Source organism: Salvia miltiorrhiza, chromosome 5 (assembly GCF_028751815.1).
Source record: "Salvia miltiorrhiza cultivar Shanhuang (shh) chromosome 5, IMPLAD_Smil_shh, whole genome shotgun sequence".
In the NCBI taxonomy this organism is placed as follows: domain Eukaryota; kingdom Viridiplantae; phylum Streptophyta; class Magnoliopsida; order Lamiales; family Lamiaceae; genus Salvia; species Salvia miltiorrhiza.
This window is the reverse complement of record NC_080391.1, coordinates 6,444,840-6,555,813: the sequence shown is the minus strand read 5'-3', so window position 1 is coordinate 6,555,813 and position 110,974 is coordinate 6,444,840. Positions and strand designations below refer to the sequence as shown.

General features: G+C 34.4%; 10 protein-coding genes, 1 long non-coding RNA gene and 1 other non-coding gene across 17 annotated transcripts; 7 read left to right on the top strand and 5 right to left on the bottom strand.

The window, feature by feature from the left end:
* Positions 1-13,285: 13,285 nt before the first annotated feature.
* Positions 13,286-14,238, top strand: LOC130985545 (probable 2' cyclic ADP-D-ribose synthase BdTIR). The gene is made up of 2 exons (XM_057908570.1): positions 13,286-13,836; positions 13,987-14,238. Exons 1-2 carry the CDS (start codon positions 13,358-13,360, stop codon positions 14,084-14,086), a joined length of 579 nt encoding a protein of 192 aa, XP_057764553.1. The 5' UTR covers positions 13,286-13,357; the 3' UTR covers positions 14,087-14,238.
* Positions 14,239-18,572: 4,334 nt separating this feature from the next.
* On the bottom strand, positions 18,573-21,645 carry LOC130985544 (transcription factor UNE12-like). 3 transcript variants are annotated; one of them, XR_009088994.1, is made up of 6 exons: positions 21,119-21,645; positions 20,598-20,717; positions 19,730-19,812; positions 19,358-19,559; positions 19,064-19,168; positions 18,573-18,938 (listed from the first exon to the last, which is right to left on the bottom strand). XR_009088994.1 is itself a non-coding variant. In XM_057908569.1 (4 exons), the coding sequence occupies exons 2-4, from the start codon at positions 20,697-20,699 to the stop codon at positions 18,711-18,713; spliced, it is 435 nt and encodes a 144-aa protein (XP_057764552.1). In that variant the 5' UTR covers positions 20,700-20,717; positions 21,119-21,620; the 3' UTR covers positions 18,573-18,710. The 3 variants fall into 3 exon arrangements, 2 of the variants coding, with proteins under 2 accessions (XP_057764552.1, XP_057764551.1); XM_057908569.1 differs by lacking the exons at positions 19,358-19,559; positions 19,730-19,812 and having other exon boundaries at positions 21,119-21,620; XM_057908568.1 differs by lacking the exons at positions 19,358-19,559; positions 19,730-19,812; positions 21,119-21,645 and having other exon boundaries at positions 20,598-21,076.
* A 238-nt stretch (positions 21,646-21,883) lies between these two features.
* On the top strand, positions 21,884-23,537 carry LOC130985543 (NAC transcription factor 25-like). Its single transcript, XM_057908567.1, has 3 exons — positions 21,884-22,547; positions 22,694-23,001; positions 23,074-23,537. The coding sequence occupies exons 1-3, from the start codon at positions 22,364-22,366 to the stop codon at positions 23,437-23,439; spliced, it is 858 nt and encodes a 285-aa protein (XP_057764550.1). The 5' UTR covers positions 21,884-22,363; the 3' UTR covers positions 23,440-23,537.
* A 29,683-nt stretch (positions 23,538-53,220) lies between these two features.
* On the top strand, positions 53,221-59,795 carry LOC130985542 (S-linalool synthase). Its single transcript, XM_057908566.1, has 12 exons — positions 53,221-53,618; positions 53,703-53,895; positions 54,930-55,144; positions 55,241-55,364; positions 55,471-55,592; positions 55,718-55,947; positions 56,028-56,143; positions 56,241-56,339; positions 56,424-56,639; positions 58,362-58,491; positions 58,569-58,799; positions 58,865-59,795. The coding sequence occupies exons 1-12, from the start codon at positions 53,297-53,299 to the stop codon at positions 59,327-59,329; spliced, it is 2,463 nt and encodes an 820-aa protein (XP_057764549.1). The 5' UTR covers positions 53,221-53,296; the 3' UTR covers positions 59,330-59,795.
* A 337-nt stretch (positions 59,796-60,132) lies between these two features.
* On the bottom strand, positions 60,133-63,475 carry LOC130985540 (serine carboxypeptidase-like 31). Its single transcript, XM_057908563.1, has 10 exons — positions 62,384-63,475; positions 62,133-62,240; positions 61,882-61,977; positions 61,722-61,814; positions 61,574-61,659; positions 61,200-61,478; positions 60,991-61,124; positions 60,810-60,905; positions 60,619-60,724; positions 60,133-60,480 (listed from the first exon to the last, which is right to left on the bottom strand). The coding sequence occupies exons 1-10, from the start codon at positions 62,667-62,669 to the stop codon at positions 60,325-60,327; spliced, it is 1,440 nt and encodes a 479-aa protein (XP_057764546.1). The 5' UTR covers positions 62,670-63,475; the 3' UTR covers positions 60,133-60,324.
* A 5,329-nt stretch (positions 63,476-68,804) lies between these two features.
* LOC130985541 (caffeoylshikimate esterase) lies at positions 68,805-69,916 on the top strand. The gene is given in 2 exon segments (XM_057908564.1): positions 68,805-69,761; positions 69,764-69,916. Coding segments are annotated over 2 exon segments (942 nt in total). The 5' UTR covers positions 68,805-68,896; the 3' UTR covers positions 69,841-69,916.
* Positions 69,917-70,171: 255 nt separating this feature from the next.
* On the bottom strand, positions 70,172-70,243 carry TRNAQ-CUG (transfer RNA glutamine (anticodon CUG)). Its single transcript has one exon. It is a non-coding gene; the product is annotated as a tRNA-Gln (tRNA).
* A 1,383-nt stretch (positions 70,244-71,626) lies between these two features.
* Positions 71,627-79,098, bottom strand: LOC130985539 (helicase-like transcription factor CHR28). 2 transcript variants are annotated; one of them, XM_057908561.1, is made up of 12 exons: positions 78,644-79,098; positions 77,608-77,650; positions 76,926-77,390; positions 75,645-76,744; positions 75,481-75,549; positions 74,869-74,946; positions 73,921-74,791; positions 73,437-73,567; positions 73,123-73,344; positions 72,394-73,005; positions 72,104-72,313; positions 71,627-72,009 (listed from the first exon to the last, which is right to left on the bottom strand). In XM_057908561.1, exons 1-12 carry the CDS (start codon positions 78,782-78,784, stop codon positions 71,902-71,904), a joined length of 4,050 nt encoding a protein of 1,349 aa, XP_057764544.1. In that variant the 5' UTR covers positions 78,785-79,098; the 3' UTR covers positions 71,627-71,901. The 2 variants fall into 2 exon arrangements, with proteins under 2 accessions (XP_057764544.1, XP_057764545.1); XM_057908562.1 differs by having other exon boundaries at positions 77,604-77,650; positions 78,644-78,785.
* A 4,762-nt stretch (positions 79,099-83,860) lies between these two features.
* Positions 83,861-87,540, top strand: LOC130985537 (protein GID8 homolog). 3 transcript variants are annotated; one of them, XM_057908558.1, is made up of 6 exons: positions 83,861-84,180; positions 84,693-84,852; positions 84,959-85,065; positions 86,339-86,470; positions 86,665-86,821; positions 87,278-87,540. In XM_057908558.1, exons 1-6 carry the CDS (start codon positions 84,178-84,180, stop codon positions 87,397-87,399), a joined length of 681 nt encoding a protein of 226 aa, XP_057764541.1. In that variant the 5' UTR covers positions 83,861-84,177; the 3' UTR covers positions 87,400-87,540. The 3 variants fall into 3 exon arrangements, with proteins under 3 accessions (XP_057764541.1, XP_057764542.1, XP_057764543.1); XM_057908559.1 differs by having other exon boundaries at positions 83,904-84,180; positions 84,962-85,065; XM_057908560.1 differs by having other exon boundaries at positions 83,913-84,230.
* A 257-nt stretch (positions 87,541-87,797) lies between these two features.
* On the bottom strand, positions 87,798-88,940 carry LOC130985538 (uncharacterized). The gene is made up of 2 exons (XR_009088993.1): positions 88,489-88,940; positions 87,798-88,232 (listed from the first exon to the last, which is right to left on the bottom strand). It is a non-coding gene; the product is annotated as an uncharacterized LOC130985538 (long non-coding RNA).
* An 8,322-nt stretch (positions 88,941-97,262) lies between these two features.
* LOC131025459 (F-box/kelch-repeat protein At1g16250-like) lies at positions 97,263-100,377 on the top strand. The gene is made up of 2 exons (XM_057955252.1): positions 97,263-97,860; positions 100,253-100,377. Exons 1-2 carry the CDS (start codon positions 97,263-97,265, stop codon positions 100,375-100,377), a joined length of 723 nt encoding a protein of 240 aa, XP_057811235.1.
* A 4,500-nt stretch (positions 100,378-104,877) lies between these two features.
* Positions 104,878-106,775, top strand: LOC130985536 (uncharacterized). The gene is made up of 2 exons (XM_057908556.1): positions 104,878-105,501; positions 106,468-106,775. Exons 1-2 carry the CDS (start codon positions 105,211-105,213, stop codon positions 106,600-106,602), a joined length of 426 nt encoding a protein of 141 aa, XP_057764539.1. The 5' UTR covers positions 104,878-105,210; the 3' UTR covers positions 106,603-106,775.
* The last annotated feature ends 4,199 nt before the right edge of the window (positions 106,776-110,974 follow it).

The window sequence follows — 110,974 nt, the reverse complement described above, 5'->3', positions numbered from 1 at the left end:
TATCCCCCAACGACAACCCCATAACCGTACTCATCGCAAACGCCGGTTTAGCACTTTGAAAGCTTTCCCATAAAGCCATGCACTCATGCACCGAAGGAGCATTGAAAGATTCTCCCTCCCCATATTGAAACTTACACTTTTCAACCCAAATCTGCCACACCATAATCACCCACAGCTCATATTCTTCTTTACTGAATCTCTCATGGATAGCTCCAGCCACCTCCATCAACTCAAGTCCTCGTGCCTTCTGCAAAGTAGCCCAGAAAATACTCCCCTTCCATGTCCGCCGTACCTCTGAGCAGTACAGCAGACCATGCTCTGTCGTATCCCAGCCGCTCCCGCAACTAAGGCAGGTGCCTTCAACCGGAACGTGGTGTCTCATAAGGTTAAGCTGCGTCGGTATCAAATTCATGAAAGCTCGCCACATGAAGACCCTCGCTTTCGGCGGAATAGACAGACGCCATACATACCTACTCCACCACTTCATCTCTCTTGTACTAGTTGAGGGGTGTTGATTATAAAAGCCAATCGCAAGTAGGTACGCGGATTTAACCGAGAACTGACCTTTAGGTTCGAAGCGCCATGCAATCTCATCAACTTCGCCATGTTCAGCAATCGGCGTAAGAAGAACTCGATCCACATCTGGAGGCCAAAGGAGTTGATCGAGCAGAGGTTTATTCCAATTCCTCTCTTCATCATCAATCAATGCCGCGACTTTCATCTGCCCCACCTGATCACGTCCATCTTTCCCAACCAACCGACCCTCGTTACCATTCTTTACCCAAGAATCTTGAAACACGCGTATATTCTCTCCATTACCAACCTTCCAAAATTTGCCTCGGTCAACAAGATCCCGACTCCAAACAAGAGACCACCAAATAAAAGATGCTCCCGCCCTCACCGGCGCCTCCATTATATCCATATTTATGTAATAACGGCCTTTAAAAACTTAGGCCACAAGCGAGTCCGGGTTCCGAATTAATCGCTACAACTGTTTAGCAAGGAGGGCTTTATTAAAATTCTGCAAATCCCGAAAACCCATCCCTCCCAATTCCTTAGGCCGGCACAAGGAATTCCAACGCTGCCAATGCAATTTCCGCTTGTTATCTTTGTCTCCCCACCAAAAACCCGCACACATCCGGTTGATATCCTAGCCCCCAAATTTAAAGCGTTGTTTGTCCCCAAACAACAAAGAGAAGAGAAATAAAAGATAACAAACATGTGAGAATGAATTGGTGTCATTTCAAGGGCTTCAACAATTTCAAAAATCTTTCAAAAGTGTATCACAAGTAGAAATGCATTCCAAGAAATCACAAGTGATGAAGAGTTCAATATTATGGCCTCCAAGCTTGAATCCTCACAAATGTGGATGTTTCAATGATGCACTCAACTCTCAAGTGTTTAGATTGGGCGTGTTTGCACTCAAATTGAAACAATGTATGCAATCTACCATAAGCTTGCCATTTATCCTAACTCTCTATACTTCAATGTGTTATAAATAATGATCAACAAGGGCTTTTCTTAAGGTTGTAATGAGGGCTCTTTGGTGAGGTGAGGTGTTTTTAGGCAAATGACTCATATTCCACAATCTAACAATCACAATGAACAAGTCAAATTCACCATTTCTCTTTTTTAATCAATCAAAAACCAATATCCCCACATTTCTTCTTTTCACCCTTAGTGATACTTATCATGATATGATTCAAAAGGCAAATCACTCCCCTTTATGCTCTTTTATTCACATTCATTTTCATTTTTTTTTTCTTTTTTTTTTCTTTTTAAGCTCATAGGGGACTAGTGATTTTCACTCAATCAAAGCTTGATAAGCAATTTCAATCATTTCCCAAACATTTTCATCAAAGTAACCACTAACAATCTAAGTTCTACCCATCATTGGTTAATTCAAAGAAATGCTACAAGGCACAAAGAGGGTAAACTAGGATCATATGAGAATTTGGACACAATTTAAGTCAAGTGGCTAACAAGGATGGCCTTAAATCACTTCAATATTAACAACACATCTACTTTTATTTTCAAGAGAGGACTCATGGCAAGTTCTAGAGATCAACACACATGCTCAAATGATTTACACTCAAGAACAAAATGAGATTGTAAATGTATGACAATCAAAGGCTCAATTCTTACAAGCTCATTTTCAAGTTCTTGGAGGCAAAACATTTAACTCACTTGTCACAAGTTCAAACTTTTCATGCATAATCCACAAGTGATACACACAATTTTTCCAAGAAACGATTCATATCATAAGCCCAACACACATTTCATCCAACTCATGTTTTTCAACAATCAAGCTCAAACTCAAGAGACATGGAAAAGCTCAAGAAAATAGACAAAATCTCATTATTCGAAAACTAAACTAACTAAATAAATAAACAACGACGGAATAAATGAGATAAGTAACCCGTCTTCACCCTCCCCCAAACTTATTTCACACAAAGGAGAAATATGTTTGGATGAAGGAGAAAATGGTCACTTGTCTCGTACTCACAAGCGAGGTGGAGGCTTAGGCGGTGGCCATTTCTCATCAAATTTGCATGCTCCATCCGTCGCGATCCAAAAATATGGTGGCTTTGCAATTCTTGAGACATCCCGGGCGTCATGGTAATCTCGTTCACCATCTAAAGTACCACAACACTCAAACAATTCCTTATTAGATAAATCAAAATAAAAATCAAAAGATGAAGATAAATAAAAGTGAAAGAAGCAAGCCTTCATAGAATCGCCCATGTCGAGGTAAGGATCGACAAAATTTTTGACTTTGCATTCTTTAAAGCTTGTGAAATCTTCATCTTTTTGGAATTGTAGAGGTTGCGTTGGAAAAGTTGGGCTCTCAACTTCAAGGGGTTTGGAGAATTGATCCTCATCTTCTTTATACTCTTCTTCAACTTCTTGAGGCTCTTCACTTAGCATCGGCATTGGTTCCTCATACAAGGTTCCATTCCGTAGGCTAATGGCCATGCACAAATCATCAATTCGCTTTTGATTTTCCATAGTGGTAGCCAAAGACCTCCTTTGCTCATCTAGCATAACCTCCGATTTTGCTAGACTTTTTTCTATCCAAGCTTGTGTAGTTAAGAAGCATTGTAGGAGATCGTCTTTCGAATTCGATTTCTCCACTTGATAGTATCGATTTCCCCCTTGGAAGCCTTCTTGAGTGGAATAAGAATTTTCATAATTCCAACTATTGAAATGGTCCTCATACTCCAATGGTGATTGCCACTCCATGGCATTGCACCCCATGTCATAATACTCACCATAGGAAGGTGTTGGTTGGAAGGCTTTTTGGATCATTGGTGACAAACATGGTTTTCGTACCTCAATTCCACATGATTTGTTGTCATTTCCCTTCATATTTTGCTTGCCAATGCGTGTTTGTACCATAATGTTGAGTTTTATGAAGATTTGATGTCTTGGTGTAGTTTTGGAGTAATTTCAGGAAAAATCAAGGATTAATTGGAGGATTTTGAAGATATTATATTGAAGTACGTCTCGAGAGGAATCCGTGAGCGCAAACGGCGATCAAATCCGAGTCCGGACGAGGGAGAACGGAGCAAAACGAGCGGACTGCGCATAACGCCCAGTAGCCCGCGGTCACCACCCGCGGCCGCGGGGTGGGACCGCGGGTCAGCTGCCCCCGACTCAGGAGACACCCGCGGTCACCACCCGCGGCCGCGGGGCGGGACCGCGGGTCCCCTGAGCATCCCCCACGTTTGAAGGCCGCGGACGCGGGCCGTGACCGCGGGAAAAGGGCGGGGCTCCCCCAAATGGACCCCAAACGCGATTTTAGCCTCAAAACTCCATTTTTCTCTTCCTTTCCCCATTCATTCACCACACACACCCACTTCATCTTCCCCAACTCTCCAATCCCAAACCCTAGCCTCCATTCTCTACCATTTTTTCTCTCTTCCACACACAAAAACAACACCAAAATCAAATAAAGAAGGGGAAGACTTGGAAAGGAGCTCATCAAGACTACATGATTGAAGATCAAGATTATAGGATTTGTCTATGAATCTCTATCTCTCTATATCTTTATTTATGTTTTCTTATGACTTGAGATTTGCTTTTATTATGAATATGCTTGGCTAAAATCTCTTATCTTAGGGATTAGATTAGATGGATTTGTAATGGATTGATTTCTTTGTTCAATATATATCTTGATTGTGCTTATTGTTATCTTTTCAAGTCCTAGATTTATCTCTTGTATGATTGGTTGGCCACCTTTTGTGCATTTCTAATTTGTGATTTGAATCGGGAGAGGATAATTACAATAGATTAGGAGTTTGATACATATCATCTCAATAAACCGGGAGGTTGAGAGGTGGGTGAGGGCGTGTTGATCTTTTGTGCTCTTGGGAGTTATAGGTTAGAAATTGACCGGGGACGGCAATTATGACCCGTAATCTACTGTTTTAGTCGTCCGGGAGGGGGCTAAAACTAGTGGGGAGATCGCCCTAGATAAGTAGGCCATATCAAGATTTATATTGATTTAGATTGAAGTTCATTACGATCCATCGAAATCTAGTCCCTAGGATAACTTTCCTTCGAGTCATTCCCCAATTTATTAATTAAGTTTATATTTTTGTTATTTAGTTTGCTTGCTTTAATTTAACTTTGATTTAACCTTTAATATCTCTTCATCTTTGGTTGTCTAAATAGATTGAAAACAACTTATTAATGGTATTTAGAAGTTTGAATTCACCAATCCTTGTGGGATACGACCTTGCTTCCCTTATATTGCAACTACACCGTATACTTGCGGCGTGGTGAAAATAATTGCGAACAAGTTTTTGGCGCCGTTGCCGGGGATTGGTTGAGTTTTTACTTTTGATATTGTGAAAAGTTGTTTTTATCTAATTTAGATATTGTTTTTATGTTTGTTTATTTATATGTTTATTTGTTTTTGTTAGAGAAAATTGCTCCACAACCGTAAAAGCGGCACCAAAAATGGATGATGGAAGGAATGAGTTGGTTGAGCAACTCCAACTACAATTGGCGTTGATGCAACTTAAGTTGCGTGTTTTGGAAGCCAAAAGAAATTGTAGGCAACCAATGATCCAAAAAGCCTTCCAACCAACACCTTCCTATGGTGACTTTTATGACATGGGGTGCAATGCCATGGAGTGGCAATCACCATTGGAGTATGAGGACCATTTCAATAGTTGGAATTATGAAATTTCTTATTCCACTCAAGAAGGCTTCCAAGGGGGAAATCGATACTATCAAGAGGAGAAATCAAATTCAAAAGACGATCTCCTTCAATGCTTCATAGCTACACAAGCTTGGATAGAAAAAAGTCTAGCAAAATCGGAGGTTATGCTAGAAGAGCAAAGAAGGTCTTTGGCTACCACTATGGAAAATCAAAAGCGAATTGATGATTTGTGCATGGCCATTAGCCTTCAAAATGGAACCTTGTATGAGGAACCAATGCCAATGCTAAGTGAAGAGCCTCAAGAAGTTGAAGAAGAGTATGAAGAAGATGAGGATCAATTCTCCAAACCCCTTGAAGTCGAGAGCCCAACTTTTCCAACGCAACCTCTACAATTCCAAAAAGATGAAGATTTCACAAGTTTTAAAGAATGCAAAGTCAAAAATTTTGTCGATCCTTACCTCGCCACAGGCGATTCTATGAAGGCTTGCTTCTTTCACTTTTATTTATCTTCATCTTTTGATTTTCACTTTGATTTGTCTAATAAGGAATTGTTTGAGTGTGGTGGTACTCTAGATGGTGAACGAGATTACCATGACGCCCGGGATGTCTCAAGAATTGCAAAGCCACCATATTTTTGGGTCGCGGTGGATGGAGCATGCAAATTTGATGAGAAATGGCCACCACCTAAGCCTCCACCTCGTTTGTGAGTACGAGACAAGTAACCATTTTCTCCTTCATCCAAACTTATTTCTCCTTTGTGTGAAATAAGTTTGGGGGGAGGGTGAAGATGGGTTACTTATCTCGTTTATCCGTTGTTTATTTATTTAGTTAGTTTAGTTTTCGAATAATGAGATTTTGTCTCTGTTTTTGAGCTTTTCCTTGTCTTTTGTTTTTGAGCTTGATTGTTGAAAAACATGAGTTGGATGAAATGTGTGTTGGGCTTATGATATGAATGTTGCTTTTGAAAAGAAATTGTGTGTATCACTTGTGGATTATGCATGAAAAGTTTGAACTTGTGACAAGTGAGTTAAATGTTTTGCCTCCAAGAACTTGATAATGAGCTTGTAAGATTTGAGCCATTGATTGTCATATTATCACAATCTCATTTTGTTCTTGAGTGTAAATCGATTGAGCATGTATGTTGGTCTCTAGAACTTGCCATGAGTCCTCTCTTGAAAATAAAAGTAGATGTGTTGTTAATATTGAAGTGATTTAAGGCCATCTTTGTTAGCCACTTGACCCCAATTGTGCCAAATTCTCATATGATCCTAGTTTACCCCTTTTGTGCCTTGTAGCCTTTCTTTGAATGAACCAATGATAAAGGGGTAGAACTTAGAGTGTTAGTGGTTGCTTTGATGAAGAAAAAAGTTTGGGAAATGATTGAAATTGCTTATCAAGCTTTGATTGTGTGAAAATCACTAATCCCCTATGAGCTCAAAAAGAAAAAGAAATGAAAATGAATGTGAATAAAAGAGCATAAAGGGGAGTGATTTGCCTTTTGAAGCATAGCCATGATAGATATCACTAAGGATGAAAAGATGAAATGTAGGGATTTTGGTTTATGATTGATAAGAGAAATGGTGAAGTTGATTTGTTCATTGTGATTGATGGATTGTGGGATGAGTCACTTTGCCTAAAAAACTACTCACCTTACCAAAGAGCCCTCATTACAACCCAATGAAAGCCCTTTTTGATCTCTATTTATAACACATTGAAGCATAGAGAGTTAGGACAAATGGCAAGCCTATGGTAGATTGCATGCATTGTTTCGAATTGAGTGTAAACACGTCCATTCTAAACACTTGAGAGTCGAGTGCATCATTGAAACATTCACCTTGTGAGGATTCAAGCTTGGAGGCTATAATGTTGAACTTACTATCACTTGTGACTTCTTGAAATGCATATCTACTTGTGATACACTAGTGAAATATTTTGAAAAAATTGAAGCCCTTGAAATGACACCAATTCATTCTCACATGTTTGTTATCTTTTATTTCTCTTCTCTTTGTTGTTTGGGGACAAACAACGCTTTAAGTTTGGGGGGGTTGACAAACATGGTTTTCGTACCTCAATTCCACATGATTTGTTGTCATTTCCCTTCATATTTTGCTTGCCAATGCGTGTTTGTACCATAATGTTGAGTTTTATGAAGATTTGATGTCTTGGTGTAGTTTTGGAGTAATTTCAGGAAACATCAAGGATTAATTGGAGGATTTTGAAGATATTATATTGAAGTACGTCTCGAGAGGAATCCGTGAGCGCAAACGGCGATCAAATCCGAGTCCGGACGAGGGAGAACGGAGCAAAACGAGCGGACTGCGCATAACGCCCAGTAGCCCGCGGTCACCACCCGCGGCCGCGGGGTGGGACCGCGGGTCAGCTGCCCCCGACTCAGGAGACACCCGCGGTCACCACCCGCGGCCGCGGGGCGGGACCGCGGGTCCCCTGAGCATCCCCCACGTTTGAAGGCCGCGGACGCGGGCCGTGACCGCAGGAAAAGGGCGGGGCTCCCCCAAATGGACCCCAAACGCGATTTTAGCCTCAAAACTCCATTTTTCTCTTCCTTTCCCCATTCATTCACCACACACACCCACTTCATCTTCCCCAACTCTCCAATCCCAAACCCTAGCCTCCATTCTCTACCATTTTTTCTCTCTTCCACACACAAAAACAACACCAAAATCAAATAAAGAAGGGGAAGACTTGGAAAGGAGCTCATCAAGACTACATGATTGAAGATCAAGATTATAGGATTTGTCTATGAATCTCTATCTCTCTATATCTTTATTTATGTTTTCTTATGACTTGAGATTTGCTTTTATTATGAATATGCTTGGCTAAAATCTCTTATCTTAGGGATTAGATTAGATGGATTTGTAATGGATTGATTTCTTTGTTCAATATATATCTTGATTGTGCTTATTGTTATCTTTTCAAGTCCTAGATTTATCTCTTGTATGATTGGTTGGCCACCTTTTGTGCATTTCTAATTTGTGATTTGAATCGGGAGAGGATAATTACAATAGATTAGGAGTTTGATACATATCATCTCAATAAACCGGGAGGTTGAGAGGTGGGTGAGGGCGTGTTGATCTTTTGTGCTCTTGGGAGTTATAGGTTAGAAATTGACCGGGGACGGCAATTATGACCCGTAATCTACTGTTTTAGTCGTCCGGGAGGGGGCTAAAACTAGTGGGGAGATCGCCCTAGATAAGTAGGCCATATCAAGATTTATATTGATTTAGATTGAAGTTCATTACGATCCATCGAAATCTAGTCCCTAGGATAACTTTCCTTCGAGTCATTCCCCAATTTATTAATTAAGTTTATATTTTTGTTATTTAGTTTGCTTGCTTTAATTTAACTTTGATTTAACCTTTAATATCTCTTCATCTTTGGTTGTCTAAATAGATTGAAAACAACTTATTAATGGTATTTAGAAGTTTGAATTCACCAATCCTTGTGGGATACGACCTTGCTTCCCTTATATTGCAACTACACCGTATACTTGCGGCGTGGTGAAAATAATTGCGAACAATTGGTTGCCTACAATTTCTTTTGGCTTCCAAAACACGCAACTTAAGTTGCATCAACGCCAATTGTAGTTGGAGTTGCTCAACCAACTCATTCCTTCCATCATCCATTTTTAGTGCCGCTTTTACGGTTGTGGAGCAATTTTCTCTAACAAAAATAAATAAACATATAAATAAACAAACATAAAAACAATATCTAAATTAGATAAAAACAACTTTTCACAATATCAAAAGTAAAAACTCAACCAATCCCCGGCAACGGCGCCAAAAACTTGTTCGCTATTATTTTCACCACGCCGCAAGTATACGGTGTAGTTGCAACATAGGGAAGCAAGGTCGTATCCCACAAGGATTGGTGAATTCAAACTTCTAAATATTATTAATAAGTTGTTTTCAATCTATTTAGACAAACCAAAGATGAAGAGATATTGAGAACTAAAACAAAGCTAAATAAAGCAAGTAAATAAAATAACAACAAGATAAACTAGTTAATAAATTGGGGAATGACTCGAATGAAAGTTATCCTAGGGACTAGATTTCGATGGATCGTAATGAACTTCAATCTAAATCAATATAAATCTTGATATGGCCTACTTATCTAGGGCGATCTCCCCACTAGTTTTAGCCCCCTCCCGGACGACTAAAACAGTAGATTACGGGTCATAATTGCCGTCCCCGGTCAATTTCTAACCTATAACTCCCAAGAGCACAAAAGATCAACAAGCCCTCACCCACTTCTCAACCTCCCGGTTTATTGAGATGATATGTATCAAACTCCTAATCTATTGTAATTATCCTCTCCCGATTCAAATCACAAATTAGAAATGCACAAAAGGTGGCCAACCAATCATACAAGAGATAAATCTAGGACTTGAAAAGATAACAATAAGCACAATCAAAATATATATTGAACAAAGAAATCAATCCATTACAAATCCATCTAATCTAATCCCTAAGATAAGAGATTTTAGCCAAGCATATTCATAATAAAAGCAAATCTCAAGTCATAAGAAAACATAAATAAAGATATAGAGAGATAGAGATTCATAGACAAATCCTATAATCTTGATCTTCAATCATGTAGTCTTGATGAGCTCCTTTCCAAGTCTTCCCCTTCTTTATTTGATTTTGGTGTTGTTTTTGTGTGTGGAAGAGAGAAAAAATGGTAGAGAATGGAGGCTAGGGTTTGGGATTGGAGAGTTGGGGAAGATGAAGTGGGTGTGTGTGGTGAATGATTGGGGAAAAGAAGAGAAAAATGGAGTTTTGAGGCTAAAATCGCGTTTGGGGTCCACTTGGGGGAGCCCCGCCCTTTTCCCGCGGTCACGGCCCGCGTCCGCGGCCTTCAAACGTGGGGGATGCTCAGGGGACCCGCGGTCCCGCCCCGCGGCCGCGGGTGGTGACCGCGGTTGTCTTCTGAGTCGGGAATAGCTGACCCGCGGTCTTACCCCGCGGCCGCGGGTGGTGACCGCGGGGTACTGGGCGTTTTGCACAGTCCGCTCGTTTTGCTCCGTTCTCCCTCGTCTGGACTCGGATTTGGTCGCCGTTTGCGCTCACGGATTCCTCTCGAGACGTACTTCAATCTCATATCTTCAAAATCCTCCAATTAATCCTTGATTTTTCCTGAAATTACTCCAAAACTACACCAAGACATCAAATCTTCATAAAACTCAACATTATGGTACAAACACGCATTGGCAAACAAAACATGAAGGAAAATGACAACAAATCATGTGGAATTGAGGTACGAAAACCATGTTTGTCAATATCCTCACAGATAGAATCGGGCAGTTTGAAACACTGCATTGCATACGTGGGAATCGCCTGGATAACCGCTTTAATCAAAACTTCTCTACCTCCTCCTGAGAACTCCCGTTGCCCCCAATTGAGGAGCTTTTTTTGGACTTTCTCGATCAAGTAACTAAACTGAAGCCTTTTTTGTCGGAGAGAAAAAGCAGGCAGCCCTAAGTACTTTTGAATACCATTGCCCTCCTGAACACCAAGGCACTCAAGTACTGAATCCTGATGCCGACGCTGAGTATTCGGGCTGAAAGAAGCCGATGACTTCTCAAAGTTAATTCTCTGTCCCGACGCCAGTTCATACTTTTGAAGAATCTGTTTGATAGCAGCAGCCTCAGATCGATCTGCTTTAAAGAAAATCAGTGAGTCATCCGCAAAAAATAGATGCGTAATAGACACCTCCCTTGGAATAATCGGGACACCGTGAATGTGGCCTTGTTGCGACGCCGAGTGGAACAAGGAAGAGAGGCCCTGCGCACAGAGCACAAAGAGGAAAGGTGGGAGGGGATCACCTTGCCGACGCTTTTTAAAAGCTGTATAAGCTACATCCAAATGAAATCGGGTCGAATATAATTATCAAAACTATTCATAATTTAATTAAGGAGTAATATTAGCCCCTAAATATACTAACTTTTGCATATTTTTTATTCCTAAAAATTGGGTACAATTGGTTGTACCGTACAATCAGATTGCACCCTAACCCGCATCCTGACCTAAACCATGTAAATGACACTGTTAAGGTATACGGATGACGCTACCTATAATTGACACTATTCAATTATACAAATGGCACTGTCTATAATTGACACTATTCGGTTATACAAATGACACTATAACATTATAAATTACACTATTCAGTTATACAAATGACTCTATGATATTTTTAAATGTTATAGTAGTGTGTCATTTGTATAACCAAATAATGTCAATTATAGGCAGCGTCATTTTTATAACCGAATAGTGTCATTTACACTGTTAGTGTCATTTGTATAACTTAGGTGGTGGCTAGTATGCAGGAATGAAATTAGAAAGGAATAGAATGAATTTTTGAATGGAATGATAATGAGAATGAAATGGAATGAAATATATGATTCCTATAGTTGGTATTTACGAGGAATGAATGGATAAGAATGAAATAAAATTAATATAATAATAATTTATTATTATTACTTTCATTTATTATTGTTATTATTATTATTTATTTATATATATTTTTTATTATTTATTATCATTATTTTACTATTAATATTATTTATTTATTATTTTACTATAATATTATCATTATTATTTATTATTTTGCTATTAATATTATTTATTTATTTATTTATTATTATTATTATTAATTATATTATATTATATTATTATTAAAATTATTTTATTATTTTTGCAATTATTATTAATTATTATATTAATAATATTAAATTATTTTACTATTTATTATTATTATTATTATTATTATTATTATTATTATTATTAATATTTAATTAAAAAAATAAACTTTTATTATAAAGTAATCTCATATCCGTGGGAATACATAATACCATGAGGAAGGGAAGGAATGACTAATCTCATATGCATGAGAATAGGCATTCCATCGGGAATGGCAATTCCCATTACAGAAATCGTACCAACCATAAGATTGAGAATGAACGCAGGAATCATCGTTCCATTCCTTCATACCAGGCTTACCAGCCATGCCTTTAATAGTGTCAATTATATACAGTGTTATTTATAATGTTATAGTGTCATTTATACGCAGTATCATTTGTATAACCGAATAGTGTTAATTACATGCAGTGTCATATGTATAACCGAATAGTGTTAATTACATGTAGTGTCATATGTATAACCGAATAGTGTCATTTACACAATTCAGACCAGGATGCGGGTCAGGGTGCAACACGGTTGTACGGTACAACCAGTTGTACCCAAGATCTACAATCAGATTGCACCTAAGACCAACTCTTTTTTATTTTACACATGAACTATGAATCCTACCTTGAGATTCACAAAGTTTTGTTTTATTCTAATTTTGTAATCGTAGAACATTTACTTTACAACGCCACAAGTCAATCGCAAACTCCTAAATCGATATATATAGATATATGGCAAACACAAAATCCTGAATCACGAACTACAACCTTCACAATCCTGAATCGTGAATTATGGATTTGAATCGTGAACTCACACCTCTCTAAGCCAATTGCGAAAAATAATGTTTTAAATGGCAATATAAGAAATTGGGAATTATTTTGTAATGAAATGATAACGTTTCATTATTAGCTCAACTAAGTCGTTTAGGAAGATTTTCATTTAAATCACGTGGACAATTCCAACTTTCACCTTATCATTCATTAACTGAAATTATTTGTCGTATGCAAAATAAAAAAAATTATAATTCATATATTTAGAGGCAAAATTTATACAAAATTAGATATATAAAAAAGAAAGTTACATGCTCTAATTAATTAATTGGTTCCCCTAATGAAGAAGCAAATGTATAAAATTATATATTAGCGTCTTTGAAGGATTAAACAGTCCTTGGTAATTGGTTCCCCTAAAAGAGTCAATTCATTCAACCCTTTTACTCTCTTTTTTCCTTGTCAAACATCAAACCCACTACATATTTTTCAAACAGTCCAACATTCTGATTAGTAGACATCACCATTTTTTCTCATTCAAAATCAAACCTCCATACAAATCAATGCACCCCCCTATATATAAATCGCAGTCTAATAAAGACCCCTACAATCAATATCTCAATCTCTCATCTTTTATTTCCAAAAAGAGAACAGCTAAAATACAAAACTAGCTATATACTCATCAAACACACATTCAATTAATATTTACGTATAGCATGCAACGTCGAGCCTCCGCCGTGGTGAGCACCATCGGGCGCCACCACCAGCTCCTCCGGCAGCAGCAGCGGCCCCCGTGCGACGTGTTCATCAACCACCGCGGCGTGGACACGAAGAAGAACGTGGCGGGGCTGCTGTACCACCACCTCCGCGGGCTGGGCATCGTCCCGTTCCTGGACAGCAAGAGCATGAAGGCCGGCGACCGGCTCTTCGACAAGATCGACGTGGCCATCGGGGAATGCAAGGTCGGCATCGCCGTCTTCTCGCCCATGTACTGCGACTCCTACTTCTGCCTCCACGAGCTCAGCCTCATGACCCAACTCCACAAGAGGATCGTCCCCGTCTTCTGCGACGTCAAGCCCTCCGAGCTCCGTGTCAAGGACGACGGCTCCCGCCCGCCCGAGGACCTCCGCAGCTTCCGCGCCGCCCTCCAGGAGGCCAAGTACACCGTCGGATTGACGTTCGACACCTTAAGAGGGTAACTACTCTTGCACTTAATTTAATCCAACTTTAATTATAATAATTAATAAATTTCAGTTTATTTAAAATGAATACACACATGCATATACTATGTTTTGGTAATAATAGTATGATCGAGTTATTAATATTGTTGTGTATGTGTATGCAGGGATTGGCCGGAATTTCTTGCTAACGCGACGGATGTGGTGATCAAGAACTTGATCGAAGTGGAGGAGGAGGAGGAGGAACTAAAGAAACGAACCATTTAATTAATTAATCCTACATAATTTGAAGAGATTAATGCTGCCGCTAAATATTTAATCACTTGAATTCTTTAATTTAATTCGTTGGCCGGAACAAATAGGCCTTCATTTCCTTTTTTTAAATGAGGTTCATTCTGAGGGCTGCCTAACACATTCGTTCATTATTCTTTTTTCTTTAAAATAATTTAAAGTTGATCTGCCACTGTAAGAAGTTGTACACATTTAGTATTTGTTAAATAAGTCATCAATGGAAAATTTCATTTATTTTTATATTTCACTTCTTGTAATGCCTGTTGTGGAAATGCGACCAAGATTGTGCAACAACTTTCAACAGAACGAGTAAACATGGATTTAGTAAATTAATTATGTCGTAAACTTCCTACACATGAGGTGGGTATGCATTTCCAAACGGATTAATGAAGTAGTTGCAAATTGCAATGGATTTCACGTCAAAATAGTTTGCATTTATTTACCTCCTTGATATGGTTAACAAATAAGGTTTACCATAATAAGTAAATAAATGCAAACTATTAGAAACCCTAATTAATTTCCTTATTCTTTCCCGGCTCTCTCTCTTCGCCCGCAACTCGATTTTAGTTTCGTTATTCCTGAACTTTAACTCATAAAAATTGTAAAAATAACAAAATATGTGAAAAATGCAAAAATTATACGATTGCAATGATCATATAATTGTTTTTTGTAGAACAACATGGAACAGCTATTTCAGTTCTTAAACTTAAAACAACGACATTCCGCTTTTGGAATATATAATTTCCACGTAAATATACACGTCAACTTCAGGTCTTCACGTCATAATTTAAGCCCAAACTGTCTTTAAAGTTTATGATGTTTTTTTAACAAAGAAGAAACAATAATGATCCTCATTTCCCTTCTTATTTATGATTTTTGAAATACGTATTAATTATAGGATTCTGATCTCCAGCTGGACGATGAAAATCAAGTCCAAAATGAAAATATTAAGGAAATAAACACAATATATATATAAAAAAAAGGAATTAAGTGAAAGCAAATAGTAATATATTTATTGTCCATGCACCTGAATAGGCCATATGTTTCTGGCCCACTTGCTAAGGCAGTAGCCCATACAATTCTAGTGAATAACGGCCCAATCTATATTTAACGGACCGACTTTACATTTCTCTCAAAAAAAAAAAAAAAAAGGCGAAGCAAACCAAAAATCAAAATGGTCTCAAAACTGACCCAAATTCCAATCGAATTAATCGATTTGATTCAAATTTTCAATTTCGATTTGTTTTTTTAACTCTCCAAAATCAAAAGCGTTGTGCAGCATTCATGGATTTCTATAGTTTTGTAATAGCTAATAAGTACTTGTTATCAAATAACATGAATATAATGTTATTTATGTAAGTAGACGATAAATTGAAAAGCATGTGTGATCTGGAGTTTGAGCATATAGAAATGAAATCAGAAATTTGATTATGAGGGCATATGGAAGATGTAGTTTTGACATAAAAGAGCGATTCGTTTGAGCGAAAAATTAGGAAAATGTTGGATTATAATCTTTTTAGGGCATAGATTCCTTCACCACAATTCTAAATTAGGACAAACCAACCCATATGCGAAAGCTACACAGCGTCAATTTGTTTGGCTAATGCCTCCTCCAATACTTCAACCTCCATCTATTTATCTTAATCTCTCTCCACACATAAATATATTTCATAAATAACAACTACTAAATATGTTATTGCAACCATAAAGCATGCTTTTTATTATATTTAGAGCATCACTTTAAGTTTATTTGTAAATGTAAAAGGCTAAAAAGCTATATTCAATATCTACACCGAAATATATACCCCTCCCCCGAAATAGTATGTATTTTTGTCATTTCGGTGCTATCTCATAAAAATGTGCACATTTTATTTTTAAACAGTACTGCATTGCAAATCCCTTATTTTTATTTTCATTTTTTCAACTTATTCATAATTTTACTATGCATGTCCACCACAAACTCGTTATTTGTGTTTCTGTATAAAAATATTTTTTTATTTATTACAACGTGTAATTCTTTATAATAATAATGTGTCATGTTAATTTTCATTCTTAAATAATTTAAAATTATTTAATAACTATAATTCTTATTACACTTTATACAAAGTTGAAAATTTGTGTTTTTTAATTCGAAATTTTATTGACTAATTGATGTGAATTATTTTATTTTATTTCTAAAATATATTTTACATTTATTTATATTTTAATTATATTTATTTATTTAAAAATATCGTTTAATTTTGATATTCACCGTGCATCACTCGGATGAGTGTATTACTATTTATTAAAATTGATGTCGGAGCCTGATGTGCATACTATTTTCAGGGGAGTATAAAATACTCCCTCCGTCCACAAAAGAACTTCTTATGAGGGAATGACACGAGTTTTAAGAAAAAAGTTGTTGAGTGTATTGAAAATTGAGAAAAAGTTGTTGAGTGTATTGAGAGTTGTGAAAATCTGTTATAATTAATATTGAGAGTTGTGAAAAAGTGAAAAGTAAGTAATTATAAGTGGTGGGGTATAATCCAAAAATAGGTATGAAGTTTTTTTGTGAACGTCCGAAAATGAAAGATAAGAAGTTCTTTCGTGGGCGGAGGGAATACAATCCCAGTATATCATATATATATATATGAACGGTATGTAAAAGTCCAAACAATAAAAAAAAAATAGCTCAGAACTAAAAATTAAAAAACTGACTCGAATTTTTGAGCAAACGAATATCGAATTAATTGTGAATTACGCGTATCTACATGTAATTCAGATTCACATTCATATCGTATTGAATACTTTGACATGAACTGTCAAGTTCCCATAAATTATTTTCCAAGTTTCATCGATTTTCAAAGAAGAAATCATCTATTCATATTCCACCGAAAAAAAGAGAGAAAGAAAATAAATAAAAATGACATTTAATCGAACAAGTTGACAATGACAATTATTAGTTTTTTTTAATTATTTTTGCAAAACAAACAATATGTACTCCATTTGTTAACCAAATACTTCCTCATATTTTCATTTTGTTTAATTCGCTAATTGTATTCCTATTTTCATTTTAATAAATATATATATTCGCGCAAGAGTGGATTTTTAAAATGGCCATTTTCATATTGTAAAGATAAAAAATATCCACTAAAATAAAAAACTTAAAAAATGTCCACTGTTACCAAAATACCCTTCACATTAAAAATTTAAAAAATGTTCACTTTACATCACCCCTTTAAAAAATCCCGCAATTCACAACCAGTGTGAATTCACAACCAAAATTTTTTGGTTGTGAATTCACACTGATTCACAACCAGTCGAATTCACAACCAGAATTTTTTGTTTGTGAATTCACAACTAATCGAATTCACAGCCAAAATTTAATTCACAATCAGTCGAATTCACAACCAAAATTTAATTCACAACTAGAATTTTTTGGTTGTGAATTCACAACAAACGAATTCACAACCAAAATTTAATTCACAACCAGATTTATGTTGGTTGTGAATTCACAATCAGTCGAATTCACAACCTGAATTTAATTCACAACTAGAATTTATTTTGGTTGTGAATTAAAGTAGTTGTGAATTTGAGTTTTTAAAGTTCGAATTCACAATTCACAACTGAACTGAAACACTAAATTCACAACTGAACTGAAACCCTAAACCCTAAACCTAAACCCTAGTTGTGAATTCACAACTGAACTGAAACTGAAACTGAAACTGAACTGAATTGAAACTGAAACTGAAATGAACTGAACCCTAAACCCAAAAAACTAAACCCTAAACTCTAAAACCCAAACCCTAAACCCAATCTAAACCCTGAACCTAAACTCTAGTTGTGAATTGTTACGATTGTGAATTCACAACTGAACTGAACTGAAACACTAAATCCTAAACCTAAACCCTAGTTGTGAATTCACAACTGAGCTGAAACTAAACTGAAATTGAACTGAGCTGAACCCTAAATCCTAAAACCTAAACCCTAGTTGTGAATTGTTACGATTGTGAATTCACAACTGAACTGAAATGAAACACTAAACCCTAAACCTAAACCCTAGTTGTGAATTCACAACTGAACTGAAACTGAACTGAACCCTAAACCCTAAAAATTAAACCCTAAACCCTAAATCCTAAAACCTAAACCCTAAACAGTCGAATTCACAACAAGAATTTTTTGATTGTGTATTTACAACCAAAATTTAATACTACATAGCAAGAATTTTTTGGTTGGGAATTCACAACCAGTAAAATTCACAATCAAAATTTAATTTACAACTAGAATTTATTTTGGTTGTTAATTCAAGTAGTTTTGAATTTGAGTTTTTAAAGTTTGAATTCACAACTAAAACTAGAATTTATTTTGATTGTGAATTAATAGATCTGATTGTGAATTCAAGAATATTAAGTTGTGAATTCATAAATGTGATCGTGAATTCAAAAACATTAAGCTGCTGTGAATTCATAAATTTGGTTGTGAATTTAAGAACATTAAAAAAATAATTATACAGCTCAATCAAAATGTTGTACAACACTAAAATACAACAACTCAATCTACCATCAAAATACATCAATTCCTCTAACTCAACAATCAAAATACAACAAAAATATTATCCGAATCAATTCAATCTACAATCAAAATCTCCTGCAGCACACATCAAATTGGAAAACTGAGCCACAAATCGGTGACCACCGCTACTTGAGCCACCTCCACTCCACCGACATCTTATCCAGCATGTATGCGATTGGTTCATTAATTGAGAGAGAGAGCACCACAATGTAATTGTGGAGGAGTGCTTCTGGAGAAGTTTCAAGTACTTTGTAGCTTCCACCAAAGGATCTTCAACCTATAAGTAAAAACTAAATCATCAGATGTAGTTGTATTACACTTTTGCTAAGTGTATATTCACTTGTCTGGGTAAATCTAAATGGAGTGCAGAAAGAATCCTCCCAATGGAAATGTAACAAGTACCTGCAGTAACTTCTCACCATGTGGATTAGGATCTACCGGCTTTACTTGCCTTTTTCCAGATTTTAAAACAGCAGTAGCATTTGATTCTCCCTTCACTCCTGCTTCCTGCATAATGCAACCATTTTAGTGCAAATCTATCTGAAACTAATCTTATGGAAGGTGTGATGGCATTGTTGGTTTACTAACTTTACTTTCTTAGCAGTAATGACAATATTAATAAGGATCCAATAGTCTAAAGAAGAAACTACATTTGAAGCATAACAAAAGAATGAACAAAAGAAGAAAAAATCATACAGCAAGTTAGAAACAAACTGCCACAGGAACTTCCATTTTTAAACACGATCAACAATTGCAGTTTACTTGACAAACAGGACAGAACCTCAGGAGCATACAGGCGAGTCAGCTCATAGCGCCACACATTTGGAGAGGGTTATCTAGAGCAATGCTGAACTTCAGAAGCCTCTTACATGACCATACCTCCATCAATGGTCAGCACCTGCAGATTATAAAAATTAGAAGAGAAACAAGAGAGGCTCTGAGTTCAACAATATGAAACACATAGGATGTCGCCCAATGTGAGCCGAAGTGTAGACCCAAGACAGTTTTTTGTGAGTAAACCAGGTGCCTCATAATCGCAATAAGGCTGAGCGGTTGATGGTTACAAACCTGTCCAGTGATATAACTAGCAGCTTGGCTAAGGGCCAAGAATTTCACCAACCCAGCGACTTCCTCTGGCAGCCCATACCTTCCTGAATTTGCATAGCAAAGAAGTAAAATATTTGCTCAAGTTATGAATTTCAATATAGCCTTGAGCAATTGCAATTGACATGCCAAGATAATTTGGCCCTCTAACCAATATGCACTATCAGCACTATGTACAGATTAACACTCAGAACTCGATCACAGTAGTCATCATGTTCAAAAAATTCACAAAATTAACCTTACATCCTTGAGTAAAACACATAAAAATGAGTGTCTAGGCAATGATCAGAAGGAGACGTCTCATGGTCTACAGAAACCTGTTCAATGTGACCAAGAAAAAGATGGAAAATAGAATTTGCCTCATGTTGGCCAAACTTAAAGAGTTACAAGTTCAGACGCGAATGGACACGATTTACAGAGGGAGACATGGTCTAGAAAACAAGGTTCAAAGCAAGTGCAGCTATATCTTGTCGTCTATTGAAAAAGATGGAAGATAGAATCTCGCTTATAGACAACGCGCAAGTTGAAAACTGTCGTCTATTGACATATAGACGACGTTTTTTAAAGCATGTCGTCTATATCTTGTCGTCTATTACCAGAATTCTTGTAGTGCGTCCGTGATCCAAATCTATCAACGAGAATCAAATTCACACAAATAGCAAACGACTTTTCTCAAGATTGTTGTTCTCAACCAACAATTTAATGTGAACTTTCACTCTAACTGAAAACTCAACTAGCCACAATCTATTAAACAATTCATCCATCTGCAAGCATATAAAACAAATAGACTAATCAATTGTAAGAGCATTTTCTGGGAATCAACTACACATACTCTCTCAGCTATACTGTGTGGATCTGTTGCTTGGCCTCGTCTAGCTCGTACCCTTGGACGAACTGCAGGAGGCTGAGGCGCTGTAGGAACAGTATTTGTCATTGGCTGACCATGAAATCCCTACAAATTCAAGAGAGGATATCTACTTAGTCCACGATGACATCAACAGCAAAACAATCATCATAAGCAACAAAACCTACATATTCCTTAACCAATTGCACCTATCAACCAACCCCAAAGCATGACCAAATTTCACCAAAACTAACGTAAGTTAAATAAATATAAGCTACAACATATTAACATAAATAATTGTACTTGATATTATCTACCCCAACTGAACCAGCATCTGCCAGACGACAATACAATCAAGCTAAAAAATGTGGCAGTTATCACTAGGAGAACAAGTAATATCATCTCAAATTCCAAACAAGCCCTAATTAAGCAAACAGCTGGAACATGCACAAAACTATAGAAGCAATATGACTAGGTCTGCGTAGAAGATGACCGTCGCTCCCCCTCACCTCTGAACCCCGGTGGTGGCACGACCACAAGCCGCGCCTCCACTTCAAGCTCAACCCTAGATCTGCGTAGAAGATGACGTCCTGCTCCGATTATGCAGGCGAACGGAGGCAGACCGAGAGAAGATGTATGGAGGCGAGGCAGATAGGGAAGAGGCGGCGCGGCGAATTGGAATTCAGCAGTGGGGCGAACTCGAATTCAGGTGTACAGAGGAGGCGCTGATGTAGGCGAACGGAGGGGGAGGCTTCCGAAGGAGCGTCGAACCAGGAAGGCGGCGCGTTGGACCGGGGAAGGCGGAGCGTCGGACCGGGGGAGGCGGCGCGGCGGAGTCAAAGGTGCCGAGCTAGAAGAGTGTCTTCTTCCCCGGCGAGTCAGCAGCGGCGGAGCAACGCTACCGCGTGCGCGGCTCCCTCCGTCTCAGAATAGCAGTGTAGCGGTGGTGGTGGGCGGCAACTGTGGAGCGGCGGCGAGGACGAGAAGGAGAGGAAGAGGGAGAGAGAGAGAAATGAGTGGCCATTTTTTTAAATTTTAAAGTAAGGGGTATTTCTGTCTTTTCAATCAAAAAGTGGATAGTTTTTATTATTTTTATCTTAGTGGACAATTTTTATCTTTACAATATGAAAGTGGATAGTTTTATATATTAACTCTTCGCGCAATCTACTAACTTTAAAAATGAATATTCTTTTATGCACAATAGACCCAATTAATTTATTATTGACGAAGGGAAGGAGTATTATAAGGAAGTTCTGCTCAACAATTTTGAGGAATAATTAATGGACAAAGCCATTTAATTAATGCTCAATGACATTATCGTCATTGATGTAGACATGAAACCGCCACAACATTCCCACCGCCGCAGTATTGCGGCGCGGCCAATGCCTCCGCCACCGCACCTGTTCTCTCTCTCTCTCTCTCTCTCTCCAACAGACAAAATAAGAAACAAATGTCCACAGAATTTGTTTCTTGGAGTTATGTGGGGCCCGAACCGCCAATCGCCGAACTAAAGAAGATATGGTGTGGGGGGCTCTTGTCTGTTACACTGAAAACGCGTTTATCAAAAAGGTAGATGTGGTCCCAGCAAAAAAATTACGCCCTCGTGTCGACTTTTCAGTGGTGGATCTTCAATAAGTATCTGCACCTGAGCTCCACCCAATCCCGCTGCCTGATTCTCTCTCACATAAATTAATACTCGAAACCAAATTTCGTTAAAAAATATATTTTTTTTTCTCCCGGAAAATCTGATCGATATGGAAGGCACCAGTTCGAGCGGCGGCAACCACCAGCCGCGGCTGCCGCCGGGCTTCCGCTTCCACCCGACCGACGAGGAGCTGCTGGTGCACTATCTCAAGAAGAAGGCCGCCGCCGCGCCTCTGCCGGTGGCGATCATCGCCGAGGTTGATCTCTACAAATATGATCCATGGGAACTCCCAAGTAATAATCATTTCCTCTTGTCTCTATTCATTCAAAATCATCGATTTCGTATTCAAATTTCAGCTGTTCAACACAGGATTTAATTTCCACGAGATCAAATTGAAATCATGTTGTTGTGATAAGATTTTACTCCATATATATTTTAGGTAAGGCAAGTTTCGGTGAGCAGGAATGGTACTTCTTCAGCCCTAGAGAGAGAAAATACCCTAACGGCGAGCGACCGAATCGCGCGGCGACGTCGGGATACTGGAAAGCCACCGGCACTGACAAGCCGATCCTGACGGCTAACGGCACACAAAAACTCGGCGTGAAGAAAGCCTTGGTCTTCTACGGCGGCAAGCCGCCGAAAGGCGTGAAAACTAATTGGATCATGCATGAATACCGCCTCGTCGGCGATAATTCCACCGCCAATAAACCCCCTGGAATAAATCTCCCGAAAAAATCGTCTTCACGGGTATATAATTATATTTGATGGATGTCATGTGCGTTGGATTTTGATATTGATTTATAATTATTCATCATGTAGCTGGATGATTGGGTTTTATGTCGGATTTTCAAGAAAAACAGCCCGACTTCGTCTACGGAAGACTATTCGAGGATACCAGTAGTCCCCGAAAAAGCCTCTGATTATTCAAATTTCTTTGACGGAAACCCGATGCCGGCGGAGGAGACGATGTTTCCGGCCAAGGAATGGCAAGTTCACGACGACAGTTTGAACCCTAGCAGCAGCTCAAGTGATCATCACAGAAATATATCTTACATCTCATTGCTTAACCAGCAATACCCCCAAACAATATTCCACCAAAATTCTCTTGTTAATTCCGCAGGGGATGATGACGATGATACCGCATTGCACCAATCGTACCAACTCCCCACTTCACAATTTCAATAAACCCCAATAAAAAAATACATACATTACCCGGTAACGTTGCTACTCTTATGTATATGAGCATTTTTTTTGGCATGTGAAATATAATTTGTTTAATTTAATTATCCTCTTGTTATTTTAGAAACATTGAATCTACAAGTAATACCAATCCCTTCAAACGCATTCTCTACATTCGCGCATGTAATTAAGAGTGGAAGTCGTATTTGTCAGTTTGTGCGTGATGAAATTGCTCTCCCAAAAGATCCGTGAGATTTTTGTTTTGTCACTTTATTATTACAAATTCAAGGCATCGAATTTGCGTGATATTTCCCTATATTTCTAATTAAAACCATCAAGATTCAAGAGTGACAATGAGAGTGTCAAATCCATCCAAATTATTTTTTATTTTTTCACCGCTGGATTGCAAGTGTGTGAAAAGAAACGTGTGTTAATTGGATTAAGTGTTAGTACTATTAATTAGTCTTGACCGAAATAGAAAAAAATATTAAATTTTGTCATAATTAGTGGAGATGCGGTATTGTTATGATGCTGAATTAGATTACAATTTCGCCCATTTTTTTGGCGTTGCGGGTAAAGGGTGGCGTTGCACATTCCTTTTACTAAAATATTTGTTGCGTATACGTAAATCGTAATGGAGCGAGAGTTGACCCATTGTAATTGGGCCTCCACCTAAAGCTTCACTTCTTGCAAGTCTCAGCCTGAATTATCAAGATATGAATTTAATACTAGTTCGAATACAATGGTTTAATTACTTTGATTTAACAATCTTATTATAAAAGATTCGCAACATAATCAGCACTTTAAATGCCACGAGAGGGGATATAAAATTACACATATTTTGATAATCATTCTGAACCCTTTTATCAAAGGTTTTGATTTTTGAATAAAACAAAACATTAACACATCATAAATATCTATCACATTTTTTCTAATACATTGTTCTTGTGGTGTTTTTCTATCCCCAACATAAGTTATCTAAGTTATAGTACTATATTATCAAGTCAAAAGAAAAAGTTATAATATTAATTATGTATAGTTGATCCAATGCAAACATTATTGATCTGCTTATATTATAATTAGTTTCCACGACATTAGCAACAATAATACTAATACATTTACGAACAGAAAGGCCATAATTAACATACACAACACGTGTCACCAATGTGATTTTTATTCAAAATGCATCAGCTGTAGACTGTAGTTTATTCTACATTAAAAAAACAGAGAGAGAGAGAGAAAATACCAATTACACTCCTTAGACAAGCCAACTACAGAACAAAAATACAAATAATTAATTTTCCTTTTGCCTTTGTTATCTTTACTGAACCTTATTTTAACGTAAGCGAAGGCTAGAAATGAGTTGTCAAAAAGTATCAAATTGTGTCTTTGTGGTAAAATACAGAGCGACATAAGGAATGTTCACACTTCACAGCCGATATATTCCTACTTTACCCTTCCTTTACTTTTGTTTTGCTTATTTTTGCCCTTTTTGCTTGTTACTACTCCCTCCATTGCATTTATTTTGGGCACGAAAATTAAGACTAAATTGTTTGAAATAAGGGTGTAAATTCGAGGCGGACGAATACTCTACCCACAAATTACGAATACTGACTTACAAAACCACCCAAAAACACTTACTTCACCCGTCCCGCATTGCATATGCGGGTACCCAAATACCCATCGTGGATATCTGCTACGGATATTCGGGTACTCACATCACCAGCTATTTTTTGAATCCGTGCAAATTAAGGGTATTTGTCTTGCAAATTACGGGTACACGACCCTCAAAATGAGGGTACCCGCATTTTTAGAGTGAAGAGAGATTTGTGTGTTCAGTGTGTTGATTCGTTGACTATTGTGCTGAAGTGTAGAGTTTTAGAACTATTAGATATTTAAATTAATAGATTTAATTTGAATTTTGAAGAAATAAAATAATTATTTAAAATTGATAATAAATATAAATAAATAAATTAATTAATTTAATTTAAAATTGGATATGAGGGTATCCGCATTACGTGACTCGGGTACCCAATACCTGATTTTTTTATGGAAGATGATACCCGCACCCGACCCTCTTTATGATTTGGGAGGGTATCGGGTCGGCTCTACTCGACTTTACATCCCTAGTTAAGAGTGTAAAGTGGGTAGAAACCATTATTTAATGTGTGTAGAGAAGACATATATATTATTTTTGGAAATTGCCATAATAAATAGAACAAACTTAAAAAAAAAAGTGTGGCAAGATAGATGAGAGGGAAGAAGTACTTTACTAGCCTAGGTCTAGCATATTCGATATACCACAATAATTTAATTAAATAAATAATTATTGTAAAATCTATTGGGTAGTAGTTATAATTAAGCAATTAAAAAACAACTAATATAATGTAGCAAAATACTGTTACAAAAAGTAATAGAAATAATTAAAATAAAAAAGAAGGCAGTCTCTTTAACCAGGAAACTATTATAATGTATTATTTTAATATTTAATTGTCCACAAATTAGTTTTTTATAAAACAAAATAATATAATGCACGCAAAAACAAAAATAAGAAAATACACAGACGCTTAGCAATGAATGTCGAAGATGACACTTAACAAAGTGATTGAGGTAGGAAACCTATATTAATTAGAGGTTGACACATAACAGAATATTTCTCTTTGGAATATGTGTTAATTAGGGGATGTAACTTGATAACATTTTTTATGTCATGGAAACTATGAACCACGGGCTTTTTTTTTTTTTTTTTTTTAATATGTAGTAATGCTCTTTAAGTGGGTCGCAAATATTTGCATGCGATTAATTTCATATATATAAGACTAATCACGTAGAATACCGTATATAAGATTAATTTTAATGGGAGAATAGAAAAATGAGGTTGTGACGCAATGAATTAGTGTGGTTACACTTTACAGTGACTCTGAGTTTGAGCCCACTAGAAGCAATTTTTCCGCGCTTTGTTTATGGAGTATTTTTTGCAATAAAATTTTTCACTTTAAAAATAAAGTTTCTAATAATAATTGATCACTAGCAATAAAGTACCGAAACTAAACGATGCAATTGATAGCAAGTAGTAAGTCGAGTATCGTATCTTTAGAAACTGACAAACGAAAATACAATATCTAAAACAAAATAAAATCAGAGAATAAATCGAATAATAAAAACACTGGTCCTAAGAAGTGTACCGACGGTAATTAAATTTATTTATTTAACCTATTGACTCAATTACCAATTTAATCTAACTCTGACGAAAGATCGCAAACCTATTCATAATGTTCTCTAACAAACAACTATAAAAATTGATTTAGCAGTTTTTTATAGCCTACCTATCACATTCAAGTCTCAAGAGAATAAATTACCTCCAAATAGTTTACTAAGAATAGTTTTCTATAGCCTATATGTAACATTCAAGTCTCAAGGTTAAACTATATCATGCATATCTGAATTGGCTAAACAATTATCACATTCAAGTATAAAACTGAACAGTTAGACATGCAAATTATTGATCAGGTAATTCACAAGAAATCCGGCACTAAAAATCATGAATCACAAACTAAAAGGTAAATTAATATGATTTTGTTGGTATTACCGAGTTTTTGGTATATTTCTTCCGCCCTAATTATAGTAAGAAAATTATGGGCTGTGTTTAAAATTACTCATCTTTTATTTGAGTCCATTTGCTAGACCCAATTAATAAGTTTAACGGTTTAATTTTAGCCCAAACATCCGCCAAGGACCATTACAATTTTAAGCACCAGATATGTTCAAAGCCCAAATCAGCCTCTGTTAGTTTTTTTTTCTTCCTGTTTTTTGTTTTGTTTTTTTTTTTTTTGGTTGAGTTGGCTCCCTTAATTTCATTTACTGGACCTGCTCAATGTGGGTTCGAGTAAATGTTGTTTTAATTTTTAGCAATAATCCTCAGTCCTTTTGTCTAATTTTGTACAACACAATTCCAAAACATTATCCTCCAAATTAGAAAACCAAAAAATTGGGTAGCGGGCATAAATTCGTGACACGATATCCATGCTACGTTGCAACGCACGGATTTAAAACTCTCTGCATATGTACATAGGTTTCCTATAATTCAGAAAAGAAGAGAAGGAATATCTTATTTATTTTAAGATATTTTTCACCCGTTGGAACTTGCAACGCACAAAACACATCTCCATGAAAAAAAATAGCACTCCCCTTCTCCATAAAAAAATATGACATTTTTAATTAGGAATGTTAATTTAAGTCAAAATATGTGACTAACTCGACTAACCTGTCAATTTAAAAGGATTAGAGGTGACATTTTTTAATCAAATACAATTACAGTCCGAATAGCCGACATCCAATAGAGTTGACCTGAAAATAAGCTGAACACTATAGGACTGATCTAAAAATAATGTGTTCGCTTTATTTTATAAAATTTTGCTCATTATTTGACTTTTTAACTTGATTACTTTGCTTCTAAAAACTAGTATGATAAAATATATTTTTTAAAGTTTGTAAACTGTATTTTGATCCAAACATAAAATATTTAGATATAAAAATTTAAAAATGATAATTATTTAACAAAATTATTGCATCTTTATATCTATAATCGTTGCATATTAGTTATTATGTAAGCCGATGTTGAAATGTCATCTGTTTTGTGTGTGTATTACAAATATAATATTGTCAAAAGAATTTATACGGAGTATTAGTTAATTTGTTTTAAAAATGAATTTTCGAATCCATCTTGCACGAAACAAATTAGCCTGCACCCGAATAATTCGATAACCCGATAAGGCTAGCTTGAAATTTGATGGATTAGTCTGATTGACATCCCTATTTTGGAGTTAAGGTAAAAATGAACAAAAAATTTTTTGTCTAGTTTTTTTACGGATGCATATTGAATTTTTGTGGTTGAGAGAAACCCTAAGCGCTGACGCCGCATGAACTAGCGCCGCCTTCCTCCGTCGTCATGGACAGCGGCCGTTCGCCTCGTGGTGGCCTTGACCGTTCGGCGCTCAACCTTCCTCCTGTCTCGAATAACTTCGCACATGTGGTTCACAAAGAAATCTCTACAAACCCTAATGAAGATAACAACCCTGTCAAGGCTCCGTTGGCAAAGGCGGCGATTGAGACCTCATCTACGACGGTAACTGAGAAAGATCAAGCAACACCCAAGCGGAACTATGCGGAGGTTCTGGGTCCGCGGATGAGAAAGCCGGACGTCCCTGCCCACAAATTTCAAGCTCTCCAGTTTACCTCCCATGGGGGAGTGGATTCTCTCACTATCCCTAAGGATTTTTATCAACAAAGAATCGCAGAGTTCAAGTTCGCCCTCATTGGCAGGCTTCTGGTCCGTAAAGGTACGAAACCACGACCATCCCAGGATTTGAAAGCGGAACTTCAACAGCTATGGGGTTTACAGAATGATTGGCAATTAATTCCTATGGGGAAGGGATACTTCACTCTCAAGTTTAAATCTTTGGAGGACAAGAAAACGGCAAAAGCAAAACTGAATCTTGAGGTCTCGGTTGGACAAATACGTTTTAGGGAATGGGTCCCGAAGTTTGATCCTTACAAAGAAGTTTCTTCCTTAGCTCAAGTATGGGTTCGTATTTATTATTTACCAATCGAATTATGGCACCCGGAGGTTATCTCGGCTATTGGGCGTTACTTGGGCAACCCAATACGCATCGAGGGACCCTCGGCCGATGGGGCAGTGGGACACTACGCACGTGTGCTAATCGAATTGGATTTATCCTTACCTTTAAGGGAATCTCTCATGTTGGATGAAGACAATAGCTCTATGTATGTTGAATTTAGCTACGAATCCTTGCCTCCTTATTGTTCCCTTTGTGCGATCACTGGGCATGTCATTGAGAACTGTAGGCGAAGGAAGGCGAGGGAGGAGACCCTTCCCACGAATAACAAGAAGAAGGTTGAGGCAGACAATCATAATACTAAATTGGCGGATTCTGAATGGCAGCCGAAACAACATACTGAGGTGACTCAGACTCAGGAGGTGGTTGCGGAGGAAACGGTGCCATGCTCGGCCAATAAACCTTTGGCTACCAACCAGGAGGATTTTGATGGGATCAACATCAATAACAGATTTCAGAACTTAAGTTCTACTGAGGACACAAAGAAGGTGTCAGGACCTGATTTGCTCGAGCAAACCTTGAGAAACACCCCCGAGAAGTCAAGCCCCCTCGAAATTGTTGAGAACAATGAGATGGTTATTTTCCACGATAGCGAAAACTTGGAGGATCTTTCGAAGGGCAATCACACCAGTCCTCAACCTCAAGAGGATCTGAAGTTGCTAGCGCTCACGAACGCTAAGAAAATTGAAAAGCTTGAAGCTTACATACAAGAACAGGAAGTGGCAGAAAGAGGAAGAGGAAGACCTCCGGGCAGAGGTAGAGGGAACAAACCGAATCTTCATACGCCGGCCAATGACTCTATCAAAGTGAGACTTCGCAAGTCAGCTGAGCTGGGGCAACCGGCAAGGGACTTTATTGTTGAAGGACTGGAAAGACCAAGCATCAATACTATGCATAACCTGGTGGCGAAAAGCTGGGCGGCGGAGATGGAGATGGGGGAAACTCCATCGCCAGAATTTTAATTCTTTTTGATGAATGTGCTCGTTTGGAACGTCCGTGGTCTCACGGATGAATCTAAGCGAATTCTTTCGGAGCATTGTCGCTCCTTCTCTCCACTCCTTGTGGGTATCATTGAACCGAAATCGAAGTTTCACAAAATTCCTCAAGGTTATTGGCGATCTCTGAACCTCTCGCCTCGTCACCAAAATTGTAGGACGCCTCGACGTTCGAACATTTGGTTTTTTGCACAGCCGTCGGTGGTTACCAACACGGTTTTTTCTTCGGATCAAGTTATTGTTTCGGAATGCTGTTGGCAGAACATGCGGTTTAGGGTGGCCATCGTGCATGGCGCCAATGACCATACTTTACGTCGTAAACTTTGGTATGATCTTCTTCACTTTACTGATGGTAGTACTTTGTTCATCGGAGACTTTAATGCTGTCAAAAGGGCGCATGAGCGTCTCAGCTCGGTCATGCCCTCTCGTACTTCCTGCTCGGAGTTTTGCAGGTTTATTGATGATACTGGGTTTCTTGAGCCTCCCAGTACGGGTCTTCAATTTTCCTGGTCGGGCCGGAGGTTTCTTCCGAGTCATGTGGAATCTTTGTTAGACAGGGCGCTGGTTTCTCCCTCGTTTGATCAATCTTGGAACGCCATCAACACGCATGTGCTTCCCAGAATCACCTCCGACCACTCCCCCATTATTCTTCAGTGCAGTCCACATGTTGCTCGAGGGAGGAGAGCTTTTCGGTTTCTTAATATGTGGACGGATCACCCGGGCTTTATGGAGGTTGTTGGCAATTCGTGGGCTGAGCAGATCAGTACACCCTGCCCGATTCTCAGAGTTATGCTTAAGTTAAAACGGCTTAAACGGGTGCTCAAGGATTGCAACTACTCGGTGTTCGGCAACATTGATACACAGCTGGCAACTTATAATCAGGACTTAGCTGCTATTCAGGATCAGATTTCGAGAGAGGGTTACAATGATGATAATTTTTTGGAGGAGGTCTCCAAACAAGCGGCGATTAATACTTTACTTACTCGAAAGAATACTCATTTACAGCAACAGAGTCGGATCACTTGGCTTAAAGATGGAGATCGTAACATGGCCTTTTTCCACAGGATGTTGCGTCATCGGAAAACTGGTTTGCTGATTAATCATCTTATGATTGATGGGGTTGCGGAATACAATCAAGTGGCCATTGAACAACATATTGTGGAACATTTCTCCAACCTTTTTTCTCAGGGTGGTTTGAATAATGTTAACATGTTGGAGCTTGAAGCCAATATCGACCCTCATATCACTGACGAGCAGAACTTGGAGCTCATTGTGATTCCAACGGATCTCGAGATTGCGGCCACTGTTTCGGGTATGGAGGCTCAGAGTGCTCCGGGACCGGATGGCTTCTCGGGGAGTTTTTATCATACCTGCTGGACGATCATTGGAGATGATATTATCCGCGCGGTTAGGTGTTTTTTCTTGAACTCTTTTCTGCCTAACGGGTGCAATGCCAACACGCTCATTTTGATCCCCAAAACGGATTCTGTCTCCACGGTTTCTGATCTGCGGCCTATTATTCTTTCGAACTTCCTTTTCAAGATTATTTCCAAGATTATGGCCGTGCGGGTCAACAAATTAGCGGCTGCCTTCGTAACCCCTAATCAATTCGGTTTTATTGGAGGTCGTTCCATCCATGATTGTATTCTTCTTGGTTCGGAAGGTTTTAACTGTATGAATAGGACCAACAGGAAGTCCAATATGGCGTGCAAGATTGATATTAAAAAAGATTTTGACACCATGAGTTGGGACTTCATTGTCAAAACTCTTCGGGTTATGGGTTTTCATGAGAGCTTCATCACTTGGGTTTCGGTTATTTTCAGCTCTGCTCGGATATCTATTCTCTACAACGGTCATCTTAGTGGTTACTTCGCCTGCTTTAGAGGAGTGCGCCAAGGAGATCCGCTGTCTCCTATTCTTTTTGGTATCGCGGAGGACTTTCTTAGTCATATTTTCATCAATTGTGTGACCTCACGTCATCTGACTCCTATGAGCTACAGTCGTAGTATGGATTTCCCTACTCATCTATTCTACGCGGATGATATTCTGTTATTTTGTAAAGCTTCGGTGCGTAACGCCAAGAAGATTAAACACATCTTGGATTTTTATGGGGCCCTTTCTGGTCAAGAGTGTAGCGTTGAAAAGTCTCGTATTTATTTCGCGAAGGGTGTGGCCACCTCGGTGAAGCATGGCATCAATCGGGTTTTAGGTTTTGTTCAAGGGGGTGATACGGTGACTTATTTAGGTGCTCCGCTTTTTGTTGGGGGGTCCGCGGGTTTCACATTTCATGAGCATCAAAGATAGAATTCTTCATAAGTTCTCGAGATGGGCTGGACTGAATTTATCCATGGCGGGGCGTCTCTGCCTGGTCAATTCGGTGATTCGGAGCTCTATTATTCATACCATGATGGTCTACAGATGGCCCAAGTCCCTTCTCCATGAACTTGATCGAAAATGTAGAAACTTCATTTGGACTGGGAACGTTGAGAAAAAATCTTCTTGCTCGGTGAAGTGGGATCGTTGTTGCGCTATAAAGGAGGAGGGGGGTTTAGGTATTCGCTCGTTCTCCCTTATGAACAAAAGTTACTTGATGAAGTTGGCGTGGCAGATCATTAAAGGCAATTTGTTGGCTCATAAATTGTTGAGATCGAGATATCTGGATGCACACTGTTACGCGAAGAAAAATGTGGTGAAATCGTCTGTTTGGATTGGTTTGAATAACGAGATTGATGAGCTGGTAAGAAACTCTTACTCAGCGATTGGAGATGGGCGTTCCACTCTTTTCTGGACTGACAACTGGCTTGGGTATCGTTTGTGTGATAAGCTGGGAATTCCTCACTTTATGCATTGCTTTCTTACTCATTCGGTTTCAGATTATTACTTTGAGGGATGTTGGCATTTTTCTGAAAATTTCGTGACTGAGCACCCTAACATTGTCTGCGATATTTTGGTTATTCCAATGGAGGAGGAGAGGGATGCTCGGTTTTGGAAACCTTCTCTTAAGGGAGACGTTACTTCGGCTTTGGCCTTCGCCAACATTTGTCATCGTTACCCTAAGGTTTCGTGGGGCACTTGGTTGTGGGACCCTGCTATTCCGGTCCGTCGTTCCTTGATTTGCTGGAGACTGATTCACGGCAGGTTGCCAACGCTTGACCGTCTTATTCGACAAGGACTGATTTCCCCGAATGTTTGCCAACTTTGCTTACGTGAGGGTGAATCGTTGGATCATTTATTTTGGCACTGTAGAAGTGTGGCTCAAATTTGGCAGTTGTTGCTCAGTTGGTTTGATAAAGTCTTTCTTCTTGATCATCCGGACATTTTTAGCTTCTTGGCCACGGCTTGGAATATGGAGTTCAGCCCGCTTGTGAATAAACTCTGGAAAATGGGCATTATTAGTGTGATTTGGATCATTTGGTCGAGTCGTAATAGCGCGATTTATGATGATCAACCGCTCAACCTTGTTCGTGTGGAGATTTCCTAAAAGTGATGTTTAAAGAATCGGATAATCTTAAGAAGCTTGGACATATGTCGAACACTTGGGGTGAGTATCTCATCCTTCGTAACCTTGGGGTGAAGTCTCGCCCCGCGCCGCCGCCTGAGTACATTTCCGTTCACTGGTGGCCTCCTGACCTCAACTGGATCAAAGTTAACACGGATGGGGCTGCCACGGGAGCACCGGGTGAGATCTCTGCCGGGGGAGTTTTCCGGAATCACAAGGCGGAGGTTTGCGGCTGCTTTCATATTAAGGGAGGGACGGGTTTCGCTTTTGAGGCGGAACTTCTTGCGGTGATTACAGCCATTGCCATCGCGCACTCCCGTGGTTGGCGTTATCTCTGGATCGAAGCGGATTCCACCTATGTGGTGGAGCTTATTCGACAGAGAAATATGGGAGTTCCGTGGCGTTTTCGGAATTATTGGCGGGACACTTTGAGGCGTTTAGATGATACCTCCCTTCGGGTATCACATATTTATAGGGAAGGAAATGTCGTTGCCGACATTATGGCAAATCCGGCACGGACGGAAGGTTGGTGGCCAAGCGCGGTTGAGGAGATTAAAGAAGCAGTTCTTCTGGATATGGCGACTCATAGTTTTACCCGTCGCATCTAGTTTGCTTGGGGTGTTAGGGGCTGGTCCTGGTTCGGGTCTTTTTTCGAACAGTTGGGGGGCTTCGTTTGGTGGTTGGTTTGAGCTGTGTTTTGGCGTTTGGTTGGCAGCGGGTTTCTTTTCTTCTTCGAGCCAGGTGGCTTGGGGGCAATGGTTAGGCCGGAGCCTCCGAAGCCACCTTCCGCTCTTCTTTCTTGTCGTTCTTTTGTTCGTCGCTTAGACGGGTACTCTTTTCCCTATATAAGTTTTTCCCGAAAGGGTTTTCTTATATAGGTTTTAACGAGGCTCGGCCCTTAGTTTGCTGTTTGTGCTCTCAAGGGTTTAGGTTCTCCTGCTTTCGTTTTCTTTTTTATATACAACCTACTTTAATTAAAGGTGGCCACAAGTTTTAATAAAATGACTTGTGATTTTTATATATATAGTGGATAAATGATTCCATCATTATAAAAAATAAATTGTTGCGATTGAATTAATGATGATTCTTTTATAAATCTATATACTCCGTAATATATAAAAGTGAAGTTTTTTCCCTCTATTTTTTTGCTCTCTTTTTCTCTCTCTTCTTCCACCAAAATTTTCACTATTTTTTTCTTTTTACTTTTTTATATTGTAATTATTTTCTAAACGTCATCAAATTTTGATCATGAAAAAATAATCAATAGGCATCTTAAATTTAATTTAGTATAAAAATCATAAAAAATGAATAAGTTATGAAGAATGTAAAATATTTTATTTTCTTTCTCTTCATTAAAAATTTACAAATTTTTATTTATGTTTGTGTATAAGAATATTTATTATTTTGAATAATAGTGCTAATTTTCATTATCGAATAATTTTTAAATTTATTTAATAACTATAGTTATCATTATACTTTGTATAAATTGAAAATTTATATTTTTAAATTCAGGATTTTATTGAGTAATTGATGTGAATTATTATATTTTATTAAAATATATTTTGTATTGGTTTATATTCTGATTTTTTTATTATTTGTATTTATTTAAATTTATCGCTTAATTTCGATGTCCGTAGAATGGATATACTATAAATCGACTGATGTTTCCCACTTTGGTAAAGTTCGGTTTGTGTCTCATAAAGCAAGCATATCAAATGCTCTCTCTCTTGTATGGATTTTGTGTTATTGTTATGAGATATAAGAGCATCTCCAGCGGGCGACGCGAAGCCCGCGTCGATCCGGGTCGCTGGAGGGAAGGCCGCGCTGGAGATGCGGCGTGGTTCGAAGCCGGGACGAAGGGGAGAATCGGGTCGATGGGGGAGAAGGGTGAGGCGCATCTATGGAACGCACGTTCATTTAAAAAAAACTGATTTCATGAATTTAAGAATTTGGGGAAACAAGCTGTAGAAATTTGTAAAATAAGTATAGTAGTTGCAGAGAAAGAGAGGAGATAGGGAGGTGTTCGCAATTTATTTTCGTTACGACGCAAGTATACAGTATAGTTGCAATATAAGAGAAGCAAGGTCGTATCCCACAAAGATTGGTGAATTCAAACTTCTAAATACTATTAATATGTTGTTTTTAATCTATTTAGACAACCGAAGATGAAGAGATATTGAAAGCTAAATCAAAGCTAAATTAAAGCAAGCAAACTAAATAACAATAACATATGGAAAAATTAATAAATTGGGGAATGACTCGAAGGAAAGTTATCCTAGGGACTAAATTTCGATGGATAGTAATGAATTTCAATCTAAAGCAATATTAATCTTGATATGGCCTACTTGTCTAGGGCGATCTCCCCACTAGTTCTAGCCCCCTCCCGGATGACTAAAACAGTAGATTACAGGTCATAATTGCTGTCCCCGGTCAATTTCTAACCTATAACTCCCAAGAGTACAAAAGATCAACAAGCCCTCACCCAACTCTCAACCTCCCGGTTTATTGAGATTATATGTTTCAAGCTCCTAATCTATTGTAATTATCCTCTCCCGATTCAAATCACAAATTAGAAATGCACAAAAGGTGGCCAATCAATCATAAAAGAGATAAATCTAGGGCTTGAAAAGATATAGACATTCAAAACAAGAGTTAAATTGAAATAAATATCAATCCATCACAAATCCATCTAATCTAATCCCTAAGATAAGAGATTTTAGCCAAACATATTCATAATCAAAACAAATCTCAAGTCATAAGAAAACATAAACAAAGATGTAAAAAGATAGAGATTCATAGACAAATCCTATAATCATGTTCTTCAATCAGGTAGTCTTGATGAGCTCATTTTCAAGTCTTCCACTTCTTCTTCAATGCTCTTTTCAAAATGGGTTCTTGGTGTAGTAATGGAGGCTAGGGTTTTCGATGGAGTGTTGGGGAAGGTGGAATTGGGTGTGTGTGGTGAATGATCTGAAAAGATGAGGAAAAATGGGTATTTGGGGGCTGAAATCACTCTGGGCCCCACCAAAAGCATCAATTCTGTGTTTCTCCCGCGGTCACGGCCGTGACTGCGGCGTAGGACCATGGGGGAGCTTTTGGAGAGGCCCGCGGTCGGGCCCGCGGGTGCAGCGGATGCAATCTGTATCAAAACGCCCAGGAAGCCGCGGTCATGCCCGCGGCCGCGGGTGGTGATCGCGGGGCCCTGGGCTCCTTGCGTAGTCCGCTCGTTTTGCTCCATTCTCCCTCGTCTGGACTCGGATTTGATCGTCTTTTGCGCTCACGGATTCCTCTCGAGACGCACTTCAATCTCATATCTTCAAAATCCTCCAATTAATCCTTGACTTTTCCTGAAATTTCTCCAAAACTATACCAAGCATCAAATCTCAACAAAGCATAACATTAAGATACAAACAAACACTCACAAGCAAAACATGAAGAAAAACGACAACAATTCATACGAAAATGAGGTACGAAAACCATGTTTGTCAGGAGGAAACAATTTGGGGAAGAAAGAGAAGATAGTGGGCGGCGGTGGGATTGATTCGTTATTTAACTTTTTTTTTGTTTTTTTGTTTTTTTTAATTATTTTAGTTTTTTCACCTAAAAAATTATTGTAATGTTTAAATTTTAAAATATAATATTTTATTTTAATTATGTAATTTTTAATTAAAATAAAATATTTTAATTAATGTAATACTGAATATTTATTTTAATTATTTAAATTTTAATTATATATTTAATTTTATTTTAATTATTGTAATGTAGAATTTTAATTTTAATGAAATTTGGAATTTTAAAAATAAAAATGTAGAAATGTAAATTTTGTGAAAATGGAGATTTAAGCACCCCCTTTAAGACACAATGCATTGGAGATGGGTATGTCTTAAGTGGGAACCACCATTGCATTGGAGATGCTCTAAAAACAAAGACACACACCGACACACGTACATATATATATATTATAATATGATGAAGGGCAAAGCGGGGTCGTGGTGGGGGATGTGAATAGCAGAATCGGGTAAGTTATGGTGGTGGCGGTAGGGTGCGTTGTCGAGTGGAGAGTGGGTTGAGAGGCTTGGTGCTGTTTCTAGACTCTAGTAGTACCAAGTGGAACCTACTTCACTTATACTCCCTAGCTATATTTTATAAAAGTAATTTTAAAAGAGGGTGATACGAATTTTAATAAAATAATTAAATATATTATGAATAGAGATATTATCTCATTTTATAAGTAGTGTTAATAATAATAATAATAATAATTAATTGTATTGTGAGTGGAGAGAGGATCTCATTCCCATCATATGTATATGGATGGCAATCGGGTACGACGGGCATGGATAGTAGCTATCTATACAAACCCGTAATCCCGATTGCGGGTTTGGGAGTCGCAGATATCCATTACCCGCTGGTAAATTGTCATCCCTACATATGTGGTAGAATAGGTAATAAGTTAAAATATGAAGGATAATTTATTGTGGGGTAGTGTTTGAATAGAAAAATAGTTATAAAACGAAGGGAGAAAAAATATATAATTAAAAATGATACTACAAAGAAAAAAAAAACTTTGTGCTCACAGCAAGAGAAATGAGAGAAAAAAAATATTAAATGAAGAGAGAGAAAATAAAATAATGTAAATTTTAATTTTATTATAATTTATTTATCTTAAAATTATTTTTGATAATTTTACACTAATTCGAGTCACTCCCTTCTAGGATTATTTTTATACGACGATGGAGTATATAATTATAAAATTAAATTAAATAACAGCCTATTAAAACCAAATTAAGAAATAAGTAAAAATAATTAATAATGAGACACAAAAACAGCTAATTAACACCTTGCGTAAAGTCCCCAGGGGAACACGAAGCGGTGCGACCTCCGGTGTGTGAACAGTTAGATTTTGAGTTCAAACTTCACTACTCCCCCAAGTCAAAAAACACCTTGCGTAAAGATATTAGGATCGAGCCAGATGAAATCCAGAATCAGAATTGAGTAATCAGAGTCAAAGTCGTCATCGTGTATATATATGTGAAAACTGACTGTTGAGAAGAAGAATATTAACACAAACTCTAAATGAGATACTATATCTTTACGCGTTTTAAGGAAGAATTTATTATTTTAAGACTTTTGAGGATTTGTCTGGTAGATACAATCATACCACGACATCTATAGTACTTTTGAGGATTTGTCTGGAAGAATATTAAAGTACAACTTTTTTTTGATGAATTAAAAATTTAAAATATTTTATTATTTTAATTATTTAAATTAATTTTAATTTATTCATATTTCATTGAATAATGAAATTGAAAAAATCCTACTTTTCAAAATAAAAATATTCAATCATATATCATATTAATTATGTAAAATAAGCAAACCCTGATAAATTTAACACATCCAAAACAATTTTGAATCGAGTAACATTTCTATAGTTCACCCACGACATCTATAGTTAATCCCCCACCGACAGTTCACATTTCTACCAAACATTTATGGTCATTTATGGCATGCCCATAAATGTTTGGTAAGAATGTAAATTGAAGATATTATCGTACTCACTTACTCATTTGATTTATATGATTAATGAAAAAAAAATAAAGAGTTATATTGTGAACGTTATTTTTCGTGAGAAATGAGAATGGTTGACTAAGTCAATATATAGTGTTGTATAAGCTATAATATAATACTGTATAAATTTTTTACATAGATTTGAATTCTGGAGGGAGCGAAAATTTTGTCTAATTAATTGAATTTCGTTATGCAGTCATTTCAAATAGCTTATGCAAATTACAAGCATTTTATGCAACATATACACGGGCTTATGCAATCATTTCCATTCTCACCACATTTGTCCATTTTCATTTGTATATATAAAGTTAGATTCTAGTGAGATTGATATTTTTTGTGAGATGTGAGACTAATGAATAAGTCAGTATATTGTGATGTCTTATATATTTTGATTAATAAGACAGTAGTAAAATTTTCGCTCGATTCTGAATTTGAATTTAGGTAAAAAATTTCTCCCTCCAGATAAATATCAATAATATAATAGATTAAATAATACCTAAAAATCAATCTAAAATCTCACTATATATGAATGATCTTATTGAAATCATTATCTCTATATATATAAATATAAGAAACATGTGCGCATACACCAACGGAAATCCAAAATAAAACCAAACTAATAACCTTGGCACTTATGGCACTAATAGTGCCATAAGTGCCTAACCCGACCCGGCATGCGACCCGTGTGTCTGACCCTACCCGGTCCGCCCCATTAAGGGTAAAAACGTTCAAATCAATAAAAATGACCAAATTTTATATTTTTTCAATGTGCGGCCATAAATTGTATTTTAAGCTTTATTTTGGCAACTTCAAAATTTACTCTTACAGAATTTGAGAACCGGAATTGTTATAATTGCAATGTTAACTGTTTTAATATTTTCACGTCACAGTTTCCCGGCGTGCCACGTCAACTTCCGAGCGCCGAAAATTTTTTGGGGGACACAATTGAAAAAATATTGTTAGGTTGGGTACCGATTAGATATTATTGAAAAGTTGGGACATAATCGATAATTCGGTCAAACGATGGGACATAAAGTGATATTTACCCTTAAAGTAATAACATTGTATCTACATATGGTTTGTGTTGTGTTGTTTATTACTCCCCCGTCCGGACTAACTTAAGACAATTTTTAGACACATGATTGGATTATACTTCCTCCGTCCGCCAAATATAGTAATTTTTACATAATCTTGGCGGACGGAGGGAGTATATATTTATTCCCGTTTCGGTTTACTCTTTTTTTTTATATAATATAAACTGAAAAAACCTTAGTGTTTTAATATTATTATTTAATTTAATTATTCCTCTTAAAGTGTGCGAAAAATCTGTGCAATTAAATGAAAGGAAAATAAAGCAGATTGATTAGAAAAGCAGAATAAATTAAAAAATCTGTGCAAATGAATATCTGCCAACAAAAGACTAACATTGATATTGAAAAAGCAGAATTCATTTCAACTTCCCACCAAAAGTGGCGCCTGTTTAGAAATGAAAACAAAGGTACCAAGTGGAGCCAAATAAATTTCAAGTTCCCTCCAAAACACAAAAAAGCGCCTATAAGAGAGTACATACTGCCACTCTACAATCTTCAAAATACAATAGAGATGAGGAATCAAGTAGTTCAATTTATTTTTGAAGGTTGCAACAATTGGAAGCCACGTCGAGGCAAGCTTCGAGAAGTCCAAGTGAAATTCTAAATCTTTCGCCCAATCGTGAATCGGTTGTAGAGTGCTGCGAAGTGAAATTTAGAATTTTTCGCCCAAGTAATTCATCTTGTAAGTGATAAAAGTAATCGAATACGAAGAAAGGAAGTTCATCTTAACCTCACCTTACTCTAAGTTTGAAATACACAAAGAGGCCGGGGAACCATTAGGAAACTAGCAAGTGGGTTGGGGGTAGGAATGTCAAAAAAGCTCGAAATCGACGGATCGACCCGAATAGACCGATAAAAAAGGTGGGTTATGGCTGAAAATTTTTAGTCCGAAAAAATTTTAGCCCGAATGGCCCGAACCGAAAATAGTTCGAGCCTGATAGGGTTGGCTCCGAAAATCGAGTGGGTTGGCCCGATTAACTGAACATTTTCTTAATAATTGATTTTTAAACTTTAATACTTTACTTTTTAATTCGATAATAACATTTTGATGTTTGTAGAATATGTTTTGATTTTTTTCAACTGTTAATAACAAATATTTATGATATAAAAGTCAAAGAAAGATAATCATTTATATTAAATCTATATACAATTTATATCGGAAACAAAGTTAAAGTCAGATATTACGTAAACTTACGCTAAAAAAAATACTAATTTTTGTATCTAAAATAAGGCGAAAATGTTTTGATTTAAAAAATACGACATATTTTTATTACAAGAATATGATTATTTATTAAAAAAAAATAAACATATAAAAAAATCATAAACTTGCGGACCCGAACGGGCTAGCCTGAAACCGAGTGAGTTAGGGTTAGAGTCAAAAAAATTTAACCCGAAAAAGAAAAAAACGGACTAGCTCGAACAAAAAATAACTCGAAACAGAATGGGTTGGCCCGAAACCGAGTGGGTTGGCCCGATTGACATCTCTAGTTGGGGGTAAGTAAAAGCACCTTAGGGAGATGAGTGCTTGCTAGAAAAATCAGAGCACACACTAGTGCTATAAAATCAGATTTAACAGTCCCAAACAAACTTTTAAGATTGAGATTCACACTCTAATCCTTAGAATTGGATATGATTCTAAACAAGATAAAGTTTAGGGATATGCATAACACAGTGCATATATATGAGAAATGGTTTTACATTATAGGAGGTTCACATAGATTATACTTAACATTGGGAGAGCCCGAGCAACATAGAACATGTAAAAGCAAAAAATTTATATCGAAAATTATGTTCATGTGTGCTTTAAGTTCATCTACTTAATCAAAGCATGCTTTATCTTGAGCAAAGAATCTAAATAGAATTTTAAAAAATATAGAAATTTGATAAAAGAAGATAGGGAAAAAATAGTTGAAATGGAATTATTTTTATAGAAGAAATGTATCAAGTTAGTTGGGAAGCTTAAAAAGTAATACGACTCAAGTTAGTTGGAACGGAAAGAATATATTTCAAATTCATAAATATTAAAAGTTGAATTTTAATATTATTATATTTTAAATTCACAATCCATATCGCACATGTGGCATACTAATATACTCCGCATATAAAAATAGAAGAATGTGTAAACAGATTCATTATTTTAAGAAAATAAATTCAACTATAAGGATATAATAGAAAATTTCTAATTAAATACTCATATAATTGGACGTTTACAATTAAATTATCTAATACACAAATAAACAATAATTTTATATCATCACACACATAATGCAAATACTCCAACTACCTAATGTTTAAACTAAATTCACATTAATTTACTTAAAAATAATAATAATAATAATAATAATAATAATAATAATAATAATAATAATAATAATAATAATAATAATAATAATAATAATAATTCAATCATCCAACTAAAAATTAAGGCATGCTAAACTTATCATTTTTCTTACTCTTTTTATTTGCATCGTGTAACTGAATTCTAAATAAAATATGCAGTATGTCTATTAAATAAAAATATATGAAAATGGGTTTAATTTGATATATGATATATGATATATGTAGATTGATTTAAAATGAATTTGTTATTGTAGTTTAAATTGTCAGCATATTATTTGAATGAAACAACTTTATATTTTATATTTTATTTTTCCTTATATATTATATATATTACTTGATTTAATTAATAATAATAATTTTGAAAGTAGTTATAAATGTCACATATTTTTAAGAAACAATGTAGTCAAATGACCATAATAAAGATTGAAAATCAATTTTTGGCCCCTAATCTTAAAAAATCAAAATATGGCCATTAATTAGGTGGTATGCCTAATTTGCTCTTTTTACTCGGCCGCTGGGGTGTTTGCTCGACCGCTGGAAGCTTATGGATGAGTTGCACGTTCGCGGAGAAAAGTCAGCGCCAGCTGCGCATATGGCACTTATGGCACTAATAGTGTCATAAGTGTCATACGCATCATTTTATTACTTTGTTTTATTTTGGATTTTCGTTGGCACTTATGGCACTATTAGTGTCATAAGTGCCAAAAGAACCATTTTAAACACTTCCCCGTAGGGTTTAGACGTTCCATTTAGGGTTTAGATGATCCATTTATGATTTCTTGATTCTATTACTGTTGTTTACTGTTGATCCTAACCCGACCCGGCATGTGACCCGCGTGCCTCATCCTACCCGGTCCGCCTCATTAAGGGTAAAAACGTCCAAATTAATAAAAATGGCCAAATTTTATGTTTTTTTCAATGTGTGGCCATAAATTGTGTTTTATGCTTCATTTTGGCTACTTCAAAATTTTACTCTATTTTTAATATACTCCCATATTATAATTATAAAAAAATTGTTATCTTACTCTTTTTTTTTTTTTTTTTGATCAGAAAAACAAGAAAATTTATTAGAAACCAAAGCGGTACCAGAGGTACCTAGATTTTGATACAAGAAGACAAAGAAAATTCATGAGAACACCACACACCGAAGTCGACCTCAACAACACCCAGATTGAAGGTTTTAATCCAACTCCACAATCTGCCTTTCACCTCGAGCACCAGTCGACTAACCTCCCAAACTCCACCATCAAACCTACTGTCGTTCCTCTTTTTCCACAAGAGCCAAACAATAGCAATCCACAATGCCTTGAGAATCTTCCTACTTTTCTTTCCACGTCCCAGGTGAAAGAAGGAGACAAAATGTTGGGCAACATTACCTGGTCTGACCGTCTGAACGCCAATCCATCTTTGAATTGAGTCCCAAACCATCATCACTTTTGGAATTGTTATCTTACTCTATATAAAAATATAACAATGAATAATTTGTTTTAAAATAATTATTTTTCTAAAATAACTATTAATGCATTACTTAAAAAATGAAAGTTTTCAAGAAAAATAAATATTTTTTTTTGGTTACTTGTGGACAATTATGTTTCAATTTATTATGTTTTTCTCATAATTGTACTTTTTTTTTGCGTAATTTTTTTTTGAATAAATAAGCAATATGTAATTTATATATCTTAAACAAACTATCATGAAAATCCTCTAATTTGATATACGAAAAGTAAAATTCAATTTAAAATGAGCAAGTTATGATCGTTATTAATTTATATATATATATATATATATATATATATATATTACTAGTTTTTAAATTAATTTTGTTGAAAGTTAAGATTACTGCCTTGCTTAAACATATTTTTAAATGTTTTATTACTTTTTATTTATAACATTTGAATTTTCCATATACATTGAATTTTTTTTGGAAAAGCCCATCACTAATCACGAGATGTCGTGAATTAGAACGCAAATAGACAACACAAGCACTCCCTCTCACTAATAAAATTTTGCCTTCAAAGTTTCAAGTGAAGCCGACACTTGTCTGGTCCCCTTCTTAAATTCATAGTGCATATAACTTTGAGCGTTGACATGATTTTTTAATACTCCATTCCTCCATGATATCATTTTTATTATATAATTGGTATGAAATTTATAAAATTGATAAATGTAGTTGATAACAGTGAATATTATAAGTAAAATTTAAGTTTCATTATTATTATGAGTGGAGTTTGTGAAAACTAGTACTCCCTCCGACCCTGAAATAAGTTCGTCTTTTTTCTTTTTGGGACGTCCCCCAAATAAGTTCATCTTTCTTTCTTTCTATTTTTGGACAACTACCCCACCACTAATAATACTTTATTTATTCATACTTTTCACTTTTTCACCACTCTCAATACTAATTATAACACAATTTTCTTCACTATCAATACACTTTACCACTTTTCTTTAAAACTCGTGCCGTCTCCAGAGATGAACTTATTTCAGGGACGAAGGGAGTACTATAAATGAAAATTGAAATAATATTATGAACATATTAAAATAACAAAAATGGAAACAATATCGTAAACAAAAAGAGTATTCAGTACAAGATAGATAGTGACAGAGACGAATGCACGTAGGGCACATGTTACCATAATTTTAGATCTATCCCCGAATAGGGATGTAAAGTACCTCTAAGGGTGCGCTTACTTCAATGAAAAATGGGAGAAAAAATATATTTTCATCAATTTTTCACCATTTTCACATATTTATTATCATGGAAAATTTTCTCCGAACAACTCATTTTCACTCATGTTATCTCCAATATTGGATAATATTATCATAAGGTAGAGGTGTGAAAATATTTTCCAATATTTTGTCATCTTTCTATCTCCAGTAAATAGTTGATAAAAAAGGAGAAGAAAATAATATTTTCTCATCTTTTCTCATCCATTTAATGAAAATTTATAATCAAAGTAAACGTACTCCTAAAGAGAAAAATAAAATTTTAAGTACATATGATAATTAAGGAGCTCAAATATATTTCAAAAACATGTACTCCGATCTCTCTGTTCCATTTAACATGATCATTTTGTTATTTTGAGTTGTCCATTAAAAATGGCTAATTTCAAAAAAAGAAATCTTATATCAAAACAATTGTGAACTTCACCACTCTTTCATCACTTTTATTCTTTAATAATCACTCTTCTTTTTAATGATCGTGTCCAAAAGTAAGTGAACATATTTAATAAGACCGAGAAAATATTAAACTGCGAAGAAGTTTTTTTGAAAAGGAAAAAAAAAGAGAGTGAAAATGAATTGGATGCTGCACCTCCGTGTGAACATATGCTTATGTGGATATTAACTCAGTAATTATTTAAGTTTTGACCCTTATTCTAAAATTGGTTCGGGTATTTTGTTTCATAATATTTTCTATTTCACTATTAATTAAATTATGTTAAAGATTTATTTAATATAAATGATTATGGTGTATAATATATCTATGACACCTTAATATTTTATTTTATAAAAAATAATACGAAACACACGACACTTTATAAATTAAAAGTTCAAAAAATATTATACTAATTTGAGTGATTTTGTATACCACTTATGAAAGTGGTATTTTTTTTTTTTTTTTTTTTTTTTTTTTTGATCGGTCAAAGTCATGTTAGATGTTAGTAGTTAGTTCCCCATCCACTCCAAGAACCACCTTATCTCTCCATTCATCAAACTCCACCTTATATCTCCAATCACCAATTCGTTCCCAAGAGGGATCGAACCCGGGTCACTTCACTTAAGTGAGGACCCGGTGGCCAGTGGGCTAAGCCCCCTGGTTACTTATGAAAGTGGTATATATGTAATACAAATCTTAATTATAACTATTATTAACTTCGTATAATCTTAATACATCATACCAAACAACTTACTCTCTCCATTCTTCAAACATCTTCCTAAGGAAAGGTAACACGAGTTTTAATAAAAAATAGTTGTGTATTTGATAAGTGGAGAATGAGTTCCACAAAAAGTGAAGATCGTAAGGGTAATAATTAGTGGAATTGTTTCCAAAAATAAGTTAGACTGATATTTTCGGGACGGATAAAAAAAAATGTTAGAGAGACAGATGAAGTATTATATTTTACAAATATTTTATTATATTCTACAAAATATGATATTAATATGACATATAGTATAAAACATCTCAGTTAAACATATCACACTTTATCCCATACTGTATACTAAACGAGCCCTAATAATATTATACTATAATAAAAATTTATAATATGATAATTAATTATTAACCAAAAAATATAAATGAAATATAAAAAATAATATTATATATATAGCTTAATTGGATTAATGAACCTTAATTAATAATTGTAAAATAAAAAATAAAAAATATGTTCCCTACTCATGGCATAAGCAATTAACCCTGACTCGCGTTTACGTATAAGTAGATATCATCTTAGAGTCCATGCACATCAATATCATCTTAATATCTATATCCATATAATACTCTTTTCGTCTCATGAATAATGACTCATTTTTTTCTTTTTATATGTCTCATTAATAATAATCTATTTCAAAAAAGAAAATCATCTTCTCTCACAAAAAGTGAGCTCCGCTACTTTTTATTAATTTTATCACTTAATCGCTTATTTTCTTAATAATGGTATCGAACATTAATGAGTTATTATCAATGAGACGGATGAAGTATATGAAAACACAGTTGAAATAGTTTTTTTTTTCAACAAATTTTCTCTCTACTTTATCATGACTTATTTTTTTCATACTTTCCTCCTATCTCCCTCTATCATACATGTTTCTCTTCTCTTCTTATTTTAAATTTCTCTCTTCACTTCAAACAAATTTCCTCTCTCTTCTTTTATTAAATTTCTCTCTCCTTTTCTACCAAATTTCTCGCTTTTTTTCTCTATTTTTATTTCAATTTTTTTTTCTTCTAAAATCATCGTATTAGATTCATCAAAAAATAATTTAATATGCATCTTAAATTGGATCATTACAAATTGAAGATCACTACAAGATCTTCAATTTAATATAAAAATTATATAAAAAAAATTAATGAATAAGTTATGATGAATTAAAATCTTAAAGTGCTCCCTCCTATTCGTAATATATATATATATATAGGTCGTTCTAAGCTATTAGCACAAATATTAATAAATTTTTTTTACCAAAATTAACCTTAATCAATGCTAATTAATTCTTAACAAGATACACTATCCAAGCTATAGGTGCTTACTCTATTTAATAAGGTTAACTTTGAAATAGTATTCCAAAACGTTAAATAATTATTTACAAAATATAAATTGTACAAAACTACTTAAATAATGAATAGGAGGGAGTATATTTTTTCTCTCTCCTCATAAAATATTGAAAGCAAACTTTTTTCTCTTCTCTCTTTTTTAACGTTGACAATACTTTTTTTTTTCTTTTTGAGAATAACGTTGACTATACTTATTTTCTCTTTACTTTCCTTTTCATTACTATTATTTTATTTTCCTTTGTTATATCAATGTAATTAATTTATTTTAATTATTTGTTTTAAATTTACGCGTTTTCATTTACATATATATATATATATATATATATTTACTTATAATAGTTATTAATGCAACCAAGAAGAATACAATTATATATTTGTTCATTTTAGAGTTCTTTAGTTATAAAAATATATTTTTTAAAAGTAAAATTTGTGTTAGTTTTAATATAAAATTTGAGGATGAATAATTAGTATATCTCTAAACATAGAAGTTCTTATATGATTTAAATTTATCTAATTTGTAGTTGTGTTTTTGTGCGAATTATTTATCTATTTATATAAACATATATGCTAGTATATTTTAAATTAAATTTAATATTAGATTGACATTCATAAATCATAAAAAAATAAAATCTTAAATATGGATTACACACACACACACACACATATTATATATATATATATATATATATATATATATATATATATATGGGAGGGCTACAGTGAAAACACTTCTTAAAATATAAATATAAATATAAACGTTTTTTAATGTACGAATTTTATCCAACAGAGTTACGAATTCATCCAACAAGGTTACGAATTGTGAAAAATAAATTTTTGCTACCTTTGGGATTCGAACTCAGGACCACGAATTCATCCAACAAGGTTACGAATCAACCGTAGATCTTAATGATCTAAGGGCTGAAAATCATTTATATTTTATACACTTAAGAGTGTTTTTATTCTAGCCCTTCCCTATATATATATATATATATATATATATATATATATATATAGAGAGAGAGAGAGAGAGAGAGAGATTATGTTACATACTTTATGTGAGCACCGCTCACATTTAACATTTGTTAGCGTTATTTTTTTTGTTTTAGATATTTATTTTTATTCTAATACTTCATAAATTGTTATTGAAATCATTAATTTTATAAATTACATAAAAATCAAATGGAATATTCCCTTTAACTTCACATAATTAATAAAAATAACAAATCGAACTTTGATTTTTTATGTAATTTATAAAATTAATGATTTAAATAACAATTTATGAAGTATTAGAATAAAAATAAATATCTAAAACAAAAAAATAACGTTAACGAATGTTAAATGTGAGCGATGCTCACATAAGGTATATAGCATAACATTTTTCTATATGTATATATATATATGTTCAAATTTTCACTAGCATTTTCAATTTTAATATAGAGCTTAAGTAATTACGAGTATATGATATAATAACTTCTTCTTTTTTTGCTGTTAGTTGGATATAAAATAAATTGACTATCGTAATACTTAATTTTATAAAATAATTAGCTATATATATAATTTTCTAATTGTATTAATGTTATTATAAGTTTACTTTTTTTTAATTTAATAATAATTATATGATAATCATTAACTTCAATATTATACTTATTGAGTTGATAATATTTTTATTGTACACTATTTCAAATAAAATAATATTTAAATTAACAAAAAATATTTATTATTATTAATTAATCTACCTTATAAATAGTTTCATTTTTGCTATTTCAATTTAGACATTTTTAAAGTCCACTTGTTTTAATTTTAGAGATTAATTCAGTTTATAAGGTGTGTGTAAATATATAATTCATGTACTATTAAATATTTAAGTTAATTTATCATCCATTTTTTGATACGTTAATCAATTATATCAAGATAAAAAGTTACTTTTAGTTTTACTAGCCGAAAGAGCATACTTTGTACGAATAATTAATATTATTTTATTTGATAAAATAAGAAATATAGATATAATATATAGTATATTTAAATGCTATTTAAATTTTCAATTAACAATTTGGTTTATTTGATTCTGCAACTATAATAAATCTTTTTAACAATAATACTCAATAAATTAATAAATTCTAGTATAAACTAATAAATTTCTTATGTACTATTGCACTCCTTAAAATACTAAATGTTAAGAAAACAAAGTATTAGCTTAAAGCTTTATGCCACTTGCGCGCGCGCACACACATGAATACAAACATGTTTTATTCGTACAAATGGTATTAATCCTTTAATATAGCATAGCCGAAATTTGTAATTAGATTACTCCTAATCTAAACTCAGATAATATCTACTACAAATAACATGTCTTGTATTAATACAAACAGTACTAATCCTATAACATAGCACCATCCAAATTTTCTATTAGATTACTCCTAATCTAAACTCATGAATTCTATTAATTTTTTTATTTACATATTATATTATATATATATATATTAAATACATTTAGTATAATATCTAATAAATTAATACTATATTCTTATAAATATATAATATATAATTTACAAAAGTAATATTAAAATAAAATATGTAACAGAGATAAAATAGATAACTATATTTTATGCCTCAAAGCACTTTTTCTATTAATATAAATGAATTGTGACTAAAAGCATATTTTGACCGGGTGAGTAATTTTGAAAGAAATCCATTTAGCCCACGTTTGGTTGGGTGTTTTTAGAGGTTGGAAAGGGAATCAAGTAATTGATTTCATTACTTATTGTTTGGTTTGGATAATGAGATAATCATTACCTTTACTTGAGGGTAACTCAATCACCCAGTTTGTTACCCCTCAAAATAGCGGGGAATCCCTTACTAATGATTTCTTTTCATTGTTAAACAAAACGCTCAATAAAAGTAATGATTATTGTTACCATTCAACTCCTTTATTTGATTTCATTCTCTTTCCATTCCTCTACTTGAATCAAACGACCACTTAATATGAATTGCGATTTAAAAAAAGAAAATGAGAGAATTCATCTAAATTTAGCATTTAGGCCCTTTTTCCGCGGTCGCAGCCTCCTCTTTAGGCCCGTCGGCGACCCCCTACCCTGCTAGCGCCCTTCCCTCGCACGCACCATTTTTCCACGAAGATGAGCCCCGCGGTCGTGACCTCCTCCCTATCAGCGCCCCTACCCCGCGATTGCGTTATGGGCCTATTTATAGTTGTTCGTTTTTCCTTTGTAATTCATTTTTGTGTGCAAAGTTATGTATGCTTGTGTGTGTGTATATATATATATATATATATATACATACAGGGTGTGGTTCTAGAGAGAACTACATTATTTGTGAGAACGTGAGAACCATTAAATCTAATGCACCCACTGTAAAAATTAATGCATTCGCTGTTAAAATTAATGCACTAAAAAAAAAAAATTGCTCCCTTCAGGATTCGAACACAGGATCTGCATTCATCCAACAAGATGATACATCCACCGTAGATCTTGATGATCGAATGGCTGAAAATGGTTCTCCGTTCTTTTTTTATTTATGGTTCTTTCTTGAACCTCTCCCTATACACACACACATATATATATATATATATATATATATATATATATATATATATATATATATAGGGTCAGCTTCAATGGAGACCACTTCCCTATACAGAGAATAGAGACCAAATCAGAGTCATTGATCTCACCAAAATCAATGAATCAGATTAATCTGAATTCTTCAAGTTTAGAAAATCCCGTAAATTCCTCATTTTCCAATTCTGGGAATCAACGAACATTATTATGAACTTACGAACATCATAATGTTCGTCGATGTGTTCGTATAAAAAACAAATGAACAGACTAATGTTCGTATAAAAACAAATGAACATACAAATAAACATACTTATGTTCGTAAGTTCATAATAATGTTCGTTGGTTCCCAAAATTGGAAAATGAGGAATTTACAGGATTTCCTAAACTTGAAGAATTCGGATGAATCTAATTTATTGATTTTGGTGAGATCAATGGCTCTCTTTTGGTCTTCATTCTCTATATAGGGGAGTGGTACTCCATTGAACTTTTTCCTATATATATATATAGGGGAGGGCTATACAGAAAACTCCCCTTAGACTATAATATAAGGATAAATCCTAACCATTAAAATCTAATCATGGGCGGCCTAGATTGATTCCTTATTGGGCGGTTTCTAACATTTTGTATAATCTTATAATTCATACGTATTTTGCGGTAGATGGTATAATTGTATCTGATGATTTTATTCTCTCTCTTGATTAATTATCGGTTGCCGAAAATAAAGCCTCCTTTATGGGGAAAGAAAATATTATCAAATCAAATGAATAATGATAAAATATTTCAAAGAAAATTCAAAGATAATTCTGGAAGAGATCGGTTCGGATTCCATAGCTTTGGAATTACAACCGATAATTCGTTTACATATCTAACATAATTCATACGATCAACTCCGTAATTCATACGTAATATATTCATAATTCATCTGCACAAATAAGAATATTTTACACAGAATATGGAAGTAGTACGAATTATTTTTTATTATGTATGAATTATTTATTTTAGACTCATCCTATATGTGTTGCATGAATTATTTTTGGTTTTTATACGAATTATTTTATTTTTAGGTACAAATTATCATATGTTATTGTCTGAATTAAAGATTAAGATGAATCAAATAATGTATTTGAATACGTCATCTGTATCGTTATAGAGGCCTGAGTATTTTGAAATTTATTGAATAAAAAAACGTGTAGATTTAGTGCTAAACCTTTTAGATTTGATAGTATATGGAAAATAGTACAAATTTAATAAATGATATCCCCAAACACAAGGAATAACGGTTTAGCACTGAATCTAAAAGGTTTGATAGTATATTAAATTTGTTCCGCTTTCCATATACTATCAAATCTAAAAGGTTTAGCGCACTAAATCTACACGTTTTTTTATTCAATAAATTTCAAAATAATAATAATAATAATATCAATAATTTGATTTTTTTTTTTCAAAATTTGTATTTTGTCTTGATAAGCTTTGAAAGTCCCTCTACCATGTCGCGTTCTTAGTGTTTGATTTAGATTTCTCTCTTTATATATTAACTAACATAAAATTAAGTAGGGAGTAATTTTTCATTTAAAGGAAAAAAAAAAGGCAAGAAAAAAATAAGAAGAAAAATATATTTTTCCTTCTAATTAGTAGGTGGGGTTTGAGTGTCTGGTGCCTGAGTTGCAACTAAAAGAAAAAAAATATACGTATATTTTAAAATTCTGTGTTTCACACGTTGGGGTTATGAAACACATTTAAAAAAAGACAGTATTCCTGTCCATTTCATATATATGTTGATATGATGTATACGATGTTATGTTGTCTATATATAGGTCCGCTATATCTTGAGAGCATACACGAAGAAAACTAAGAGATTGATCAAGTTGTGGAAATAATACGTAATCTACTCTGAGAATGGAGTCAATAGAGTCCCTTGTTAGCCAAGTGAAAAATGAGATATTATGTGAGCTGTCTAACAATGGCGGCGATGCATTTGTCTCCCCCTCAGCCTACGACACTGCTTGGCTTGCCATCATTCCCCACCAAAACAATCACAAAATCCCCATGTTCTCCACCTGTCTCGACTGGATTCTCCAAAACCAGAAACAAGGCGGCTTTTGGGGAGAAACCAATGAAGAAGGTTTGCCCACCATTGATGCTCTCCCCGCAACCCTGGCTTGCTTGATCGCTCTCAATACCTGGAATGCCGCCGCCGCCCATCAACATATACAATCAGGTAACTAAACTAATATTAAATTAATTAATACACGTCTACATATGTCGATATATATATAGTAGTATAATGAATTTCGGCATGCAGGGCTGAGGTTTATTGAGTCCAAGGCGGAGATACTTTTGAAGATAAACTATCAGAATTTACCGCGTTGGTTTGTGCTAACTTTTCCGGCGATGATTGAGATGGCGGAGGCGCAAGGCCTTCATCTTGTCTTCCCTCACGGATTAGTCACACTCATTGCTCGCATTTTCGTCACCCGCCAACGCATTCTTGAGACGTATGTGTATATACAAGTACTGATTAAACGCCAATAAGTTTACGTGTGTATATAAAAAATACTAGCTACCTAGGTGTGATCATGGTCAGTTAACTTAGGAACATTGATTATTATATACATAAAATAATACTCCTACTTAATTTACGTACAACATGAAATGCAAACTTTAATTAGTGGGTGTTTGGCTGTGCTTATAAGCTCTTTAAAATCGGATGAGATCCATTGTCTCGCTATTTAGAAGCGATTTAAGAGTTTAGAGGGTATTTGGTTGAGCTTATAATCTCTTTAAAACAGATTATAAATTGTTTAGGAGCTTATAAGCTCCTTCAAAGTGTTTTGACAAAATAAACTCCCCAAAAAATAAGCACAAAATCTTGGGTGTACCGTACAACCAGGTTGACCCGTATCCATAATAGTATTATTTATATGGATTGACTCAGAATATGAATTCAAATCAGGATACGAGTCAAAGTTTAAGTGAAGGTGTAACCCGGGGTACACCCAGGTGTACCCAAGTCCACCTCAAAAATAAGTTCGTCTACCCTAATTTATTTTTTTCATGATCTTATACTCACTCCATCCCATAAGAGAGTATCACTTGGGGATAACACGGGTTTTAAGAAAAAAATTGGTAGATAATGTGTTGAGTGAAAATGAATGGTTGTGGTTAAAAAGAGAGTGGAATCATGTCCTAAAATGAAAATGATCGGTATTTTTTTTATGGGACAGACAAAAATAAAAAAATGTGATACTTTCTTAATTATGGGACATAGGAGTATATAACAATTATTTTATAAATATATTATTCAACTATTTTATCATTTTCATCATATACCTTCTCATCAAGTTCATTTCTCTAACTAATTTTTTTTTATAGCTTATAAGTTGAATTATTCACATATTTTGACAACTTATAAGCTCTTAATAAACTGCATCCATAAATTGTTGAAATATCTTATAAACTTCTTAAAATAAGCTTAGTCAAACACATGCTCTCTTAATAACGTTTAACTCTTGGGGGGATTGAATTGCAGAGAAGAGATGGTTGAAGGTGAGTTTCCACCACTTATTTCATACTTGGAGACTCTGCCATCCACCTATCCGCAAGAAACCATCAAGCGCTACCTGAACGACGACGGGTCGCTGTTTCAATCGCCGTCCGCCACAGCTCAAGCATTTATGTCCACCCAAAATCCCCACTCTCTCAAATATCTGCAATCACTCCTTCACAAATTCCCCAATGGAGGAGGTTATAATTAATTATTCTCTCTTTCTCCTCCCCTTAATTTGTTATATATTCATACCAAAAGCAAATAATGAAAAATGAAAATTAATGACATTACAGTACCTGCAATGTATCCTGTGGACGAAGAGTTAATAAAACTGTGCGTGGTGGACCACTTGCAAGGACTTGGTCTAGCTGCCCATTTCAATCAAGAAATTGAGCGATTACTCACTCAACTATATAGGTAATAATATTAATATTACTAATTATATTTCAGGATTCCCCTCAAAAAAAAAAAATTATATTTCAGCATTGTGATTAATTAACTAAATCTGATCGGATGTATTCAGAAGTCAGAAGAATAAAAATTCAATAAATCCGAAGAGCATGAGCATGAGCATGCCCTTCAAATTGTTCAAAGACGCAATGGCTTTCCGGCTTCTCCGGATGCACGGACACGACGTTAATCCAGGTTTACTCAAGACTTCAAATTCAAATTATATTTCTATTTAATTCATTTATACATATATATATATATATATATATATATCAATATGGATTCATTAATTATATGTTTTCATATATATGTGTAAGCAGAAAGCTTGTGTTGGTTTCTGGATGAACCAGAAACAATGGCGTATATGGAACAAAACTGCCAACAATTCATCACCGCAATGTACAGTGTTTACAGAGCCACAGATTTGTCATTTCCGGGAGAGCACCAATTAGAGGAAGCAAGAATATTTGCCACTAAATTGCTCCAAAATTCCAAGACCTGCAGGCATAAAGATCTTAACTTGTTGATATCAAAAGGCCTTCAAAATATGGTACGTATATATATATATAAATAATTGAAAATATTATATTAAATTGGTGTAGTAGTTTAATTAGTTATTGGATGGAGTAGATCAAGCATGAGCTGAATGTTCCATGGACTGCTCGTCTCGATCGTCTTTATCATAGGAAGTGGATTGAAGAATTTAAAAGCAGCCCTTTATGGATTGGGAAGGCCTCTTTCTACAGGTATATATCTATTTTAATCAACTTTCTTAATCATGAAAATTGTAAAGTTAAATTTGTTTTTACTTAATGCTATTCTTTGAATATTATAATAAAATAGGTTGTCCTGCCTTGAGAACACCAAGTTGATGCAAGTGGCGGTTGAATATTTCGAATATATGCAGTCAATATACATGCGTGAATTAGAGGAACTTAAAGGGTAAGTAGGGTTAATTCATAATTAAGTAGTTAATTGTTGTGGTTGTGTGTGTATAATGAGTAATAATGAGCTTCAATTGGATAGGTGGTCCAAGAAATGGAGACTTAGTGAGATGGGATTTGGAAGAGAGAAGACAGTTTATACGTATTTTGCAGTTGCTTCTTGCTCTCTGTTTCCTCACGATTCAATCATGAGGTTGATTATTGCAAAAGCCGCCATAATTGTGACTGTTGCGGATGACTTTTATGACATGGAAGGTTCCTTGCCTGACTTGGAAATTTTGACTCGTGCAGTTCAAAGGTATCTCTTTTACTAATTTTTAATTAATTAAGCATCACTTAATTTTATCGCCATTAGAAAAAAAAAATACAATCAAGAAGGAAAGAAGATTGATATGAAATTCATGTTTATTTTCTAGATTTCATCTTTACATAATTAAGTTTAATTCCAAGTATTCTAGCAAAATTATACTTCTAATTATAAAACAATAAATAAATCCTTTCTATTGTAATTCTAAATTATTAAATTTACATAATAAAAAATAGTAACTTATGTGGATGAAGAGTTCCTAATGGATACTACTACTTAATATAAAACATAAACCATAATGTATTTTTAGATTTATTATATGTATAATATATTAAATTACACAATTGACATTAAATTAAGTATATACGAGGGACATAATAGGCAAATCAAATCAAATAGGTATAGATATACGTTAAACTCCAAACTGTTACCTCAAAAAGATATTAAAAATGAGTGGACTTTAAAAATATTTAAAATAATATAACCAAAAAAAAAAACTATTCATTAAGATAGTTTTTTTTTTAAAATAATCATACTTACTATTTTACCTCCGCAATACATAATAAATCTATGGCTTAATTGGTTGTAATTCTAACTTCAAAACTCGAATTCACAACCAGTCTATATTCGAATTGTGAATTCATTATGAACTTAGAACTAGTTGTGAATTTAAGAACAATAACATATACCGTCGCAGTCAACGCCGCTCCTGCCTAGGGGTGTGCATCGGTCGGTTCGGCCGGCCGACCGACCCAAAAATACCAAACCGATCAAACCGACGGTTAAAAAAAAAACCTCCGACCCGACCGATTTCAAAAACTTACACCGACCGGAAACCGAACCGTTGAGATGTCGGTTTCCGACCGACCGAACCAAACCGGCCGTTGCTGCTATTGATTTGAATCTCTATCGCTAATCATCTCTTCCAACTCTGAATCTTGAGTGAAATATTTACGGATCTAAAGTGAACCTTGGGATTGAGAAAAAGGCGGAGGTGATAGGGGAGGAGGAAGGCACAGCGGCGCAGGGAGAAATGGCCGGCGTGCGCGGACGGCAGAGCACCGAGCGGCGCGAGAGATGGGGCCGTGGGAGGGGAGGCGAGGTCTGGGGTCTGAAGAGAAGGAAAGCAGGAGGCGGTCGACAACGATGGGAAATTTGGGGAGGGGAAAAGAGACTGGATTTGGGGGTAAGGGGGTCGACGAGAATTGGGGGTGGGGGACAGGTTGGATTTTTGGGAATTGAAATGTTTGTTTAGTGGGTGGGGTTGCGGTGGGGAAACAGACGGGAAAGTTGAATGGGGTGGGGGGGAGGGGATATTAAAATATAAATATATATATATATATTCGGTCGGTTCGGTTTTCGACCGACCAAATTCGGAAAAACCGAACCGACCGAAAAAATTGAAATTTCTATAAATTTTCGGCCGAACCGACCGATTAGTGTAAAAAAACCGACCGAAAACCGATCGGCTCGGTTCATTTTCGATCGATTTTTTCGGTCGGCTCGGTTTTTGCACACCCCTACTCCTGCCACATACGGCAGAGGAGAAAGACAGGTGGAGGAGAGAGAGAAGGAGAGTAAGAAGAAAACAAAAAATTGGCAAAAGAATAAAATAAGGACAATGATGTAATTATCTTACACAAAAATTAGTAATTTTGTAAGTTTTGAATAGTATTTTTTATTTTTGTTATATGAGAATGGATGTACTTGTAGATGGGACGGTGAAGGATTAGAGGGTCATAGTAAGACCATCTTCGAGGCGCTTGATGAGTTTGTGAAGGACATGGTAGCAAAATGCCATCCTCAACAAGGAACCAAAGTAGTTCCCAAGTTGCAACATCTTGTAAGTTTAATTAATTCATGCAACAATTAATTTAATTTAATTAATTTTAATAGAGAATGAGATGTGTGTTGTTGTAGTGGCGTGAATGCTTCATGTCGTGGATGGTGGAGAGAAGATGGAGCCTAACAGGGTATAGACCGGCGATGGACGAATACATGCAAACCGGAATGGCCTCCATTGCAGCTCACACAATTGTTCTTCCGGCCACCCATTTCTTGAACCCAAATCCTACTACTTTCCAATACCAAAACATCACCAAATTGCTCATGGCCATCGCCCGTTTAACAAACGACATTCAGTCTTACCAAGTAATATACTAATTAACCAATTAATATGCATGTCTATATATGTCTTAATTATAATTAATTTGCAGAAAGAAGTAGTGGATGGGAAAATGAATATGGTGGTGCTCCACTGGCATGAAAATCCAAAGGGCAGCATCGAAGATTCTGTGGCCCATGTGAGGGAGATCCTGGAGCTCAAAAGGAAAGAATTCTTGCAACATGTATTCAGTGATGAGGAAATGATGAGTAAATCGTGCAAGCAAACCCATCTCGCTTGCATGAAGGCGTTTCAGATGTTCTTCAACTCGGCCAACCACTTTGACAGCGAAACTGCACTTATTCAAGACATAAACAAATCCATCTATCTTCCTATTCATCATCGCACCAACCTCAATATTCCCTCACTTAACAATAGCCATAAATCCAAGGTTTCAGCTCGCATTCAACCCTTCTTCAAACCACCACACACCATCAATTATATCAAAACTTTCTCACCTAAACTGCAACTTCCCATGAGATTTAATCTGCGTTTTATTGGATGCCCACTCCAATAATATTCTTATATATATATGTAACCAAGAGTTGGCTAGCTAGCTCATAGTTAATGCTTCTTGTATTTTGTTTGTACGTTTTTATTGTTACTATATATATATAGGAGTAGAAAGAATGTACGAGTTATTGATAGTTGGCCCTGAGCTTCGTAGATTGGGGAGTGGGTGAGCTGGAATTTTTTCAGTTTTCTAGTGCGCTAGGTTTGGTTCCGATTCTCGAGTTGGTTGTTTTATCATCTGCTCGTTCTTTTCTTCGGTGTGTGTTCCTAGTTTGGTTTTCTCTTTTCTGGTTGTAATAGAGAGGTACTCTTTTTCTTTTACCGGTGTTTCTCCCATTGGATTTTTGCCGGAAAGATTTTGATGAGCCTCAGACTTAGTTAGCGTTTTTGTGCTTTCTTTTCCTTTTCTTCAATAAAATGTTAATTCAGCAGATAAGTGGCCTATTTGAAATATATTACTTTTTCTAGCAGAGAGTGTGTACATTGCACACTATCCTATTAGAGTTGAATAATTGTATTAAATTTCACAATATATAGTAATTAATTAATATCAAAAAATTAAAAAAAAATATTCTTTCATGGTTAATATAAAATCTAAAAAAATTATCTAAATTTAGTATAAAAAATTAATAAAATTGTTTAGTAATCCTTCATTTTTTAATTCTAAATTATTAAATTTACGTAATAAAGAATAGTATCTTATGTGGAACATAAACTATACTATATTTTGAGATTTATTATATAATATATTAAATTACACAATTAACCTTAATTAAGTATATATGAGGAATATAATAGGCAAATCAATTTTTGTAAAAGAAGGCTCTTTTATAATAGGTATAGATAGATTTATCAATTGATTATTACACGAGTATCATATAATATAAGTGTTTTCCTACAAGAAGCAGGCAGCACTTGATGATCAACCTTCTAAGACCAGAAAATAGAGATGAGAATCTGTCGATTGAATATATATATATTGATGAAGTAGGAAAACATTCAATTAGCCCATCTCTGGGAAGGTGGAGATTCCCCTGCAAGAAAGGAGGCAAAGAAAGCAAGGGAGTCGCTGGGTTTGAATATGGGCACAGCATGCCCCGCCCCTCTAAATGTGGCGAATGTCAGCCCATTGTATTCTTGCACCCATCCACCAACCTACAAATCATAAACCATTATTTTTCGCGACAAATGAGAATAATAAATAAATCACTACAAATGAGAATAACATATTATTAAGATAATTTAATGAAATTTTCGCCCCCTTCATTCCGGGATAACGAACATTGATCTTACCTGTTTCTGGTGGTACCAAGGCCGCCACGCCCTCTTGATCGGCAGCCCTAACGAGCTCAAGCTGTACCTCGTCGACAGAACAGGCACTCTGCCATCAGTATCTCCACTAACCATCAAAAAGAAAAATTCTCAGCATTAGTTCTAGCTAACTCAATCAACTCTTCACACTCGAGCAAACCATCCATCTCTACCTGTACACCCATATCCGGAGCCCAGCAGCTATGAGCTTCTTGTATATCGGAAGCACGGATTTCTTCGTGTCGGACCAGTTATCAAACACAGTCATACTGCAGCACCCAGCATCACGTGAATATCTAGCGTTTAACATGAAATTAAAGTAATGAAAAAAACGAGAAAAAATTGAAAGTTTACTTGCATATGCTCCACTTCTTGAGGGTGGTTGTTCCATCAGAGACATGGAGGGCCTTCTGAACCTCGCCTTGATTGTAGTAGAACTTGGCGTAGTCGTCCAAACACGGGTCGTAACCACCCATCATCCTCGGCATCTGCACACACACGTGATTAACATCATTTTGTCTGCATAGTTGAAACACAAAATAGCTTGTTAGCTAGTTCATTACCATCTTGGATGACCTCCTGGCCGCGAGCAGAGTTGAAGAAGCAGACGAGTTGGCGATGCACACAGATGTGTAAAGGCTGTAAATATCTATTTCATCGTACTGGCTGAGCAGCTCGTCCCAGGCGGCGTAGCAGTCGCTGTTGTTCAACGTGTCATCGCTGTAAAAATCGCACGACTTCACAATGGTCTTGTAGGTCTCGTCCGAGACCACAGCGTGGCTCCACGCGTAGTCCACCATGCCTCTCCAGTCCTCCGCGTCGTGCGTCTCCGGATTGCCAAGCTACCAACAACGAAGCCACCTCATTCACCATGAATTCTTTTGTGTGTGTGTGTGTGTGTGTGAATTGCAGAGATTAATTTCAAAAGATTAAATACCAGTATGCCTCTGAGATCAATGAATAAGGAAGAGGGATCTGAGTTCTTGTCATGAATGATCTCAGCCAGCTCAGGAACATACTTCCCTGATCAAACACATGAGATGAGACCAGATTTTTACAGAGATGGCAGTTGAGAATTAGTATACCTGCATAGCTCTCTCCGGCAATGTAAAATATTCGATTTTGATATGATGGGAACTTGAGGAACCAGTTGTGGAGGAAAGCATATGCATCATTTGCTGGCAACATAAAATTTGTTATAAATGTGGACCAGATTTACAGTAAAAATATAACAGTAGAGTTTACCTGTAAAGTCATCTCCCAGCCTATCATAATCACCACTAGTGTTTGAGTATGAAAAGCCCACACCAATTGGAGATTCCAGGAACAATAAGTTGGCTTCTGTAACATCAAACAGGATACATTTTCAATCCATCCCTATATATTTTAAAATACTATAATATCCACTTTCAACTGCTTTATATCTGATAAGAATATCTCTCTTAATTCTTGCTATATGATGGAGAAAATAAAATAAAACAAAACAAAAATCAAACCTGTGTTCCATGAGAAAGGATTCAATTTCAAGCCACGCCCATCGTTGTCCACAAAGAAAGGCCCGATTTCTTGTGTTGCTCCATATCCCACGGAAGAACAGCCGGGACCTAGAACATATACACAACACGAGATCATCAGCAAATTTATGTACAAGGACAGATGAAAAATGTGCATCAAGTAGATACATCCCATAAAATGAGCTCAAGATTTTGTATAACATATGACATTATGAGAGAATTAATTATGTTACCTCCGTTTAGCCAGAGCACTAAAGGCTTTTGATCAGCGAGATTGGTGGCTTCGTAAAACCAGTAAAAGAGTGCCCTTCCGTTGTTTTGATTGACTGTGACATAGCCAGCATAATGTTGGAAATCTACACTAGGTTGGCCAGGAAGAGTGGTGACAAGATCCTCAACGGCTGCTGAAGAATCCGGTTTTATTTCAGTAGACCACTGCCAATATCTGGCATCGACTAATGGTTTCAAAGAAACCAAACTTAGAGAGAGGACAAACACCACTTTTAGAGCGATATCCATTGAGATACCAACTACCAATCCAGAGATGGTTATGTAGATAAAATATGCCAAACCGGGCGTGTTTATTTATACTTAGAGGATCACTGGTGTTTAACAAACAATGAGAGAGTGGTCACATTGTCTTAAGTGAGATATTCTCTGTGGCACACAGTATATTTTTAATCGTCAGCAACTTTATGGCCTCTCACATGAATTTAGGCAGCTTATTACATAGCTGAACTTAGAGTGGAGCCTCCATTTACATGTCACATGTGGGTTGTTGGATCAACTTCACGTGGATATATATCAAGATTAAACTAATTGTATTTGTAAATATTCTTCTAGACTACAATCTTCTTTATAAACAGACGTATTCAACTTCTCTAAACTTTGTTTATTAATTTGATTGCCTACATGTGGAAGGGATGGTTTATTTATTGTCAAGGTGAAAAACCAGCCAAATATTCTTGATCAAGCTCTCAAGTCCCTTGATTTCTGATAAGTTGGAACTACATAAGATGACAAAGCCTAGAAACATAGGAGCTATGACTAAACAATACATGAAGAAATGAAAGCAAAATCATTGACAGTTTGATAATATTTATCCATGATTGAAGCACGCGCAGTCAATGAAAGCCTCATAACCATTCTTTTGCTGGGATGATGACATCATCATTCAAATCAAGGTACAAACTTTGCAGTGACATCAAGCTACTATTACAAAGTGAACAAGAGGATCAGATTTGAACGGGGACGAATTTTTGCAGCATGCACTGTTTTTCCCATATATTTGACCACGTAATCGTTTTTTCTATGCTTTTTTTTTTTCATCAAAGTGGCAAGTGAAATGATATTTGGGTATATATTCTCAATTGGTGGTATGTGTGCAGTGTGCAGATAAAAGTTGACCCTATTCTTTTGGAATCTCATCATCACAAGAAAGAAAGAAAGGAAGAAAAGAGGATTGTGGCGAACCTTATTGTCTGTGGCTTTATCTTCTGATAATCAAGGTGATGGAAGATGTATGATTGCAACACCCAACTTGGATGTGGACCATGAGTTGGATTTCAACTTCAATTAGTTGAAAATGAGAAGGAAATCATCTCTAACAAATAAATATATTCATCTAAATTACACAAGTGCAATTTATACAGGAAACTATACAATACTATAATATATATAACAGTAAATTAACCCGCTCTATATCTGAAATTTAGCATAAATTTCACATATAGATAGTGGCCTGACATAGAAGTGCATCATTAGTAGGTTACTTGGACAATTCATTTCAAAGAAATTTCCATAAAACAAACAAAAAGGTAATCTGCATAAGTTTCTTAAAATATAGAGAGCACTAAGAACTTGGGTTCAATCTAGTAGTGGTGATACACTGAAATGTCAGTTTAGCACTGTCATAGGCAACTTCTACTTACACTGTTCCAAAAGTGCATAGCAAAATGAGTTTTCACGTCGGTTCCAAACATGCTAGCTATCATCGTCTTGCAGCATAAAGCCTCTGATTTAGTGGAGCATATTCTTGGGTCTTAGCTCAGAACCACAAAACAATTCCACAATCTAATTCAAGAAAATGTATATATTCAATTAACTACACTCTGTGAGTCCACAAAGTAGTGCATGAATGCATGAAATTTAATATTTCTAGCTTGTGGTGTACACATCAATAAGCATGATAAACTAATCAGCACAAAGATAATTATTAATTTTTGCCAAGAAACATTAAGCCACTATCTGTGTCGTGCAGACATATCATGAATAACCATGTGTTGTAGTGAGGAAAAGAGAGAGATTAAGAATAGTTGATGTCAGATTAGGAGACAGAAATGTAATGAGTTGAGCATTCCCCCTTCATCATCAAGTTAGCCGAAAGGGAAGATATAGCTCTTTTTGGGACAAACTTTGAGACTTTTATCTTGATTATAAACCTATGCAGCCGTCAAGTGGGATATCGTATAAAGTTCTTTACAGAAAGAGCTATCTTGTGATTTGCTTCAAGAAGCAAATAAAATGAGTAATTTGCTGTCATCTTTTCTTATTGCAAATTATAAACCAGAAGCCTAGAATTTCACCATCTAGGCAACAATTAGAGAGAGAGTGAGAGAGTAAAATATTAGAAAGGTGGCACTACACTCCAACTAAGGTCCTTTTTTCTCAAGTCAACCATATAGCATTAGTTGGAAAAGAAGTTCCATTGATCATTCATCATTTATTCTACCATAGTTATAAGTGGTGTTATAGAATAGAGAATATGTTAGCTAGACTCACAAACATTGAAACCAAACTTTAAGAATTAAAAAGCTGATATATGATGAATATCTGACTTGAAAAGATGGTGCAACCCCACGCCATTGCTGTATAACTTTGGAAGACATAATAAACTAAGCAAAATATTTACGGAAGTGAAGATAAAGAAGCAGAGGCCAACAATTTTAAGATCAAATTTGACTTTGCTAGTGCTTTGATTAGGCCAAAAATTGATAGTAGACTATCATACAACTCCACCTAGGACACAGTAGACTATGATCACACGAGATGAATCGATATGACTAATCACTTCTATAAAAGAATTGGAGTTTGTGAAACTTGATTGCAGAGAGAGCATGTATAATTTTATCCAGTTAATTTTCTGTGTATATATAAAAGTATAAATTGATTTATAGTCTGAGTCAAAAGTGGGAAGGTGTTCTTGCTATTGCTTTATCCTTTATTCTTATTCATGGATGAATTTGTAGGCTTGTTAGTGGTAGAAAAGGATAGATTTATGAGCATATGCATCAAGGAATAATATATTTGAGGATGTCACGTGGCTTATTCATGACTAACCAATCATGTTTGTTGAATAGCCTGATTCTCAATACATCATCTTATCTCCTTCCACAGCATGAGATTTTCTGGATTTTGAAGGAAAACATTGCCCCATAAATAACACTTTCCAAGAAAAGTAGGAGAAACAAGAAAAAGTAAGTCAAAATATCCCCTCCAATTCTAACAACCTTTCAACCCATACTTACAATCGAATAGTAGCCCAAGAATAAAACTAAAAATCATGATCAAATAATCAAAAGCAACACACCTAGTTTGACGAAGTTTGTTTTTCACTGTTTATTAAGACCCTCCAGCAGCAAATAAGCTTTTTGCTTCCCAAATACCCTGAGTCATCGAAAAACAAATAAAATACAATTAAGAGGGTGTTTGGCTAAGCTTATTTCAAAGAGCTTATAAGCTCAGCCAAACACCCTCTAAAACATTTCTGATCACATCTTGCTCTCGCCTAAATCTTGTTCTCACCTCATGCCACTTTTATGTCATGTCCTCACATTAGCATCGTTAATACTCAGTTCCTCATCTTTTAAATGGGTTCAAATTAATGGTTCGACCATCGATTTCAGGCTTCAATTTACCTATGCAATTGAAAGCTTATGTGTAAACACACTGTATTTATTTTTTTTTTTTTTAAAAAAAAAGGCACACGTAAATGAAACAACAAGGTCGACGTAAGAGGAAACAATATTTCCATCAGTGTGAGTGATGGTAAGAGTGAATCTTTTGAGTCGGAATGCGAGGCCATGTCCGGAATCAAGGAGAATTGTTTGAACAATGAGCTCAACGAAGGCTTGTCCGCAGAGGAAGATAGCAACGGGAGCTTGTTGGTAGAGAAAGTCGCGGAAAGTAACATGCAAACCAAACACCAGAGAGAATATTAAAGTGTGATGTACATTTAAATGTAAATTGTGACATTTACTATTTTAAGGGTGCCTCCAATGGATGAAACTTCTAGCTCCCAAAATAAAAAACCATCATTAGAGATTTTAAAAAGAGTAGTGCTATTTGGACGAGATTTGTCCAAACAAAGAAAAGGTTATATATTTTAAAATTTTGATTTATTTAAAAAAATCAGTTCAAATTTAAAAAGGATTTTGATGAGTTTAGAAATAATTCCTATATTAAAAAATAGATAAAAGCAATAAACGATACCAGATATACGTGGTTCGATCATAAATGATCTACGTCCACGGGATTGCTCGAGTTTCACTATATTTCGTGGGTGATTACATATACGTAGTTCAAGAATGAAGAAGAGAGTGAAAAGGCCCCTAATCTAATAATGAAGGCCTATTTATAAGTGTTCAAGTAAACCTAACATTTGGGCCTATTGACTAGTAAAGCCCACCAGTCCAAGCAATAGAGGTCCAAGCCCCCTTTATACTGCTCTGTATCTTGGAAGCGGGAGCTCAGAGCTAGCAAGGGCCTTCGCTGGAGAGCGGAGCCGAGCTTTGCCAAGGCGGGAAGCCAAGCCAATTCTGTCAAGTCAGATCTGCACCAAATATTTAAAATAATCATAATAGTAGTAATAATAATAAGAATAAATAGAAATATCTCGGTCCTGTTGTGCACAACGATGGTACATATTTTACTCCTCATCAGATTTAATTAATTTTGTTATTTTATTCACATTGTAGTTTTTTAATAATTTTTTTAATTTGAAAAGGTTAATAATTTTTTTTAAATTTTTTATTCAAATTGTTCATGTTTCTGTGAGACGAATGTGGTATTTTTTTTTTTTACAAAAATGTGGTGGTGTGCTCTTTTTTTTCGTGTATTATAACGAGATCCTTTAAAATTATAAATTGATTTATTATTAAAATAGAAGTTGGAAAAAAAATATTCTTAGAGGCACCCTATCATATATATCAAGATTAAACTAATTGTATTTGTCAATATTCTTCTAGACTACAATCTTCTTTATAAACAGACGTATTCAACTTCTCCAAACTTTGTTTATTAATTTGATTGCCTACCTCTGGAAGGGATGGTTTATTTATTGTCAAGGTGAAAAACCAGCCAAATATTCTTGATCAAGCTCTCAAGTCCCTTGATTTCTGATAAGTTGGAACTACATAAGATGACAAAGCCTAGAAACATAGGAGCTATGACTAAACAATACATGAAGAAATGAAAGCAAAATCATTGACAGTTTGATACTCCCTCCGTCCACTAATTCATGACCTAAGGAGCAAAACACGGGTTTTAAGAAAAAGTGTATTTTTATTAGTTGAGTGGAGAAATGGACCCACAATTAATGTATTGTTTATTAGTTGAGTGGAGAAAAAGTGTATTGTTTTGGGACCCACCAATTAAATATAAATAAAAACTTACTAAAAATGGATAGGCCTTAAGTTGGTGGACGTCCCAAAAAGGAAAGAATGCCTTGAATTAGTGGACGGAGGGAGTAATATTTATCCATGATTGAAGCACGCAGTCAATGAAAGCCTCATAACCAGGGGCGGAGGGGTCCATTTTAAAAAAAAATAAAAATAATAATTAAATTTAAAAAATAATAAATAAATTAAAACTAAATTAAAGATAAATAATAATCATTAACACAAGTATAAATATCTTTTAAATTACAAAAATACATTCCGTTCATACAAAACAACTTCAAAAAATCAAGATGGATAAAACTTGAGATTTTGGCAAATAAAATCATGAACTATTTCAAATTAACAATTTTAATGTGACTTTTAAAATATGACAAATTAAATCACCATCTTTTCAATTTTTGCAATTTCGTCCCTCGCAAATTTTTCTGATCGTCGGATTGTTGACTTGGAAATTTTGTGGATTAATTCTCCACGTAATATTCATGTTACGAAAATAGTTTGCAATAAAATTATACTAAATATTGAAAAATATGGTGCAAATACAGGATACATCCCTTGCTTATTTAAAGAATTTTTTAATTAAAACTGTACGAAACAACGTCGTTTGGGCCTCACAAAAATTGTAAGAAGATAAAATCATATTATTTTATTTTAAAACTAAAATTACGAAAATATACCTACTACTACCTCCATCCCGCTCCAAATGTCTCCTTTCTTTTGGGCACGGAAATTAAGAAATGTGTATAAAGTAGATAAAGTGAGTATAAAGTAGATAAAGTGGGTTGTTAAAAATTATTTAAATATTGAGTATAGAGATATAGTATATTGCCATAAAACAATGAGATATTTGGAGTGGGACAACCCAAAATAAAAAATTGGACATTTGGAGTGGGAAGGAGGGAGTACTCCTGCCCCACCCCTAGCTCCGCCCCTGACCCTAAGCTCTTTGCCACCACATTACTCTTGGTGAGTCTCCACCAACCAGAACTTTCTAGCAAGTAACTCCAAACATACATAAGAAAAAGTCAAATAAAAAAAGAGCAGAGAAAGAGAGAGAGAGAGAGAGAGATGGAGGAAGAAAAGGTTGTAAGCCATTACTGGGGAGAAACTCCAGAAGACGAGTACTACAAAGAGCAGGGCATCAAATCAAGCAACTTGTACTACGCAGCACCCAGTGGCCTAACCCTATTCACCAAATCCTGGCAGCCAATCGAATCCGGCCGCCCTCCACGCGGCATCATCTGTATGGTCCACGGCTATGGCAATGACATCAGCTGGACCTTTCAGGCCACCCCAATCTTCCTCGCCCAGAACGGATTCGCCTGCTTCGCCCTCGACCTCCACGGCCACGGCCGCTCCCAAGGCCTCAAAGCCTACGTCCCAAACGTCGATGTCGTCGTCCACGACTCTCTCTCCTTCTTTGACTTCGTTTCAGCCCAAGATCCAATTTTCCAGAAAACCCCTAAATTCCTGTACGGCGAGTCCATGGGCGGCGCCATCTGCTTGCTGATGCATTTCAAGAGGCCCGAGTTCTTCAAAGGCGCCATCTTGATGGCGCCCATGTGCAAGATCTCGGACAAGGTGAAGCCCAAATGGCCGATTCCGGAGATCCTGACGGCGGTGGCGAGGTTCGCGCCGACGCTGGCGATCGTGCCGACGGTGGATCTGCTGGATAAATCGGTGAAGGTGGCGGAGAAGAAGATAATCGCGGCGATGAACCCGATGAGGTATAGAGGGAAGCCGAGATTGGGGACGGTGGTGGAGCTGATTAGGGTTACGGAATACGTGAGTGGGCGATTGAGGGATGTTGAGATTCCGCTTGTGGTGATGCATGGGGATGCTGACGTGGTAACAGATCCGGATGTGAGCAGAGAGCTGTATGAATCGGCGAGGAGCAAGGACAAGAGCATCAAGATTTATGAGGGGATGATGCATTCTTTGGGGAAACTGATGAAAATATTGCGGCTGTTCGAGCTGATATTATCACTTGGTTGAACCACAGATGTGATTGAATTCTATACTCGATCATGTAATGTATTCCAACAATCTACATTCATTCTCTACTTTTATGTGTTTCTCGTCTTCAAACAAGATCTCATCTACTTCTTCCACTTCCACAACATACAAAATAAAAAATCTATACTTCCAGAATCATAAACTAGAAAAATAACAGAAGCTCCGTGAAGAAGAAGAATGGATCGTATGAATCAAGAAAAGCTCAAAAAAAGAATGGAGATCATATCATATGAATCAAGAAAAGCTCAAAATAATAAAGAAGAAATGGATCCTCCCTCAAAAAAAGAAGAAGAAATAGATCCATATGAAAAAAAGGAAAAAAATAAAAGGTCCCACCGAGACTTGAACTCGGGTTACTGGATTCAGAGTCCAATGTCCTAACCACTAGACCATGGGACCATGTTGGTATAGAATGTATTAAAAATTTTATAAAGCTTGTCAACACTGTCTCATACGTATACATATCCAAAAAAAGAAGGCTTAATAGCCGAAAAATACACGAACTATCACCGAATTTGCATATTGCACATCACCTTTAAAATTAACTTCAGAATACATGAACTTTTGATTTAATTGTAAATTGCACACGCGTTGACCACCACCTTGATCGGTGTTGACGTGGCTCCCGGACTTTGCAAACGTGGACACACCGGAGATGTAGTAAAACGACGTCGTTTTGTAAGATCTTTTAAATTAAAAAAAGAAAAAAAGAAAAAAAAAACTTTGCTGCCAGTGGACGATGTAGTCGTGGCGGAAGAAGCTTTTTCTGCTTAGGCCGTCGACTATGATGACACCAATTGCTGGATTTCACTGTTTCAACTTTTTCTCCAAATGGGACTTCATGTTAATCTTGTAGCAGATCGCCCATATGAATCCAAGAGTTCACAATAGAAATGCAAGAAAACCCCAATTTCCCATCTCTACATACAGATTTGAAAATTTAGCCATAAAATTCAACCTGAAATTGGAGCATGAGCCAGAAAATAATGGTACAGAATCGAGCCCTAGATCTTCAGTTCCCGATGACCACCGAGCCCTAGATCTTCCATCCCCCACAATCGACGCCGCCTCTGCAATCGGCGTCGTCGGTCTTCCATCCCTCACAATCGAATCCGCCTCTGCAATCGACGTCGTCGATCTTCCATCCCCCACAATCGACGCCGCCTCTGTAAAATTCCCAAATCCAGAACCACAGTCGTTGACTCTCTCTCTCTCTCTCTCTCTCTCTCTCTGAGTCAACCACCTCCCTTTCCTTCCCTCTCTCTGTTTTCCTCTCTCGATTCCCGCAACTCCGGCGCGGCGGTAATTCGCCGTTCTTCCATTGGTCGGCGGTGCTGGTGAAGTTTTGAGGAAGGAGAGAGAGACAATTTTTTTAAGGCGTGAATGAGAGGAATAAAAACGATGTCGTTTTTTATTTTTTATGACACGTGTAATGCCACGCATTTTGCCACCATATAAATAAAGTCCCGTATCCATCTTAAATAGCCGGAATTCTCGCCGGTGCTTTACAATAATCAAAAGTCATGTATCTGGAGCTAATTTTAAAAGTGTGTGCAAGAAATTTGGGATGTCTTATCGGCTATTAACCCAAAAAAGAAAAACATTAACACATGCGGATGCGAATTATAAGGTAAACATTATTTTTGTTTTTCTTGATTAAACAATTTACTCAGTTTAAGTAAAACTGATATTACTAGAAAAACAAGTTATGTTAGCAACTCAAGCCATTTACAAGCATAAATACCAACTACAAGGCGAGGTGAGCAACAGGGTAAGTTGCAATGATACCAACAAGTAGGAAATATATATATAAACTGAAGATGCGATGATCACTATATTTGTTTTGTTTATGTCACGGAACTCTATAAAAGCTATACAGAAGGAGAAAACAAGTGATTTGCCTCTGTATACATGTACTGCAAATCTGTTGCCAAAAATCTATGCTGTATTCTAAGGCTAATCATTTCCAGTGAATGCTAGCTATCAAGCTTCAAAAAATGCTGTAAATTGTTAGCATGTGAAAGAATATGGAAAGAATAACCCTAGTCAGAAAAGTCTTAATCAACCCTGAATAGATACTTCAAATCTTCCACAGTGAGCCGAGTTTGTCGACCACCAGTCTCGTCCTCACCGAAGGCAGATGCAACCATCTCTCTCTTCCTTTCCTGAATAATATCAGAGTCCACAGAATCACAACATCGCCCAAGGAATGCTTGAATTACATAAAGCGGATGATATTATTCCAAATAAAGGAGGTACCTGCAAGGCCAAAATGCGATCTTCTACTGTGTCCTTCACAGTCAGCCGATAAACTGAAACAGGGCGTGTCTGCCCGATACGATGTGCTCTATCTATAGCTTGATCTTCAGTCGTTGGATTCCACCAGAGGTCCAGGAGGATGACGTGGCAAGCAGCCACCATGTTCAATCCAAGACTAGCAGCTTTCAAAGACATTATCATGACAGAAACCTAGCACAAAGTTTGAGAATACATCACTTGAAACTTGCAAAAAACTAAACTAATAGATAGCATGCCAAAAGAGTGAAAACCTGGGGAAGACTTTTAAAATCTTTCACTGCCTTGTCTCTGGCAGAAATAGGCATTGTTCCGTCAAGTCTGCGGTATTGAATGGATGAACTTTTCAAATAATCCTCAAGCAAATCCAACATCCTTGTCCACTGGGAAAACACAATTGCCTTCTCCCCCGCAACCTGACCAGAACTCTGAGAAATCTGTTTTATGTCTGGAGTTCCATTCTTTCCCACTGAATCACAACCATGCAACAAATCTGAACCGCAACATCCTTCATTAGGTTCTAAAGAACTCAATGTTAAGGCAGGATCATGTGGCTTAGACAAAGACTTCAAGAGCTCCAGAGCAGCTTTAATTTTGGAAGAACCTTCTGGATAGCTTGAAGAGCAAGACTCCGAAACTTTAGCAAGCTCAGAATCAGAGCACTTGAATGTGTGGTTATTTTCTGGATTTGGGTTATTTGATATAGCATCCCGTAGTGTGGTACTAGAAAATATGTGTGACGAAGTCAGACGAATTTTGCAATTCTTGTTGGGACATTGGGTGTCATCACCAATCATATGCTCACAAATGCACTGGTTGCAAAAGACATGGCCACAGACAGTTACTACAGCATCTTCAGGTGGATCCTGAAACATATCCGCAGTATTAAGATTCATACAAAACATGTCCTCTGCAGTACAACTCAAAGACTTCCAATAGCAACACTTAAAGCAAAAGAGCTGATGACAAATCTTTATACTTACACTGCATATCCCACAAATTGCCAAAGAGCCTTCCAAACAATTCAGAAGGAAGATGTTTTTCTCCAGGGGAAAATTCTTAGCCATCTCAATGGAGGAGGTCATCTGTGAAGTAGAACTGAACCCCCTAACAAGAAGAGGGTGGTCACAAGCCTGTCGAAGCCGCAGAAGCATTAATAATATATTCACATAGTTCTGTTTGACCGTCCCTGCTTTTGCATATTCCTGCCAAGAACAGCAACAGAGGTCAAGGAGTTATAAAAAATTACCAAAGATACGTGTATACAAAATTATATTTGACAGTATTGTTAACGTACTGCAAATTGGGCCTGTGAATTAGCCTCGAGTCTGCAATAGAAATCGCGCTCCTCCATGGAGAAATCAATCCTTTTCAATTCTATAGTTTTCGGTGGAAGATCAATAATTGGTTGTCCATCAATATAAGTACCTGGATCAAAGTTACCATTAAAACAACATTAAGCTCCAGAGAGATGCTTATTCATTCAAGTGGAAATTTTCCACATTTCAGTAGAACCGGAAAGCCTATCTGGGCCACTGCATTTCTAATCCTATGTTTTCGAATTCAACTGCACAACAAGAAAAAAAAGGGCAGAATTCTCTTCTAATTTAACCTGAAAATATAAACTTACGCATGCTAAGCTTGTTCAGCTTCATTGCAGAAGGTGAGATAATAGAGAGTGCCCAAGAAAACTAAATGAAATAAATTTTGCAAGTTTAAAGCACACTTGACCTCCTTCCATGACTCGTGAAAGAGCAGTTAGAGGATAGAGATTTTCTTACCTTTCGTCCGACGCAGCATGATAGTCTTCAGCACTGCTTGCAGTTTTTTGTACCCAACCCTTGGATTCCTATGAATTGGTGACTTAATATGCTCACAGAAAGTCTTAAAAGTAGCATACGGTTCGTGCCTGAGAAATCTAAAGTAGCTATAAAGATCATCTATTGCATTCTGAATTGGTGTCCCAGATAAGCACCACCTACGCTTAGCACGAAGTCCCCAGCAAGCCCTAGCTACTTGAGTTCTGTGGTTTTTGATGGTTTGAGCCTCATCCAATACAACCCTATACCATCCAACCTTGGCAAGAGGGCCAGAAATAATTTCAAATAATTCATTGTCGATTTGTTTCTTACTCTTCTTACTCCTAGCAGACTTCTTAGAGGATGCAGTTTCAACTAACTTCCTCTTTTTATTAGATGAGTATCCTTTGAAAGGGGAACGGAATTGATCATCTTTCTCATCAACAACAGGCTGCTTTGGCACCTCCATGCTAACAATAGCATATGTTGTAATCACCACATCATACTTAGCAAGCTCAAGAGGATCCTTGATGCGGCTGCTTCCATGGTAGACTAGAACAGAAAGATCAGCTTCCCTAGTCACTTTATTATGCAACTCTTCAGACCATTGCCGGAGAACACTTGTTGGACATACAATAAGGGTCCCAGCAGGTGGTCTGCCCTTGGTTTGTAGGTTAGTCGTACCACCATTCTCACGAGTATCCTCCACATAGTAATTTTCAGGAGCTCCATTGTCCTCGTCCACATCACACATCTTCATTTGACATTGTCCCATATTAGCTATCGGTGCTTTAGAAGAAGGTGACCTCTCTTTTAATATCAATGCAATAGTTGACACTGTCTTCCCAAGTCCCTGCCATAATGGAAATAAGACATTAATGCCTATGATTGATTACATATCCTCTAGAAAGAAAAGACCATAAAGGCAACCTGATCATCCGCAAGAATCCCACCAGAACAACACGCACCTTTCGTCTCTTTGTTAACCATCCAGGATAAAGCAATTCGCTGCCCAGAAACTCAACCAGAGTCAGTAGGGATTCAGCAAACTATTTAAGAGTACACGCTTGGACAATGAAAAGCTATCCATTCGAGAATAAACATAAAGTGAATCATAGAGCAATATATTTCACAAACAAATGTCTCAAATAATTATAAATATGCTAATTAAGCTACACATAAACGATAACAGGTGTTCATTGAAGCTAAATTTCAATGTTGTTAAAAAGATCAATAAACCCAAAACCTTTTATGTTCATACAACAATAAGCACAAATTGCCATCTAGGTAGCGCAGTGGATGATAGCAATTGGCATCCGTGGATGAAGAGAACTCATTATAAACTAGTAAAGAGTATTAACAAGAATTTAATTGCAGGAAGGATGACAATACAAAGTAAAAACAGAGTCTTAAAAATTCAGGGCAACATCATCTCTCACAAGTCCCCCCATTCACCAAAATCACTACTCCTCATGAATCTAAACTTGTCAGGTGTGTCTCTATCCCTGGAAGAGCCAAAAAACCAAGTAGAGAACTTCATACCTGGTGCTTCAGTAGAGTCACAGCCAATCCATCAGGTGGAATAGCTTCTGATTTTGGCTGAGCAAGATCCTGTAACATGTGAAAAGCTTCTCCATAGTCAATTATCCAAAAAAATGTGAAACTATGAACTTTCATCATAGGAAAGGCATGGATTATAGAATCACCTGCACAGCAACTCGAAAAATAACCCGTTCATCATTTGGTCTAAGCCTTGAATGTCCCAAGGCCATCTGCTCAACAGGGTCTGTCGATGAAGAATATTGCGAAGCAGCAAACAACTTTCCATTTAATCTAACAGGATTTGAGGCTGCTGGTGGTGTACTCATATCCTCAAGAATACAAACATCGGGGTCATCATCGAGATTTATAAGCTCTACCATGTTACTTTGAACCCTTTGGTAACTGATGTTAGGAAGATAAAAACCGTTGAACTCTGAGACCTCATTTTCCGTCTTTTGACAATTCATTTCTGCCTTAACTGAAGCCAATGGCCACATGCCTGGTTGACATGACGCGAGAAGAGCAGAATTACCATCACAAGCACCAATAGCTAATTTTTGGGTGTTAGTCTGATCAACCATGCCCCGAGGAAGGAAATCGCTCTTCAAAAGTATGCCCTCTTTTACATCCTTTTTGCAGGAAACATAGTCCTCACAAGAAATCGAAGAGAAGGAATCAGATGAAGACCATTTTATACCTTTTGAGGGCAGCTTACTCTCACCCCCATGATATTTCCTACGGACTATGTCAATTACTTCAGATGCTGTAGAAAGGAACTTATTAGATGTAAATGACTCCACATTTTTCTTGACCTTGATATCACCTCCTGGCTTACTGAAGATGCATGATAAAGAATCATGAGGAATATTTTTTGACTCTTCCTGCAATGTACTCATGTCACTGCAATAGCTAAATCCAACTTGGCCATTTAAGGAAACACTGCTACCACTCCCACATTCAGGTGTGTGGTGTCCGAAGTGAGAACCAGGCACATCCACATAAGGCATTACAGAAACGAAGTCGCCACTATAATTTTCTCCTTCATCCATAGTATTGACCATCCTACCTCCATCACAAGCTAAGGACTGAAAACCAGAACTAAGAGAAGCATAGGATGGATCATCTGAGCCGAAAAGGTGCATGCCACCATTTTCAGGAATAAAAACTGGAATGTCCGCTGTATTAATTTCACAAGAACTGGACTCAGTATGGGAAACGTCCAGAGAAATCCTATCTCCATCAATAACTGAGGCATCCTCCATGTCTGCAGCATAAGTATGATGGTTAGTTTTTCATAAGTGTCTTGTGCTATCTACAAACAATATCAAAACCTAGTAACTTTTTCTAACAAAAACATTCAAAATATATTCTTGATGTTTGAAAATTAATAATATCAGCAGAAACAGAAGAAAAACACTAGAATGAAGCATTAAGCCAAAACTTACTTTCAAAATGAAAATCAAGCCTAGAGCATCCAATCAGGTCCTTATCATGGTTCATGTCAATATCAGCAGAAGACCCTCCATCATGAGTAACATGACTGGTACCATACAAACACAATGGGTCACTATGGTTGGACATCCCAGATAGAGCTCTGCCACCATCATTTTGGCTGTATGATGATGGAGTCTGGGGACCACCAACCATACAACTATAAGATAGGCCATTTTCTTGAACAGATATACTGTCAGAGACAGTTCTAGAGCAGCTGTGCTCAACAATACCGAACTGCGAAGAAGGTTCTCGAGTACCAGCGCCCACAATGGCAGAAGAAGTCCCTACAGATTCGGAGATGCCATCTGAACTTCCAGTCCTAGAATCTGAGGCTTCAGAGTTGTGTGAGGGTGATAGTACACCAGATCCTGGTATCTCAGCTTTTGACAAGAATATATCATTTGAATTCGGAACACCTATCAGACATAAAATTGTACTTGGAAAATAAGGTATTTATTGCAAGGTGCAGTTGATCATCATCATTTCGCTTTAGAACCAAATGTATAATCTCAATAAAACAACACGCCCAAATTTCCAAAATATACCCAGAAAGATCGGTCTAATATGAACAGTGCAAACAAATTTCCCAGAAAGAAAAAACAAAATCACAAAGCTAAAAGACTGCTTACCAACCTTGTGGGACATCAATAGAAGATAGATCTTCCACTATATTACCCTGCAAATTAACAACAAACGGAATCACGAATCACCTAAAAGGTTATAACAGTGAAGCAAATCTTCAACAGAGAATTGAAGATTATAATTTAATCTAGATTGTAGAAGCAGACAAGCACTCTAACAGGGAGCATCGAGAAGATACAAGAGAGAGAACAGAGATGAAACATGGGATGAATTAATGTGTAATGATGTCACAAACCACTTCATTATTTGTTTACAAAGAGGGAGACTTGATAGCAATTACACTGCAGGCACTTAATTAACCAAAGAACTGATGCTTTCATCTTTTTTATTTTCCTCATTTCAATATCCATGCATAATGGCATTCTGCACATAGTGAAAGACCAGGCAAAGTGAAGTAATTCTATATCTCAAATTAGTAAATGTCGTCCACTTCTACAAACTATTACGAGGAGAATTGTCCTTTGTATGAAGATGACAGAACTCAAACTGACCGAAATGGCTTCTTTCACATTACCTGGTAAATTTAAATTCAGAAAAAAGAAAGGATTTTCTCATGAGTTTAAGAACTCGTGGAAGTTCCAGCTAAGTTAATCTCAATTTCAGGTGGTTGAGACACTGGTGCGATAAATTCTGCCGCACAATCAGATTAATACATGATATGCATAAATACTCTTGTATAGAAATATTAGACATGCAGTTGCATATAATTCACATCATCAAACATAACGCCAAACTCCTTCTAACACACTTGACGAAATACAAGAAATAAGTCAAAACAGATTAATCCGGAGTGAATGAACTTGCATAAAGTCAATTACACAGTAATTCATGGACAATGGACCGCCATATCACCCACTGCTCCAAATAGCAAGTGTTTAGGAGCAATAATCTATTAAATGAAGGAAAACAGCAAGTGATCACCAACGTCTACTTCCAATCCATTCAATAAATACACTTCACAGTTAGCAATTCCAATTATGCAAGTAGAAATTGACCAACGAACCACAAAAAAATTATGAAAGATAACCTGCGAAGGCGAAGCGGGCGGCGCACCCATGACTCTCCAGAAAGAGTCGAAATCGATGTAAACGTCGTCGCACTCATCGTCCGCGCTAAACATCTCATCCATAATCCCAGACGATCCCCCCTCAGCGTCCGCCTTCATCATCTCAATTTCCACCCTTATCGACCAAAACAATCAAACCCTAATTTTCCCACCAAAAAGAAGTAAATTCCAACTCCTATTATGGGGCGCACGGGCATGCACCAGCGTCAACGTATTTCTACAGCGGGAGTCAATAGAAGATGCCAATCGATTGCCAACCAGAAAATTCAGCGAAATTGCTACGAAGATTTAAGCAGAATTTCAGATTTTTGAAAGACTTAAAGATGAAAAGGGCTGCAACTGCAGCGAGGGCGTAGGTTGAAGAAGATTTTGATTTCTAATGCGCGCAGCGGGATTAAAAAGGGGGGGCGTAGGTTAAGGACTTTGAATTTCCTTATTGGAGTATACTTCTGACTAATCTGCTCCGCAATATTTAAAAATTAATTTTATTGGTGTCGTGATTTTAATTTTTAAGCTTTAAACCTATCTTATTCTAAAGTTTTAACGTACGCCGCTTTGTCTTTTTTCCCGTTAGGAAGGGGAAAGTCACCGGCTTCTTGCGTCACATGCATGCTTTTTTAAATCATTCATTGCCTTGTTATTGAAGGAAACTTTATTTAATTACAAAACTTACCATCAACAAATCAAATTCACTTCACATGTTTAAATTTTTAGTCCTTGCAAATCAATTTGGAATCTCTGCCTTGTTAATTTCATCCTCCTGTCTTTCATAATGCACTCTACAAAATTTAGCATTGGATCTATAAAATCTCCTATGTTAAATAACTCTATAGGTGTTAGGAGAAACTCTAGACATTCTCCTTTAGCTCTTCCTAAATCTTAGCAAAAATTTACGCACTGATTAATTATAATTAATGATTAAGGATTTTTTTTTTTGTAATTTCAATTATGAGATAATTAAGAGGCTAATTATGAGATAATTAGTGGTCAATTAGGGAATTGATTGAGATTATTAATTCAATCCATTACTCCATAAATACAATTTAATTAAACTCCAATTAGAATTTGGTTAAACTCTAGTTAGGGCTTAAATCATGTCCATACTTTGACCATACAAGAGTGCATCTCACGCCTATTCGGAATCCATTAGGATAAAATTGGTAAAACTTATTAAATTCATCATATCACATTGAATAACGTATAATACAAGCCTCTAAACAAGAATGAGCAACGGATGTTTGATAAAATGATTGAACCAAAATTGCATGAAGTGCGAGTGGATTGACCAAAGCGCAATAAAAGTTTCACTGATTTGATACGCCGATTACCATGTTATCAAAAGCTTGAACTAAAAGATGTTAGAATATTTTGTTATTGAGTCAGCTTATTACTTTCTATAATATTGATTTCATTTCATTGTTAGAGTCATACCTTCTACGCTTCATTTATATTTGATAATTTCTTTCTTAAGTTTTTGTGGAATGTATGTATAAATGTGTTGCACTTGTTGCTTCGCTTATCATAATAGATAAAAACTAAACCTTTGTTCACAAGGAGTTGGCGCACTTAAAAGGCGTAAAATTTGTTATTCGTTTATATCAACTGGTGCTCTCATTGAGAGTCCAGATATGACGGACGAGAATGCAAGAAAAGGCCGAGAGTAAGGAATTTGACCTTACTGCAGGAGCAGTTTGATAGGCAAATTGTGGTGCACCAGCAGAAGAACCAGAGCATGCACAACCCCATGGAGTAACTGAAGAAGATGATGAGGAATTTTACGATGCAATTAGTGAAAACAATGTAGGAAGATATAGTGTGGTCTCTATTATTCAGAAAATGTAATAACAAATCACGATACAACAATAACCCCACGGTTGTCACCATAAAATTATACTCCCTCCGTCCCACTTATATTGACACTTTTACTTTGGGCACAAAGATTAAGAATAAGGAGTTAAGAGTGTAAAGTGGGTGGGGACCATTTGTTTAACGTGTTTAGAGAAGGTAGGGATCACATACTATTTTTTGAAAATATCAATATAAGTGAGACAAATAAAAAAGACAAGTGTGCCAATATAAGTGGGACGGAAGAAGTATTTCTCTTGATGTGATGGAACCAATCTACATAGGTGGATTTTTCATGTTCAAGAGTATTTTGATTACTACGAAACCCCTGACTACCAAAGAGTCGGGATAGTCGCATTCATCATGGAAGGCAAGGTGTTTGATTAGTATCAATGGGCAAAAAAGTGTGGAATATCAACGTCTTAAACAGAGTGTTGCACCAAGTCAAAATACGATTCAGACCTTCTCAGTTTGAGGATTATGTGGGAAAAATATTCAAACTATCCCAATAGTTTGTCCTCAAATTATTGCAGTTGTGATTTACTCCTTTCATCTTGAGTATGTTAGGAGTGAAATGAGGGTCTCACCTTTATTCTATTTTAAAATCAATTAATTTAGTTGGGTGGAATAAGAGTATCGCCTTTATTGTAGTTTCAAATTGATTGGGTCTATCAATGATAAGTTCTATAAATAAGAGATAGTACCAAGGGTTTAAATTATGAATAAAATTACCAAAAATTAAATGGGTCAATAATTGATGGACGGATCAAAAATTAGTGAACGAATGGAATATTATCTATATCTCATAAAGGTTAATCAAATCATATGATCTTTCGTGATCTACAATACACTATATGTCTACTTATATACCGAGGTAAAAGGACATAAATATGCAATTGTAAATATTTCAAATATGAATAAAAAGTAGTAAGTCGATAACATTCCATACAAGCATAAATCGTCTTACTCTGTGAGTTACGCATCTCCAAACATATTGTCGAACCATGATGCAAATCGCATCTCAAAATGCGTTTGGGGTGCATTTTTTAGTTGAAGAACTGCTCACAAACACGTTCTAACTTTTGATTTTTCTAAAATTTACAAAAGAAAACCTAAAGAACATCTATACTATATTAAAACAGCAGTTTTCAATTAGAAATTGATTTCAAATCAATTTGAAATTGATTTGAATGGCAATTTTGATAATACTTTTAATATGAAGGTTAAAAAAAATTATTAACACCACTAACTCATTTCACACGTTCACACTAATTCAACAAAATATATTAATTACTTAGAAAACACTATTCAAATATATTTATTCAATTTGATTTTCTTTTAAATTCATCAACTTTATTTTATAAAAAAATATTCAATATGGATGTTAAATTAAAGATAATGACGATATCTTTAATTTGATGTAAAAATTATAAAAAATAAATTTAAAACCAATAAGTTATTATAGTTTAAAGTCACCAAAAATTTTTTTTCTCTCTCCTCTCTCTTCTCTCCTCTATCATCTCCTCTCTCATTTCTCATTTTTTAAAATTCACGGTTCTTTCATTCCTTTTTCCATATTTTTTTATTTTATTTTTTATGTTTTTACTATAGATCAGTATTTTTTATATTTTACTATTTATATTTTTATTATATCAGTTTAATGCAATTACAATGATGAAACTTATATTTGTTCATTTTAGAAATCTTTAGCTTAAAAATATTTTTTTAAAGGTCAACTTTATATTAATATAAATTTGTAGATAAATAGTATATCTCAAAAATCGAATTTTTAAGCTTCAAAATTACTCATTGGAAAATCAGTAATTAGAGAACCATTATCGATTTTCTTTAAAAATAAAAAATAAAAGTAAATTGAAGAGTTTAATTTTTTAGTAGCACATTTATTTAAATTTACTGAAATTGTATACATTTTATTTTGGAAAATGAACGACACATATCTCATGTTAAACCCTTTATTTTTTCACTTTCCAATTGAAAAAAAAATGTATACATTGTAACTTTATTTTAAAATTTGAGCATAAACAAAATGACCTCATAAATATGCATTCGAAAACTATATTAAACTACAGTTATACTATATGTAAATAAATAGTTTTGTACATCTTAGAATATTATATGATCCATAATGATACTCATTATCATCTATACTTGCTTTTGATATTTCATAATTTATTTATTTATAAATTTATACACATTATCAATTAATTGCAATTTCAATAATTGAAAATTCGAATGTTTTCAGATTGATATTTTTATTGAGATTATATTGTGAATAATTTATTTTTTATTGAGATCATTTATGTTTATATTTACTTATATATATATATATATATATATATATATTATGTTTAACATTTTTATTTATTTATTTAAATTATCGTTCAATTTCGATGATGGTCGTGCATCGCACGAGCGGGCACATACTAGTAAGAATTAAATTAGAAGAAGAAGAAGCGCAAATATTTTAAAAGAATTAGAAATTCTTAAAAAATTACTATATTGTTTTTGGGCTAATTAGCTTGGGTTATGAGATTAAATAATTTTAGATATTTAATTTTATATTAATACCATTTCAATTTGTTAGAAAAAGGAATACCCATTACTTTTAAAATATATAAAAAATTATCCATTTAACTTTGTTCCTTCAACATGAAGAAAAAGGAATACCCATTACTTTTAAAATATATAAAAAATTATCCATTTAACTTTGTTCCTTCAACATGAATGATATGTTTTTTCTATAATTTTAGGAAAGAAAACAAAAGTTTTCCCCAAATATGATGAAGATTAAAAATTATACCTTTGAAGATAATAATAATAATAATAATAATAATAATAATAATAATAATAATAATAATAATAATAATAATAATAATAATAATAATAATAATAATAATAATAATAATAATAATAATAATAAATTATATAGTGTCATTAATTTATTTAGATACTTTAAATAGACCTCACACCATGATAAAAATATTTTATAATACATATTCGCGTAGAAGTTGAGAGATTTGATAGATTATATAAATACAACACATAAATATTTTTTTAAAGTTAAACGTAATTTTAATTTGTATTTTTCAATATTATTTATAAAATATTTGAATTATTTGATAACATTATACCTAATCATTAATTTTCAATATTATTTATAAAATATTTGAATTATTTGATAACTATAATATCATTATACCTAATAATTATAGAATTTTAAATATCGCAGTAGTGTGTCGCACAAATGTGTGTATTAATTCATACATAAATGTCACTAAAAATAAAAATACAAAAACCCATTAAATTTATCTAAGCTATTTTTAGGAGAACTGGAACACGAACTCTTTTTTGAGAAGGTCAAAATAAAATCACTGTTTTCTTTTTTTCAGAAGGAAAATACAATCTACAGGCTTCCCAACAAAATAAATGTAGAAAAATGATCTTTATTTTTCTTTTTCCTTTTCTTTTTTCTTGAATTTTCTTTTGGTGTTCCTCAAGAAATCTTACAGTGTATTTTAAAGAGTAATCAAAGAATAAGTTGCGAGTCTTGGCACTAATTTGTACGTTGCTGCGGACATTGCTGCAATCATTCTGTTATTTCATCTCCACCAACGCGCTGAAATCTAGCAATGGTAAATTCACCTCCCAATTCCAACCTCGCTGCGCCAAATCCAAATTTCTGGTTCTTATTTACAGTCTTAACTTTCCCCCTAGTCGATAAAATCATTGTTTTTCTCTTTCACGAGATCATAATTTTTACTGGGTTTTTGGATATGTTTTGTTAGTTGACTCGAATATGAATGTCTATCGATTTGGAATATGTTCCCAAATTCTTGGTGTGCTCTTATTACCTTTTAAAAATTTCTGGGCATTTTAAATTTCCACTCTTTTAGTTTCTTCTCGGTTTTTGTTGAATTTATTTAATGGATGCTCAAAGGCTTCGATTTTTGGTGGGCAATTGGTCTACACTGCGAATTATTCTCGAGAATGATCGAGGATATCATTCTTTAGTCGGGCCAATTGAGTGGTTGTTCACTGTATCATTGATTCTGTTTTTGTACTAATTGGAAATTAAGTATTTTATATTTATATTTATTTTTTGGTGGCAATGCTTAGTTTTATGAAGATTGGTTTGCTCTTACAGGCCTCGTCGAAAAAGGTTATAACTAGGCAAGAATGGGAAAAGAGGCTCAACAGCGTTAAGATCAGGAAAGAGGATATGAATAAATTGGTGATGAATTTTCTGGTTACTGAGGGTTATGTTGAGGCTGCAGAAAGATTCCAACTAGAGTCCGGGACAGAACGTATCCATTTGATTATTTCTGAGTTAATATTTTTGTTAGATTGTTTGGATGTCTATTTGTTACTATGTCCTATCTATACTACCTGCAATTCCTTATTGGAAAATAGCAGATATAGATCTTGCAACTATCACTGATCGTATGGCAGTAAAGAAGGCAGTACAGAGTGGTAATGTGGAGGACGCGATTGAAAAAGTTAATGATTTGAACCCTGAGGTGAGATAACTTTTCCTTGTTGCTTAGTTGTTCGTAGAAGGAAACAATGTGATTCAATGGTGATCTGGATTTCTGGCTTCTTTTGCTAGTTGGTATTTGATGTCATTGTGAATCTGAAATGCAGAATAGGAAAACGTATACAATATATGAGCTAGTAATGGTATTTCCTTGCTGTGTGATACTATTTGAAAGCTCTCACAGTACCACAAATTATGCAGTTAAGAAAAACTATGCTGTACTTTGTTGGGCCTCTTAAGAGTCTTTACATTAATTTTTATCTTGATTCCTTCTCTTGCTTACTTAGCTTAGTTTATAAACTTGTAATGATTTAAATAAATTGTTTTGCCTCAAAATGTTGGAATGAGATAGTGAGCAAGATGCATAGGATGAGACGGTAGTGCTAGATCTTATCAAATCAAACACCATAAATTTATAATTGGAGTATGAGACTATGATAGGGTGCTAGCTTTTGACCATCTTGTATATAAGTTTAATTCTGCCTTCCCCGTTCACACTAACAAGAACTTTTTTGAAGTTTTGGAATAATGGGTACTACCTTTTTTCTTGCTCTAGATGTTCATCAATATGGAAAATTGCTTACCAATAGTAGCAAAAGCTAGATTGTAGTAACTTTTAGTTATCACATTCATATTGGTGTTTGATGTTTGAGGATAAAGCTCTTGGCGATACTAGATTGTGTCGTACTTCATATGCCATTTGAACCCTCCCTCGGGTTACTTTGAGCTGTGATGTAACACTGATAACACCTCTTTTCCAATTGCATGATAACTATGAGAAGGACTCTTTTGTTGATCTGTTTATACTTTATATTAATGGGCAATGTTCTTTGCCGAGAGCACATTGTGGACATTCCCTAATTCCCTTTGAGCTGAATATTAAAATTAACTGGGTGGATAAACATCTATTTTACATATATTATTGATTCATTCTATGTGGCTGTACATTTAGCATGCTTGACTACAGAGCAGCATAGAAAAAAGTGTTAATAGCTATTGAGGGATGCTGCAGAATTTCCTTTACTTGCACTTGTGATCTTCTTCTGCTCTGCTTTTTGAATTTTCTGCAACTTACAAGCAATATGGGTTGTCAATAGGGATTTCATGAATTAGTAAATCAGCTTGTATCATGTATCTCAATTTCCATTCAGTTCTGAAAGATATATGTCTTCATATGCAATAAATAAATTTAATGGCTTGGATTTCTAGGCTTCATATCAAAGCTATACAATCTGATTTCTTGGGCCCCGTTGCAGATATTGGACACAAACCCCCAACTCTTTTTCCATCTCCAACAACAAAGGTTGATAGAACTAATCCGCAATGGGAAGATCGAAGAGGCTTTGGAGTTTGCTCAAGAAGAACTTGCTCCAAGAGGGGAAGAAAATGTAATATTCAGATTACATTTTGTCTGTTCTGCCATTAATCTTCATTCATTAGGGAATATGATTGGTGCGTCTGTTTCATGCTAAATAGTCCTCTTTCCTCAAGCTTGCTTGCTCTGTATCAGTAGAATGTTTGTTCAGCGTAGTGATATCTCTGTCATTTGGAATTTTGATTCTACTAATATCTTTAATTTCAGCAATGTTTCTTAGAAGAGTTGGAGAGGACTGTTGCACTGCTTGCATTTGAAGATGTCAGCAATTGCCCCGTCGGTGAGTTGCTAGATATATCACAGCGCCTCAAGACTGCCAGTGAGGTTAATGCAGCCATCCTCACTAGCCAAAGCCATGAAAAAGGTTAGTACCCTTTACACTTGAGAAAAGACCTCAAAGAATTAATACAGCTCCACTTGGCTTTCTTGTCATTTCAACACAATACATTTTTAGCTGTTAATCAACATAAGCTATGATGTATCAGCCTTGAACCACCACATAAGGATTCTTTAGTAGATTCTTTTGAATTATGAATAACACTGGAGCTGGAACCTTTTCTTGTTGTTTCAATTTAAAACTAGCCAAGCAAGAACTTGGGCAAGATTATGAGAATCTAGTCATTGAATAGGAAATCTAGTAACTTTTCTCCCTAAATTGTCCACCACTTCAACAATATGGTAGATACTTTTAGTTGGTATTCTCTTGTGTTTTTCCACACTATAACTATGTGAAGTGGTAAATTTAGTGGTGAAGCTTGAAATTGTTGCTGCATTGCATGAACAAGTATTTTAGTTAATCTTTGGTTATACTGCGTGACAGATCCAAAGCTTCCGAGCTTATTGAAAATGCTGATGGGGGCTCAGAATCAGCTGGATGAAAAGGCTTCTTATCCTCGAATTAATGATTTATCTACTGCAACACTCGAGGATCCTTCTCTTTGACTTGTCATTCTGCTAGATTTAGTGCCCTTGCTTCTACTTGTGTAATATACTATTCTCTCTCAAACTAGTTGTATCTGTGAAATCAAATTTTATTTACTTTATTATGAAAAAAAATAGATAAAAGAAATCATGTTCTCTGTGTGTGCTCTGTTATGGCTAAAAGGCTAAACTAGATGCAGTATTCACGCAATGGAATGAAAGGAAACGAAGAGTGACAATTCCTTTTTTTCTTTTTTTTTTGTAAAAAAGTAGTCTTTTGATTTTATCTTGATAGTTGAGACTTTAGAGAATGAAAATGGTTGCCGAAAGTAAAGGGAGCGAGTGTAAAGCTCACACTTGTTCTTATTCTGAGGATGCCTTCCTTCTTAATTATCAGTGCTAATAAAAACACATGTATATTTTTCCTCAAAAACTTTAAGTAATTTCCGAAAAAAACACATCATCAACTCTCATCTTGCAATAACATTACCCCAAAACATATAAAAATAAATAAAACCCAAAATGGGTAAATTTCCCCATGCATTGAAAAAAAAGGGGGTAGACAAAGATGAGATACTCATATACTAGCAGCTATATAGCAAAGCAAATTGCAGCCACCTCCTTGGACTCACTCCAGCCACACAACATAAATGAAAACTGTATCTCTAAATTTTTCAAGGGGAAAATCTGCTTGGTGACTTCCATCATCAAAGTTGAGGGCATAACTATGAGGATCATACTGAAATCTCAAGTGCTGTCTGCTTCCTTTCCTCATTGCCTTCTTTATTGCTGCTTTTATCCTCCACACTAATCTTCTGCACTCCTTCCTGCCATTGCTCTGCATCCACCCAATTCTTTCCACCAACCCCATCGACAAGATTCAATTTTTAATATCAAATTGCTGAAATGGGAAACTCCAGAAAATCCCAAATCGAAATGCAAAGACTAGCAAGACCAAGAATAGGAAAAGGAGGGTGAAGAAAAGAGAGAAAAGAAGAAGAAAAAGTAGAAGCCTTTATGTAAGTTGGAAATGCAAAAACAGACAAGAAACACAAAATGCAAATCCTTTTGGTCTTTTGAAGAAGTTATGAATGCCACCACTATTAGTACCCGTTTTGCTGCCTCGGGGCAATCAAATTCCATCGCCCACACGCACAGACACACACACACCCTCCCTCAGTGTGTGTAGTGTGTGTGTGTGTGTTTAGAAATAGAGAGAGAGAGCAGTGGGAGAAGAGCCTAGTGAGGGTCTAATCACTGTCAAATTTGTTATGGGACGAGAGGGCCAGCTAGAGGTATTTGTCTAAGACTACGAAGATTCAAAGCTTCAATCTTTGGCAGTAAATGTGAAGGATCCCAAGGCTTCATTGTCCCCCACCTCATCCAACCCCACACTCTTTTCTTTTTCCTTTTTTCATTTTATTTTTGGGATTTTGCATTCATATAATTTAATGCTGTTTGCATAGATTTGTGCTCGGTGGTTGCATGCGCTACATGTACTTGTAGCATGCATTATGCATAGCACATATAGAGCCCTCATTTATAACTTTAAAGTTTGCTTAATTATTCATTGCCTACGTATAGTCTCAACTCTATTTTGCGCTGTTCTCTACTAATTTAAGAATTCGAAAATATATAAGTACTAATTAATTTTCAATAATGCTATTTGGAAAAAAACAAAAACGAGTTAAATATATTAAAAAGTCCATTTATTTAAAAGAATTTGATTTCAAATAAAAAAGGATTTTAGTTAGTTTTATTGTTTTGTCCATACTGTAATTTATTAATATATTTTTTTGTAAGTACAAAAATTACAAAAAAAATAATAAAAATTAAAAAATATACTAATTAAAAATTAGAAAAAAAAACTATAATGTTTAAAAAACAATAAAACTAACTAGATCCTTTTTTAAATTTAAACCAAAATTTTTAAATAAATCGATTTTTAAAAATATTTAACTCTTTTTTAGCTGGACATATTTTTTCCAAATAGCACTACTCATTAATTTTATATAAAAATAATTGTTCGAAAAACATATGTATTTCGTCACATTTTAAACCATCGTTATATTTATATATCAATTTCGCATTACATACTACATAGTATTAAAAATGGAAACGGAATATCATTTATAACAGCAACGGCCACCAAGTAATTGAGTGAATTTGGTCTTTTATTACTATTCAACACAATAAAACAAAAAATACAGTGTGCATGTGTTGGTGCGGTGAAAGTGGTTAATGTTACAAGTTCATAGCAAGATCTATGAAAACATTAATATTGCATTATGTGCCTATGCTCTGTAATCATTTTAATTAACATATATCAACATTATTCTTATTTAGTAAATTCTATTAGGCTCCTTCGCAACCAAAACAACAATACGGTATTTTATTATGCATTAAATGATATCATCAATATGTACATAACCCTACATCAATAATAGGATAAAAAATGAAGCAGCATGTAAAAAATAACTCTAATTATTGCACCTTTCTGGGAATAGACCAATAGAAATAGAATGCATTGTTCGTTCGTTTGTGATGGGAATTACAAGTTGCTGTTTGAAAACTGTATGGCTGTGTTTACTTTGAGGGTGCGTTATCTTTGGTTGTAAATTTATCATGGGAAAATGAAGGATAAATAAAATTTCACCCTTTAAATCATTTTTTTCTTTTCCCACATTTCTTACTTGACCCTTACTCATTCTTCATTTAGGGTGCGTTCTCTTTGATTGTAAATTTATCATGGGAAAATGAAAGATAAACAAAAATGGTATGATAATATTATCTCTCATTTGTAGTGTAAACGAGGAATGAGTAAGGGTCAAATAAGAAATATGGAAAAAAAATGAAGGATTTAAAGGGTGAAATTTTATTTATCCTTCCTTTTCCATGATAAATTTACAACCAAAGAGAACGCACCCTTACACTACAAAAGAGAGATACTATTATCCCTCAAAAAATGGTGTGATAATATATCCCTCCTTTGTAATGTAAATGAGGAATGAGTAAGGGTCAAATAAAAAATGTGGAAAAGAAAGGAATGATTTAAATGGTGAATTTTTGTTTATCCTTCATTTTTCCATGATAAATTTACAACCAAAGAGAACGCACCCTGATGGATAAATTTATCCATGGAAAATGATGGATAACACAAATTTATGCCCTTAAATATTTTCTTCCTTTTTCAATATTTAACACAAAAGAGATGCTCACAATTTTTTCTTTCTTATTTTCACTTCAAAGATAGATAATATTATCCCTCCATTTTTGGTGTGATAATATTATTCATCCTTAAAGTGAAAATAAGGAAGAAAAAATGATGAGCATCTCTTTTGTGTTAAATGTTGAAAAATGAACAAAGAGACATTTAAAGGTATAAATTTGTGTTATCCATCATTTTTCACAAATAAATTTATCCATTAAAGTAACACCGCCTAAATAATTACTGCTTTTCAAATCTTTAAAGTTCAAAGAAAACAGACATATAAAAACGATATACATGAAAGAATATATTATATGATTATATCCTATGGTCCATCATTGCATACACTAGTTTCTTGTTGTCACTCACACACACACGTAAATAAATATACATACATATAAAATTAATTTGCTGTCTGATACATCAAATCAAGAAACTCTTTTCATGAGCAGCAAAAGGTGATGTCCAGAGACGTAGATTAAATATTGATTTTGTGCATTTGTCACGATGTGCAAAGCCACCAATATTTATTATTCTCATTGAAGTTTTCACTTGTCTCTCTCCCCATGCCCACATGTTTGTCTTCTGCAAATCATTCACGTCTCTCGTCTTTCACTTAACAGTTAACAGCCTCAATAAATCACAACTTTCCTTTTTAATTTCCAACTTTCCTTGGTTTAAGACTTTGCCTCCCCTTGCTTTGACGAAGAAAAAGAGATTTTTTTTTTTTTTTTTTCATTTTCACATATTTATCATGATAGAATTTTTTTGGATATAATGGAATATTTTCTTTGACAATTTTTTTTTCTTTGATCTTGGATAATATTATCTTTGAATAGTGGTGTGAAAATATTTTTAATATTTTTAAAAAAATCATTTCTAATAGACACATGATGAAGAGGGAGAAAAAAAACTAATTTTTTCATATTCATCATTTTTCAATGAAAATTTTACAATTAAAATAAACACACCTTATTCCGAGAAAATTTTCTATTTTCTCTCATTTTTCATCAAAGTAGATGTACCCTTAGTATTTTTTATTCAGAGGAAACATCAAACATGTATCTATCTTTTTTAAGTTGAAAAATGTTTGTTATTTCACAAGAACATTTATTAAAAATAAAGATATGTTGGTCAAGCAATAAAATAATTAATACCTTAGGCCAAAAGTGTTACGTTCAAGTTCACCGTGTCGCGATCATTAATTTTTTTTATTTAATTGTTAAGTTATTGTAGGCAATTAAAATTTATGTCCAATTAAACATGCCATGTGAAAATTATAAATTAAATATTAAATTATATATTTTATTTTATTTTATATTTTAGAATTAAATTAAATATAATTTCAATATTAAATAGATAAATAATTTATATTTAATTATGTGGATTTATTGACCAATCAAAAGTTTCCATGTGTCAAAATTTGCATAAAATGAAATCTATACATATATAAAAGCTGGTCCATTTAGCCAAAAAAAATTCCCGCCCTTTTACTCAATTTATTTTTGGAAAGTTGATCTATATTTAGAAAGTTGACTAATTTATAGAATGATATATATATATATATATATATATATATATATTTATATTCTTAATTAAATGTAATTAAATCTACATTTAATTGAACGACATTTATTCCCATCATCTATATATGAAATTTATATGTAAAAATTTGTAGATCACTAATTTCAATTAAATCTTTTGTGAGAAATATTCATCCAATAAATAAAATTCAAAATATAAATACATATAAATTACATGGGATCTTGTAGTCATTTGCAAAAGTGAATATTTTTTTTGATTTACACGCAATTTTAGACTATATATTGTTTTTGAATTCAAGAGAATAATTAAGGGATTATAGCCAAAAAATACACGAACTTTGATAAAAGTTGCAATTTTCACCTGAACTTTCAAATTGGCCAAAATATACATGAACTTATATTTTTTGTTGTAAATTTCACCTCGACGGAGTTCAATCATTGCAAGTTCAGGTGAAATTTACAACAAAAAATATAAGTTCAGGTATATTTTGGCTAATTTGAAAGTTCAAGTGAAAATTGCAACTTTTATCAAAGTTCGTGTATTTTTTGGCTATAATCCCAAAATTATTTACGAACTCGTAGCAATATCTCATATAAATTATTTTTGATTTACACGCTATCTCATAGATTGATTTCTAATTATTTTCAATTAAATCTTTTGGAGATAAACAAAAAGAAGGGCTATATAAGGCGGCTATTAATTTTTTGTTGTGATTTTTGCAAAGTATGACAAATAATAATAATAATAATAATAATAATAATAATAATAATAATAATAATAATAATAATAATAATAATAATAATAATAATAAACACGACACAATAGATCATCCAATCATATCTCCATAAATCATGACCCACATTGATTATGTTTCTATGTTTTGTCTAACAAATCAAAATACCAATATACCAATCAACTATCAACGAAATTATGAAATACATATTAAGTATTGATTGGTATGCATGATTAATGGAATTTTTGTATCATCTTTACAGCTAAACAAAGGAGACGAAGAAGAAGCCCTATCTCAGGCATGCATGACGTCAGATCTAAGAGAGTGAGAGGTGATAGTGTGAAATGTGTAATTTGGCAACATTCCATATATATCTCCAAAAAATGTAACAACTTTTTATTATCGTCAAACCAAAATCAACTCCATTATCAAAGCATCTCATTCAATATAATATATTAAATGTGTATCTCCCATCAAATGTGTATCCCCGTGGCCTATATAAACTAACTTTTGGTGTGAAATTTTTACTTATACTCACTTCTTCTTTTGATATTCATCATTTCTCTAATCACAAACATGCCGACCATGTGGTCTTTAGTAAAAAAAATTACAACCAAATAATGACAGATCTGCAATGAATTAAATATGAGGCTATTTTATTTTGGAAGGGAAAGTTCTCACAGACCATAATGCAGGACATCAAGTATTGATACTAAGGATGACACTGATACCAGTTGATCCAAGACTACCGCTCAAGTTTCAACGGCAGCAGTTCCCTATTATTGTTTCTTATGCAATGACTATAAACAAAAGTCAATGTCAATCACTCTCTCACGAGGGTTTATTTTTTAATAGGCCTGTTTTTAGTCACAATCAGTTTTATGTAGCTATTTCTAGAGTTACAAGTCAAAGGAGTCTGAAAATCTTGATATGTAATGAAGACAAAGTAGATTATTAATTCTACAAATGTTGTATATAAATTATAAAGAAGTGTTCCAAAATTTATAATAATAAGATGACAAGTTTGCAATTGTCTTTTCATGTATTATTATTTTCACCTTTATTTTTAAGTAATTTAAAATGTTAGTCTTAAATATAGTTTAGCAGTAACATAGTTGGTATAACAATTGTATAATAAAATATTTTTAAATAATTTATTTTAGAGATTATACAAAAGTGTCTTTCAGAATGTTACAATAAAATGCTTATATTGTTCGATGTCTTACTTAATCAGGTATAGACATCCTATGAACTTTTACGTAAATGGATGAATTTTAAAATAAATTATGATATTTTTTTATTATTTTATATCTTTATTTTAATTTTAATAACTTTCAACAAAAATATATTCATATTTCTTTTAAAAAATTAGTTAAGCAAAACCAAATTTTAACAACATATGTAATCCCGTGCATCGCACGGGTAAAACACTAGTAAATTAAGATGATCCAATCAAATCGTGCCACCTCAGCCATAGGCCCAATATTTATGGGCTCAAGCTTTAAAGCCCAATCCTAAGCTTCCTTAATTAGATTTTCCTACAACTATAAATATGAGATGTAGGAAGTTCATAAGGACACACAAATCACTTGAGAGCTCAAGCATTGAAGGAGTATTCACTACAACGAAATCATCTCCAACAATCAAGACATTTTACAAAGGAAGTCAACACGTTCTTCATCAAATTCATTAAAGTCAATGTTAATTTAGAAATATGGAAGCCCTATGGATTGACGTCATCAAATTCAAATTCAAGTCATCGAATTAAATACAATTTCAAGGAAATCGGGAAGGCGTACTTCCTTCCACATATTTCAAGTAATATTTGAAAAGGATAATCAGATGATCAAATAGAGATTCGCAACCCGCATATACAAATACATCTCAGTCTATATATTTTGAATTTAAACACAATTTTTGTATTTCATTAAATTGAATATATTTTAAATAATAATAATAATAAGAATTAATATAATAATAATCATAATCATAATAATAATAATAATAATAATAATAATAATATAATAATAATATAATATATAATAATAATAATTAATAATAATAAGGAAGAAGAAGACGAAGAAGAAGAAGAAGAAGAAGAGGACGAGAGGGAGAGAAGAAGAGAGGAAGAGGAAGAGGAAGAAGAGAGGCGCCGAATGGCGCCTCCGACTAAGCCTCGAAGAAGTTCTCCTCTCAAAGGAGGATGGACGAAGAAAAAGAGAAGAAGAAGAAGAGGAGGAGGAGCCGTCGGACACTAAAAGGAGAGAAGAAATTAAGTTTTATACTATATTTCATGTTTTTTATGGGAACATTTATTTAAAATGATTTATAATATACGTGATTGAGCAACATCTTAAAATGAATATAGATCAAGCAATCAAACTGTAGAAATTATCAAAAATCTTATAATATTCCAAAATTATAAATAATGGATTAGCTATATTATTTTTTATCTATATAACTAATTTTCAATAGTAAATGCCCCTATTAATTACAATAATTTTAAATAATTAGAAATTTTAGTTATGACGAACGTTCTACTTTTTTGATAAAAAAGAGAAAGAAAAAAGTAGAACTGTAGTTAATTTTTTTATTTAATATGATTGATTTATTAAAAAAAACGTGTTAAAAAAATAAAACATGATTAAGCGGGCCATTTGAGTTCAAACTGCAGTTAAGCCCAACACGTAAATTTCCCAGATCCAATAGCAAGTTAAGCCCAAATTAAAATATTGGCTCTTAAACGGGCCTTACAAATTTGTTTGTAAACCTAAATGGCCCATTTCTTGTAGGCTTGTAGACCGTTTATGCTAACCATATTTTTTCTAAACGTATTTTCGGGAAACCTGTAAATTTGTAATGAACATATGCTCGCAGAGTTGGACTAAAACGATCTTTTGGAAATAAATTTCGCTTTTATTACTTTACAAATAGAGAAATAGAAATAAGTATTATGAGCAGAAATTTATACATATTCATTTAAAAAATGCTCAATCACATATATAAATTAGGAATACCTATGAATTTACTATGAAAATGTATGAATTCAAAAATTTAAATTTTCGCTTTCATGGAAATCGAGGACCATGAATTAATCTAACGAAGTGATGAATTCACGGTAGATCTTCATGATTTAATAGCTGAAAATTATTCTTAGTTTATATTTTAAAATGAGTTATTATATAAAAAAAATATGTTGAATTTTATATACAAATGCTCAATCACGAGTATTATCAATCATGTAAAATAAATTAGTCTAACCATTCTCATATTTAATTAATATATTTATATTTTAAAAATATTCTATTTACCTTATTTGGAAATGTGTCAAGATTCGTGGGATGGAGGGAGTATTAAATGATAATGTGAACATAATTTAAGTTTAAAAGAGTTCTATGAAATTGTTGTTTCTCTACACTAATGAAGTTGATCTTACTGGATCTATATCGATTCAATCACATACATCTTTTAAATTTAAATATCACATATGCTATGTTTTTTTTAAGTGATTGTTCAATTGGTATGACCTATACTACGTTAATTAATATATTTATTTAATTTCTTCTGGGCATCCAATTTATATACATCTATATCTTTATCGAGTGTAGTTTTGACCAATTCGAAGGACATATATAAAATTGCGTGGGACAAACATAAGTACTTAACAAATTTAAGCTACATTGAAAATGACATAAAATCTTACATTGTGCAGTGCCCAACAATGTTTGGTCGATAACAACAATGGAGCCAAATCCAACATCAAATAAGTTAACTTTTTAATGTGTCGATCAGATCTTTCCTTATCACTCTTCTTTTTAGGCTCTTTTTAAAAGTGGTATTACATACATGTGCTGCGCAATCTCCTATTTAGTGTTTGATAATCAAAGATTTTGTCGGATTATAATTCAATTTCTAAATTCCAACATTATTGCACCCTCTCCCTCTCTCAACAACAACAACCATAATCGTAAATAACGACATAAGTGAGCAGTAAATTTACAATAACTAGGTAAATTATTGACAAGTACATTGCCCAAACTATGCAGCGATACAATCAAACACAAATTGTGTTCTCCGCCACACGAGTGCCGCCGCGTCGATCGTACAACATTTTATAATCTGATTTTTTCTAATTTAATTGCGAACCTATCATCATTTATAAATACTTAAGATTACATTTCACAGAAAGCTTATAGTAGTTATATATAAATCCACTCCATTACAATGAGTTCAGAATCGAGCCAACAACATATTTATCTAGTCTTTTGCTCTAATGATTCGGACCATAATCCAAATTTTTCAAATTGGATCGGGCGATTTGACCCTTCCGACAACACTTTCAACTACGTGAGCTCGATTCCTCAACTAGAACATAATCATGTTCTCAAAGATTTCGCGATGGCATCTATCGGCGACTCCATTTACATGATCGGAGGCAGAATTTGTCGCAAGGACAACGAACATTCCGATGTAGAAGTTGAAGTCCGGCCGACGGTGATGCGCTACAATGTTGGCACGGACCAATGGTCCGTTTGTGCACCCCTATCTCGACCGAGGTACAATTTCGCATGCACGGTATGCAACGACAAGATATACGTTGCCGGGGGGCAGTATGAGCTGGCAAGTGCTAGGAGCACCTCATCCGTCGAGGTGTACGATCCAATGGATGACAAATGGACACAATTGCCTAACATGAGGAGATTAAGGTACAAATGTGTCGGGGTGACGTGGAAAGGGAAAGTTCACGTAGTCGGTGGGTTCGTCCAAGGGTGTGAAGTTGAGTGCCAGCTAGGTTATGTGGACCGATGTTCTGCTGAGGTGTATGACGGAGAAGGCCAGTGGGACCTTGTGCCTGGGATGTGGCAGTTGGACGTGCCACCTAATCAAATTGTAGACGTTGAGGGCAAATTGTTTAGCTCGGGGGATTGTTTGAGTGTGTGGAAAGGACACATTGAAATATACGATGGAAACTCAAATTTTTGGAATGTTTTCGAAGGTTCGCAATTAAAGAATTTTATGACGAATATTCCGGAAAATGACGAGAGCAACCGACAGCCGATGAGACGACTATATGTCACAATGGCACCAATCGGTACATATTTGTATTTCTTGGCAGGCTATAGAGATACGACGTCGTCATGTACAATTTCGACGGTTCATAGGTTCGATACCGTGGCGAAAGAAAATGGTTGGATAAGCTTCGCGCCATCTCTTCATGAGGAGGGGGAAAGACTACTTTGTACCCATTGTTGCGTTGTCACGCATTCATAATTTTAGATATATTATGCTATTCTAATGATTATAAAAACATGCAATTAATATTATATGTTGGTCTTTGATTATTTTGTGATGTAATGCTTCGATTTTATTCGTCGCGTTAATTATGTTATACTATTATTTTTATTTTAGGGAAGTATTATATTATACTCATTCGGTCTATTATTTCTTGACCCATTTTATAATGACACGAGTTTTAAAAAATTGATGTAATGTTGCGAGTGAAATAAGAATTCTATTTTATTGTGAGTGAAAATTTTATTAAAAATGAAATGATGTAGAAACTAATGAACAATTGAACATATCAAAATAATAAAACGAGTCAATAATTAGTGGATGAATGGAGTATTTTTTTTCTCAACCGAAATTGTGATGTGATTTATGAGTAATGTTGTATAACAATAAAGTGAGTTAAGAAAAATAGAAGGCTAGATAGAGAGAGAGGATACTAGGAACAAGTTAATATGATTGTGTTGGTTAAGCTTGATTAGCATCGTCATTACTTAGTTAATGATGCTGCTTCCTTGTTTGCTAATAAAAGCCTACTCATACCCATAGGTGCCTACCTCTATTAATTTGCAGCTATTCTTGATTGCTTTTTCCCTTTTTCCTTTCAATAATATCCCACTCAATTTAGGTCAAAGTCTCAACCTTATTTGGTGATAGATTTAGGAAGCTACTGACCTGGAGACCATGTTATATATATAGGAGCCGTTTGGTTTGGTGGATGAGATTGATAAGATTGATAGGGTGATTAAATAATTCACTCAATTTTAGACCGAGTTATCAATCACGGACTCAATCATGCCTTATCACTCAAACCAAAGGCCTAGTAATTAATTTCTGATTTTAATACTATATTGTTAATCCAGGAAACTGATCGTTTTGACCAGGTCAAAGTAAAAACTGCAGAAACATAACTTAGTTTAGAAAATAGAAACACAGTGTGCTTTAATTAAAAAGAAAAAAGAATGAAAAAAGTGAAGTCCAGCATAGTGTAGTAGCCCAAGCAAGATTCCGTGAGCCCAAGAGAAATTGAAAGTGTACGGCTAGGCCCATTTGACAGCTGCATCAAAAGGAGAGAAAGCCAATTTCAGTTTCAGGCGTATGAGAGAGAAAGAGAGAGAGCAATAGCATCATGTGTTTCAGTCAACTCACGGAATGTGGGCGTGGGCCCCGCCCCGCGCTTTATTCATATACTCACGTGCGACGCTGCTCCACCTGCACGCGCATTCCTTTTGACTCTGTCGGGTCGGATCTTTCCATCATCCGGACCCTTGTTCCAGGCGACCTACCCAATGCTCGCTCAACAATATTTCGTTTTGTTTGTCCAAATGAATATTTGCGTTTCTTCTTTATTGATTGCTTCCATTTACTACTGATTAACTGATTTTTATTTTTATTGTTCAATTTTCGTTAGACCAACTCCACCTAATATTTAATTACGAATTTATGGTGGCATGTAATACAATCATTTATTGAGTTGAGTCAATGCATAAAATTATTTATTTTTACATATTAAACATAAAAATTACTTATAGATAACAAATACTCCCCCCATCCTATAATGGTAGTGTGTCCTTATTTCTATTTTGAAACGTCTTACAAGAGTTTGCATTTGTTATTTTTGGAGACTATCTCACCATTAACTTCTTATATTTTATTCTTATTTTATAATAAAGTGAATAATTTTTTCAACTCACAATACACTTATCTTACATTTTATTAAAATCCGTGTCATTAAAATTGATGCACATTTTTATATGACAACAGAAGTATAAAAAAATGTAGTAACTAATTTCTGTGTGAGATTATAATACTACTGCCTTTCCATCTACGAGAACGGATTTGACAAATTGGGAATTCAATTTGATGGAAGATGAAGAAGGATTTTTCGAATATGAGGAGACGCGTGATCAGGTGTCCTCTCATTGCTACGTTCAATATTCTTTTTTCATAGATTTTTTGGGGTTTTCTCATTATTTTCTTTGATTTCGTGGAGCGTTAATAAATTTTAGAAGCCTAACATCATAATGCATATTTTTGTATTTTCCATTTCACCATTTCTTGATGTTCAAACTTCAAACTTTGTAAATTCTGAATGTTCAAAGCTTTGTTTGTTATTGAAAGTGTGGGATTGCTGGAGGAGTTGAATTTCAGGTGGGATCTCATCATCAGAGTTATTGATACGGAAATCTGGTCGAAGAAAGAGAGCGCTTCAATGATCGAAATTTAGGTCCAGGTCCTATCCTGACGAAATGTATATCGTTCTTCTCAAATAAAATGAAAGGCAGAAATTTCGGCAAAGCAAAGATATGTTAAGAGACCATTTTTATTTGAATGAGGAGTTTTGTGATGTTTGTAATTAATGTTTTTAAATTCACAATTAATTCACTATCAAATATATAGGTTAATCGTGAAAAAAAAAATCGAATTCACGTCAATAGTATTTCATATTGTGAATTATAGTATAAAAACTTGAATTAATAACCAAAAGTAATTTGAGTTGTGAATTATTGCATACAAACTTGAGTTCACAAGATGGCGTATTATGAATCGTGAATTATAGCAAAAAACACAAATTTATAACTAAGAGTGTGTTATCTTTTTTTATTGTAAATTTATTATGGGAAAAGAAGGGATAAACAAAATTTCACCGTTTAAATCTTTTCTTTATTTTCCCTAATTTCCTACAAAATATAATTTGACCTTTACTCATTCCTCTTTTCACTATAAATGAGGGATAATATTATGACATAAGAAATAGAGGGATAATATTATCCTTCACTTGTAATGGAAAATAAGGAATGAGTAAGAGTCAAATTCTATTATGTAGAAATGAGGGAAAAGATAGAAATGATTTTAAAAGGTTAAATTTTGTTTAGGAAAAAAATACAAATGATTTAAAGGGTTAAATTTTGTTTATCCCTCCTTTTTCTATGATAAATTTACAATAAAAGGGAGCGCACCTTAAGAATATTGCGTGTTGTGAATTATAGCATAAAAAACTCTAATTCAGAATAAAAAAGTAGTTTATGGTGTGAATTTGAATTTTAAAGTTAGAATTCACAATCAAGTTTGATTGTGAATTCTAAATTTTAAAACTATAACCTCTTCGGTTATTTGGGTATCCGAATGCCCATTTAAAAAATTAAAACTCACAGTAATTTGTTAGTTAGAGGATTTGAACTTTAGTCTCCAGAAAATACACATAGCAACTTATCCATTAAATTAAAGGTAATTTTTGTACTTTAAATATAACATAATTTTATTTTAGCTAAAAACCGATTTTTTAATTAATAATAATTAAATAATTAATTAAATATTTTTCGATCATTCGGTTAACCCAAATCGATTATCAGGTTTACCGACACCCGATTTTTTTTTAAAGTGATAACCGAAATCGATCCAATAACCAAAATTTTCGGTTATTGGATACCCGAACCCGAGAATTTCGAATCGGTCAATAATTTATCTAAAACCCGATAACCAATTAAACAGTTCCAACAAATAACCTCACAACGATTTAAATCCTTTAAATCCAATTTTAGGCAAAGACTCGTTAATCGGGCCAACTAAAACAAACCGAACATCGTCATTTGGAATAATCAAATTAAAATCATAGCAAGCGTCGGATTGAGTCAAAATTAAAACAATCAAAATCACGTGTCATGAAGTCTTCAAAAGATCTTGGACAAAAATACAGTTTCATCTCTAATATTTAAAATCTTAACAAAAATATTTTAATGCTCATTCCCCAATATATATGTGTATACATTATTTTTTTAGGACCGTAAACAAATTAAGTCGCTCACAAATTATTTGGAGCTCAGCTCTAAAAACTCGTTCAAGTTTGTTTATAAAAGTTCGATAAATAAATAAAACCAAACTTGAGTTTTCTAGTATTCAATTTGTTAGCTTGTGAACAAATTCGTTAAGTGATTCGGTTTGAAAAATATAATTTATTAATAAGTACAACTTATATTTATCTACTAATTAAACTAATAATAATTGTATTAAATCTCTAATTAACTCTATTTGTTTTAAGAAAATAATTAATATATTTATTATTTTGAATTAAATAATTTATTTCAAGAAAAAATCAATAATTTGATTATAAATATAAACTTAGAAAGTTCGTATTGGCCCGATTAAGTTCGCGAGTCTCAAAATATTCGGTTAAAATGTTTGGGATTCAACTCGATACAAAATAAATCAAACTTGAGCATATCACTATTCGGTTCGCCTCAATTCGATTACACCTCTAATATTTCCATCCAAAAACTACCAAATTAACGTGGAAAATTGGATTTCCATAATAAAATCAACAATACACTAGAGTGAGTGTTGGTCAATAATGTATATGTAGATGAATGACAATAATAAAGAAACTTTTCAGGTATTTTGTTAGTTATGTAAATGTTTAACGAAAAAAGTAAAGGTTTATTGTCAATAATTTGGGAAATCAATTGTGTTCATTAATTAATTTGCATGTGAGCTTACATATACATCAAATTAAGGTGGTGAAAACTCGTGTGGCAAGTGTGATAATAATTTGATGATAGCTAAAGGGCAAAAGAACATGAGTCATGTGTAAGTAGTATATGAATTGGCCCTCCTTGTCTCAAATTATGGTATAAAATTGGAACAAAGCTTTCCCTATAACGAATAAAAAATTACAATAAACACACCCCCATTAATTAATGAGGTAGTACGTGTTTGCTAAGCGTTTCGGCAATGATGCTGACACTCAAAAGGGCAAACAAGTCTTAAACCCTAAGAATAATTAACGGTGCTGCCATGTTTTATTTTTTTCAATATAGTACTATATATAAGTTTCACAAATTAATTAGAGACGCACAATAGATGTTCGTATATAATACTACAAAGGATATAACTACATTCTTATTATATTTAATGTGTATTGTGGAGCAATTAATATATTAACATAGTAATTATTGAATTTATATAATAATTCAATAATTACTTAGATCCACTATGATTAGATTTGGATTATATGTTAATTGATTACTTGTACTGATTTCAAAATTTTCTAAAATATATTGAATATTGACCTTTGAATTAAAGATCATAGATGAAGATGTAGTATTTGCGGATATATAACATTTAACAAATTAAATAAAACTAAAACTTGAAAGAGAGAATTGAAATTATATTTATGAAGAGTGTTTAAAATGGAGGTGAATAAACAGAAACGATCACCTATCCACCGTTGGCATGCATAACGTGCCCACCATGATGTGACAATTGTAATTATGGTAAGATAATTTTAATTAGAGTAAGATTTATTAATTCACTTTTCTAATTAAAATTGCCACATCAATGATGGGCACGTTATGCTTGCCCACGGTGGGTAGGTGATCGGTTTTGGGTGAATAAAAACTATAAATAAATATGCGTACAAATAGAGAGAAGGAAACAAATATTTATAGGCAATTCTAAGTTGAGGGTGATATCGCATTTTCCCCCGCTCCTCTAGCGCATTCGTCAAGGTTAAATTCATCATTTTTTTTTTTTTTTGAATTATCATTTTGGAGGAGATTAATTGGGGTGGATTTCATTGGTCATTGTCTTATCTCATTATTGTGAGATCACCGTTGATTTTTCTACTGAGAACTGATCCACACCATCTTTCAAGATCGCTTAGCTACAATAAAACATATACTCTCTCCCATAAAAATATGAATAGTTTTGCTTTTTCGTTCGTCCCATAAAAATATGCATAGTCTATTTATAGTAATAATTCTCTCATTAAATATCACAAAATTCACAATTAATGTGAGACTCTTTCTCCACTCACACTACATTTTATAGCATTTATTAAAATCTATGTCGTCCCAAACTATGCATATTTTTATGAGACGGGGGAGTACTGTTAATATAGTCTTTTAGGCTTTTATGCCTATTAACCCTAGATTCTATCAAAAAAATTTTATTTTATAAGTGTCGCACAAAATCATTCACATTAATTGAAATACTTTAAAAGTCGAATATAAGTTTAATTACAAGAAATTAGCTATTGAGATTTTAATTATAATTATCTCTATACGTTATTGAAAAGAGGTACCATTTTCTATTAGAGAAAAAATAAAATTATTTAGGGTTGGAAAAGACAAGCTAATTATATTTTTAAATACAAGATTATTTTTTTAAATGTTTTTAAATACAAGATAAATATAATATCATGGAATTGAATATATATTATAATGAATGAATGAATTAATTAATTATAAAAAATCAGTATAAAATAGACTAAATAACGAAACAAATACGTATAGCTCGTATGATATTGGTGAGACTTGATCTTTTACAAAAAAAATGATACGGAGTATTTTAATTTTATCGTTTGAACTAGACTTGTTCGACGAAAAGGGAAAAGTAAATTTAGTAGAAAGGGGTGGTTGAAACATGAAAGTTAGAGGAAGATGAAGATTAGTATTCCCTCTATCATATTACAAATGTCTCATTATTTTTTGGCATAGAAAATAGATAAAGTGAATTGGTGGAAATTATTTAAATATTTAATATATATAAAAAGAGAATTTATTATCCAAAAAGGAATGAGATATTTGTAATGTAACATTCAATTATAGAAAGTGAGTAATGGGAGAGGGGGTAATTAAGTTAGTACGTGTGAAGTGTGATTAGGGGTAGAAATCTTAATTAAAGTTAGTACGTGTGAAGTGTGATGAGGGCAACGGCAACTGTATATATTTGGAGACGTTACTTTCGAGTCTCAAACAGAAACAGAGCATAGCTGCCATTTTCAAGATTACTCCCTTTTCTTCTTTATTTAAAAAGCCAACTCCTCTCTCTCTCTCTCTCTCATCTCCCAAATCCCAAAGCCCTCTATTTTTCAACCTCCGGCGACCTTTTCCCTGTCTCTCTCTAGAAGAACGAGAGAGAATCTTGTTGACTACTAGTGGAAGTAGTCGTGCTTTGATGGCACGACAAAACCCTCGAAAAAGCTTTCCCCTTCTTTCCAAACTGCCATAACTGCCTCATTCAACCTCCATAACCATTCTGCAACCAAATAGTTCAACCATTAATGGGCGTGGTAGAAGAGGAATGGGGCGGTTGGGCGCCGGCGCCCAGCGGCGCCCCGCTCTACATTCAGAAAGACGATCACTGGACGCACTTCGACAACTCAGTCAATGCGGTGTCGTTTGGGTTCGTCGCTACCGCCATTCTCATCTCCATGTTTCTCGTCATGGCTATATTCGAGAAGTTTCTCAGAACCACCGCGCCGGCCGATGTCCGCCGCCGCCACTCAGACATTGAGGCCCACAACCATATCGCTGCCTTCAATGCTAAGCTCGCCTACCCATCATCTCCTAAAGTCAGTAATACTACTTCTACTCCACTCATTTTTCACTATATCACTGCATTTTTTTAACTTCTTTACTTCCCCTTCTTCAGACTATGAATTGTGATGATTACTTCTTGGAAACCCTTTTTCATGCTATGAATTAGCTAATCCTATGTTTTTGATATGATTATTTGAACAAAAAAAAAGAAAAAAAAGAAAAAGAAAGAAAAAAAAGTGCATGTGATGGTGCAGTGGTAGAGTAAGGATATTTTGTAAATGGTCCCTAGTTGCATTGATGAGAAGTGTAGCTATTCTAATATAATTGTTGATTCTTAGAGTGAGACCCACTTGGTTTAATTTTGGAGCATCACATACCTACATTTATGATTCCCCGCGTGGCGAATCCCTGCTTCGGGGACACCCTGCCAACCTCCTAATTCCTTTGTTTTTCTCTTACCACATTTTTTAATTTAATAATACAACCTCTTATCTTAGGCCCTTCTTCAATTTTTATTTTTATTTTTTAATGGAATTATTGTAATGAGATTATTTGTTTAGATAAGGCTTGCTGCCGTCTTTGAGTTTATCTAGTGATCCAAGGCGTTCCATAATTAATGGTGCTATTCTCTTGTAGTTGTAGACCAGCTCTTCAATTACTTGTTTCTAATTGATACTTGTATTTAGTTACCACAAATTTCATAATTTAGTCGTGTTTCTTCATTGTGTGAAGATGAGAGATTAGGGTACAAATTCCAATTCCATAGGTTTTATTAAAGAAAAACAGAATTGCATTATTTGCTACTTCAATTGTTCTGTTCTTGTGTGTTTGGTTTGCTTATAAGTTGTAGAGAGGAACATATATTATTACTAATTTGAGCACACGTATAGACGAACAGCACAGCCCTGTTGTAATGTGCTGAATTTTGAAGGTGTTCTGAGTTGAAAAATTGAGATTTGTATTCAGCGTTTAGAGTTATCTGTATTGAATTGTTGCAGATATGTGTAAATGCAAGAGAAGTATCGGTGGTGATGCCCGGCAACAAGATCCCGACCTTCATCGCACATCCTGCTCCGGTGCCGTGCCCACCGGAACGAGTGCAGTGGCCGCCACATCAACATCAACTGCAGTGATTCTACCATTGAAATGGTATCAGAGTTTTTGTATATGTCTACTCTCATCTCTTGCACCATATTTTCATCACCTCTCACTCTCTATGTATCATACTATCACGTACCACTTGGATTTTTGATGTCAACATACTATTATCTTCCATAAATAACTGAAATGGGTTGGATCATCATCATATTCATGGCTTCATAATTCAATCTCAACACAGACAGCAACCACTCCCCTGTCCTGCGGAACAAGGGATAGGATTGACCCATTCTACACTGTGTGTTTGCTTTGAGGTATGAGGAAAAAAAAAAAATTCATATACATATATGAGTTGTATTTGAAATTAAAATTAGTATACGCCCATTCGTGCGATGCACGATTGACATCGAAATTAAATAATAAATTTAAATAATAATAAAAAATCAAAATATAAACAAAATGCAACATATGTTTTTAAAATAAAATATAATAATTCACCTCAATTACTCAATAAAATCCTGAATTTAAAAATGAAAATTTTCAATTTATACAAAGTGTAATGATAATTATAATTATTAAATAAATTTAAAAATTATTTCATAATAAAAATTTACATTATGCATATTATTATATAGTAGTATTATTCATCATAATAAATATTTTTATACACAAACATAAATAAAAAGTTGTAAATTTTTAATGAAGAGACATAAAATAAAACATTTTATATTTTTCATTACGTATTCATTTAAATTCATTTTTTATGATTTTTATACTATATTAAATTTAAGATACGTATTGATTATTTTTTCATGAATCAAATTAGATGACATTTACAAAATAAATAAAATATAAAAACAATAAAAAATAGTGAAAAAATTGATGTAAGAAGAAAGAGAAAAAGAGAGAGAAAAAATGGTGCGAAAAAACTCTTCTTTTATATACTTATATAGATTATATAATTTTAAGTGTGAAACATGAAATGGCACATCATTTATAAATTATAAGTAGGGATATTAATATGTTTGAAATTGACGGGCCGACCTACATAGATCGACAAAAAAAATAGGGTTATGACTGATAATTTTTAGTCCAAAAAAAATTCAACCCGAATAGCCTGAATTCAAAGATAGCCCAAGCCCTATAGCACTAGCCCAAAAATCTAGTGGATTGGTCCAATTAACCAAACTTTTTCTTAATAATTGATTTTAAAATTTTATTAGTATTAAACTTTTTAATTCTATAATAAGATTTTGATGTTTGTGAAATAATTTTCTCTTATGATTAATAACAAATATTTATGACGTAAAAATAAGAGAAAGATAGTCATTATGATAACTATATCTAATTTTTATCGGTAACAAAATCATATACTATTAACTATTATGTAATTTTACATTGAAATAACACTAAATTTTTATTCTAAAATATGGTCTATCTTTTCCTTATAATAACATGATTATCAATAAAAAAAATTATACATGTAAAATATAAATTGTAAATTTATGGGCTCGATGGACTAACCCTAAATAGAGTGGGTTAGAGTCAAAATATTTGAATCAAACAAATAAAAAAATGATTAACTCAAATGAAAAACAACCTAAAATTAAATGGGCCAAGAGGCCCAACACGAAATTAAGTGGGTCGACCCGACTGACATTCCTATTTATAAGACATCGGAGCTCATCCCTTGCAAATTCGGCACAATTTTGAATTGTTGTAATTAAGACTCAACTTTTCAATGTGTAGACTAGCTCTTCAATTTGTTCCGATCATAGATTAATCGACTTGGCACAACATAAATACACATAGATTATATTTTCTAATAATTTTCACAATTTACATCCTTAAATAAATCGTGTCATAATTTTCAAAGGAATACCAAACAGTGCGAACTCTTATTTATAAACAGTACTAAGGTCTAAGATTTAAAGCCTACCGTTTCCCTTTGGCCAAGTTTTTTTAAAAAAAAAACAAACAAAACAAAACTAAATCGTGTCATGTCAGATAATCAACTACCAAAGCTTTTAAAAGGATTCAATTTGCTAAAATTAAAAGGTTGGGTCTTAATTCCAACAATTCGAAGATTGTGTCAAATTTGCAACTATATCCAAAGTTTGAGATTTAATCAACAATTATCTATTCTTCTAATTATACTAGTACGAAGGTACGTACGATAAGGTTAAATTTAAATAATAAATATATGTGTAAAAATAAATAAATATTATCACAACTTTGAAGAATTTTGGATACATAAAGATTAATCTTATTTGGATCAAATATATATAGAGAGAGATAAATGTTATGTTACATATCGTACGTAAACATTTTATTTATTTTTTGACAATACATTAATGATAAAGTAAACAAAAAATTAAATAATGGTAAATTAGTAAATGGGTTAAAATTACATTATCTTTTATAAAAATCAATCTTTATATTTGAAACATCTAAAAATAAAAAATAAACCTATATAATTGGATAGAATGAAGTAAGAATTATCGAAAATTTATTTTCAAGTTGGTCTTGGGTGAGTTCGGTCTCACTTGACCAGACCCTCCATGTAATAGGAGAGGAGTGATCTAGGGCGCGGAGCTTTGGGGCACACTTACAGGTGACTGGCAGAGCAGTGGCACATACGTGCTGACTGGAGAGGTTGCACAGACTTGGGGCGTGCCAGCGGGATGGTAAGGCGGCACAGCCGCGACAAAGGGCACAATGGCGGTGTGAATTGTGGAGGCAGAGAATTTGTACTCATTTGATCAAGTAATTATTATTATGATGAAAGGTAATAATTAATATAAAAAAAAGTGAAATGTTCCATTACTTCTTTTCAAAACAACTGTTATTTATATTCTTGATAAATTATAATTGTACTTTTAGGTACTCAGACTCGATCCGTGCTCTGCCTTGTGCTCTGCCTTTATTTAGTCCTGTTTCATACATGAGATTTAGTGTGAAGAATTTTTTGCGTCTGTTTAATGTGACAAAATGGTAGATTCGTCCCTTATGCCACATCAAAGTTCTAACAATAATTTACAGTATATAAAATATGTACTTTTATAAACTTTGATATAATTAGAATTTATTATTTCAAATTTATAAGTTCTATGTGTGTCAAGTGCCATTTATAAAGCTACTAATAAAAGCATGGGTGCGATGAAGCACATCGAAAAACGAGCATACTAGAATCCCAAGTAGTAAATTGTGCATATGATCAAGAAAACAAGTATATATCCAAATATGCCCAAAATTCTGAGCAACGAGGCATGATCATGAATAATACCGGAATGGGCCTTCATAAGATAAAAAGATTTGGTGTTGACGACAAAATTATAATCATACTATTTTGTGTGCGACAGTTTCCAAAATCCTAACAAGACAAGATTACAAAATTCACCCACAACAAACTTTGAATTTTGAATCCTCCAAAATTTATCTTCCCACTCAATTCCATCATTGGATTCCACCAAATCTAACATGTCGGAATAAAGGTAGAGAAAAACAATAACAAGAATCCAAGATGACCGTGATTCGCTAACAAATCCTCCCCAATGAATCTCAGGTTTAATGCTAAAATTCCACCAACTACTATATAGAACTAAGACAAACTTCAACAAATCACAAAAAACTACTCATTCGTCCCAATCCAATAAGCTCACTTTTTTTGGACACGGAGATTAATAAAACTTACTTTTTAATAGAAAAGTGGTAATAAAGTGGTGTGGTCCACACCAATTAAGTACAATTTTTTTATCCAAAAAGAAAAATTAGCCTATTGGAGTGGGACGGAGGGAGTACCATATTTGTCTATATATATATTACTCATTCCGTCTCTTAAAAATATACGGTCCCTCCGTCTCTTAAAAACATACGGCGAAGTGAGTGATACAAACTTTAAAAATATTGAATGAAAGTGTATTGTGAGTAAAAAAGAATCTCATTTTATAAAATATGTAGTGCATTATGTTAAATGAGAGTGTATTGTGGTGGAATATGATACAAAAATAAAGAAATTTTGATGAGATAGTGTTCAAATATATAAAATTATAAAATGTGAATATTTTTAGGAGACGAACCAAATATAATTTAGACTTTAGATAATATATGACAACATTTTGCTTTATACATGGAGTTTAGTGTATTTATGGCTCTAAGGAAATTTATAATTGCATCCAAGAATAAAATATAATGGACACAACATTTTTTTAAACAGTTATAATAAGATAAATTGTGTGAACAGAATGAAATGTGACGAATTATTAATCAAGCTGGCGGAGCTGCACCATTCCATCTACAATAGGAAATTACGACGAGGCCAAACCGAAATAAGAAAGATTTTTAATTGCAGGAAAAGATAGTAAAAAAAACAAAATAAAAGGCGAATCCATCTCAGAAATAATGAGA

Excerpts from the sequence above, each read along its gene's own strand:
- LOC131025459 (XM_057955252.1), top strand. The coding sequence starts at position 97,263 with ATGGCATCTATCGGCGACTCCATTTACATGATCGGAGGCAGAATTTGT. Across the intron at positions 97,861-100,252 it reads TTTTTGGAATGTTTTCGAAG|CTTTGTTTGTTATTGAAAGT; the intron begins GTTCGCAATTAA and ends GAATGTTCAAAG.
- LOC130985545 (XM_057908570.1), top strand. The coding sequence starts at position 13,358 with ATGCAACGTCGAGCCTCCGCCGTGGTGAGCACCATCGGGCGCCACCAC. Across the intron at positions 13,837-13,986 it reads ACGTTCGACACCTTAAGAGG|GGATTGGCCGGAATTTCTTG; the intron begins GTAACTACTCTT and ends ATGTGTATGCAG.
- LOC130985544 (XM_057908569.1), bottom strand. The coding sequence starts at position 20,699 with ATGACAAATACTGTTCCTACAGCGCCTCAGCCTCCTGCAGTTCGTCCA. Across the intron at positions 19,169-20,597 it reads CACACAGTATAGCTGAGAGA|GAAGCAGGAGTGAAGGGAGA; the intron begins GTATGTGTAGTT and ends TGCATTATGCAG. Across the intron at positions 18,939-19,063 it reads ATGGTGAGAAGTTACTGCAG|GTTGAAGATCCTTTGGTGGA; the intron begins GTACTTGTTACA and ends TTTTACTTATAG.
- LOC130985539 (XM_057908561.1), bottom strand. The coding sequence starts at position 78,784 with ATGATGAAGGCGGACGCTGAGGGGGGATCGTCTGGGATTATGGATGAG. Across the intron at positions 77,391-77,607 it reads TTCTATTGATGTCCCACAAG|GTGTTCCGAATTCAAATGAT; the intron begins GTTGGTAAGCAG and ends TATGTCTGATAG. Across the intron at positions 73,006-73,122 it reads CAATTTGTGGGATATGCAGT|GATCCACCTGAAGATGCTGT; the intron begins GTAAGTATAAAG and ends GATATGTTTCAG.
- LOC130985536 (XM_057908556.1), top strand. The coding sequence starts at position 105,211 with ATGGGCGTGGTAGAAGAGGAATGGGGCGGTTGGGCGCCGGCGCCCAGC. Across the intron at positions 105,502-106,467 it reads CCTACCCATCATCTCCTAAA|ATATGTGTAAATGCAAGAGA; the intron begins GTCAGTAATACT and ends GAATTGTTGCAG.
- LOC130985543 (XM_057908567.1), top strand. The coding sequence starts at position 22,364 with ATGGAAGGCACCAGTTCGAGCGGCGGCAACCACCAGCCGCGGCTGCCG. Across the intron at positions 22,548-22,693 it reads TGATCCATGGGAACTCCCAA|GTAAGGCAAGTTTCGGTGAG; the intron begins GTAATAATCATT and ends TATATATTTTAG. Across the intron at positions 23,002-23,073 it reads CGAAAAAATCGTCTTCACGG|CTGGATGATTGGGTTTTATG; the intron begins GTATATAATTAT and ends TTCATCATGTAG.
- LOC130985537 (XM_057908558.1), top strand. Across the intron at positions 85,066-86,338 it reads TTAATGATTTGAACCCTGAG|ATATTGGACACAAACCCCCA; the intron begins GTGAGATAACTT and ends GCCCCGTTGCAG. Across the intron at positions 86,471-86,664 it reads CTCCAAGAGGGGAAGAAAAT|CAATGTTTCTTAGAAGAGTT; the intron begins GTAATATTCAGA and ends CTTTAATTTCAG.
- LOC130985542 (XM_057908566.1), top strand. The coding sequence starts at position 53,297 with ATGGAGTCAATAGAGTCCCTTGTTAGCCAAGTGAAAAATGAGATATTA. Across the intron at positions 53,896-54,929 it reads CGCCAACGCATTCTTGAGAC|AGAAGAGATGGTTGAAGGTG; the intron begins GTATGTGTATAT and ends ATTGAATTGCAG. Across the intron at positions 55,145-55,240 it reads CAAATTCCCCAATGGAGGAG|TACCTGCAATGTATCCTGTG; the intron begins GTTATAATTAAT and ends ATGACATTACAG.
- LOC130985540 (XM_057908563.1), bottom strand. The coding sequence starts at position 62,669 with ATGGATATCGCTCTAAAAGTGGTGTTTGTCCTCTCTCTAAGTTTGGTT. Across the intron at positions 60,906-60,990 it reads AAGAAGTGGAGCATATGCAA|TATGACTGTGTTTGATAACT; the intron begins GTAAACTTTCAA and ends TGGGTGCTGCAG. Across the intron at positions 60,725-60,809 it reads CTCCGGATATGGGTGTACAG|TGGAGATACTGATGGCAGAG; the intron begins GTAGAGATGGAT and ends TTTGATGGTTAG.